The sequence below is a fragment of the Pithys albifrons genome, chromosome 1 (genome assembly GCF_047495875.1).
Source record: "Pithys albifrons albifrons isolate INPA30051 chromosome 1, PitAlb_v1, whole genome shotgun sequence".
Taxonomy (NCBI): Eukaryota; Metazoa; Chordata; class Aves; order Passeriformes; family Thamnophilidae; genus Pithys; species Pithys albifrons.
In genome coordinates this window covers 69,310,182-69,416,925 of record NC_092458.1, presented here as the reverse complement: position 1 = coordinate 69,416,925, position 106,744 = coordinate 69,310,182, and the positions used below count along the sequence as shown (strand labels likewise).

Sequence of the window (106,744 nt, the reverse complement as noted above, 5' to 3'; positions counted from 1 at the left end):
AATTACCTTAAATGTTTCCATCCTTCACCACAATGTTCACTGAACTAAACCATGCCAATATAAATAATAAATGCAATAATTTTACTTCTGAAACCTGTAAAATTTTAGAGATACATACAGCCAAGATGTACAGCAAGCAGTCACCACCATAGCTGTCACATAGTTTTACTTTCAGGATTTGTGAAGCTTTTTTTTCTTCCTTTTAAGATGTGAGTGCACAGAAGTAAGAGGGGAGCAATAGAAAACAGCTGTAGTTTATCCAAATGTAATGGTATTATAGCACATTAGGAACTGCTGCCTGTAACTGAACTTTTCTGATATCCATGAAGTAACATACTGTGAGATGTCCCTTACATGGGAACAGACTACAAGTTTGGAGGACATTTCCGTGCCAGATATTAATCAGAAACAGTTTAAATGAAATATACACACACACACACAAAATTAAAGACCCAGAAATCAGTATTCTTTTGGGGTAGACAAATACCACCAATAACAGTGACCTGAAAAGTCACTGTTAATTTTTTTTTTTGAAGATGGGGGAAAAGATTCCTTTGATTATATATTCACAGCCATTCCTGGTAACTGCAGTCCAGTGTGAGATATTCATGTTGTGCCCCTAATCACACTTGTTTTCTCTTTTGATGGACAAACTAATGCCTTAAGTGCAGATGCAAATTAAAGTTACCCCATCAACTCTTAACCTAATTACTGCACATTCACTGGAGCCAAAGAGCAAAATGTGTAGCCTAAGGTTTCATAATGTTTCTATTTTTGTTTCTACCAAAAGGAGGTATAACAAATGCTATTTCAGGGATTCAACACAGAGGAGAATTTAGAAAAACATTAAACAAGAATACACACAAATCACACATGGCCAAAACAAAATAATAAAAGTCTTTAGTGGAAAACAATTTGATCCTTCTCCTGCTTATGGATCTTAAAAATACACAAAATTGAAAATTCAGTTGTGATAAGGCTTGATTACACAGCCATTTCCCAAGTCTTATTGCAACAAATTGTGAAACACTTCTATGCAACTTCGTATCTTCAACTGTACAGGTAAAACAATACTTGAAATCAACTAGCACTTCAATCCCTGTGTTTTTAATATATAAACTCAACACAGTACTGAATTATACATTTAAAATATTTACACACTTGACCAACAGCAGTACTAGCATTTATTGCCTTAAAACTGCATGTTCACTGCATGGAGGTTCCTTATTTTGTACAAAGGGAACAAATAAAAGAGGAAAATATTTTTCTTCCTCATTATAAACTCTAGAATGGTTCAATGGGAGATTGAAACATGCCAGGGAATGCTACTAGAAAGGTTTTATCAATTTCAAGTATCAAGCTGTAACAGATTAGAAAATCACATAGGCATTATCTCTCTCTTGAGGCTGGAACAGTCTTCCAAATCCACTTAAGAATGGCTCAAAAGAACACGGAAAGCAGGATAGGGAAAGGGAAGAAATGAAAAAACAGAATCAATTTGAATTCACTGAGGAGAAGGGAAAGCCAGGGGTATCTTACTTCTCAGTTGTTAGGGCCCCAAGAAATTTCATACCACAAAAAGCATTTTATAAGAGCCAAGATCTTAAGGCTCTAAAGCAAAACACACTTCATGGTTTGCTTCATGATCAGTGTTAGAAAGCATTAATCTAATTTACTGTAAAAAGGGCACAAACAACTCATATTAAATACAAATTTCTGGGGGCGAGGGGGGAGATGGGAAGGCAGGGTCAGGGGTGACTCTTAAAGTTTAGTTGTTACCATTAGGCTTTGGTTATACTGAGTAAGTGGAACAGACATGGTAGAAAGGAGTGGTGTTTGTTCCTTGCAGAAAGGTGTAAAAAAACCAAGACCAAACAAAACAAAAAACCCTACCACAAGCAGCACTTGTCACAAGTAGAGGCCCCAAAGCCTGACTAACTAACGACTGTCTTCTTCCTGTGTAGAGCAGAACCGAGGCACACTGGTGGCACACTTTATTTCAGAAGAAGCCACCATTTCAATCAGCTGTAATTGAAATAATGACAATTTACTGCAAGCATTCCTGTACTGCAGTACATCAGTCCTGGGGAATACTGCACCACTGCTGCCTCTCCGGGGCTTTATAATTATGAAAATCTGTTCTCATTACAGTAAATCTTACACCTCACAAAACTAAAGTATGTAATATCTACATAGCATCTCAGATCCTCAATGCATTTTATAGGCATAAACTAATCCTCACAACATCCCTGTGAGGTAGGTAGGTGTTAATGCTATTTTAACAACAACACAATTCTAGCAACTTGCCAATGGCAAGAGGATCCAGTGGAAAAACTTATTACAAAATTAGAGGAGCTTGGCTCCTACTCCTGCGCTTATATTCATCAAGCTACTTCTATTAAAAACCCCACCACTCCTTCTTATGTAATTACGTAACCAAATCTGAAATTACTTGAAGTGTTTTACAAGACAAATGCTGCAATTCATATTTTTAATAGTTTTACACATCACAAATTAGAATTTGCTTTCCCTTTTAAATGATTTTAAATGGACAATGGACTGCTGTGAGCAAGCTTATTTTCTAGAACTACATGGCTTAGATAGAAAGGGAATTGCCCAGGAAAACACTGGGGCTTTAGTGAGCACTGTGAACTGTGAAAGAGATTACTCCAATTCAACTCCCGCTCTCTTTCAACTAGTAGGATTTGGATAAGTTGAGAAAACGAGTTTCTCATTCCTGAGAAAAAAAAAGTGAGCCCTTTACCACTAAACAGTGAAACACAAACTTCTGGGCAAAAAGTAGCAGATTCTGGTGGTAATTCAATGAAGCTAATTAAGGCATAAATGCATGTGGAAGTGGAGTTTTCACACTGTAGCAGTCCACTTCTGTCTGTCCTTACGTATCTGTGCTTTCAAGGTCTGAATTTTTTGATTGAACTCGATGGTCATGCTTGTCAACATCACGAATCGTAGGATGAACAACAGAAAATTATTCTGCCAGCATTAGAACTATTACAGTGGAGAGGGAGCTAGCAAAATGGGAAAGAAGCTACCTGATTTCTAGTCTCAGAATGAAAACACTGATCAATAATCTGTTTTAGCAAGAAAAGTCCAGACAAATATATTTGCTACAGTTACATCATGCAGCATTTATAATTCGGTTTGAGTTGGGGTTTTTTCCTTCAAAAAACAGGTGCATTTTAGAACCATTATTCACTTTGCACAGAGAATGGAAAATCAATGCAGTGATACTATAAAACTTTCAGAACACTTACGTGGAGCCAGCTCTCAGTGTTCACTAAAAATGGTCTATGAGTCTTGCCTGTGGACCTTAGTGAGCTTTCACATGTAGATTTACAGCAATTGGATGTGTAGATCACTGAAGAATTTTTTTTTGTAGGGATATAGAAGCCAAATAGTTCAGGTAAAAGCAGTCACCAAGCCAGCAGGAGTATGAATGAATAAAACTTATTCCCAGAAGCTTTTGCAACAATTTCATGGATGTCACTAAGCAGACATCTTAGCATTTGCTCTAAAAGAAACATAAAATGGCATGGGAAGATCCCTGTTGAATATATTAGAATATAAGAAAAGAAATAGCAAAGTATAACAGTAAGAAGGAAAATTACAAAAAAACCTAAAACTCTTACTAGGACAGTTTCCCTTTAACATATAATATTAATTTTAAATGAAGGGCAGAGGACATTTTCAAACAACCTTCAAAACTAGTCTTTGAAAGTAAGTATTCATACTTAAGCAAGACTTGATACTCAAAAATGCTCTGTGTCTTTGATTGTTACAACACAATGGGCCTGATAAGAGAAATAATGGGTATGCACATTACTTTATCCTGAATTCATCAATCACAATATGCAAGAGGATTTCAAAACTTTAAAGTTAATAAATATTTTTAAATAGTGAGCCAGCTTTAGGATTAAAAAAACAAAGTGACAGAGCTAGGTAAAAAAAAGAAATTAGTGAAATACCACTTAGTCAGACACAAAAAAATTGAAAGTATTTGCTATTACCTCTTTGAAGACTTTGGTCTAGGTATTTGACATTGAGCACATAATAACAAACTAGCAGCTCCTACTGCCACTTAAGTTCCCAGGCTTCAATGCCCTTCCTCTGAAAAAAATGAGGTTTCAAAACTGCTGCCCCATCCAATGTACAAACTCAGAAAAACTCCAGAAGCAGTTTCAAAAACATAGCAAACTCCAGATAATTAAAAAAAAAAGATCAGCAAGCATAACAGTTTGAAACAGAAGGATCTGCCAGGATCATTATCTTTTGTGCAAGTGCACAGTCGAGAAATCCTTTAAAGAAAAGCATTAGTTTCAAGAAAAAATTGAGAGCAATACCCCTGTTCTAAAATACTATGCAAATATCAGAGAAATAAAATACTAGCTGGGAAGGTACATTATTAACTAACAAGTTTTATGGTCACTTTGTAATGTGTAAATGTGGCCTCGCCTCGTTTTCACATCAATTAAAAGAGAAAAGTTTAATAAAGAGATGGTATTTTTGGCCTTGTGGATCCATGCTTGAGTCACATATGGACTTAAATTTAGTGGAAATTAAAAAAAAAAAGCATTGGGGTCTTAGATCACTTATAGCACAGTATTGAGAGACTTGTGTCTTCTATAAATTCTGGCTATTATGGATAATTTTGAGATGAATAGCTGAAGAATGGCACAGAATTGCAAACTTGAAGCTACACAGAGCCATATAAAAGTGTATACCATACATTTTATACAAATTTTAAAAACGCATGGCAAATTTCAACAGCGTAATTTAGCAGAGATCTTAAACAGAAGGGCCCACTTCTGCCTCCATGTATTTCCACCAAAATAATTTTGCTAGGTGTGCAGCATTTGTATTTGCTTCAGTTTTGTCTGGTTTAAGACAGGAGACAAAGCAAGCCTTGTGTGCCGCTCTCCCTTGTTGGCTTCCCATACTCAGGGCACTGTATTCTGCTATCATAAGAGCTAAAGTGCTGATAGAAATACCAAGCAAGAGCAGAGCAGCTGGAAGGGCTCTGCAGAAGCGGAGCTGGATTCAGCAAAACCAAGTCTCCCAAACCACTAGACATCCCAATTACCTTTCCCTGCTCGAGTCAAACACACACAGACCTTGAGTAAAAGGGTCTGATGCTCCTGTGCTAGCGTTATTGTTTTAGCTAATGCCCCAACATTATAAAGTTTGCCAGTAATTCACACCTTTCGGGTTGTTATTGCTTAAGCAAACAGTTCAGTGTAGAAATACATTGCAGTTTCGTGCAACCCGGGTAAGAATCAAAACAGATACTGAAAGTAAAACTACACATGAACCTTGCATTAGACACTCATTTCAAAATGACACGTCAACATGAAAGGCTGCAACAGGTACACAGCAGCTCAGTTTCAACATCCTAAACCAACTCTGAGGAGTCAAATCTTGTCTTAAATCTTGCCTTAAATTTCTTATGTAAAGTATATGAGCTTTTTTTTTTCTTTTAAATTAAGGCAATGAAATGGCTACAGTTCCTAAAGTTCATTTTAGGGAAACAAAAATATACACCTTTTCTTTTCTTTGAACTTTAGGCAGCAGAACATAAGGTAAAAACCTGCATTGCATTAAACATGCAATGTTGGATTGATGTAGAAAAACAGAACTAAACACAAGTTAAAATGCCATTTGGTTTTTCTTCCCCATTGGAACACAAACTCAAAGAGAGGAAAAATAAAGCTTAAAATCAGCTAAACTGTTTAGAGCTTTATATGTATCTGCATCACACTCTAACATGATTTTGGGTAGAAAAGAAATCTGCATGTTTATATGACCACTCATATTTTAAACCAGTGCAGGGGGAAAGGCACTGCATTTATTTTTCATTGTGCCCGTATCTGTTTGCACATATATAGAAAAAAATAAATTCAAATTTTCTGTTCATTCTCTCCCACACACAAGTATGACAGATTGCAGTTAACACATAATAGCAGAAGCTGATTCAAAGTTGACCTCTCCTATTCCATTGTGTTACGTTCAAACTTCCAGGCTCTCTAGAATCTGAGATGGCTGCAAAGAACCCAGAGACAGGTACAAGATCTAGTCAGCATCAGCATTTCTCAGTGCATTTTGCAGAAAGGGTCTAAATTAGGCAAAGAGTTTTGTTGTTTATTTTACACAGAGAAGTCCACCAACATTTGCCATAAATTCTTCTAAGCTCTTTAAGAAGGCCATCTTCTGCTTACGGTCCAGTGTAGGGGGAGTGCTGCTTGCAGTGAGCTTGTTGAAGGCATCTGCTAACCGCTGGTAAATTACTGGATCTTGCTGAGTTGATAGCAACGTTTCCACTAGCTCTGAATATTCAGCCTGTTAAATAAACATTAAAAAAATCCCAATATATACAGCATCTCTCATCAGGACAAGATCCAGAATAAAAGCTGCGACAGAAAACTATCAGCACCTCTTCACCAGTTACCCAGTTTCACTGACCACTGTATCAGCAGCAACTATGGACCCCACAGCCTTTCACCTACCTCTAAACCAGATAAAGTACTTCATCCAGGCTGGGTATTACAGTAAGGCTAAAGAAGCCCTCAAAGTGCTTTGCAGTATACAGTAAGATGACAATTTAAGGTAACCTTTTCAAAGGATCTTCTGGCTCTTCCTTGGCATAGGCTTATCCCTGCAAACTGGACTGCTCTTTCTTCATGCCCGCCCCGTGTTCGGTGTGCTGTACCAACTACCTCCTCCCACAGGTTCTCCATTTTCTAAGGTCCTCTCCCTGGGACAAAGAGCTTAGATTCCTTTTGAAGAGCTTCCTACTTAGTCTCATGCTTACTTGGACAGAAACAGAAGACAAAGAAACATATTAAACATGACTAGAAGGACACTGCCAAGGGGCACACACCTGGAGCAAGTCCAAAGTGATTGAGCTCTGGGAGCATGGGTGAAGGACACAGGAGCCAGAATGGCATTCCTTGCAATTCTGCCAGTGAGGGGTTGGGTGGAGGTAGATACACTATGAATTTGCCACCTGTGGGTGGTATCACAGGGTCTTTTTGTCTTACATAATCATTAGTTGCACTTTGAGGGATAAGGGCTGCTAGCAAGAGAGAGGATCCATAGGACAAAGTGGCTTAGGAGCATCTTTGCCAAAGGCTTGGCAATCTGGCAGGAAGTGCTTTAAAGGGTGTGTTGGAGGATGGTGGTAACATTGCTTGTAGATAAGTGAGGAGACAGCAACCAATAGTATTAAGAACACAAGGAAGTGTGATGGGTTTAACAGTGCTCATCAGGAAGTATTCAGAAGGTTGAAAGGAGGCCAGCCTCAAATGTCTGTGTAGAAATGCATTCAGTTTTGGAAACAGAAGGAGCTAGAGCTTCATATGCAGGTGCAGGGCTGCAACATCATTGCAGGCACTGAGATGTGGTGGGACAGGTGGCATGACTGGAGCGTTTCAAGGGACAGACAGAAGCTCTTTAGGGATGACAAAACATAAGACTGCCACTTCTGTGAAATGGCAGCTGAAACTAAAGATGCTTTTTTACAGACTGGGCAACAATCTAGTTGAGTACTTACAGATCATGATCAGAGGAGAGGTAGCAAAGATGACATCATGGTGGGATCCTGTTACAAATCCACAGGACAGGGCTTTTAGTGGACTGAGTCATCTTCAATCAACTTGAGGAAGTTTCCAGATCAGACTTACAAGAGATTATCTCCCTGACATTTGCTCAAATACCAGATGGGCTACCCAGGGGTGTGACTTTGCATCTGCTACTCACAGCTAGGAAGAGCTGGTCAGGGATATGGTAATTAATGCCAGCCTTTCAGGGATCATGAAATAGAGGATTTAAGGATCCCCAAGAGAGTGAAGAAAGACGGCAGCCAAGTACAGAATCTGGACATCAAGAGAGCAGATTTCACCTTATTCAAGAGGCTGGTGGGTGGTATACTGTGGGAGTGAGCTCTGGAGACAAAAAGAGCTTTAAAAGGACAACGTCTTCCCAGCACATGAATAGCCTCAGTCCAAATACTGAGGAAAATAATACAAACATGTAAGGACACTGACTCAGCTAAGCAGGGAAATCACAACTGAACTCCAGTGCAAGGACAACACATTCAGGAAATAGAAGCATGGACAGCTACAAAGGAGGAAAGCAGAAACACTGTCTGGACAAGAACAATAACAGACAAATGAAGTTGAGATAAAGCTGAATTTAGCAAGGTGCAAACACAACAAAAGCAGCTTCTACTAGTACTGCTGCTGAATGGAATGGGTGATTTAATGATATTAGGCATAATGTAAGGCTGAAATAATCAGTGCTTTCTTTGCCTTGGTCTTCGCTGACAGGTTTTTCCAGACCTTTGTGACTAGAGACAGGGTTCAAGGAGAAGAGGAACTATCCATAGTAAAGAGGATCAACCCAGGGATCTCTTGAGAAATTGTGATTCATACAAGCTCATGAAACCTGACAGAATCTATCCAAGAGTTCAGAAAGCTGGCTCATGTCATTACAAGACTGCTGTCTATCATCTTTGAATGACTAAGAAAATCATGAAGCAAGTACTCCTGGAGGCTATCTCTCGGAATGTGAAAGAGAAAAGGATTGAGAACAGCCAGTCTGGATTTACCTAGAATAAATCATACTTTACCACACTGTCTTCTAAGACAAAATGGCTGGATAAGCAGAGAGCAGTGGATGCCTGACCATCGCAAGTCTTTAGCAGTTGTGCACAGCATCCTTGTAACCAAGCTGGGATTTTCTTGTCTAAATGGGTAGGCTACTACATGGGTGAAAACATACCTGTGTTATCAGCTTATAAGGGCTTGAGGTTAATGGCACATATTCCACCTGGAAGATGGTTACAAGTGGCACTGAGAGCTCTCATCTGCACCTTGTCCTTTTAAATAATTGTTATGTTAGGCACACAGTAACTACTCTCCTTTAACAAATTACTTCTTTTCAGGGTGTAAGCAACCTGGAGGAGGTGAGGAATTGCACTCTCCTCAAGTCCCTGGATGAAACCAAACTGGGGACTGCAGCCAGTGCATTCAAGAGCAGGACTGACAGACACATACTCAGGCTGGAGGAACGAACTGACAGGAAACTCAGGAAACTCAACAGGGACAAATGCAAGGTCCTGCAGCTGAAACAGACTAATCCCTGCAGCCATACAGGCTGGGAACTGACAGGCTGGGGAGCAGTTCTGCTGAAAGAACGGCCTGAAGGTGCTGGTGGGCAACAGGCTAAGGAAGTCAGCAGTGTGTCCTGTCAGCAGTGAACATTATCACCATACTGGGCTGTGTTTATTGTCTATCTTTATATGCACTCGTTAGAACAGATGTGGAATACAGATGTAGATATTGATAACTTGAATGAGTCCAGCAGTGGCCCACCACGACTGTCTGGCAGGTGTTGAAAGCATATGAATTATATGGATAACAAGGCACTTAATGGGCCACTTAAAAAGGCTTTGGAATATCCATGTTGGAGGTTTTCAGAATACAGCTGGAGAAAGTCCTGAGCAACTTGGTCTGAATTCAAGGTTGACTCCACCTTGAGCAGAAAGTTGGACTACAGACCTCCTGAGGATCCCCTCCTTCCAACCCAAATGCTTCTATGATTTACCAGGCACACAGTAACTACTCTCCTTTAACAAACGACTTCTTTTCAGGGTGTAAGTGTCTAAATGCCATACCTGATGCAAACACACTAATGTGTAGAATGCTTCACCTGCTGCAGTTGTCATTTCTGTATTGTGCTTCTGAAGTACCAGCATATCAAAAACCATCTGAAATTGCAAAACAGAAGTAGTTATGGAAGCGTAAACTGAACTTTCTACTTTATTAACATATGCTGCTGAAGCTCATCTTCACTTCTGGTAATAATGAATATGTATTTAGAAACATCCAAGGCTGCTGTTTGCTTTGTTGACTTTTTTGTTTTTTAAATTGAAGTACCAATAATTTGGAAGCCAAGTTCTTTTAGAAGTCAAGTCTTGGCTTAACAGCATAAATTCACATCTCAAAGCACTGAAACCGGCTGTTGATTTATATCCACTGTTCTTCAGAGAGAAATTACACCTCTTGTATTTTTTCTCCAAAAGCTGCAGATACAGCAGAAAAATAATTTAAAAAGCCTTTGGTCTTCCAGAATAAAACACAGAAGTTTTTCCTCAAGCTTTGGAGTCTCCTACAGCTCACAGAAAGTCAAACAAGGGACAGATTAGTAACAGCAGTGTTGTAATTTTAAGTGGAAGTTTAGAAAATAGGGTGCAAAGCCATGTTAATTTAGAAGATATATAAAGACAAAATTATTTAAGAGTTTCCTATTCTCTCAGCTTTGCTGATGTATGCTTTTAATGAGCAATCCCAGAAGTTGTCAGTTTTGTAAGAAAAGATGCCTTTATTGAAGAACGGTATGTGTCTGAACTGGAGTCTATACAAAATCAGGAGACAAGCACACAAATTCCACATTACTTTGTTGCCATTTAGTAGGAGCCTGGTTGCTACCAGGTCACTCCAAAATTCAGTCAGATGGTCCTAAAAGGAAAGTACTAAATGTGATATTGAATTAAGAAAATGTGTAATTTATTAGATACACTAAATAAATTACAACGTATTCTTTCTAGTTTCCAAGTATGATCTTTTACATGCCTTTTGTTTTAGCACTCTACCCAGCCTCCAGTTTACACAAGTCTGGAAGCTTTATTTTCACAGCTTTCACAGTAGACATAACCACTAAAATTGTCAATCAGTTCTACAGCTCATCTGCAGAGCACTGGTAAATAAAAACTGTATTCTGAGAGGCTCAGGTCTTTTGGTTATTGGCAATAAGATTGCTTTCCTCTACGCCTCCATCCTCCTTTGTACTCTAGTCCAAAATCATCAATTCTTTACACCCTCTTTCTTATTAAATTGCCCCTTTTTTAAGGTAATAGGCTGTTTCTTACTATACGTGTGATCCTGATTAACCCAGATTTGATCACTGTTTGGCCTCTGGATGCTAAAAACCAAAGTAACAGGAAACACAGATGCCTTACCTTAAGAAAGTGCCTTGTTGCTAGAAAAAGAGTTGAATCTGTTTCTTGTGCTTTTGCACACTGTTCTGCTAACGGTGTTACAGCCTCCAGACAGAGCTGGCAAACCTCTGAGCTCATTCTGATAATGAGGGTTAAAGAATCGAAGGCAGATTACAATTAAATTGTGACAAAGCTACCCAGTTGTGACAGAAATAGAAAATATTTGAAATGCTTGTACGTTCCAAGGTTTCTTTTCACTATAAAGCTGTTAATTAAAAAAAAAAATTAAAAAAATCCCCCAACCAACCAACTAGAAAAAGGGAGAAAAAAAAAGAATTCCAACTTCGTTGCTTTCTTTTATTAGCTACATGCCCGAAGGTAACATAACCCCCTCTGACATAACATTTTCAGAAAGAGTCCCGTATGGTCAAGCTCATCTGTTTCTGACACGTGCCATAGATTAGTGAAAATGGTACTCCCATTATGAGGGAGAGCCCATTGGCACCCTGACAGGAAATGCTCTGGAGCCAGCCCAGTAGAACAGCAGCAATGTTTTATATTACCAGCTGAGAAACTAATTCAGGAATGGCTTTGGGATACCAGCTGAAGGCTTATGAGGTTACACACTCTGAAATGAAGTAATGGAGGAGGCAGGAATGGCTGCCAGAAAAAACTTACATGCTAAACTACTTAAAGGCTGCGCCCAAGCACAAGTCAGAGACAATTCAGCTAATACTAGAATCTCAATAGACACTACAGTGAAACTCTCAGTCCCCAGAGAGCAGAGTGAGTCAATTATTGATATACAATTATAGATACTGATATTGATAGAAAAAGAAAAAATTTAAAAGATTAAAAAAATGAGATTTTTTAACATGTCCTTAGATTTGGTTATAGCAACTTAGATTTTTTTTTAAACACTCTGAAGTTCTATAAAGGATACGATGACATCCCTAACTCCAGTGAGTACATTAGGCTCTTAAAGAGGTCTTCTGGAAGTTGTGGAATTTTCTCAGGGAATATTTCACAGATGAAAGTGATTAATTTGTAATATTGATTACACAGGGATGGAAACTGTCAAAAGAAAAACATGATAGTTTTAGATTCAGTAACATAACTATTCTTGCATAATCTTCAACTGTACAAAGAGACAGGACTACTGCTTTCCACTGAAGAAGGAAACCCAGTTTCAGTAGGCAACTTCAGTCATTAGAATGGCTACAATTTTATTAGCAAACACTGTATGACAATAAAACAAGTTTGTTAAAGCTAAACAGTTGATGGTGGGAGTCTGGTATCTGCTCTATACAAATTCAAGGAGTTTTACTTCAGACCAGAACAAATCTAGTGCTGTGAGGTAAAAGCCTTGCGAGCATTTGGAGCACAATAGAGGGGCTTCCAGGGTACATCCTTTGACTTGGTTTCATCCAACATGGACATAAGCCCTCTCACTTACCAAGAGTACCAGATGAGAAAGCACATGAAGAGGGGGCAACTGAGATACACTTCAGAATTGTGTTCCCCTGATTCAAAGTAAAATATTAACACAGTGCAACCCAAAGAAATGCTGCTGTCCCATTGTTTCATATTTTACTGTTCTACTGACAAGCTGCTATGTATGAAAGCCATCGGTAGTGTAAAACAGAGTTACTTTTAACTTACTTAATATTACTGTTTATGTTTCCTATCACACTTCTGACACTATCAGAAAAAGGATTCCACAAGCCACATTTCAGGTTTGGCTGTGGATCTGCTCAGACTTGCTTTTAGAAGAAAAGAGTTTTGTTTAGGACCTTCAAAAATACAGTTTCTCAGCTTACAACATTCTTTTCAAACAGTATCTAGAACTATGGAATAGTTATCTACTCTTATAAAGTCTAGAAAACTCAGAGATATGGAATGCATATAGGAATGAATTCTGGGAATTTTTTACTATAAAGCTTTCATATTCTAGCAGCTCAGTGTAAAAACACACTTACCTTTAGCAGATCTTGGGACATTAGAGGCAGAACTAGATTAACCCCATATAAGACAACATCTGCTGCTGATACAGATCTATTTGTAGCTTGCCCAGGCTCATGTCCTCTAAATACTTCATCTATAGGAAAGACAGAAACTATTTTGTATAAAAGGAGGATTAAACATATTGAAGGAAGAGTCTCATTTCTTTAAAGTCATTTTTAAAAATTAGGACTATTCCTCTCTCTCCAAACAAAAACATGAGGCACTGTATTAAAATAGAAACTTCGTGAGTGGAGACTGTCACATCACTCTGTATTTATATTCATTAGGACTAAGTATTTCATAATCACTTGTACCAGATGGCATGCTAAACCAGAACACTTCAGCTGCACTCTGAGGGCTCCATTCCACTACGGAACATTGCATTTGTTTCTAGGGATAGCTGCTTCATGCCTTCACACAGATAGCAAGAAAAATATTACTGCATTTTTATATTATATATATATATATATGTGTGTGTGTGTGTGTGTGTGTGTGTGTGTGTGTGTATGTATTATATTTATCTGTGGTTTAATATCTTTTATAAAAAGAATGGGAGAGTTAACGTAGAAAATTCTGTAGTTTGGATGTTGCCAAGTTTTCTCCAGTTACAGGCAAGACCTACATTTCCCATCAACTGGCAGTGACCTTACGTTTGTAATTCCTGTATTGAGACAGCAGCAGTATGCAGACACCTTGCAATACATTTCATCTCTGGGCTTTACACTTAGGTTTTGTTCACATTACTTGGTGTCATGGTAAGTATTTTACAGTGTTTTCCACACAACTAATATGCAGATCTCAAAGAGAATACGTTACATAGCATTGGGTTGTCCATCTAAATCTGGTTCTATATTGTGTTTGGCGCACATGGTGAAAAACAGAATGATGCACGGAATTTTGAAGTACAAGTTCTCTCTTTATAGATATACCTCAGAAAAGCAATTAACAACATCAAAACATGCTTGGTATCAAAGAGAATCTGCCTACGTTCTTTGTGTAAAAACTGTATAGGACAGGGTGAGATGTGAACCATGCAAATGTGTTTTGGCTCATTCAAAAGCAATACACAACAGCTACAGCTAGAACTGCAGATCATATTCAGGACAAGTGCAATTTTAAGTGGCAAATACACATAAGAAAGTAACAGGCTGGGATACAAAAAGGCAATTACAGCAACGAACCACAAAGCATGTTCTGTGAAAGAGGAAAATAGAAGACCCTCAAATACCATGGAATTTTAATGAGCTCGACGTTTCACAGAAGTTGAAGCCTGTACTGAGAAGACAATCCACCTGCCCTCTTGCAGAAATGTCCTACTCCAACTTCTGTATGGGCTTTTTGTTATTAACTGCTGCTACTACATGTTCAGACTTGTAACATTCAGATTTCAAGCTGTTTCATATGCACCCTTATTTGTTTTATGAGAGGAATAATACTTTCAGATCCTAGAATACTATGAAAAGTCCTTTCTTTGCTACTGGCACATTAAATAGTTATTTCCACATCCTGATCTAGTCAAGCCTAAAACTTCAGTTTTCACTTTACACAGATTGAACACATGCCCCACAGTGGTTCTTACAGTTTAGAATTTGTTTAGAACAGTTTAGAAGTTGTGGTTTAGCAATTACCAATTCCTTAGTACCTGTATCACTGAAATCTATGAATTCTTTTGATAGAAGATTAGTGAGAAGCTCCATAATAAGGAGGAGATCCTGGTACTGGTCTTCTTCTGCTGTAACATCTATCCGTTGTCGACCTAGATTATTCTTAGAATACACCTGGAGCAGAGTTAGGCAGGCCTCATACAAGTTCATGGCTTTGGCCTATAAAACAATGTTACATAAGTAAGAATATTTTAAGATGGCATTACTTGGTAGACAACACTTCAAGATTTTAATTTCAGGATACGACCACGTTTTGCAACAACTGCACACAAAATCATCAAGGAAACAGCCACCTTAAGCAGCAAGAACACTTACAGCCATTATTGACGTGCTATTGACAGTAACAGCAGAAGATTACTTTTATTGATTTCTCAATCTTAACAAAAAACCAGCGTGGCTTGGCACAGGATGACAAGTCTCACTACTCTCACAAACCAGATTATCAACAAAATCTCTGGGGGACAACTTCAGCTATAGAAGTTTTGAGCCACACAACACTGTGCATACCCAGTTTGGAATAGGCAGGAACTCTTCCAGATGCAAAAGCAAAATTAGCCAACATTGCAAAGACCTAAGTGTACTGCACTGACTCAAAATTTAACTGTTAACTTCTGGGTGTAAAGTAAGATATACACAAGTATCCCCCAAAATGTCAGAGCAAGGAAAAGAATTCAAAAGGTTTATTTGAAGGCAAGAACACAAAAAATCTTACAAAGCAAAAACTGGCTGTGCTTCCAGGGCACAGGGCCTGAGAAAAGGCAAAAACCTCTTTTCATTCCTGGGCTTTATCATCGTCTCTGATCTCCCTCCCCCAGGCTCACTGCCAGCACGGCCTGTAACACTGTGAGGATTTCTGTCTCTTCAGACTACAGAGATACTGCATTTTTTCTCTCGTATGCAAAGGAGAAGGGAAAAACACTCAGCTATTTATGAGGAAAGTACTCTTAGGCAGGAAGTCCTCCTAAGCATAAAACGAGTTCTAGCTCCCCATTAGAAATTCTTATGAAAAGGGTACCTGTCCCTACATTGGTATCTCTTAATGCCTTGTCTAGGACCAAGGCAGTGTCTCTTTGGGATACATTTATCACATAAAACAGTGCTGCAATTCTCTTAGACCAGACTTCAGGAAAGTTTGATACAGTTGAAAAAAGAAAGTACTCAACATAGTCTGTCCTCTTCTGCCAGCCATGCACAGTTAGACTAGTGATGAACATGGTCAAATTTATTGATATAAGAACAGTCTAAATATTCTGCTTTTAATCTTTGCAAGCATATGTTTTAAAACAAAAGAATTTCTTAACAGATGTGAATACATAGCCTTTCTTTCTCCCTATAAAAATCACTACACTTTATTTTGCTTAAGAAATAGCATTGTATGCACATGCACCCACACACAGACACTCTCCCCCCACTTTCCCTTCTTCCCCTTCTGGTTGTATTTACCTCTCCAAGATAGCAAATTTGTTTATGTGCAACTTCAACAAAGACTTCTATTATGAGATTAACAGTCTCTGGTGTGTTTTTGTATACTTCCATTAATCCAATGCAATTATTAAGGAAGTCCATAAGGAAATTGAAGAGAATTGCTACGTTATCAATCTGGGTAGCCTCAGCAATGCCACAGAGTGCTTCTAACGTAGCAGTGATTTCCTGTTTCACTTCCTCCTCCTGACAGATCTGCTGAAAATTTTCTTGGTTTATCACATTCAAGAATCGCTGCTGGAGTGGCTGAAGAACCTTGAAATTTTTTAGAAAAGGAACATTAAAATAAACATGATACTATAAGAGATGTGAGGCTTAAGTAATTTAGCAAGCTCATGGGTTGCTTTTGGCATGGCAATTACAAGAATCAATCCCTTCCAGTTTCCAACAGCTCAGTTATGTTATTATCTGCCACGTTAACATAAACTGAAGTAGTAGTTATTAGTGTTTCTCATTACCCATCATTACCTGCCCACAGGTTTCAAAATGAGCACCTCCATAAGTATTTCAGGTTATTTTGTAGTGTTTAAACAAATTAAAACGACCTTCTCTGGCTTACACTATTTGGTTCTCTTCCAAATGCAGTATTAGGGAAAAAACTGTTAACAATGAAAGCTGTTGTTAACAATGTGCACAGTTATTGTTGCCACATTATGATTCTCAATAGCGCAATCACTATTGTCATCAGCTGTGTTTGGAAACAATTTAGAAACTTCCATAAAAAAATTAAATGTTTTTTTCCCCAATTACTTTCAGTGTGTTATAGTTGTACCTTAAACCACTAATTTCATAGCTCTGCTAACAAAACCAAGGCTTTCGCAGAAGGTCAGTACTTTCCAAACTCCTGTGGTGCTTCCTGATCACATTTCAGCTTCTTTCTTGGACCAAGATGTCAGGTATTAAATATCTTAGCTTTAATGGAGCCAGGGCACAAAGAGCTGGCCAAGGCTCTTTATTCGGTTCCACATTGGCTTTTTGCTTACTGGCATTGAGTGAATAACTGGATAATTCATAACACCACCAAATTAAAATGAAAGAAAAAATGGCACAGTTCAAGGGGGATGATTAAATCTTTTATAATAGTCTATTTCAAGCATGTTGTTATACTGTCTGCTTCACAAACATCCCAGTTAACTATTAGTGGTTTCTGTTTAGGTTGTGATGTTTTAGATACCATTTAGATACAAGAAATACAACTGCTGACCCTCAAAGAGAGATTAATTTCAAAATTTAATTAGATATGAAAAATAAAAATATGCTAGACAAGTTGACTTTGTGTCACCATAAAATTCCCTAGACTAACTTGTCCTGCTGACTACAACTGAGGTAATAAAAGCATCAAAATAGCTTACCTCTGTCCAGTATTGTTGCTTTGTTTCTGTGTCCATATGAGCAAAACCTCCTAAAACTAAAGCTTTCATTAGTGTTCTCTGCACAGAACTGGACAAATAGTGAAGAGGAGGGCTTCGCCTTGCAAACTGTTTTGCTAAATTCCACCAGTTTTCACACTGAATAACTAAGTTTGCCCTAAAGGAGGGAAAAATAGTTTAAATAAAGACTTCACAAAATGGTGTGAACAGAGCACATCAGGTTGCTAGCAGTTGTCAGAGGGTTGTTGTTGTGTTTTTTTTTAAATTCCTTTATTATAAGGCTAAATAGCCTTTTGATTTTCATCTTACTAATTCCTCAGCTCTAAGAGTTCTAAAGCAGATACTCCAAAAATAGATCAATTCATATGGGAGAAAAGCAGGAAAGTGCTTTAGTTTTATGCACATACACACACAGAGTTAATGGACATATTGCATGGATTAAAAGCTTAGTCTCATTATGTCATGATAAAATAAGCAGTTTATTTCAAAACTAGCTCCTGTAGGTTTTCATTTTTTTAAAAGAAAACACCTCAAGTGTTTAAAATCCTCAAGCTTCAGAACAGTCTTTTATCAGACTGAATGTATGATTGCATGTCAATTCACAGAATTAAAACATTCAAGAGTTTCCTGCTCCCACAGTTTGCAATACCAAAGAAAACTTCGTGAAATCTGTCTGCATCCACAAAATCCTGGATTTAAAAAAACAATTGTATGTTTAAAAATCATGGCTTAGCCAGTATCTGAACTCTTAATCAACAAAAATTAACAACACCAGAAAAATCCTTGCAATTAGAGTGGAGACCAGGAGAGTTTTCCTCACTCACTGTTTAAGAGTGAGGCACAAAGGTAAGGTAAGGTGAATATACTTCTAAACAATAATAAAAATTAGGTGACGTTCTGTCCAATATCGGTCTCACTCCTCACTTTGTTAGACAATTTTGTTGGGTTTTTTCTCAGTTACAGAAAGTTATTGAAGTAATTTGACTTACAGAGACATAAATATGAAGTGCCCTATATCTGGATTACTTTGGCCAAAAACTTTAAAGGAAGCAAAAGAAATTTTTTGACTTCCAGAGGTATAGCAACTTACCGCTCTCTCCTTTCCACTAATGTTACTAGCAGTTGTACAGTATCATTTGCAAGGTCCTGCTCTGAACTCCACACTGCCAGGTTACTGATCACTTTTTCTAAAAGGTAACCCACAATCCACTGGGAACCCTCTGTATCAGCACCAAATGCTGTACTAAATGGCAGACTTATCTATAAGAAAAGCATTAAAATGAGTGAGTTTTACAGAAGCCAGAACCCCAAAGTGTATGGTAATCATTGTCAGCAAATTCTTTTCAGGCTGTCACTTCTTTCCTACTTAAATTACACAAATGTTACACAGACAAAGGCAAAGAATACCTGTAATAGAAAAATCTTTGCCAAATTTTGTGACTTTAAGCACACCATCTAAAACAAAGAAAAGCTTCAACCTCATTACAAAGTCAGGCTTGAGTATGTCTAGCTTTTAAGGCCAAAGAAAGTTCAAAGGTGTTAATAACTAAAAGAACAATCCCAAAATCACATCCCAGAAAGGTTTTCATAAATTTAAGACAAAATTCCTCAAAATTCAGTGGTAAAAATTATTAGAAATAAACCTAACTTTTGATCTAGATCAAATCTTCTAAGAATTTATTGTCAACTCAATTTTTATGCATCTGCTTTCTGCAGATGGTCCCTTTAATCTACACATCCTTCAGGAAAGATGTCACACTGTGGTCCTTCTTGAAATTGCCTCTTCTATCTTTAAAAAAAGTTTCCCAAGAGTGAAACCCAAAGACTTCGTATTAATTGTGCAGGGGCCTCCTATCAGCACAGCACTAACACTTCTAACTTCTAACTTTAAAACTCATGGTATATACATGATTAAACATAAGGTTTAAATACAGGTTTCAATCACTTCCACATGTCAACACCAACTGTACGTGTGCATTTCCTGGACACTCTGTTTTGTTTCTTCACATTGTTTTTCACATGGATCTCCTAGCATGCCCTCCAATTCTTCCCCAATCAGTACATTTTGAAGTTCTTAGCTGTGCTGTATGTACAAGCTAAATAGTACTACTCCAAATATTTGCAAGTCTATGGTGTATCTACTTTTGTTGAGGAGGGGCCTCCTGAAGCATTAGTATTCTTAGTTGCTTCAATAATGGAAATAAAGAAGAGAAAGAAGAGGCTTCTTTCTCAAAAAGTTAGAGCCAACAGGACCTCCTCAAGACAAGTGGTCTCTGTGAGCCAGCTAGATTACAGTTAGTTCGATAAGCAAAATCAGGATCAAATTCTAATCATGATTAGTGCTCTCCAAACAGGGTAAGAAGTTGCCCTTTACAAAGAATGCACCGTTGAAATCATGGTATATACAATGCGAATGGGGAGAGAAAGTAGCATGACATTAGCTAATGTATCCTACTTTGTGATGGTGTTAGATATCTAGCCTAAAATCATCATCAGGTTACTCACTAAATCATTCATCAAGGGCAACCCCCGTATTAGAGATGAAATGTAAGATCTGATGGACAGTCAGAAGAAACTTATAAAAAACACTGTAGTCAGTGAGTTTCACCCACTATGCAGCCTGAGAGCACTATGTTATTTTGCTATGGTGATGGCTATTAAAAAAACCAACAAAAATATCACATTTGCAGCAAAATGTGCAAGAGTCCCCTAACAACTTATATTTCTAATTAACAAATAGAAGAAAACATCAAATTTCAAACAAATTCCAAAATAAACCACAACCCATTTAACACTAAAAGAGCACTTTAAATAGCTACACTGACATTGGCATTCACAGCATAATATTATTGCTAATACTCACCAATTAATTAATAAAAGTTATATCCTTACCTGATCATACAACTTTTCATCTACTAGGAGGTAAGTCTTTGCCCAGCGTTTGAGGAACCACACAATATCTTTGCCCATCTGAGGGCTCAAGAGGTGTGTGAGATTTGCCCTTATTGCTCTAGATTCTACTTCTGATACTCTTAAAATAGCAGATAACAACCTGTGGATTTAAAACACAATGAGGATGTTGAGAGTGGTTTTTGGAGAAGTAACACAATGAACAAACACTTTCATTTTTCACAAAATACGACAGAAGAATCAGGATAACACAAAGTAGTTCAGCTCTAATCAAATAAAAAGCACCTCTATTTATTGTTTCTTGAAAGGCAAAGAGAGAGAGAGAGAGAGGATAGAGAGACAAATATCCTCCAAAGAGTAATAACTATGCTTCAAAAGGTCATCTTTGACATCAAAATTAGTGCAATAAAGACTCCTCACAAGCATTGTGACAAATGGATTACTACTTGGAGTACTTGAAAAGGTATTTTGAAAAGCTGTTTCTCCCCTCCTTGCAACATAAAGTTTAGTGACCAAGTCAGTTCTAACTGTGCAGCTTTAGCAGTGTGATGCATACCAAAAAGCAAATACAGAAATCACCAGTTATTTCTCTCTTGTTTATTACTGCAGAAAAAGTTTGAAATAGCAGAACACTAGGTGATTGCATTAATAAAACAGTCTATAAAACTACACTAAATATTAGCTTTTGTAGTATGTCAATTAAATTTTGTAAGATTATGATAGTCCACAAGAATTTTAGGAGTTGACAGTGGCCTATTTCTTGAAGACATTTTAGAGCTATAGACAGAGATCCTCAAATCAATCCTTATTTTAGATCTGATTTTATTCCCATTACCACTGAGGCACTGCATCAAGAAATCCTGCGGAGTGACCACTGTTTGAAGCACTACTATCAGTGAGCAGTACTCAAGCCTCTGAACATTTGACAAATACACCATTGCTAATGAATATCCATTTGTTCTAGCTCCTCCTCAGAAGAAAACTTTTAAGTACACAACTAATCTTGGGTTAAGAATCTTCCATGCTTTTGAAGTGCTAGGATTCAAATTGAGGAGTCCTTTGTGGGCATCAGCCTTCCTGCAAAAGGGAAGGGAAATCTCTCCTGCTTATTTCACAGGCTAACAGTGATACATGTACCAAGCTGACCAACAATTTCTCCTGCTCTGAGGATCAGTTTTTCTGCTGCTGCCAAGCTTGGGCAGTAACTCATGTTCACAGCAGACAAGCTCACTGATGCTCTGGAAAGCGTTTGCTTAAGCTGCACATGTGCTGAATGAATGCTAGAGAACATATTATCTAAAGATTTTGATCTACCAATTTTATTTATGTAAGCAATTTAAAGGAATTTCTGTAACAAATAGATCAAAAAGGAATTTTCAGTAAAGATATGAAAAAAATTCTTTTTATTTCCTAGACTTTGGCTCATGTCCTCTCTTAAGACTATTAAGTCAATCTAGGCACTTCAGATTTCCCATCTTGACTCAGTGTTATCTGTTTCAATGCCTTACTCTCATTTTTCTTTTCAGTCCTTCCCTAGATCAACTTGACTCGAAATATCATCTATATTTACCCTGCCTTTCTTTATCCTAAAAAAATAATAAAATTGCTTAAACCTTTCACAGAATCATTGAGTCATAGACTCGATTGGGTTGGAAAAGATCTCCAAGATCATCAAGCCCAACCCTCAGTCCAACTCCAGTCCATTTACCAGATCATGGCACTCAGTGCCATGTCCAATCACAGTTTAAAAATCTCTAGGGATGGTGAATCCACCACCTCTCTGGGCAGCCCATTTCAGTGCCCAATTACTCTCTCTGTGAAGAATTTTTTTCTGATACCCAACTTAAATTTCCCCTGGCAGAGCTTGAGCCCGTGCCCCCTTGTCCTGTTGCTGACTTCCCTCTTTTCTTAACGCTCTTTTACAGCATTACCTTAATATAACTGTAATAAACCCATTCTTCTAAATTTGCCCTTTAGTTCAAAAGAAATATCTTTTTCAATGTTCAGTGTTTATGTATTGCTTGTTTACTTTTCATGTTCACAGAAGTCCACTCACATTCTCACTTTTTTCTCTTAAAAAGCATTTAACACACTCAATAATGCAAGAGGCATCCTTACCTAATTACAGAATCAGTTCTGTTGTACCCTGGGATGGAAGAGGCTTTTTCTCCTGGAGATCCCAGAATCTGAAGTGTTGTATTGATGTCAACCTCAGTTGAATGTTTAATGGAATATTCCATTACTTCTGGAGGTATTAGCGGAGTCTCTCCCTGAGTATCATTAGCCAAGAGGTAGCCTTACATTAAAAAAGAAAGAGTGATCACAACCTTCTACCCTAGGTTGACTTAGGGCTTTCTGATTAGAGAATCCATTGGCTTAACTGCAAACATCACACCAGAATCACATGTTTGTACAACCTAACACCGTTTAGATACATACAAGCTAACTTTAGCATCTTTAGAGCGTTTCAGGACAAAAAAACCCAAAAAGACAAAAACCAAGACTGGAAAGAAATCACCAATTTAAAAATCAATTAAAAAAGAGGTAACTTTCGCATCATGTAAAAGCCCTGCAGTGAATTCAACTTTCTGGGGGAGAGACACCCCAAAACTACATTTTGTTGACATTTTTTTCTTGTGTTTTTGATAAAAAAAGCCTTGCCTTTACAGCTTCCCCACTGAATCTCTCTCATTTGGGACTTCTGTTTTCCTAACATTTCAAATCTGTCAGAGGTTTTCAGACATCAAGTACATGTGCTGTTATACAGTTTTCCTTGCACAGCAACTGCAGATGGGGTGAAGCATGGGGTTTTATACAACACTCTGACATCCAGATAATATTTATTCCAGTTTGAGTTTTCAATGTCTGATCCCATGACCATCTGTGAGCTACAAATATAAACTTCATCCCACGGTATTATGAAAATAGTATAAATACATTCACGTCAACATCTGAGAGTGACTAAAACATCACACATTGAAAAAAAAGCCCCCAAATACTTCGTAATTATACATTTTTTACAGCAAAGTACAGACACTGTCTAAGTCGTTATTACATTTGGCAAACATTTGCAAAATATTTCCATCTAAAAATCAAAACTGAAAAGGTACTAAATTCAACTTCCCCAAAACATAACAAAATGGCAGGACAAGCATCATCAGTGCTGAAAAAATCTAGAACTTACTTGATTCTTTGCCACCACTGAGTACTACCATTATCCTGATCTCATGTTGATTCCCTTATAGAGTCATGTGCCCCCAGACAATACCACTGATACCATGAACAGACTAATTTCTTAAATAGGTTGACTGATAACGCAGGTAAAAAAAATGTGCTACAAAATGTCCAAATGACATGACCTCATCTAAAGACTTCATCAGTCTTTTAAAGGTAACATTCATGTTACTCAGGCAGATGAAAGTAAAACAAAGACTTTGCCAGTAGTGCATGTAAAATGAAATCACCATAGAGGATAAAATGTATAGACAATTAAGAATAGTTCATATACAGGGATTTCATTTTATTTTCCTAAGGTGTCCCAGGTGTAATAAGACTACCAGAATAAGTACTATTTAAAGCTGTTCACCAACCTGTGACTAAAATAAGCCAATGAATATCCTCATACAGGTCATCAAGCACTTTATTGTCAATTGAACCTGATGCTGGTGAGGCAAGTAACTGCTGCTGATGTCTTTGCAACTGACCATGAAGCCTTGTCACTCGGTCTTCTAACAAACTGTGGACAAATAACAATAAAATAACTTCACTGCTTTTAAATTGCTTTGGCAAAGCCAGGCTTCTCTTATGTGCTGGCTTTACTAATTTGCATTCATGGCTGTTTTTGGACTTGCCCTGTAAGAAGAGGTATACAGTGTTCTGCAGCAATTCTCCCCAGCATGCCTACGCTGGCCAACTGGTCACAGAACTGATCTCTGTCATCTTCCTGCAGCTCACTTATTTCTTCTTCTTCCCGAGAGGCCACGCCATTGGCAGTCTTGGCAAAATTAAAAACACCCAGTTAGTCATACTTGCTCAATTTACCATCACAATTTTCTGCATTATTTTGGCACTTTCTTTCAAGGTATTTTGCATGGATGAACAACAAACTTGTACTAAATTAGACACTGAAGAGTTAAATAGAGTCAACATGGGTTCATACTGTTTTAAAATCAGCATTTCACCAACTCATTAGCAAAATGCTACATTCAGTTAATTCTCTGTTTGCTACTGTTTCCAATAATGCTCTCAAGTCAAAAGATTCACTGTGAAGAGTCAAGGATAGGACTTATGAAAATTGATACTTGTTATTAGTAGTATAAATACAGGCTGGTCAATAGCAAAGCAGCTTCTCTACACTTCACAATCAGCTCTGTTGTGCATCCACTGCAAGAAATGTGATATGAGGTACTCAGTGACACTGGCACTCAGAGATGGTCTGCAAACACAGTGGTCAGAAGATTGCTGAAATACATTTGCATTTCAAATCACATACGGAGCAGACCAAGAATAATTTTAAATACTGAAACTTCTGTGCCTTCTCCTATTTATTAGTCAGTGATATTGCTCTCAGTTCTCTGAGATCTTACATAAATTACATAATAGGCAGCAATTTTCAAGATGAAATGAAAATCATCCCTTTCACTGAAGACTTTTCCTATTATTTGATGGGAAATATAAATTTTAAAAAATAGTGGTTTAAAAAGTGCTATTTAAAAATGAAAAAGTACTTTAAAAGGTAAAGGCTATAACTTCTAGAAAACAGAAGACTAATAATCATCATCATCTCAGTTTTATATCTTGCTGATGCAGAAGTTGCACTGTTCAATCTCTTAAAGCTTACCTTGGTTGCATTATAAAACTATTTAAATAATAATCAGATCTTATTCCTTGAAGAGATGAGCCATGATATGTAGAGAGTAAGTATCAATATTCAAAGATTTTTACAATCTCTTGAATAATCAGAAAATTTATGCAAGTAACAAAGTAAAACACAAGAGAGAGAAAGCTATCAGTCTGCTTTATTTCAACAGAGGTCCTGGAAAACTGAATCCACATACAACTCCTTATGCCAAATGCTTTTAACCCATCTTTTCTTTATGTAACCTAGCAAATCATTCTCTTTTGGCAACTTCAAAATTGCAGCTGTTTACTGAAGGGTGAGCCTTTGCTCTTAAAGCAGGGACTGAAAGTTCCTGCTACTGCTTTGATATTGAACAAGAAGCATTCTAAAATGCCAGCTGTGGCTTTTAAAAGGTTACCCATGGGATAAATTACTTATCTCACAGAATGACATGAATTAACCTGTGTACACAAGTTATGTCAAGACCGCCTGCTATGAATTCAAAGTTCTCTTGTGAAATACTTCTCCCAGTTTTGGCACTGTTATTCCTATCTGTTACATATTGAGATAGCAGAATTAAGTTTTATATGGTCCTTTTCAGATCTCTGAGATCTTTGCAAAGCATCAGACTAAGGAGAGATTTTATACAGTTATTGAATTGAATCTATGCAATAATTAATTCATGCAACATCTACACCCAACTTTCTGTGTAAGTATCCATTTCAGAAAAAGACAGATTCCCTTCAAATAGATCTGCTTTCTCACTGGCTCAAGAGATACTTGATGTGCTTTTAGCTTTTCTGTAGAACAGTCACCTGCTCAGAAATTCAATCAGGAATTCATTTTATCCAAGAGAAAAACATGATATTGCAAGTTTCTTTTAGTCTGAGCATAGTTAGCTTACATTTATTCAGATATTTATGCATGTCAATTATACTTTGAAGGTAATGTACGGGAGGTAACAACCATAAAAAAGGTTTTCAATTTCTTCATTGAGAATTTTAACTAGGACTCTAATCCAGAAAAGGATGGTCAAAATAGTCACTATATCTGTGGGAAGAACAGCAAGATACACATTGATCCTGAGTTACAGGTTTACTTTTTTCCATTTTTTAAAGTAATTTCCAACTTTGTACTCCTTTATTTCCTCTTATGAATGTGAGAAACAGACTGGGAAATGACATCTGAGTAACAAATTCAGCAATTTTTTTCATTTCTGAAGTCACAAATAGCAATTCTACACTTGCTGCCTTGAGTTACATAATAAACACCCACCAAAAGACATGGGCTAGTTGCTGTAAGTCATCATCAAAATCTACTAGAATGAGGGCTTACCAAATTCCTTGTGCCATCAGGAGCAGCTAGATGGCACTGAATGTAGGAATTAAAGACTTGAACAGCATGTTGGGTAAAGAAGCCTTTATGGAAATGTTTGTCATCTTGTACCAAAGTAAGCCAAGATTCCAACAATTTATCATATGCCTCCATATATACCATGTCATCTTTGTCAAGCTGCAAGAGATGAAAGAAACAAATCAAAAATCTTATTCCTAAACCAAATCAGAGGAACATGCTTATATTTATTATTAAACAGATGTTCTTCTACTGTTGAAACAAAAAGAAATGAGTCACAAATCCCATCTAAGGGTAGCCAGGAAAATATCAGAATGAACAGAAACAATGCATCAAAAAAGGTAGTGCAGGTTTCATGCTTGCTAGACTTTAAAAACTGTCAGTGTGTTTAGCTGTTTCTCTTCACCTGATGGTGCATATAGATTCATATATATTCCACTACTACTGAAATACAGAGAGGAAAGAATGATTCTCTGTTCCACAGGAAATCACTGCAAGATTGGCACATGTTCAAGAAACCTTTCCACAGGTAGCCAGTTTTGATGAATAATCACAGCTTCTCATTCCATAAGCAAACCAAACAACAGCAGAATTGCTCAGAATAAGCCTGCACCTCCAATTACTTAGTGCATTTCACCTGATGCTTCATGTTTTTAATTATTCATATGTGCTTCTACGTAGTACGCAAGTTACTGAGGGGAATAACTTACCTGAAAAACAAAGTCCTGGGTTACAGGCAAACTAAAGAACCCAAAGAGCAAAGAGGCCATTTCTTTTAAAAGTATTTTTAATGTAACTATCAAGTTTTTGTCTTGATGCAAAAATGGAACTTTTGTAAATATATCCAACTTCAAATAACTTCAGTGTGACTGTACATAAAAACATGTTGCTAAGATGCTGAACTTCTTCTAAGTAGTCTTCTTGACTTTTAACCAACAGGATGGCTCACAGAAGTTACTCTGAGATAGCACAGCTTAGTAAAATGGTTCATTGATGAAACAAAGAGACATTAAGGCCTTAATAATGCTCCAGACACAAGAATTCCTGACTTCCAGTGAAGTTACAAACATGGTTGGATGAACAGGCAAGGAAATGAAAACATTGGCTGGATGACTGATTAAGAGGAAAAACTGGTATCACACTGGAAGCATTTCAAGACAGTTTCGCAGCATCATTTTGTAACCACAAAGTGGTCGTATTGTTGTAAGTTAAAACAGGGGACACACTGATGTAATTGCAAAAACAAAAGCTGAAAATGACAAGGAGAGAGGCAAAATTGTATTCAACACTAACATAAGCCACAAATTTAGAAAAAAGAAACTGCACCATTCTTTTTAAAACTTGCCTAAATTTAGAACACATGAATTTACAGTCATTCAATCCTGAAATATTTTTAAATTTATATCATATATTTACATCTATTAACTTACATGTAACTTTTCATAATTTGTAAGATTCAAGAGCATAAACAAATACACAGACATGACTTTATGAACAAAAAAATACCCTCAAAATATATCCACTTCATTTGTTTGGAAAGGTTATCAAGAACTTAATGTCATGAAGAAAAATTATTTTAACAACTCATAAGCAATCTAGGACTAATATGCTTCTACAAAGTACATGTCCAATCATGAAAGGATTTTATCCACATTGAACCAATCAAGTCCCAAAGAAATTTTACTAAAAAGTACCAATCCTTATTTCAGATTAGCTACAGCAGAGCTATCAAAGATGTCCTACAGAAAAAGTATGCTGTAGACTGGGGATCTGAATCATTGTGATGGATCAAACTCAGATCTTCAAGAAAGACAAGATAAAGCCAAAGCAAAGTTAAAGCAAAGATGTTTAACTCCTCCGATGCAGGAAACAAAAAGAAATTTGGTCCCTCTTCCTTCACAATTTGCTTAACCCTTTAAAGAAAGAACACTTCAAGAATTTGTGAAGCAGCAGTAAGCCGGAAAGAGTTGAAGCACAGCAGAGAGGACCAAAGTCAGAATGATCTCTGCCACGATGAAACATGAACAGTGCACTGAGATTCATTTTAAGAGAAAGAAGCCTTTGATACAATTTCTTAGTTTAAAGTCAAATATAATTTGACTTTTCATCCAAACTCCAATTCATACTCTCCACTAATTCAGATGGAATGTTTGATTTCTACTTTTGCAGAAGCATTAAGTGTTGAGCAAGGCAGAGCAGGGCTGTGGAAGCATTTCCTCTCAGATCCAGCGCCATTAAAGGAAGAGATTACTGTTTCAATTTGCTCCATAACCTAAACCCCAGCATTGCTGAAGCTTACTGCACTCCCTCCACTAGCAGAGCTGTTCAGGCAAATGTTTCAACTTCCTTCAGCCAATCCCTCCAAGGCCAGCTGGCAGGTTAATGCAAAACAGCGGTTTTGAACATGATTTTGGACTGTGGGTTCCCCCCCTTGGCTGAAAGTCACCATTAGCTGCTTTGAAGTGGTTTGTGTATCTTGATTCAGCACCTCCACGTTTTGACAGTTTTCATAGCAGGTCTTCAGCTAAGTAGATTCCTAGTCCCTGATGGGCTTTCTGCTGTGTTCACATGGTATGTTCTGCTGGCATATAAAGTGGCAGAAATATGGGGAAAACAGCCTTTCCAACCAGGAAAGCTTAAGGAATATGCCTGCCTGCCTTCTGTTGCACTTCATATCTCTAAAAAGCTTCAGGAATATTATCCAAGGACTCCTACTGAGCCCAACACACATGGTATTTAATCTATCAAAAAAGCTCTTAATTACAGACAGCACATGAGCTCACAGAAGGTATCACTACACACATTCTAAGCAAGAAGCTTGGGGAACACATTAATCATGGCTGGGACATTCCTAAACCAAAAGATTGTTTCCAGGGATACAAAGGAGTACTTCTACAGGCACAGCACACAGTATCATTACTCCACTGGGATTAAGTCAGCAGTAACTTGAAAGTCTTGGTAGCATGCCTTATTGCTGACACACTGCTAAGGTATAAGCATTATTCTTTTGAAGGCACATCACCACAGAATTCTGTATCATCCTGACAATCAGAGAAACAGCATGAAGTTGAGACATCTATAAGAGTAATAACAGAACACAAAGGTTGAAAGTGTAATGTTTCTCTTTTCACAGGATTATTTAATAATTAAAGGACAGTGAGAAAATTCCCCCAAACAACAACAAAAAAAATGTTGGATTCTCTCTTTCTGATTTGATTAATCTGAGAATATTTAATACTGACAGGAGTTTCTTCAGCAAAACCTATGGGATTAAATATGTGAAGCAGCCACAGTTTTACTAGGCATAACTAGCTAGTCATTTCCAAAATAAACTTTATACTAGATAGTAGTATATGCTACTGTAAAGAAATTGAGTATTTTGAATGGCATTATGCTGAGCACTTTTTTCAAAAATACGATTGCATATTCTAGTCCTCAAGTAACAAGAGACCAATTGAGGAAGCGACAACCCTTTAGCCCCTTGAATGTAAACGATAGCTGCCAGTGGTTTTGCTGAATCTTTTCTATAAAGGCTTCAGGAGCATTCCTAAATGTACTGGTGAGTACCAGAATGCATATTCAGTTGTACTAAAAAATCCCCAAAGCAGGGCAAAATTTGACCATAAAGGTTTGGAAAGTAGCTGTATTTTAGATTCTAATTTAATCTTTAATTTTTTGATTAAGACATGAAAAAACTTGGAAGTTTAAGTGAGTGCCTGGCCAAATGTAATACATTTTAACTTTGTAGCGAAGACACAATTTAATGCTCTGGAACAAATGCTAATTAACACACTTGTGTTCTTTAGTAAAGAAACATGTCCATCTACTTTGTCACTAAATACTTTTAAAATTATTTTCAAACTCAGCTAATTAACCTCAGTAATTATACCAAACTGGCACAAAAATCACACTTTCTCACGATAATGGGGAAATATCAGTTAGTAAGTTGATAATCTCATTTGAAATTCATAGTTACTGCATAGTTACAGCTGAAGTGCAAGATCATTCACCTTAATTCTTACAGGGTTTTTCCCTTGAACTATGTCACCTTAGTAGTTTTTATTTTTAATGCAATTTTTAGAAGCAGAAGACTTGGACTATCTCAACTGGTCTTTAATATTATAACCAAAATTTGAAAGAAGTACAGAGAAAAAAATCCTGCTAGATTTGTACACACAGTTACCATTTGAATTGTGTAGTGATGAAGGCATGATCTGAACAGCTTAGAAGTTTGGGGTTAACAACAGATCATAATGGCTACATTGACTTAAAACAGGAACTCCTCACACAGAACTCTTGACAGCAGTTAATTTGCAGTCTGTCCATAGGTTCACGTAGTCATTTTAAGTTTTCAGCACTGTAGCTTGTTCACTACTTACAACAATTTTCAGAGAAGTCCTACAACAGCATGTTAGCAATATTTAAAGACTTCAATAATTATTTTTCAATTAATCCATTCTTTCTAATGTTAGAAATTTAATACAAGTGCTTTAAATCAAAACAAAGCCTGGAAGATGCACACAGTGTATGCTTTTAATTACATACTGTGAAATAAAAATTCTCTCAGATGTCATTTCAGAAAAATCTAGGACAAACCCACTGAATTCGCAACAGTTATTAACAAAATAGCCGAATTCTCACATCACTTAGGCTTATCACAAAGAGAAACCAGGCTACCTACACTTGCGAGCAGCTACTTACCACTTCTTCCAAGGCAGCACTTCTTCCAAAGGAACAGGTGAGGTGTGCGAGGCAGTTAACAAATGAAGAGAAAAGTTCATTTGGAATGGCCGTTAAAATATTGCGAGGAAATACAGTTATCAGGTTGCTGATAATACTGGAAATTCCCACTGCTTCGGAGTCTTCTATTTCAATTCTGTAGAAAGAAATAGCAGGGTTTTGCCATTAAGAAAAATGCTAAAAGGGAATTGGATTTGTTCATACATTTTCAATCTATACATCTATTACATATCATGTAAGCATTACCTACTTTAAACTGCCTTTTCTTAATTTAAGCAATCCAACACTAAGTACAAATTATATCCAGAAATAGGCAAGCTGTACCACTTCTCCACGCAGACATGCTACACTCCAAGCTGAAGACTGAAGATGCCATCTAAATTTAGAGCAGGCATACATACCCATTGATAGTATTCAGTAATCCCTCGATGAAGTGTGCCAGGTAATCAACTTGGGAGCCTTCATCAGGAAAGACCGGCCCGTGCAAAGATGCCAGCTGTGCCAGGCACTGTAAGGAATCTTGGGCCATATCTGTGTCTTCTCTGATTTTTCGATGTACCTTTCAGGAAGTGAGGTAGTTAATAATACAAGAAAACAGGGTGTTCTTACAACAGTCACATGGCTCTCAATCCAAAAGAGCACACACCAAAAAAAAGCTTACTATAACTTCCATTCAGTCTGAAACACACAGGTTTCTGCAACTTGCTAAACCACGGCAAATGTCAAGACTCTGACTCAGCTCACACAATTCCGAGCCATGAATTAACCCACTGAAACTAACATTTAGTTAAGGCTCACCTACATGGTGAAAATTCAACTGTCTACTGAATGTTATGCCTTAAAGAGAGAAACAGATGCCAGCCAGTCAGACATGCTGCTCCTGCTAAAAACAGCAATAATGACAGTCATCTCTATTATGCTAACTATGCCTAGGCTATAGAGTCTTGCTAAAATTAGTCAACGAGTTCAATCAAGATTATATACATGCTTCTTTAGCAGAGGTAAACACTGAAGACATATACAAAAATGAATGCATCACTTCCTTGGCAACACCCTCATATTATGCAAGGCCACAGTAATCTTCCTGCATTTCTGCAAACTGTTATGTCATTACTTCTGTTGTTGAGACTTTCTAGATTTGAATCTTACTATTTCAGCAAACTTTCTCACATACTTACTTGAATTGTCAAGTATGGATTTAAAGAATTTTCTTAAGCTCATGCCTCCTATTTTTCTCACATAAGATTTACTGGATAAATAAACAAATACAGAGCAGCTTTTTCACCCAGAAGCGAAGCAAAATTTAGTTAAATTATTTCTGCAATATCATACATAAAAGTACAGTTAAAACACTAACCATTTCTCTGTGGTCTTATGGTTTCAAGTTCACCCAACTCATAACTAGTTAGATTAGCTGCACAGTTAACCCTGGAAGATCAAACTATCAGGAGAAACAAACCCTGCAACAGAAATACCCCTCCTAATATACATCCCACATGAGGCTGAGATTAGAACTGGAGGCTCTTGCTTTAACATGGCAGTCTTGCCAACTTTTGCAAGGTTATTAGAATTTCTTAGATCAGATAAATGAAGAAAAATTACAACCATTCACTTACATTACTTCAAAAAGCAAGCTACTACTACAAGCCTCAACCACTGCAAATCAGGAATCTAAAACCAAAACAGAGCATACTGCCCTGGCTAGTGTCCATTCAAAAATAATCAAATACAGGCAAGCTTTGGTTACTATTAAGTACAACACAAATGTATTAAATCTACATATTATTAAAAACCTTTTTCTTAGCACAGATAAGTAATTATAAACCAATCAAGGAAACAGATACCTAACTCTGACAACTTCATACTGTTCAACAAGGAAGGGTTAACATTTAAGCCAAAAAGTTATTTGCATGTGGAGGTTCACAGCTGACAGTAGCAACTGCCTGGATAGTCTAGACAGCTGTTCAGATTGTGTGTAGCTGCTAAGAGTTCTGTCAGTGATTTTTTCACCTTTTCAAAACTACTGGAACAGATAAATTTTTTCTTTTACTGCAAGTTTAAAAAAGGTTACATTTATCAAAAAGTCCTATAAAGTAAGGACATGTATCCAAACATGTACTGCCAAGCAGCGCTGGAGAGTTACATTTACACTGTCTAATAACAACTTCGTCCAGGTTTTGAGCATGTTATTTCTCTGCTTTGCAAAAATGAAAAAAGCTTGAGAATGCTCAATTCTCAGCTCCCAAGAGATGTAACATAAGCTAAACTGCATAGTAAATGAATTTATAAGCCAATATATGTTGCTGCTGCAATAATAAGCCCTAGTTGAGAAATGACTATAAAGTTCTCCCAACAGTTGTAGAAACAAAACAATACTAGTTTTATCCATTTTCAATACTGTGGGTTTTTTAAGTTATTAAAATTTAATATTACATTCCCTTCTCCCAACACTACCTCTTCCTCATCCCCTCTAACTTATTCTAACTTGTCTGGATTTACTTTGTGCTGAGGAAAGAGGTGCAGAATTCTGTATGCTGAAACTGGCTAGAAAACTACAACTCCATTATTTATTTTCAGCTGTTCTGTTGAGCAAATGCTTTAAGATCCACAAACAGATACTGCTCGTTTGATCTTTTTGAGAGCCACTACACCTTATCTGACAGATAGACTCTACTACTGCTCATCATGCTTGGTTTTGTCTGATGAGAACAAGTCCAGAAGTATTAAATGTATATAAGTTTAGATAACACGTTTTTCTTAAGGTCAGTTATCAATTTAAAGCAATTAATAGGCAAAATACACATTCAGTAACCTAGGAAAAAGACAATATTTCTGTTTGCTTTGATAAGTAAGCTGAAGTTAACAGAATCAGTCCTACCTGATGCAAAAGGAAGAGTCCAACAATACAGTTTTAGAACAGGAAGGAGCTGCTTTCCAAGTGGTCTGGACTATTAAAGTTGAAGAAAGAAACTTACTGTAAAGAAAAGCTCCATAACTCTGCTGTCCAGGAGAGTCTCGCGCCAGGATTCTGTTGGCTTTAGCATCACATTTTGTGAGGATTCAAACATAGCTATATAATGTCTGCCCAGTTATCTGGTGTCAAGGTCAACAATAACATTCCTACTTGGCTTTAAAAAAATCCCAGATACAACAGGATCCATTCAGAAAGAATGTAATGGAAACAAACTTTAAGCCTCTTCACATACACAGCATAATTCATGCATGAGGCCAAGGAATAAAAGGTATTAAGTATTGAAAAAAAGAATGCTCCAGGAATGTTAGATAACAGTTTGATCATAATTATGAGACATACCATAGCGATACGATCACTTTGATAACCAGGGTGTCTAATGTGACACAGCGAGAAGGGAAAAAAGCAACCGCAATTAACAGGTGTTAAAATTTATGCAAAATAGGAAATCATTTTCTAAAAAATTTTCCTGGCAGCTTTAAAAAAGGCCTTACCATAGCTAAAGATAGCTCCTTGAAATCTATATCCTATTTTTCTAAATAGCCAAATATGCGTCAGAGAATGCAGATATGTTAGCCCTGCATTAATCTGCATTTTCTATTCACACAGAGAACAAAAGTGTAAGACAGCACAAGGCATCATTGTATTAAACATGTTTGTAAGAGATGTACATGAAAAATGAACACGCTGTGAAGTCATGATTTTGCTGCACTCATTTCAGCTCTCACCACATATTTTGGCATAACTGAATTTAAAGAATTCTGCAAATATTCTAGTACAGAAAAAACAGAGACATAAGCAAAACCATTTAAACAAGCAGGTTCAATTCTTTGTCAGTCTGATCACACAGAAGAGTGTTCATCAAAGATTTTTGGAAGTGCTTCCTTTTGTGACACCACCCAATCAAAGTAGTAGTAAAACTGCTTTAACTCAGCAACTTAGGGTTTATTTGTCTTTCTTAAACCCTACATTATCCTCCTTGATCCCTTTCTAGCCCAACCAGCAGAGTAAGTAACAGCATGTTCAGCTGCACATAATTTACTTACTAGTAATGAACTGCATTAACTTCTGTACTATAAGTAATTGGGTGTTTAAAAAAATGTGTATCAAAACCTATTTCTGTGTCTAGAAGAAAATAAATTTTACAACAGTAACATTCAAGAAAGTAGACTCCTTAACTTCTGATGGGTTTTGTTGGAGGGAACAATATTTAATACAAGCATCTAGTTTAATGTGAAGAATTGTGTCCCAAGGCAGGATGCACAATTGCAGTTTATTTAGACTTGTCTTCCAAGTTCTGCCACAAAACAAAATCCCTAACAACACTGTGCAAAACCACATTCCAAAAAAGGGGCATTTTCCACAGCACACTACCAAGTGGACCTTCGCTGGTGTTATGTGTCCAGAACTGTTCAGCACATTACACTGCATACGAACAATCAGAGATTTTCACATTAGTGCAAAACAAAACCAGTTTCACAATTTTCAAAACACTCAGTGTATGTTGTACCTTACCAGATCTGCATTTTTTCAGATGGGGAAAAACTAAAAATCACAGAATTTTCTGTTGTACTTCCCTCTAAAATACATACGCAATTTAAGTTATCAAAAATGCTTTGGCTCTCCCCAGTGAAAAAAAAAATTAAAAATATGGGCATGAAATTATCACAAGCAAACATCCTTTAGTAGGAGTAATATTACAAATTAAATCTAATTTTATCTGGCAAATTAAGTTATGCTTTTTTTTCCTTTCAATTTGGAATGTTTTAGTCGAAACGGTATTTTAAAATTGTTTACTGACAAGAATGCCCTTTGCTGTGACTCTCTAATAAATAACTGCCGTAGAAACATACCAATATCAGAAGACGATCACAGATATACTATCAATCTCTGGAAGTAAATTTGCTCTTCACTAGGTTGAGCCTAGAGAGGGGACCAGCAACAAAACGCTTTTCACACAGAATGAAAGGGCGGCTAGTCTGCTGTCACTATTTTAACAAGGCTCACTATTTAGCAGCCCTATCCTGTTATTTTTAGTCCTGTTTCTCATGCTAATGGACTGATGACACATCTGACAATAGGAGATTTGTGGGTAAAATATCTGTTCACTGAACATTACAAATTATGTCTCCACCTATCATGGAGATCTCGTACCCATTTTCCATCACGTACTAAATGTAGGCAAACATTAGCAAAAGTTGGCTGTGGAGATGCTGCTGCAAAGAAATACTCCAGCTTATACTGTGCTATGGTTCAGCCTTATTAGAAGCAGTCTGGTTATGCCAAACCTGAAAAAAAATGACACTAAATTACCTAGTACATGGGTTCCCCAAGACCCATGCAGTCTTCATCATCCAAAATTAATTTATTTCTCAACACTTACGAAGAAACAAAAAGCACAGAACCAGCACAACATTCTTTTTCTAAGCATTCAAGGTTAGACTTAAAATTTAGACTAGTACCAGAGATTTATGATATGCATAGATGAGTCTGCTATGACATCATGCAGAGTTTGGGCTTTGTTTTATTTTTTCCTAAAATGAAAAATAATTGTGAATTTCTGGTAATAATACAAATGCTTATAACATTTGCAGTTCTACCAAGGATGATGAACCCTTATTACAATTCACTCTGAATGACATGGAAATCCAGACGAGGAAACAGCTACCAGAAGCCTGTCAATGTTTCACCTGTTTTGCAAGACTCAGGGCACTGATTCCTTCCTTCAGAGACCTCAATCTTCTGCATGAATCAGAACAGGTTATTCAATAATGTGAAACATGCTCCACAGAAAAGCATAAGAATATAACTAGATGCCTTCATGTATGATAAGGCTCATAGACTATTAGTGCCTAGAGAGGAAGAGGAGCAGACCATAACATTGAAAGAGAGACTTTATCTTTGCCTATATTTATACGTGTAGATATTAAGACTATTTTTGTTTGTTTCATAAGATGGAAACATCAGAGTAGCCTTTTTAAAGTTAAAAATTTTCTCTTTTAAAACTAATGTAGAAAACAAAGTTCAAGGTTTTATGTGCTTCTTGAAGAAAAATATTAAGAAAAAGAAACTAAAAGACCAGCAAATGTGTAGTTTTCCTCCCACTCAGCCTCTGTCCCAGGAAGGGACTGATAGGTGAAGATGAATATCAAAGTATTTCATATCCTGAGGCAGCCATGAGGGATTATAATGTTTCACTTCAGTACTTCCCACAAATCCCAGTATCTGAGAATGGATCCCATGGTCTTTTTTTTTTTAAGAGAGGCAAGGCTTGTTCTTCCACAAAGCAGTAAGTTTGGAACGCAACAATGAAAGCTGAGATTTCTTCTGCTAGAACCCCATTCACATATTTGTCCACAGGAGTGAAGAACACCTCAGAAATGGAAGAAAAACTCCTGGAGTGCTAAGGTCCAAATATCATTCTTAAAAGTTATTGTAATCACTTTACTGTTGTTGTTTGAAATATTTCTGGACAGCTTTGTGCCAGTCTTAGACTTGCATTTTACAAACAAAAAACTGCATTAGAAAGGTAATCTGCTGTCCAGTGTTAACATACTGATTTTATTTGGATTTTTAAGACCTCCTCTGGCTTTCCAGCCAGTCAGCCAAGCACATGGGACGAGTCTAAGGAGCAACTGCCTAAAACTGCTGCAGAGGCTTGCTGCCCCCTATGGAGAAATTCCTCTCACACCCTTCCATACCTTACACTCTCAGCAAATACATCCAACAACCAGGATAAGGAATATATGCTTAAATATTTAATTATTAAACACAAGCATTCTTAACTGCCACGAGCATGAAACAATACTTTGTGTTGGAGACACTAGACTCGGATTGCAGCAACAGGAGGAGGAAGTGTAGGAACGTCCAAGCTAATTTTAAACCTGTCCAACTCCAGAGCTGCTCACGGCTCAGCAATTCCAGTACCAAGGCAATCGACCACCGAAGTGGATTCTGCAGTTCCTGGTACACTCTGCTGCTATGGTTATACAGTTAATGGTATGCAAGCTAAACACTTCAAGCCTAACTTGCACTTAAACCTGTGCACAAGGGGTTGACATGCAAATGCAGCTTAGGAGTCACACCTTTGCACTGCACACAGGCTGCCATCCAAATGACTGTCTTTGCAAAACTGGAAACTTAATACTACTGGGCCGAGAGAGCAGAATATCAGCTCCCCTTCATAAAAAGGACTGTTACTAGTCTCTTTTCCTCTTCTGATATTAATGTTTTTAAGATGCCCTTACACCGCACACTGATTTCAGAATTCATGCAGGAAAACCTTATGATGAAAGACTAGTTGTTAAAAAGTTCAGTATCAATTCAAACATCTTTAGTGCAATTATGACAAATTTCAGAAGATCCGTCAATCTAACTGGCTTTGCCCAACGTTGTCTTAAAAAGCTGCTAGAAAGGACTGCAAAGAAAACAGATACTACCCTAGAAATAATTTCTAAACATGTGGAATTTCAAAGTCAGGTCAATTTTCACCTGAAAGTCGTTAAGTCTGATAAAAGTTCAATGCAGCTCTCTTGTGCTTTCTTAAATACAGCTATTTCAGTTAAATTGCATTTTTTTATACCCCCAACAATAGCCAGGGTAATGCCCCAACCCTTCATTTTTCAGATGAAAATGGCTGCTGTGGTGAAGTCAGGATAATTCCAGGCTGCTAAAAAACCCAAGGCCTATGGAAAGCAGCTGTGCTGCTCAAGAAATCTGTTGTCACTCCTTGGTATACATTGAATCATTTCTGTAGCTGTGCAACAAATCAAGCTGGCAACCCCAACTTGCTAAAAAAATACCCCCATGCTTCCAGCCAGGTGGTTCCCTGATCAGCATCATGCTCATGGGAGGTGATAAGGCAGAATGCTTTTTCAGCAGTGATGCCCACTTAAATCATTCCTTGAGTTTTCTGGAGCAGTCTGTGTGGTTTTCATGCACTTCCATTATACACGACACATGTTATCGATTTGGGTTGGACTGAGCTCAAATCTTGACAGTCCACAAAACAATATGGTTCACAGAACCTCCCAGACAGGTGTTTCATTCTGGCTTGAGGTTTAAAAGACATTTTCAAAACATACATATGAAGAGCTTTTTTCCTTTAACTGTGTGGCCAAGGAACACACACACAAAAATGTTGAGATCAGACAAAAGCTTCAGTCCGTTCATTTAACTGCCATTGCACCATTAACTTCAATGGAACAGCAGTGATGCATATTAGTGCAGTGCAACCCATTAGGTTTACATAACCTGCATTTTAAATCCCCTGTTCTACACTCATTTGAAAATTTGCCAGCTTGCTTCTCAGCAAGTAAAAGCACCAAATCCAAAACAAGAATTAAGGCTCAAGCTTTTCCTTATTCATGTACTATAATCCCTACGTTAAAGAAGGGATAAGGGATAAGTAGTTCTATGACAGCTCCTAATGACAGATAATAAATACCTTTCTGTAGATGAGAGACAGCTGGACAAAAATCTTAACATTTTGTTGAAGAACTTTTCCATTTGAGGACATTCATCCAAAGTCCATTAGAATATGGCTGCCAAGAACAGATAAATCTCAAAGTCAAGAAGACGGGAGAACATCTCTGGAGGTAAAATAATGTTTATATAATTACATTCTGATTTCACAGGACACACATTTTGATGCCAAAGTGCATTAAAGCGCAGCAACATTCAGCTCCTTACCCAGAGACTAAGGGTACCTACAATGTATTAGAAGTGAGATTCTTGAAGGCACTCAAGGAGTGGGCTGTACCTCTTAGCACCAATCACCTGCTCTTCCTTAATTAGTAATGATGCCGAAAGGGTTTTTGTTCTGATTTTCACATTTTGTAGATTTTAGGAACACAGTGGTTGTAGATTTTTAGAAGGTTAATATTTCTAACAGTTTAAGTTTAATGCCTTTCTATCACTAACCCTGTCCCAGAACAGGGAGCTCAAATTCCTTTAGTTAATTAATCTTGTTTAGACTCCTTTCCAAAGCAGAGCTGAAGGATATCAGAAGGCCTACAAAACAAAACATAAACACAGGTCAAAGTGACCCAAAAGCCAGAACTGGATGAACTCCAGGAGACCTTCTTGTGTCTGAAGAAGAAGAGCTGATGAAGACAGAGGGTCTTGACGACCCCAGACCCAATTCCAGGGGTTGGACCAGCGGTGGGACTGGGGCTGGACTGAGAAATGTGTAAAGCAATGATTGGAGGGATCTTATTATAAAAGCCATGGAAACAAAAGCTGAGGGACATGCATGTCATCATGTATTCCTGTAGGCTGTAGGCCCTGTGATATTAAAGGACCTTTACCTTTTATCCTACCCTACACTAATGTGGTTCAGAGTTCTGCTTTACGGGGAGTCACTCACGGCATCAGTAAAAACATTCATTTAAGAAAAGATGGAGCTAAAACTAGTTCGGAGTAAACAATATTTAACAGTACTGTAACAGAACTGAAAAAAGAAACTGTACAGAAGCCAACATGCCACAACAGACTATCTCTGAAGCAGCCACACACACCAGGCGAACTAATATCTCAAGGTAGCAGATAAAAATAACAATAGATGATTGTTGGAAAGTGAAATGGGAGAAACTGCAAATGACTGAAAGGCGGCCTCCTAGGTCACCATGTCCTTCCTACTGCAGGCACTACATCCAAAGACACTTTAAAAATCCTGAGTTCCAATTTGAAAGCAGGTATGCCCCAGCCTCTCTTCTTTCATGGCTCCAATGAGATGGCTATTCCAGAACACATCTTCCATGGTAGCAATTGACAACACAAACTTCCCACAGCTCTTCTGTTATGATTGGTGGCAGCATTGTCCAAGACTGCATTTAACAAAGCAAGACTTATCAAGTTACCCTGTAACAGTACAGATCCCTCGAGAAGTGGTAGGTTTAGATGCAATTCCTCACAACTTGGGGATTTAAATAACCTGCCTCTTTGCAATGATCACTGTACAGTTAATGCCCACTTAAGCTACTTCCCTTTTTTGGAGACAAAAGAATCTTGCTAAAGATTACATAAATATACTGCAGATTACTGTGACACTGTAGGGAATACCGAGAATCAATACTATCTTGCCAGGGGAAATACCAACTAAAGGAAAAAAGATGTCTCTGGGCACACAATGGATCATTTTACTCCATGCTTCAAGTATTAAATTTATGCCCATTGCTTCAGCATATGTACTGTCAAGATTTAGAAAGAGGATACCAAAAGGACACCAAGCGAACAATCACCACGGCAATTCTTACATTATGTGCTATGTATTTAGAAACTACAGGCAAGGTGAGTTTCACTGCCCATGAGCTAACAAGCAACAGTTGCTTTTAAACCAGTCTTCTTAAGGAAGAGAAATTTATGCCACAATACAATCAACATGGTGCTGGGAGCCCCAACAGTTACTGAATCTTTGGCAGCTAAGACTCACACTTTTCAAGGATGATTGAAGACATTCCAGCTCCTGTGAAAACAGGTTCCTACACAGACAAGGAGACCCAAGCTGGTTATGTAATTCTTACAGCAAAATGAACCATCCAATGATACAAAACATAAGGGTGGTATCAAGTGGATCAGAAATTACAAAAATATTTGTAACAGACCCAGCACTTGTGGTTTAGACTAAAGGTCCATCCAGTCTCTGAAAATGGCCAGAATTTGTTTAACAACTGTAGTATCTAGAGTAGGTCCAGTAGCCAAAAACAACGTTTACCTTAAGCAGCAGTATGGCTTGCTTGCTATTTCTATGAACACTTGTTTACTAGCACCTATAGACTAAATGCTTTCATATTATACAGAAGTGTGAAGGAAAGCTAGAACCCCCAAGGCTCCACCATCTTACTTGTAACTAACTAGCTCCACCACTGCAAACCTTAGCCTAGGATGAAGAGCTCATGAAGAACTACAGCCTTCACTTTCAAATTGTGACAAGATTGGTATTTAAGACTACAGTAGAGGTTTGTACAGAGCAAGACTAAAATTCAGGGGGAACCACCACTGCACAACACAAGAGCATTTCCTTTCTACTTAAGATTACAGCTAAGAAAAAGTGTTCACACATGATTTGAATTCTTACAAATCCCAAATCCACTTCCAAAAACTTTTATAAGGTGCAATAATTTGACTACAGCGCCCATCTTGTAGGCACATGCACTAAATTCCTCTCTGAACCCTTGCCAAATCACTTCAGGGACAAACAGAAGTGGGATATTTACTTTTATTCCATGGCACTTTCCTTATAGCCAATATAACTGGTATTTTGCTTTACACATGTGAACCAAGGAATATCCAGTTTCAAATAAATTTACTATTGCTGCCTGCAGCATAATGAACAGATTCAAAGAAAACAAAAACCCACAGATACCACCTTCTGACTTGCACACTAGGAAAGCAAATAAAATCCCTCACAGTGGACTTGAAGACAACGTCAAGATTCCTGCAGTATGTATAACTTGGTAGCAATTTCAAAGGTTTTATTAGAAGTGTTTATAAACCAGATTAAAACTTTGGCTCTTGGAAAGTTTGTTGAGCTTCTTAAAGACAGCCTGGCTATTAAAAGAGTAACAATAATGATTTACTACATATGATGTCTTAAACCTCTATTAAGTAGAATGTAATTGAATGTTTCTACAATATTCATCTAGCCCATTTTGCTGGACTGAGCATTTTTGTATCTTTTTCCTTCTCTCCCTCACTAAGACCCTTTCTCCCTTTGATTCCCACTTTCTCCTCTACTTTCCCACTCCACCTTTCTCCAGACTAATAATCAGCACATATCACAAAAATGTCAAAATGGAAGCAACAGAAGCACTTGTGCAAAAAGGAGATACCATTTCTTCTCTCCGCTATCAAGTACTTCTTTCAGACTTAAGAGAATCTATTACATGTTCTAGCACACAACCATGCCCTTCCATGGAGAGTTGGTTGAGTGTGCATCTTCCTAGATGATGGGCCATTTGCCTGCCCCTTTTGTCTTCTCTGGGGGAAAAAAGCAGGAGAGATCAGATCTCTGCATAAAAATTAAACAGAGCTTAGACTCTTCACCGTATGTTTCTACACTAAAGTGGTACACTACACATTTCCTCTTCCCTGCACCGACCCAACAGACCATGGACCTGTAATGGGGCGGCTTTGTTTGTTTTGCCTTTTATGTAAAATACTTTAAAACTTTAATGAAGAGCAACAGCAGCTTCTGTTAACAAGTATGGTGGTGACCAAAAGCACTAATGGAAGAAAACATAAATCAAGGACTAAATATAAACTAAATACAAGGTTTATAAAGTTTCACTTTTTTCTCTCCTCTCAAAGACTTTACACTTCTAATCCAGTAGAAGTGACCCAAGTCAACAGAAACAGAGGTCCTGACGTTAAAAGGATATAATTTGGAGGAAGGAAGTTCCAGCTTAAGACCTGATTGGCTAGTGCAAGATAACGCTGAAACACTGAAGACATCTGAGCATTGAGGTTTTCACGTCTGCTGAATTCCTGAAGTACCTCTACTGTGAGCATGAAGATCTGCCGCAGATCGTCCTCCTATAGTCAGGACGAACACAATATATTGAGTATCTCAGTCATTAATTGAATGCTGATTAAAAAGAAATACTTTTCTAAAGAGAAAATAATTTTCTGGTTTCACTCTTTTTCATTACAATACAGAAAATATTCTGAAGTTGTCAATAAGAACCCTTTCCTTTTGTCAAAATCAATTGATTATGTTTGCAAAGACTATGAAAAAAAATCCCTTCACATAAATGCTAGTTGTTAAAAGATAAAAAAACTATATGTTTTAATAACTGGTAGAGAAAAGAGTTGGTCTTTGGCATGAAAAAAAGTTGGTAAGTTGTTCCATAACAGTCAGTTTAAAGCAATGGCTTCACAAAAACATTTCTGACTGGCCAAACAATACATCTGAGACAACCAGACTACACCATCTGCAATAATATTTTTAAATACATACATAGCTCTCCTTGGCTTTAAACCAAAGCTATATTTAAGACTATCATTGTTCCACAGAGTATTCGTTTTGTTTGCAATTGGTAGCCAAGGAATTAAAGAACCCAACTGCATAAAGATCTGTAGCTCTACATTCATAAAATGGGCACAAAGGGATTGCACCTTTTTGACACAAGTTTTTAAACAACACATTATCAATTTTCCTGAAGTATCCAGTATCTGCATTTATAGCATTTGTCCTATTAAATGCTTTTAGGCATACAGTGCACCTGAATGCACCCGGCACAAGTCCTTCTGCTTCTCAATGTTTAGATTTTAGAAAGAGAGGTAGAATATATCAATACAGAACTAGTTTACCTGAAATATACGTTTACAGTTACCATGGAACTCCATGCTTAGTCCAATGTTGCTGGTTTTACTTGAACTTGAGAACTCGCTCAACAACGCCGTTAGAATGGAACAGGCCAAAGTTTGCTATAAAAAAAATAAGGGGGGATAATATAACTAAAAGATGTCCAATAATGCAATTCCACCTACAGTTTCCTTCAGTTCTTTTATCAGCATTTTAATATGACTTACTTCAGATCCTTCTACTACAAACTAGAACAAGTCAAAATTTCAGGAATATAGATCCTTGGATGAACCACATCTGGAATCATCAGGGCTCCATCCTTACAAAAGAAACTCAAGTATTTGAGCAGTATCAAAACTGGCTACTGTGCAATCATCACTATGAAAGAGAAACCAACTTACTGCAAACCATTTCTCACCCTTGCTGTTTACTTACTCTCCCTGTGCACAGGGCTTTACAGGTATTAGTTTCAGGGAAAATTCACTTTCCACTTATTTCTATTGATCTAATAGTTCAGGTCATGTCACTCTGAAGTGTGTTTTGGCCCTTCTTTGTATCTGCTACATTTACCATGTTGGTATTTGATCAGAATTAAATTTGAAGCACCAAAAGTGATAAAAGTTTGTCACAAACAACACTTGCAATACACCATCTACAACATCTCTTCCCTCTCCCCCCATCAGAAGAAATTAGGAGAGGAATCCACAGAAAGCTCTGATGTTTGAAAGGTCTTGGATACTTCCCTCCAAAGCAAAACATACACAAGGCTCAGAAATAACCTTTAAAACTACTCTATTAAAATTATGTCTCTGTAGCAATATAAAAATTGGTGAGAAAAAGGCACATTAATTTCAGAGAGACAGATGCATGAAGACTGAAGGTTTAAGTATCCTTTTCGTTCTCAAAATCTAAGGTAAGGTAAATCAAATGCTTATCCTAAAACACAACTTAAAAGTCAACTTTCTTTATGAAAGACACAACTCTAGCCTTTGTTGCTGTTCGCTGAAACATAAAAAAAGCTTTTTTTCCTGATGCCAAAGGCCAGTAATCATCATCACCAGTTTTAATATCTTTTAACTGGTCCTTGCACACAAAAGGGAGGTAAGTATTGCACAGTGGAGATGCAAGCAGTGCTTCAGAAGTGTGCCATACGCTATTGTAACAAGCACAATACAAAGTGTATACCATGAAATGAAACCACTTTTTTGGTTAAAGAGATGTTCTTAACAAAAACCTTCACAATTACTGGCTATCCTCCCAGACTGTTTGGAGCCAAGGTGCTAGGGATGGACAGAGGGGTAGGAATTGTTAAAGGGTCATGCATGCCAGCAAGTGTCCAGGGGTTAAACAGAAATATGCACACTACCTCTGAACACCCGAAAGATTAAAGTGGAGATGATACTATTTATGCAAGCTCATACAACAGCTGAGACCAGTGCCATCCACCCACCAACTGCAACATCTTTGTTCAGAAATGCCTCTGAAGTCAGTACCTTGACCCTCCCATGCAACTAGTTATCTTAGCCAGTATACACTAAAGTAACATTCTTACTTGCAAAATAAGTCCCAGACAGATCAAACATAAAGGCTTCATGATAGTATCTGCATTTTCTCTTCTACTACGCAATAAAGCTGCATCAGTACAGCAGACCAGCATATTGCTGATCAGTCGCTAAGTACAAGCCTTACCATTTTAAAGAAATAACTGTTTATTTCAAGTGGACTATTTCTCATCTATAGTCACCTGTCAAATGACACATAAGATAAAAGCAATGATTAGTCAGTGAAAAACAGCATCATGCTTTAAACTACTCCAGTAAAAGCACAACTTTGTCAGTTCCACACTGCAAGTATTTCTAATTAGTTCAAACATTTCAACATTTTATTTCCAAATTTCTGTGTAAGATATTTACACAATAAATATTTCTTATCAAGAGGAAATACTTATTTTACCTAACATTAAGAAAAAAAAATCAGTGTAGACTAGTATTGAGTTTTAAATCCAGCATTAGAAGTTTCATATGAAAAGAATTAACCTGGATTAAAAAAAAACAAAAAACAAACCAAACAAACAAAAACCTAAAAAACCCTGAAGTTTGACTTTAGAACAATGCTCCAGATAAAAATAAAAGTTTTTAAAGAAATAATGCAAAGTTGCCAGAGATCACTGTTCACTTTAATTACATGCCAGGAGGGGCAGAGGTCTCACAAGACTCTCTAAGCAGTTTAAAATACAGGCTTTTATTTGATGCTTAAATTACTGACACATTTTTAAGCTCAATGCAGCCATGACATAAGGACATCATTAGCTGTAATTACAAATCTGTACACTCTGATGTTCTATGACATGCCCTGACTACCAGGTGGTATCAGTGGCTCCAATGACCTGGGTAAAGCTAAGCTGCCTCTGTGTTAGCATGCAAAGATCTTCACACCAAGCCACCATCCAGACCACCACAGGACAAGCAGGGCAGGGATGCAGATTACACATCACTTGCAGTTGGTTGCCAATTACTGGAAAATCATTCAGTAAGTTTTAATGACAGGTAAGGAGCAATAGGAAAAAAAATATGTGTTCCCATCATGATTGCAAACAGACAATATTAGTTAAAATAACAGATACTTTCTCCTTCCTTTTTCTCCAGTCTGTTTACATGTATATAATAATTTATCCCTTCCCTTTAGAAAGTAACCACTTACTGCATGACACAAGTGTGTTCCAGCTTTTTGGTGTGCTTTTCTCACAATTCCAGTAAGAAACTTAAATGGAAGGTTTAATTTTATGACTGATGGTAGACATCTCTTCAAAGGTGAAAAGAGCAATGGATGCAGCTAGGCTGACTGAATCTGCTAAAAGCCCAGTAAAGCAGCTTGAGCAGTGACCTGCCCCCCTAATTTCAGTGAGAGCTATTTCAGATAGTTCTGAGACATCAGGACCTGCTTATGATTATGAGCATGACAGGAGAAGTGTAATGTTACTAGAGATTTACACACTTTATTCCCCTCAGCACCCTGGTTCACAGCAAACACCAGGGCACAATCCACCTCTCTGCTCTCCTCCCTCCCACTGAAGGTCCAACATGCCATGAACCTCCTCAGCTTGGTATTTCAATACCTGGTGTGCAAATCCTGCTCCATTTCTCCTCCATCCCAAGGGCACTGTGTGCAATATGTGCACATCCATGAGATACTGTCACCATTGCACCTGTGATTACCTCTCACATCCATGAGGAACTGCAAGCACTCCCATATATCCAGGGCACCAGAGAAGGAGAAGACCAAAGAGAAGATACTGGCCAGTAATTTAAAATTTACTGCAACAACAGGCTGAGACAAGATGGCTTGAACTGGTTTCCTAGAAGGCAGGTGCCAGCCTCCGTGAGTTCAGCTTTCAGACAAGAGCAAAGGAACAGATCAAGACCTGTAGCCAGTCCTTGCAATGTCAAGCACTCACATAGTTATGCAAAACTATCACTGCTTCCCAAAATTGCTGTAAGGCTGCGGGGATTTACACAGACTACTGTGCACAGCAGTAAGACTGCCATTTTCTTTTGAATATTAACCAACTATTATCTTAAAAGAACACATGGTCTGCCATCTATTAAACTCTCCTGAATACACAGTAATACTTCAGTACACTTCACTAAAAATAAAATTTATCTTTCATAAACTAACTTAACTCAAGGTTAATAACTAATATTTTGAATTACATTTTTTAATTTAATGTTTGGTGTGAAGACACTAAGTATGTCAACCAAATACTATTAGAAGAAAGGATTTAAAAAACAACTATTTCAGAGGAACCAATACTGGTGTGATCTATGAACTAAAATTACTTCCTCTTACACATAAGAAAAATGAATGCACATAATACATATAAAATTCTAGGGTGGAGTGGTTCTTTTGTTGGTTTGGGGGTTTTTGTTGAGGTTTTTGCCATGCCACAGAAGAGATCAACAATCCAACTTAGTAATACCATACAATAATAAGCAGAAAATGCATGTGACTCTGGGCATCATATTAAAAGCCAGATCTGAAAGTCTATTGTGTAGCAATGCCATTAACTTCATACCAGTAAGAGTACACCTCTGAACCTAGTTTGACTCACTTGCTAGCAATTTCACTAGTTCTGCCACAAGTACATACCCAAACAACAACCCCAGCTAACAAAATAAAATCCTCCTCTTGTTCAGAGCGGATTGCCTCTGAGAATAGTTTGGCACTCACCCCAGTTAGCTTTATTACCAGGAATAAACTTTATGAAAGATCGCTGTACATAAAATAGACTCTCAGCTGCTCAAACAGAAGATCAATGGGACTTGTGATAAGAGATTAACTTGGCAATCAGACACCCAGCGGTAACACTGTTTTAGTGATTTTCTTTTTAAATTGCTCTAATAAAACACAGACACTACAGAAAGACTGTGCAACATTTTAACAGTAAACAACAATTATATATCATTCATAAAACTCAGATGCAAAAGGTAAATGCAACTTATTCCTCCAAATGGAATGTCCCCTATAAAAAAAAGTTAAACCCATAATGTTTGAAGGGATTTCACACTTGTGCCTGGGCTGCCCGTGGAATAAATGAGCTGCTTTATTTGAGGGTAGTTAGGTTACAAAGCATCTGAAAGGAGGAGTTCAAATACAGCTTAGGAAAAAATGGACACATGGTACACCAGCTCTGAGGCAGAAAAGCCAACAAAGCCGAATAAACTACAGCACCACAATGCTTTCTTCTGGTGTGAAATTCAGAGCAGAGACACAACTAGCTTGTCAGAGATTTGATTAAATAATTCATTTTACTGCAAAAACTAAACTACCATGCAAGGCTTTCTGGAAGTGTCATTTATACCTACAGAAAAAGCAGTGAGCATATTTAAAAGAATGAAGGTCTTGCCCAAACAGAACAAATCCTAGTATCTACCATCACATTAGATCATTACAAGCCTGAATATGCATTGAGGGGACCTTTTGTCTCTCCCTGTACAATTGAAACTCTGTTACTGAAACAAATGGAAAGCCAAGAGAAGCATGTAATAATACCCTGAACTACCTAAGCTTAACTTGCACCAGAGCAGGAAGAATCAAAGATTAAATCTGTTGGAGGTAGAATTTGCTGTGTTGTTCCGAGGTGATGGAGTTCTGTAATGAGAATGTGTCAAAAGCCATATACCAAATAAATTGTTCAAAGCAAGGCTTTCTTTATAAAGGCAGTAATATACTTCTTCCCTAACTTCCTTGAATAAGCACAGCTGTATTTGCTAGCATTTTCAGACCATCTAAATCTCCAGAATGTCACATGCAATTCCAAATGGAAAGATTAAACACGATGGCCAGAGAGCCAAAAGAAATATCATTATGTACACAGAGTAACTGGGGCCACTCCAGGTTTTATATTTGTGAGTATTGCAAGGTGGGTGTGGGACCCAGGAGCTGAAGTAGTGGTTCCAATCAAAGAAAATTAGAATATACCCTGAAGAAAGGTAAGCAAGCACTGAATTTTATCTGTTTGTTCCTTCCCAAATGAGCCAACTGGTGGAAAAAAGCTGTGGAGCAGGGACAGGATGATAGGAATAGGACCCACAGCTGCAGTTCTGTGCTGTCAGCAGTAAGAGACTGGCTAGGCAGTGCACTCCTTTCCTCCCATTCCTTCTCTGCCACTGTGTAAAGACAGACGAGCAGTGTCAGGTTAACACACCGCAGCTACAGCAGCACAACAGGGGAGACCTTGCTTCCCCTCCCGGGGAGCAATCAGACAAACTAAGGGGAATCCTCAAGGATGAATTGAGGAAAGAGAAAATCAATTCCTCTGCAATCACTGGGGGCCCGAGGAAGATAATCTTGTGGCATGTAAAGCATGCAGGCTTTGGCCAAAGAGTAAGGGGAAGTAGCAGCTTCTACTAATAAATGGAAGAGGTTGCAGGAGCATAGGGTGTAAAACATACTTTTCTTTGTTTCTCTGAGGACAGGTGAAGTTTTGAAGCAGAAATCAGGAGGAGAAAAAAAAAGTAATCTCATAAATAAGTGAAGGTCTGAAAACCATTTATCTAGAGGTAACATATCCCTCTCCAGGTTCTTCTCTGAAAGGCACCAGTTGAATCTTCACTCCTACAAGAGTTGCATGAACAATTACCAGACTTTAAATTAAATTCAAAATCATGAATAGTAAGACTAGCCATGCAGCTTTGCCATCAGTATCACCCAGGTTTAAATATACACCATCCTGACAAGTGCTCTTTGATGGGCAGGTGTTCTCCTTCCCTCCAATTTTCTGAGTACTCATTCCTGGTCTTCCTTGCCTGCCTCTGCCTGCTATACTGCCAGGTATGTCAATAAACTGGCACATGGCTGTGCTCCACATCAGATCTGCCTAGAGGAAAAAATAAGAGTTTGTGAGGGAGAAGGCTGGCTGTTTTTAAGCAAACTCCACAAAGATCCAGTTTATTACAGAACACATGTATCTGATGGCAGTACCTCTGGGAGGAAGAAGAACTAAAGACTGAGCAGCTAAGGTCAACAAACATCTTCAAAAGGCTTATTCCCTCAAGCCTGTTTATCTGTGTCACCACAGTAAGGAAAGAAACACAGGTGTAACACATGGAAAGGCATAATGTCTTCTTTCCCAGTGAGTCTCTGAGGTCACAGGTGAGGGACTCCACAGGTACACATCTCATAAGATGGCAAAACTGAGGAAACGAGGAGTCCTGGATGCCACACATCAAACAGAGGATGCACATCTCTCCACTGCAATACATCTTCTCACTTCCCAACCCTTTCTTTGCAACTGTGGCTCTAGGATAAATTCTAATACTGGGAGCTATCAATTTCTAATATTAAAGTTATAAAGGAACTAAGCTGAAGTCTTGCTGTACTGCATCTCTGGCAAAGCAGGCTCTCTTTCAACAGAAAAATATGAAAACTGCAAAAAGAACCCTGGTTAATACAACTACTAAAAAATACTTATGTTTTAAAGTTCTCTTACATTCCTACTACTGTGTTTTAACCTCATACTTGCAATAGTTTCTGGATCCCTAAAATTCCCCAACCAATCTTAAACACACTAACTTAGGCTTTCATAGAGCATTTGTCAGCATGAAGTAACAGCTTAAATATCCTGGTTTACCATCTGGTTTTTATACTCAACATGTCTCAAGGGCAGTGAGGTTCATAGGACAAGGTAATAATTTTATTAGACCAGAAGATACAGCTTGGGAGGGAATAAGGTATTTTTTTGTCAAAATAATTAAAGTCAGGAGAGCCTCTCCAAATCCTACCCTACCACATGAGACAGCAACAGCTAGACAGGGTTCCATAAGTAACATTTCTTTTAAAGAATAGAAATAAGAACCATAAATGCTAAATAAATACATAACCAGTTATCCATGCAGCCATTATAATGGATAGATTAATCTCAGTGAAGATGAATGCCTACAGTTCTGCTTATCAGTATTTCCCACTACTCACATGAAATCCATTCACAGTACATCCCCCAGAATGTTTAGGTAACCTGAAGGATCTGGATCTTCTCTCTAGCCCAGCTATGACACTGGGAAACAGAACAACAGATCTATGAATTTTAAAAGAGAAGGAACTGTCAGGATTCTAGAGCTATTCGAGCAAGTCATGACAATTCTTCCACATACAAAAAGAAATGTAGGATTTGGATATGGAGCTTTATTTTAGAACACATTCAACTATATGCATTGTAAATATTAAAAGGTAGTTTCCATTGCTTCTCAGTCCCACGTCAGGTCTACAGCAGCTGGATCCCTCTACATCTGCCTACACATAATCTGGAAGAAACAGTTCAGTTTTAAGCAAAGTCCATCTGACTGTGTTCATATGCAGACCAGATCTTTCTCCTGGGAATCAGTCACCTTAGCTGCCAGCATTCCTGTCCTTCTGGCAGGGATAAAGGACAAATAAAATCCTTCAGCTATGCAAAAGCAGAAAATTCTAACACAAAAAGGCCAAGAAATTGAAGGCATTTATAACTGAGAAGAACTTGGCCCACAAAATTCTCCAAAATCTTGGAATCAGTGATAGAAAACATGTATTTAGCTTTTCAAGACTGGCTCGTGATACTGTGTCTACTGCCAGCAGCTCTGTTCCCCAGAGACGAAGATTTTGAAAACAGATCCTGAAATTGCTGTTGGACGGAGATTATACACTCTCCTTCATAAACAAGAGGATGGCTTTTACTGATGTCACAGGAGAAGCCAGGAAAAACAAAACCAAGAGCTCCAAAGCTAATCCTTGCCCTCACAGAGGACTACTACCTAAACTCAGTTACAATAAATAGGCAGCCAGACTCCAAGTTCACTTCCCTTCTCAGACAAAGGTTTCTTCCATGACATTCATAAAGGACCAAATGGCAGAGAACCAGCAGCAGAAGCCAACGCTCCAGGTTCAAAACCCGGCTCTAACCACACATCCTTCCCATCCCTGTAGTACAACCTCTCCTCAGTGCCCTGTTATTTCCTTAACATGTACACTGTGTTCCACTATTGAAAGATTACTCAATACTAAAGCCATCTTTTTCATCTCCTGATCCCTTTTTTCCTCTCATCACTACTCCTCTCCTTATCTTCCAATTTCAATTTTTTCATTCTAAACATCCATTGCTCTTGCTCACATGTCGGTTTGCCACAACATCCCTTCAAGTTCCATCCTCAAAACACATCCATCTCTAAAGATATCTTTAACTAACACTCAAGAAGTTAAGATATTAAGCACACCACATCCTGCAAAAGGACACAAACAACAGACAATACCATCTACATTCACTACCCTCCTTCTTACTCCGACTATCAAGACTTAATCCTGACAAGATGTTACTGAAAAGTCCCAAATATTTCAGGGAGCAGGACTGTCTAAAGATCACAAAGCTGGTACAGCTGTCTGACAGAATGGGTAGAGGGTGGCAGTGAATGGAAAAAATTAAGTACCTACTTTATTCTTGCAAGGTAATGAAGGGTCAAGAAGCTTCAGAGCCAACAGAGTGGAAAAAGTAAGCAGGAAGCAGGCAAAAGAACACTTTATAAAAAAGGACTTTCTCTCAATTACAAACTGCTGTAGAAAACCATTAGAAAGCTAAGAGCTGCTGACAGCTCTCATTTGAGAGCTTTAAACATTTTTAAATATGAAGTGACCTGCTGCTGACTCCATCTGTTCTTTCTCAGCTGCTGGAGCAAACCTCAGGAAGAAGGTCAGAGGAAACATGGAGCAGAAGTCCAGGGAGGATACAGAAGTGACCAAGAGAATCAACATGGAATTTAGAGGCACAGAGGTATGACAGACTTCTGAAATTTGAGTGTACAAGGAGGCAAGAGTGCACATTACACTACAGGAAAGATGTGCTAAAAAAGTGGAATGGCTCCTTCCACAGCAAGGCACAGAGGGCTGGAAAACATTTGCTGATCTCACCCAACACCTATATCCTAGTCTCCTCTCTGACTTGCATGGGGGCCTGTTTTTATAAATAACTAATACAAACACATCTCTAGAAACACCCATGACAGCACATGACACCATTCTGACCACACATATTGGACCTTGAGAGCAGCACCACTCCCTCAGCTTCACACCATACCCTGGAGCACCATCAGCTGAGACTACAGGGCAGCAAGGCAACTGCATCACTGAGGTCTCACACAGATGAACATGGCTGGATGCTACAGGGACACTAGCCAAAAAAAAAGGTCACCTAGCCATATTTGAAAAGATTGTATTAATTATTTCATAAACCCTTTCCAAGTTGTTACATATTTATGCAAGAGGCATGCCCTGACCTCATTCAGAATGCAGTTGTGGCAGGTACTGTGTTAACACTCTGGTTTTTTGTTGCTTTTTATTACATATGCCAGTCCTGGGCCATACGAAGCTGTGCCAGTACCAGAAAGTTCAGCCAAGTTCAGAAAATTAAAAGAACATTTTTATGAATGAGAACTGGTTTATAATATAAACTCTCATATATACATGAGAGCACGTGCTTATAACCAGTTTGCCAAAGACTAACAACTGTACACTGTGCCACACAGAAAAGAAGCTCCAGCAACATCACGTGCCATTTTTTGCTAGTAAGTCATATGAGTATATCACAATAGAAAATACCATTATATACCCTAGACACTTTTAATACCATTTTTACAACTTGGGCACTAATACTTTGGAAAAACTAGGGGAAAAGTAATACTTGTTTAGATAGGTAGATAAAGGGAAATATAAAACTGAGCCCAACTCAGCCGTGAGCTCAACATGGCTTGTCCTAGCCAGAGCATCTCTGTGATGCACTCTGCCCTGCAGGATGCCTGGGATGATACACCTGGAGCAGGCAGCATTAGCCTGCTGTATGCTGTGGTCAGCACAGAGTGTCTGTACATCAGTGCATGCACAGAATACAACTGCAGAAGTTGAACCATGCAAGAGTTAGTTCAAAGAGGTCTTCTCTGTCAACATCCAGGTTTCTATTTGCTCCACTTTTGTATCTGTATGGAAAAATCCTATTAACTACATGAGTATACACAGTGTCATGAATAAAACTTGAAAACCTCAGTTGTAAAACTCCATTTTAATAACAAGACCATGTTTCCTGGAAAAAAGCATTAACTCAGTTGTTCTAAGCAAATACCTATGTCGAACCAAATTATGCACAACCAAAAGGTTAAAATGGTCTCCTTAAGGTAAATAACTGTGAAATTAAGGTTTATAAGAGTCAATGAAATTTCCATACCCTGGAGGAGTATTACTTGTGCTCAGAGGTGACACACTATTTTTAGGACTATGACATGAGCTGCATTACTTCTAGTACACTTTGATTGAATTTTCAGAGTTAAACATTTGCTGCTCACATCTAATCCAACTGCTGCTCTGAATGCTCAGCAGTGTTATGAGCCAGTTCCCTCAAGATTTTTGTTTGAGAAAAGCTTAAGTTAAAGTGTCAGCATGGAATCTACACACTCTTTGATTTTCATTGGGTAGGAGGAAAAAAAAAATCACCTCTCTTTAATCTCTAGTTACATGCCTCTATTATGACCTATTCTAAACTTATCCCCTGGCATAGCAAACGGAATTTCACTAAATGCATAGATAGATATTGGACACCTTGTTTCCACTTTGAGCTCAGTATCGAAGGTAACACTTACCCCTAGTAGTATGACATTAAATAGAGAGTAAGTTTTGTATTTCCATTCCACATTTTACTTCCTCACACCCCTTTCTCTCCACCTACTTGTCTCCCAGAGAACAGCAGAGGCCTATGCCTCTTGCTCTGTAGCCTATTCCAACAGCTGAGCCTCAGAAGAGTGCAGAATGCACAGATGGAAGTGGAACAGTGTGCACAGAACCTCCCACCTAGTGGAAAACCCTTTTTAGATCTTGCTATTCGATTAAAGAGAACCACAGGAACAACAACAAAAAATCCAAACCAACAAACCAACCCTATAAAACCCCACAAAAAACCCCAAACCCCACATAAAAAAAAATCCCCAAAACAAACCTCAACCCACAACTATGGTGCTTAAATCAGCTATTCAGAAAAACTAAAAATTACAGTCTAATTGTGAACCAAAGAACTACACATACTACCCCCAGTCTCAAAACATTATAAATAATCTCCAGCTTGGTAAATGATTGCTTAATAGCTATCAGCTCAATTGCTAATCAGATAAGTATAAAATATTTTTGAGTTGCTAAGTATATAACAACTTAGGCTGCTGATACAGATTGCTCAAATTTTGAAGAAAAAGAGCGAGTACTCACCACAGTGGGGTTACCGCTGCTGATCAACTGGCTGACTTCATGAAAAATGCTTTTGCAGTCGATTGATTTGTCTAATGATCCCCGTTTCACTATCACCGCTACGGCCAATAAAATCTGCTCCCGCACGTACTTCTGGAGGCTGCAAACAACATTGCACAAACACACCTGCAGGTAATTCTGGACAGCGATGCTCAGAGAAATTTTAAACACATTTCATTTTCAAGTATTTTGTGTGAATGCATAAGAGAAAGCTGACAACTCTACAGAAGTTAACTGCTAAGAATGGAAGACAAATCATTGTTATAATGGTCTTCCACTGCTACCCTGGCAAACAAAAGGATAACCCAGATTTTATGCAGAATCTTACATGCTCAGAGGTATGTTTTCTATACTTACTTAGGCCTTTGTAAGACATAGGTTAGAAGGAATGTTCGCAGTGACTCGATGCTAGTTTTTTCCAAGAGAATCCACTCTCTTACAACTGCTTCCATTATCGCTGTAGCAGCTTGGAAAAGGACATAGTCTACTTTACTAGTTTCTGTGAGGAAAAACAAAGGCAACTTGAGTATCAGAAGACATGCACGTATTCAGCTTGAATGTATTTCCAACAAAAGAAAACAAATGGAATTTACTATTATTTATTAATAAACGGAATTTTATTGCTATGAAAACAAAGAATTTACAACTCAAAAGGGGGAGAAATAATCAGTAACACAATTATCAAATTGCCCAATATGATTTTAGTCAGTGACTTAGGAGAAAAGTTGTCTGTGCTAGGAGGCTGGTTACAACATCAGCAATAAGAATGCTAACACAACTGGAGAACAAAATAAGAAAGATGACAGATTTACTCTCAATATGTTAATTTTAAATACAAGGTAAATACAAGTGATTCGTCTGACGGGTATGTCAGAACTGGAAGTTTCTGTGCTTGCCTTTGAAACCAACAGTATATGAAACTATATGTATTTTACAGATAATAAGGAAAAACAAGTTCACTTACACTTGAAGATAACATTGGTGTTTCATTATCCAAGCAAAAATTTTACAGACTGCTATTTGAAATTTTCTACATCATGTTTAAGCTTCCATAATTATCTTAAGGTTATCAAAATGTAACTTCTGACCACAGGGTAGGAATCATTAGTCCTTATTATCCAAATATGGGTTTATTACATATACAGATGCACTAACGAAAGTATAAAAATATATTCTGGAGAAAGGTAACAGTTTGGGTGACTACAAAGCACAATTTAAAAGAAATGCTGGAATACGAATATAATTTAATGATAATAGAAAGGTACAAAGTCTTTTTTGTTGTTCCTTTGCTTTTAAAAATTCTAACTGGAAATAGCAGGAAGTAACTCAGAAGCAAGATTCAAAACATTCTGAGCTCTGAAGAAAACACAAAAAAACATGCAAAAAAGGTATAGCCACAGGGTGGGAAAAGCATAAAATATGAAATAAAATTCCCAAACAAGAAACAGAATTTGAGCTACAGTAGGTGACCTGCCAGGACTAGAAAAATGGGTTTGTTTGAAAAAACATCAGTCTCAAGATGAAGGGCTTTAAATTGCTCCAAAACAAACTTTCTTCCCCCAATTACACATACACAAATTTATAATATAAATTTCCTTTACATGTAAGTTCTACATCCAAGACGGCAGCTAATTTGCTAAAATACTTCTAAGGAATTCAATGAGGCTCCAAATCTAAACATACAGAGGTAAATATGCTTAGATCAAAATAAACCACCTTTAAATCTACTTAACTTGATTTGGAAAGCTAAAGAACCACTTAACTAAAAGATAAATGTGTATAGCTGATACACACATAAAACCAAACTGAATTAATCCTGCATGGGAATTTTAATTCTGGCATTTGTTAACTTCCAGGTCTTTGGCTTTTCTAACTGTACAAAGCTCACATTAAAAAGAGGATGCTCATAAAAAAGTGATGGAATTTCTCCTTTTCCTCAAGTACTGCAGATGCACAACTGCACTCATCAGCCCCCAGTGTAAGCTTGTAACTAGCCAGAGCACCATCATCCTCTACATGAAGTTACTAAAGAAAGGAAGGACAGGTTTTGGCAGTACATTGAACAGCTCTAAGTTTACAGCAGAAGAACGTAGAGCCTTGGGCTTTTCCTGGGTTCAACTCTAGGTTTTTAAAGAAACGGCAGAGCAGCGGCTGTTCCCTTTCTCGTTATGCTCATCATCTCCTTTACTCTCCCTGTATCATTCACACACTCTTCTTTCCATGAATCACATCAGCATCCTTTTTATCTCTCTCTACCTCCATTCCAGATCCTGTCTTGACCACTTTTTTTGCCTTTTCTTAAAGCCATCTACTTTTTTCCTCTGGTTCCTGCCCATTCTTACCTGCACATATCCCTTCAGTACACTTCTTTTATTCTTCATCATGAACAGCTTGTTTCCATTCCCTGGTTCCTGCTTTCATAATCCCTGCCTCTCCCTTCTCAACTCCCAAGTCTTAACTAGCTGTTCTTTCTGCCCAGACTGTAAAAACAGTGAGGAAGCACAAGGTTTTGTAAAAAGTCTCTCAGTTCCAGGTCTCAGCATCATAATTGCCTACACTTCCAAGAAAAACCTGCCCCACGTGGAAACATGCTGGCTGCATGACTGTGGTAGCAAATGAACAGTTTAAGATATTTCTAGACACTCAAAAGGTGATAAAATCAGCACCATATTCCTTCCAACAGGACCATTTAAGACTTGAAATTTGATTATTCATTTCTGACCAGTGATGAAAATATCACTTAGATGAAAATGATACACCAGGAAAGTTACTTAAGTCTGTTCTTTTGCACACTTGAAATTCTATAAAAATATATGTGAAAATAAAGAGCCTTGATTTTGCTGATTCATAAAGCAAAAAGTGCAACTGCAGTCTTCAGGACCAGATAAAGTACTCCTATAATATATTAAAACCAGAAGAAACCCATTTGTAGAAAAACATTTTGGTTGAGGAGTGGGTGTAGGGAAAGCAGCACACCCTGTTCTATATAACACGGTATAATTTAACAACACAGTAGTAGGCCTGCAATACTGACATCACAATATCCATGAATGCTAAGACTCAATCCTATAAATTTAGAAATAACTGCTAAAAATATTATGGAATGAATTAAGTATGAAAATAATAATATCTTAAATATAGTTCTAATATTTCTCTGCTCATACTGGCAAACTTTGAAAGAAAAGTTGCTTTTTGCGTTGTGCTTTTTGGCATATGTTCTTTTGCACAGATTTCTAGAGCTGAGCGTCAGCTTTCACTGACTGCCTGTCCCCAGCCTTACATCTGGTCACTACAATGGTGCTGGATACATCCTTACTACTCCTGTAATTCTCAGATTATTTAGCTGCCAAACTAACAGGTCTCTACAGCACCTGTAAAAACAGATTTATTTTTAAGACTTGTTACACAACCACATTTACAGCATTTTCATTAAAATCAAAGAAATTTCTGATAAAGGTTGATACCTGGTTATGTCTTTCCTTTCTCCACAGGTATAATCACACAAAATTTCAAATCAATATTGTATTGCTTTTAACAGGTGGGCATAAACTTTAGTTCAAAACCAACCAAACAAAACCCCCACAACAAAACAAAAACCCCAAACAAACAAACAAAACTCACAAAAAAGAAAAGAGTTGTACTGAAGATAGAAACTAAGTAATTGAACTGGGAATACACTCTTGCCATGCAAAATATCAGCACCAATCCAAAATCTGGCAGAAGTGTATAAAATTGCACCTCTGGTTGATTTAATGGGAAGCTCCAAGCCAAGTAATCACACTACTGGCAGTTGTACAAACTCTATGGATTAGACAGTATTACAATAATCATGTCACAAATGAAACCTGAATCTATTAAATCAGTTTAGGAACTTAGCTACATGAAGTTACATCTTGTCAGTTTTGAAGCTGACACTAACAAAACAAAAAAGTGCAGCAATAGGCTAAACCCTCCATTAGGAAAGTACCACTCATCAAAATCAAAACTGATGTTCACACTCCCAGCTGCAAAAGAACAGCACAGTTCCAGTTATAAAAGCATGTACATATCTAACTTCATTTATTAAAACTTACCCAAAATGTGTTTGCAAACAGCAAATGGTGATTTTGATTTTCTAAACGATAAGAATATGTGCTCGGCATGCTGGCGTTGTTCATTATTGACCATGGAAGGTGGTGCCTGAAAGAAAAAAAAAAAAGTAGTTCAAGCACTCAAACCCCATCCTGATTGTAAATATATTAGAGCAATGTCATGAACTTAGAAATATTTGCCTTTTTAAATATCATAACAAAGTAACTCCTGGTGAAACTGCTTGCTCTTTCTCAGTCATAGCCTCTTCTTATATTACATATATATACACACACCACTGTGTATTTACATCATGTGCACATAAGTGTCCATATCAAGACATCAGACCTAGAGTGAATAATTCTACGTATAATGTTCCCAATGATGCTTCTGAAGAATGCTAAAAGTCAGATCTAAATTCAACCCAATCATTTTTCCACTCAAAAATATCACTGCACACCACTAAAGGCTATTACACACACTCAGTCCCGGAAGCAAAGCCCTGTTTTTCCTTCAGCTGTACATTTGTTTTAAAGTATTTAATTGTGTAATAAATTCAAGGGATTAAAAAGTTACTACAAATACGTTCAAAAACACTGTCAGTAACATACTACCCTCTAGTGTTTAATGCTGAAATTGACATCCTGAAGACTGTGAAGAGACAGGTGAGCCCATGTGGGGTTGGCTCCAACCTGCTCACACTCACCCCCTTACAGCCTGGGCACCTCGGCTGCTCAGGCAACAACACCTGCTGCTGCACTGCTGAAAGGCAGCTCCTGGGTGATACCTACCTGCAGATCAGCTCTAGGTAAAGCACAAAATCGGCAATCACCTGGTCTACTGCGAGGTGCCTACGGAGCACAGAGGACAGCTCACTGCCTGCACTGCGGTCTCACCTCATGAAGCAACGGCAAGAATCCCCCCACACTGTCCCACAAGGTAAAAACAACCCCATAGAAGCTATCACCTGCTCACAACACCATGCTGCTCTCACACTACTTCTGCCACTAACAGTCTCTGATTTCTGCTATTTGGGATTTATCTGAACAAACACACAGCACGAGATGCTCCTGCAGCGGATTGATACCACAAACAGGGTAATTGGAACTAAAGCACCTTTGAGAAAGGCACATGTAGAAAGATCACATCCAAACTGCAGAGTTCTGGGCCCCTCAGTTCAGGAAAGATATTGAGGTGCTGGAGCAGGTCCAGAGAAGAGCTGGTGAAGGGACTGGAGTTGGACCAAGGGTTGGACTTGATGATCTCGGAGGTCTTTTCCAACCCAATCAATTCTATGCAGAGCCGGGTCAAGGTGACAGCATAGGTTACTGAATTCCAGCTGAACTTTCAAACTCCAAATTCCAGTCCTGTCCCTAGCAATCTGAGGGCAGTATAAGTGCCACATCATTTGGATTTTTACCCACTGCTTTGGGAATAAAAACACAAAGATCTTAGCATAAAGGCCAAGGTTTGTAACATAAGTGAAATATTTTCCAGTAAGTAAAACATATCAAATCTGATTTACTTCTTTCATCCCTGACAGAACACAAGATGACAGAAGGTTCACGTATGAGCCAATAACACCAGAGATTACAATTTAATAATCTGAGTAAGTGAAGCAAGAGCAGGCTGCTGATCCTTTGTTGAAGGGGGTCCTTACACAGCAAATTTCTGACTCTCACAGCTTTTCCCGTGCAGATATGAAGAATGCCTCAGAAGAGAGCAAAAGAAGTAGTGGAGGAAAGCAGCTGCAAAAAAGCCTCATGGGTGCAGAATAAATGCTCTGTCCCTTCATAAACCTGCTCTGCTCTACAGCCAGTGTGGGTGTAGGACCTCCCTGGACAGTGATTTGAACCTGAGCAGGACAGCTCTTACCAGCCCTGGGGACAAGATCACAGTGTTTATTCCAGGCAGCAGTTCAGTGTTAGGCTCTGCACACGCACAGTCATAGACTTTTCTTTCAGCACCAGTTATCATTTAAAGTGCATTTCATCTACAGCCTCTGGTGCTGTACAATGTCTTGGAATTCCCTGAAGTCTCAAGGAACATATAGCTCATGAGAACTAAGAATCAAATTTCTTGAAACAAGTGAACTATTTTAGTAACTCTCTGCTACCAAAAGGAGAAGTTCTACTCCTGTCTTGTTCTTACCTGTGTGGTCTTGTTACCTCTTTGCATGATCCCTTCTATCAACCAGCCCACAAAAAAACCCCCAAACAACAAAGGGGGAAAGGGGAATGCAGGGGCAAGGGGAACAAACACTCTTTTGTAACTTAAATAAACATCAAAAAGACAGACAAGTGACAGTGCAAGAATGGGGAGAAAAGGAGTGGAGCTCACAACTTCACAACCCTGCAGCCTTGTGAAGCCTCACTAATTACAGCCATGTTAGATGGAATCCTTTGGGTGTGACAAAGCAAAACGTTTTTCAAATTTGGGGTCATTTATATTCACATTCTTAAAGCAAGAAGACCAGATCAAGGCTACCTGATCTTGAAGTAACTTTGCATTAACATTTGTCACAGAATCACAGACTATTCTGAGTTGGAAGGAACCCACAAGGATCATCAAGTCCAACTCTTAAGTCAATGGTCCACACAGGGGATTGAACCCATGACTTTGTGTTGTAGTTTGGGATTATTATGTAAATTCTCTCCCCTGCCACTAACTGCCCATGCCAGCAGTTAACAAAAAGTAGTTAACTGTTGATCACTTGGGTGGGGGCAGGTTTGTCTCTTGTTTTTGGGGACATTATTCCATTCTTAGCTCGGTGGAACGCGGGAGCAGTGGCTGCCGAGGAGGGAAGCTGCTCTGCTGGCTACTGCTAGGGCTTCTGGCTGAGACGTTGTTTTTCTCCTCGCCGCGGCTGTTTCTCCTGGTTCCTGCATCTGGGAAGGCAGTTAAATGCCTCCCTGACATCCGATCCCGCCAGATCTCGGAAGCTAAGCAGGGTCAGCCCCGGATTAGTACTTGGATGGGAGACCTCCTGGGAAATGCCGAGTGCTGTAGGTTCTAGTCCTGAGGACTTCACTGTCACTGTCCAAGCTCGCTCGGCCGTGGCAGATGGACCTCAGGACTGAAACGGTGGGGCCAGTTCTGCACACGCTGTGCCTCACCTAAAATCCACTGCGCAGGCTGGAAGGGCACACCCACGTGGGGAGAGCCCTTCCCAAATCTTCGTTCGAAGATGAGCCAAACATACACACGCATCTGGGATCCCGGGCCCCTGTTCCAGCCTCACCACCGCCTGCACCGTCACGGCCTGCCCGCCCCGGCTGGGGCAGTGACCCGGGAGACAGAGGTGTGCAGCTGCTTTTGCAGGACACGTGGTGGTTTCCCACTTTCAGCTTTCTTTTTCCTTCATCTGGGACAAGAGACACAGAGTTCATCTGGGAGCTCATCACTCGTCTGTCTCGCTGGAGAGGGACTGGAAAACTCACTCTGCAACCAGCCGGACTGTGACATTGACACTGCTTAAGTATAACTTTCCTCCCGGAGGAAAACCTGCTGGGTTTTGTTGTTTTTTTTTCTTTCTTTCTCTTGTGGTGTTGGGGAAGCGGTTTGCACTAGTCTGTTTATATATAGCAGTTAAGAACAGTTATCCTTCTTATATTAAAATTCCTTTTTCTTAAATTTGATAAAGAGTGGCGTGATTATTGTGGAGAAGGCCCCCTCCCCCGCTTGTGGGTAAACATTTTGGGGTTTTTCTCCCCTCAAACCAAGACACCTTGGCATTACTACAGCCAAGTTTTAACCAACTGAGCTAATCTCAGGGTCAGAGATTCCATCTATTGTCATGGTTCTCTAATACTTAAGGGTAGTTTCAGGAGTATCGTTTGCAAACTATGGCACCAGTGAAAAACCAGAGAATTATCATGGGAAGTATCTCCTTTATGTTTACAATAACTAGGAAATAGACCTCTTATTTTACATTATTTTAACCCTCCTTCTTCTCTGAAAACCAGTTACAAAAGATCCTTGGCACCTTGGGAAGGCATGCAGCACATCAAATTCCTGTATTAATTTTAAAAATCACAATAATTTAATATACATTACACACTTAGACTCTCAAAACTGTCCAGAACAGACAAGCACAACAGTTAAGGTTTAAACTCTGCTATACAGCCACGAGAGGGAGCTTAAAGCTCACAGGCTACTGCCTTCACTGCACTGAGACTGTCTTCATCTGTACACTGAAAGTCAAGTCCAGCTAACTTTAGGTTTTAAAGAAAAGGAGAGCATATATCTATTCTCCACACAAATTTCAGATTACAAGAACACTGCCTTAGTGAGCTCAAGGGCGCTTTATGCGAGTGCCCAGCACCTCCTTGGCACAACAGGGTTAGAAATGTACCCCAAGCACTCATCATGCTTGGAAGGTCCTCCAGAAACAAACACATTCACTGTTGACCACTGCAAACATACAAAATACATTTTTTGATCATATAAATTACATTATTTTCTTAATGGTTTTGGATTACAGAATAGAATCACAAGATCTCATAATAGTTTGGATGGGAAGGAACCTTTGATGGTCACTCAGTCCTATCCCCTGCCATTGGCAGAGACACCTTTACCTTCCACTACAACGCCCCATCCAATCTGGCCTTGAACCTCTCCAGGGATGGGGAATCCACAACTTCTCTGGGGAACCTGTGCCAGTGCCTCACTACCCTCATTTTAAGAAATTTCTATCTTCTTACAAGGCCAATAAAAAGACTGAATTGGCTTGTGGCATATGAATCTTGACCTCTTCAATATCTTGTGGCTTATTGTTCAACAGTTTGTTCTAATACAGTTGTGGATTCCAGAGGATATTAGTTATTCATCACTTAAGACACTGATAATACCTTAAAATTAGCAACTTTTACCATTCAAGTGACAACATTACTATTAAAATCAATAATGGCTTAGTTTTTTATTAAATATGATTCAGTTAGCCAGCTTGCACCTCTACCTCTGCATCATAACTTTGCTAAGAAAAATCCAGCCCATGATTACGTATAAACGTAACTAAGGATGGGGTGAACAGCATTCATTCCTTGCAGACAGGAAAGCTTGCCAAATTCCAATTTTTCAGACTTTTGCTATGGCAAGACAGCACTGAATACAACCAAAGTCAGCATCGTTCTACAACTACACTGAGGGAAATCTGCAAATGAGCATGTCACAAAGAAGAGTCACGCACTCCTCCAGACTTTGCTGCTTGAGAGAACATGGAGGGAGTACTCTGGAGTGCTTTAAGCTGACACCCACAGCATTCCCACCTGCTTCAAAGGTCCCTATGAAAAGTACAGCCTAAACACGAGTAGGATTATGGAAAGGCAAACATGCTTTTAAGAAAAAATGATCAAATTGCTTGTACCTGCTACTACTAAAGCCAAGTAGGAACCTTCTTGCCAAAGGCAATGTTTATGTCTGCAAGTAAAGTACATTACAAACTTGACAAGGGCAGAAAAAAAAATCTGGTATTTCTGAAGTGCGACTTCGTAAAATTCACCCCAAACTCTCCACACTGAGCTGCCCCAAATACACACAGAAATCTTGCCTTCCTGGCAGTCAAAAGGTAAAAATAAAACTGTTCACAAACTCTGGTCTGTGGGCCAGTACCAGCTTAAGAAAATCCAATTAAAGAGACTCTCTGTCCTTCAGAATAGTGCCTAGGCTCTGCTGCAGAGAGCCTGGAAACCTGAGAGAGAAAAGCGTAAGAAACTGATCTCCATCCATGCACAAGGATAAGCAAAAGCCATCACAGACAGCAATGGCACCACTGGGTCTGGAGCTCAGTGACAGCCACCATCAGGCAAGACATGCTCAGAGAAAGGAGGAATAATGGAAGCCCAGATGGCTCTCTAACATGTCCCAGCAGGCAGGGAAGCCAAGTAACAGTGAGGCATATGCAAAGGAGAAAGATCCTGAGTGAACCTGAGAAGCACGTACAGGGGAACACCATGTGATGGTTTAACATCGCAGAGGAGCAGGGGCAAAAATAGAAAGAGAAGGAGAAAAAAAAAAAAAGGAAAAATAATCAAACACAAGGGCAAGGAATAATTTTTAACTAATGCACATAATGCGTTTAGGACAGCTAAATATATTACTCTATCCATGTAAGCAATTGCTATAGCTGCAACATAACTAAATAAACAAAAGTCACTAAACTTTAACTTACTGTGATCTTCTACTAAGATGCTCAAACCCTTCTGAAAACAGGTTTCTGTATCTTAAAATAACAAAAAACACCTTAAGAGAATTACTCTCCAGCACACCTACAGTCAAGAACTGTCAGTTGTCTTATTAAAATAGCTAATCAAAGAGATTAAATACAGGGATCAGGCACAGAGAATGGGACAATCAGCCACACCTCTCTTCTCAGATATTCACCCTACTTCTGTAGCAGACGCTGATACCTAACAATGCAAGGATGTCTGGTCCATTCATGAAGCCAATGCCAAGAGCCAACAATTCAGGCCACATGAAGATGCTCACCTCTGCAGCATTTGGCAACTGCTGTACAAGTGGATCAGATGTTCCTTGGGCAGAAGGCCAGAAGGAATTTAGGCAACTGGTATCATGAGCAGCTTCTGCTGTCCCAGTCAGATCTGTCATTACACAACTGCCAACCTTTAAGTAATAGTTACTACAGAAAACCTAGCTAGCAAAATAAACAATTCCAACTATGTTCCAGTTAATTCCTTTACACTTGCTTTTTGGAGCAATCATTTAAATTACAGCACTAACTCATCTTCAAGTTTAAAGGATACACAAGATTATTTTCGAAGATCAGTAAGTAAGATGCAATAAATAACTTTCAACCAGACCTGCACTAGAAACAATACAGTGGAGATTTAAGACTTTCTGAACAAAAACTGCACTTGACTTTTTTAAGAAAGTCTTTTCCAAAAGTAGTTATGACTTGAATAACTTAAACCCCAGATTGCCCAGCATTTTTTGGTATATATTTGGAACAAATGTGTGACTGCTGGAGGAACTGCCTCCTACACGTCCACTCACTCACGTCTTGCTTTCATGCAGAAACTTAACAATAGGGAAAAAAGACTATTTTTTCATATCAGCTTTTGCCTTGGATTTTGGAGCTGAGGTACTTTATTAAATCTTTTGCAAGTAAAACAGAAGATAAATTGTGGTTTGTGATAAGATCTAATCTCAGTTTTGAAATGGTCTTCTATAAGATACTATATATACACATAAATTGACTAAAGAACCAAAGTAAATCAATTACCATCAATACCAAAACATTTTCTGAGATACGATTTCCTCTCCAGATTAAGGAACAAAAACTACTGAGATTTTCCTTGTCTACTAACAATTTGACCAAAATTATAGACTATTCAGGTTCTCAACTGTATGAATTACCATTCATTTACAAGCACAATATACTTCAGATACATGATGTGTGGCTACCAGTCTGCAGAGGAACTGCTTCCACTGTTCATGTCTGCTTCTCAGCCTCTGAACAAGTACCAGAGACCTGCTGCTTGAGGAAGAGCAGGAGGCAATAGGGAGGAACGTAAAGTGGCGTCCCTGGGTCAAGGAAGCAGGACCAGAAAGGAATAAGAGGAAAGAATAGAGAATGATGAAGCTCTCAGGTTGCTGTAAGAGGACCCTGACAAACAGATGTCTGTAAATGGCCTATGTATCTTATGTGAGCTGTTCATCTGCTATCAGCTCTGACTGCTGTCAGTCTCCTCACAGGATTCATTAAGGACTTTCTTCTGACGATTGTGCACGTTGTTCAACAAGGAATCCATATATTCAACTAAACTAACATTATATTGCCTCGTGCCAACTTCCTGAAAGCATCAGATGGACAGGATCAGCCCAGACACCATCCACCCCACAGAGGATAGCTACAGCAGAATTTGGGAAAAAGCCTTAATTCTGAATAGCCCAAGAGTTGCAAGTTCAAACTCATCAGACCGCCTTATAAAGTAATCACAGCAACTGCACACAGACTTATTACACACCTTACATACACTGTGATAAAAATCTCATCTTTTTTAACTCTTAATGCTTTCTTTATAACCTGTGTGTGAAGAAAAAGTTTCAAGTTGGTTTCAAGAAAATTCACTGTAAACTTTAATAGTCTTTCACTTCTGTAAGTTTAGGCAATGAAAGCCAGAATATAGTGTGACACAACAGTGAAGAAAAATTGCATTAGAAAATTATGTGTGGCTTTATACTCACTTGTTACTGCTTCCTCCATAACTGCAGTTTAGACATGAGTTTAAGCACACTGATAGCAGACAGATCTGAGAAATATCCTATAATGGATACTTAGTAGTCCAGTTGTGGACAGTCAGAGGATGAATGCTGACATGAGGCTACAGTTCAGGCCCTTAAATTAAATGCTATTTATTTTCTAATCTCTACATTCACTGGTCTAATGTTCCAAAGCACAAGTGAAGTCTGACCTGCAGTTCTGTTTAGCAAAATAACTTCTGAAAAATACCTGACTGAAGGCAATGGGCAAACCTATGTGGTCCCTTGAAGTCATGAAAAACCAACAAATCAACAAGAAGTCAATCCATGCACACCAAAGAAAACTCAATCAAGACAGAACAAGTGTGACTCACTATGGAAGAGAAGGCCAAAGAGAAGAGTAACATCATAACTACACAGAACAGTTATAGAAAGTCTCATTGTTCCAAATCCAAATGTTTTTAAAGCATTTAATGTTAACATAAACCAACCTGCCCTGACTTCAGCAGAAATGGCACATCTCTACTGCAGTAGCACAGGAACCCTAAAGGATACATTACTAAAGGACACAAAAAGGCAAAGTGCCCTTACTACAACTGCACTCACACAAGCCTCAAGTCCTGCTACCGTTTTTTCTGTTGTGATAAGAGATGGGAGATTTGGCAGAAAATAAAAGCCCCAGCATTCCAGCTAGACCTCAGCTATCAAAGAGGCTGGTGGTAGCTGGCCTTAAATTGTAAGCTATGGCCAGTTTGCCAACACCTTTCTCTGACCATCTCCTGGAGCTGGAGTGAGCTTGGCCTCCTCATCCTGCAGCAAGGAGAAGGTGGGAACAAATCAAACTTTTCCCTCAGCTCCCACCAACTACAGGTGCTTCTCTCTTTCCCCACAAGGAGGCATGGGAGACACACGTGGGTCCCAAGCTGAGACTCTCAAGTCTGTTATCCGATAAAGTGGGAAGGAGAGGAGTCTCAGCATCAACATAACCGCAGACTTCATTGCAGGGTGGACTATCCCCATGACAAGTTCAGGCTCTCCAGCAAGAGATAAGACCATAGCCCCTCCACAGCCTTCAAAATCCTAATCACAACTTCATAGTAAGATTCAAGTAGTTAATGTCTGTATTGCCCATTTCTGTGCCCACATGACAGCACAGACAACAAAAAGCGCCAGGACAGTGACAGTGAATTTCAATACCAAATTTAAAGTAAAGAAAGAACCATTGTGAACCCTTTGTTTCTAGACAGGAGAGCATAATAATGCTTGTAATGGCAATACTCATTTTGCAAAGTCCCTAAGTTGAGATGTGCATGATATATAATGATTTATCAGGCTCCCTGTACATCAAATACAGTCAGCATCTGCTCTCCTGAAAGCAAAACTTTCATATTGTCTGTCAGTGAAGAAGTGTCTAACAGTAGTTATTTTTCCTACAGTCCAGTTTCAAATTACACTTGCTGAAAGAACAGTTATAACCCATCATTGCTGCAAGGGTGGTAATATCTTTACTTGCATGTAACCTTCTATAGTGAGCATGTGCAGACGGAGATCACAGGGGTTGCTCCCCTTCCACCTCACATAGAACCACCAACACCAAAGTCAAAATTCATCACTACATGAAACACTTAAATGGACACAGAGATGCATTTTGATTTCCAAGTGCTCTAGACTTTGCCTATCACAAAAGCATTTCCTTCCACTTTCAGTTAATGAAGAAAGGCAGGCACACAGAGCAGCCAGCTTCCTGTCAAAATTCAGGTTTTAGCACTTCCTCCTTCATCAATCTTGCTACAATGTCAAAACCATTTTGTCCCTTCATAATTATTTACAAAGTGTTAATTAAAACCAAGACAAGGGAGTTTTTAAGTTTTCAGAGTTTTTAAAGTTTTCCGTTATATAAATTTGACATGGAAAACTCCTTTGGGTAAGTGTATTTTTCAAAATGGCATGGCCTGAAATACCTCCCTTTATTGAAGGTTTTTAACTGTTAGAGCAAGTAAAATACACACAAAACACAAGTAAGCAATAAAACTCATGTAAGCAAACAAAAATGTAGCAACAGACAAGAAATCAAAGTTCGGCAAAAAAGGAGCAAGAGGACAGGGATCAGAGGAGGAAGCTCACCATCTGTGTTAGGTGGAGGATAAGGAAGACAAGGGAAATTGTGATATTTAAAATGATTCTGCGAAGAGAGTAACTTCTTTCACTCAAAATCAGGAAAAATTACAGACTTGCACTGAACACACCCAGAAAAACCTCCTTTCCCTAACATTTTGCCCATGACTGGAAAATGGCAAAAATACATCTAGAACTGTACATATTTGAGATGGCAGGATGCCTTTTACCTTGTTTCAGCACTTCCTTCCACTCAGGCAAATACAGCCTGAACTATGTTACCAAAGAAGTTACGTATCTCTGTATTCCCCCTCTGATACACAGAAGAGCAGACCTGTGACAGGTATTTTGAGAAAACCTCTTATAAAAATAATTTTTTTATTGAGAGGGGTTTTTTTATTCCACACAGAAACATTTTAGCATTTTGTTTAGAAGAGGCAATTTTTAGGACTCCCTTAAAGTAAGTACCAGACTTCGCTCTTTGAAACCTGCATAAATTAGCCAAATCCCAAATTCTGAACAGACACAGGGCTCCACATACTTACTGAAAAATGACTGTGAAGAAATGTGGTCACAATTACATATTTGATTTTCAGCACTGTTAGAGGGAATGTTATTGTAACATGAACAGGAGACTACCTCCAGAAACAATATTGCCATTTCTCTTGATATTAGAATTTAATATTTATATATTCCCCACTAAACAATTCATTATCCTGAAGCTACCCAACATCTGTTCTTAATCCCACTTAAAACCACATCAAAAAATAGAGGGTTTGCAGCTTAGTATCCTTAACTCTCTCAGGAAGAAGCACACTTGTTTTTAGCCTGGGCTTTGGTGATGATTGTGCAAGGAAAGCACTATTCATACTTTTTTCACCAGACAGGAGAGTCCATATTTTGTAAACCTATTTGCATGTTTCCACAATAATGATGCAATATGAGCCATCTGGGAAGCTACCAAGAGTATGATTGAAAGAAAAGTCAAATAGGAGCAACATTATTAGCAAAGCAAACAGTAGAAGCCAGTAAGTGGAGAGATGACAAAGGTAAGCTAAATGCGAGCAGTTAAAACCTTAATAAAAAAAACCCCAACAACAAAATGATGATGCAGAAAACATGCAAAGCTCTCTTTGCAGTTGAGCTCAGTGAAGGTTAATGCAATGCTTTTCAGCTACTGCTTTAACACAAAAATTCAGCTTTAAGGCACCTAATATCAACCAGCATCTACCTACAAGGGGGAACATATTCCCCTCCACCCCAGGGCTGCAGTCCTGTTGCAAGATACAGGTCCAGTCTCCCACCGGGGATCTCCAGTTTCCTATACACATACCTATACACTGATGCTGTGGAGAAGTCCTCATGAAATCTATGGTGACAAATGTGTAAAATGTAGCTTGAAGACAAGAGGTGTAACACAAGAGGAAAGTAACTGAGCTGTGAGACCCAGGCAAAATCAGCAAAAACGAGAAGAGCCTGTGCTGCTTGCCCAAGGCAGAGAAGGTACAAATGCAGATCCTCAGCCAGAAAGGATGGTGCTTGACCCCACATCACCAGCCTGGACACCCTTCCACCTGTCCCAAGACACCCACTACATGGAGGTATGACTTCTCTTGTGCTGCCACAAGGCAGACAGGGCGCAGCTCTGCAGTAACTCATCAACAAGCATGTCTATGAGCCAGTGTGGTTGGTGTTTGTACAATTGTTTCTGCTGCTTACTAACGTTGATACTGGCTGCACACCATTGCGAATGCAACAATTAACAGCAGTTGGAACATTCTTTTATAATAACAAACGATAGTGTAACTCAGTGTTGGTTGTTACCCAGTTGATCTCTGTACAAACCATTGTTTAAGTCCCAGAGCCACAGATGCTCTGTGGCACAGGCCAGTGCACCAGCCTCTGGAGTACACACAGCTACTGGATTTTCAGACTCTGTGTTAATGATGCTGCAACCTGTTTTTTGAATTTTACAAACTGTCTTTGCGTTCCTTGATACACTGTTGGAGCGAAAACCAAATCAGCCAGGAGATAGACAGATAGATAGATAGATAGATAGATAGATAGATAGATAGATAGATAGATAGATAGATATGGCCAAACTTCGCAAGCAAAGATTTGGGCAGGGTTCTCCCCACGTGGGTGTGCCCCTCCAGCCTGCGCAGTGGATTTTTTAGGTGAGGCACAGCGTGTGCAGAACTGGCCCCACCGTTTCAGTCCTGAGGTCCATCTGCCACGGCCGAGCGAGCTTGGACAGTGACAGTGAAGTCCTCGGGACTGCCACAGCACCCGGTACTAACCGGGGCTGACCCTGCTGAGCATCCGAGATGTGACGGGATGGGATGGCAGGGAGGCATTGAACTGCCAGGGGACGGTCCCACTGAGACTGGAACTCAGGTCCTTGCGATTCAGAGTCCAGAGTGCTCTCCTTTACACCACGGGATCACCCCAGCCAGGATAGTTACTTGTGATGTAAAAGTGTCAAATTCATGGTCCCCCCAAAGCAACCTGAAGAACCGACTGAACATAGCTCAACCACCTCCTGGTGCCTTAATAGCTAATCAAGTCACTCATTTCTGAAAAACTGGAAACACAAAGTCAAGGAATACACCACCCACTCCAACAAAATATTACATAGCTTTTCTGCAGTTCTTCCAATGAATAGATTTCAAAGAACACATTTTGAAGGATGCTGGTATTACTATTTTCCATCATTACAACAGGATCCTAGTCTAAGCTGACAGTAATGAACAGGTCCTGCCTCTCCACAACTCCAAAGCTGTAGCATCTGGGGATCTTCCTCCTCTCCTCCCAACCATGTTAATTCCTCTCCACTCCTAGACACACAGTACAATCCTGTGCTAGCTTTGGCAACTGGAAGGTCATTTGAAAAGACAGCCCAGTTCATTAACCTAGGAGATAATGAATGCAGCAAAAAGACAAGTCATGTTTTTTTTCTCTACCACTTACTATTAGGCTGGTTTAGGCTTCTGTGAAAATATATCCTATGTCTGCATCACGCTTATAAGTCTGGGACTGCAGATATTCTTCACTTGTACCAAGTCTTTTGAAATTCCAGAAAGCGCAACCATAATATGTAAAATTCCATGGCAAAACACCTTTCTACACTTCATTGATTTCACAGTCACAGATTAATTATACAAAGCCTTCAAGAGACTGTGGCATAAGGCATATTTTCAACACTACCACTGCTGTGCCTCTAGCATTTTACACAGCTGCGCATAACATGGCTGAACTGTATGACAAAAGATCCCGAAAGTTACAATTTCAGCACAAATCATGATATATCTTTGGCCTTTCTTCATATTCACTTTTATAGTTCTGTGAATTTTGAATTTGGTAGGCAACACTAAACCAACTTATTTGACTTACAAAGTCACAAAAGCAAAAAAAACTTCATTCACTTGCTTCCATATTAGTAATTTTTGCTATATTTTCTACTAAAAACCAAATCAATTTTCATTTGAAAAGAAAGAGAATTACATCTGCTACTTCCTAAGTGGTTTAACAACATAACTTGACCAAAATTTCTTTCAAGAGCACAGGCAAGCTTTCTCATCTCAGTCAGGGTAGTAGAATTCTCTATAAGGCAACACAGTGAAAATTACTTCAATTAAAAAACTCTTTCCTTCCTGCATCCATTTCCCAATCTAGTTCACTATGCAGCCACTCAGGTGAGCACACTGCTACCTTAAGTTTTGGCAGAGCCAAAGCTAGCATTGTACAGCAGCCTCTCTTCTTAAAGCCTCAGAAGTAGGGAAGTTTGGACTTTTCCTTTTTTGGAGGCAGGGAGGGGGAAGAAGAGGGACTATTTAAAATATACCCTCCTGCTTTCATTTCTTAAAATCCCCATCTGAACAATTACTCCCTATTCAACAGGATGCTTCAGACAGACTTTAACAGGATGAAAAAGAAGTAGAGACCTGTATCAGTATCTCCTACAGCACAGATCTGACACCTCCACTTCTACACCACATCTCCCAGCAGGTATGTGGGTTTATGCCACTCATACACCCCACTACGCATCAAAATTGTGAAGATTCTTATGTATACCTAATTCAGAAAGACTTTTTAGAATCAAAACACTGTCAGAAGCTGATGAAAAGGAATATTTTACTTATCTGCTTGTGACAGGATCAGCTCAACTTAATAATCAAGAGGATTTCTTCTACCTCTCCATAGGGAAAGCTGATAATTAACTAATGAACACAGATTAGCATAACAACGATAAGACTCTCAGGAAGCAGGTTAAAGGGAAAACAGCAGTAGGTAGTGCCTGAAGAAGAATTATCCAGATGGAGTTGTGGACTAATGAAGCTCCCCAGCAGATGAATGCAGACACACACAGTATTTACACTGATTATTTGGAACAAAATATACAAATATGCCAGTGAAACAGTGACATGTCAAATGGGTGCAAAACATTATATTGATCCAAAAAGACAAACGCTCCCTCTGTGAAAGTCAGAGGAAACAAACCCTAAGCATAAAGAATTTCATTTCACTAGACTTTAATTTCGTCAAACAGTATCTTTGCTTTTCAAAGGTATCAGAATCTCCATCAACTCTCACTTCTCTAATCTCAACTCTTCACCCGTAGTACAGATATGCTCCCTTCACATCTGTTCTCAGCTTCCAAGGTAACAGTTTCACCAGCATGGTGCACACTGCGTGTACTTATCTCCTAAGCTGTAAGCCAAACCATGTGCCTGTAAAATGCACCAACCATAAACGTTCTGAAGCAAAAGGTAATACAACACACATCCAGCTTGTTTTGCAGGTGATGACTTGGAGGACTTCCACAAATCTTCTCAGCATTGGAATGATTCATTTGTCTGATTTCTTCTGTCATAACAAAAGCAGAGCTAGTCCACCCCTCCCTTTCACCCTTACTATGGAGCCACACTTCACAGTCTGAAAAACCGCCCCACACTGAAGACAAATTGCAATGAGAAACAATTTCCTTGTGGAAGTAGGATTGTCATGGCTCTTGTGGAAAATGGACTGATTCGTTATGTCAAGCAACAGACACGCCACAAGATGGCAGAGAATTGACCAGGCTGGTTGGGCAAAAACATGAACTAAGCCACTTATCTTGCACCTGGGATGCAGCAAGGCTTAACAACTGAGTGATGCCTCGCTGAGGCAGGGGCCTCATAGCCTGACATTGTCTCAGTGAAGCACAGAAGAGCATCTCCATGTCTGTGCCAAGCCTCAGACTCACCGTCCCTTCACCATGCACAACAAGCCTTGTTCCAGATCTGTTCCTCTGAGGAGACAAATGGAAGTAAAGACCTGGCCAGGGTCAGGTGGCTTCACTGCTGCCTCAGCCAGGTGGAGGAAGATACTGAACTGCTATGGTTCTGTGATGCCTTGGTTTCAGCAGTAAATTCTACAACTCAGTTTGACTAAAGGTAACCAGAGACCCTCTTTATCCCTCATTTTAAAAATCCCTCATTTATTAAAAAAACACACCCACCAATATGAAAATGAGAAAACAGCTGCCCTCCCCCACCATCTATGATAGCAGCAACAGGCAGCCAGCGATTTTTGACTACAATCACACTTCATTTTTCTACAGAGTATAAAACTGATATTTGAAATCCTCCACTGTGGAAGGGTGAGAATATGACCCCACTTCGCAGACCATCCTGTGGGCTTGCTCCTCTCTGCTCCCCAAAGCAGAGATACCTCTTTGATACCTCTTACTGTGTTGGAGCACATCCAGGAACAATTGTACACAACACTAGGCACTTGCAATTTGTAGATCTGGTGTATTTATCATCAGCAATCTAACAAGAATCTATAATCTGCTGCTTCAATAAACCAGACTACTCATGAATCTGCAAACATGAAAGTTCTTATTCAACTTGACCAGACTTACAGTGCCTAACTGGCCATAAATCAGAAATTGAGCCTGTGCACACCCAGACCCTGTGATTTCTGAGGACTAGCTAGAAGGTACGGGGGTTGATCTTCTACCAGTTTCATACACTTACCACAACAGCCCTGATCTCTAAAAAACGTAGGTCAAAAAGAGCCAACCATACAAACTGTCACAGTTGATGGTATAAACAATTTGGTCTTATTAATTAATATGCTCCCTTATACTCTTATTTGGTCTAGCCCACCACTAGACTCCCCCACTTTAGCCTGAAATCTTTCTCAAAGGGCAGGATAAGTCACAAGCTAAGTAGTACTCTGAGAAAATGGTGATGTGTGAATCCACTCCCACTCTAAAAAAAAAGACCACAGTTAAACCAGAACATTTACAAACTTTTAAAGAAGGGAATTCTTCTGCAAAAGTCTTTGCTCACATGTTTTTGAACCTTTCAATGCTACTCAGTCACACCACATAGAATTGCTTAGCATGACAGGGTCCTCTGGACCCCACTTCACTCAATCCTCTGCTCAAAAAAGAACCCATTTTAAAGTTAGATCAAGTTGTTCAGGACCTTGTTCAGTCAAGTATTAAATATCTCCAAGGATGGGAGATCCCATAGCCTCTCAAAGTAGTCTACTCCACTAACTTCACCAACCACACTTACTGGGATTTATTTTTTTGCCTTCTCTCCAGCAGGAATGTTCTTTTCTGAAACTTGTAACCTCTTCTCTTTCCAGTGTGCACCTCCAAGCAAAGTCTGGCATTTCCAATATCAAGACAGTCTGAGCTAGCAAGTAAATTGTACAGTGAAGGTATACTATACACTTGAGCCAAGCTGACAGCTCACCACTAACAGGGACAGCCCAGCCCTGTACGTGTCCAACAATCTAATTTCAGTGCTCCTCTGCTAGCCCTGCAACCTAAATGGCTGCACAGATAGCCAATTTGTCTTGCTAACCTGACAGAAATCCATTCCCTTGTTTAAATCCTATGGCATCTCAGCAGTATTAATCTCTTCTGCACAGGGTCACAAGGGAGAAAGTGGAGCTGCAGGTAAGAACCGAGCACAGGTGGGTGGAACAAGCTATAACTTATGAATTTACATTTAGGTGTCACAGAAATCATATGCTAAAAAGTCTCAACGCGCTTTAACATTCTCAGCAATAACTAGACAGTCTTAGACAGGCTTCCTACTTCATCCTCTCACCTCTGAGATGGCATTTACAATTTTTCCTTGATAATATAACCTATGTCCTATGTAATCCATGAAGACAGTTATTAAAACAGTGCTTAACTAGTACTAATTATATCTGGCATTAATTACCACCTGAGTTAAACAGAACATAATAGATAGGAAATCTGTTTGGTTAGGGAATGCAGTGCCAGCTGGAAGTGGAGGAGCAATAACTTCATTTGGTTCATATAGATGCTGGTGTATGATCTTTACCAAGCCAAAGTCACACAGGACAAAGATGTACACCAGCCTGTGGCACTGAAAAACTTCACAACAAAGCACTAATGGGGATCTTATTTCAAATAAATACCATTTAGCTTTACTAGAAAGGAATTAAATACCCCAAAAAGCACATACTTTTTATATAGCAAATACACACATTAAACAAAATTTTCACAGTACCAGCCTTCAAAGTCATATTTGGCAGCTAATGATAACATAGGTTTCATCTTTTTCTAACAACTCTTCAATTAGACCAAATTTCAATCACTTCCCAAACTAAGCCTTTTGAATGTGGGCTACCTAGAACCTATTGAAAGGTGTTACTGGTAACAAAGGAAAAGCATTTCCATACAGCTGTAGAGGCACTTGGTGAGAGGACAGATTGAATCTTTCTAGTTTTCAAACATGGCATGCCATGATTTGTAAAGTCTATAAAGATCAACAATTTATAAGATCAGGACTCGGGTATCCCTTATCTGACATACAAAAAGTCATTTTCCAAATGAAAACTCTACTAACCCAGGGCAATAAAGAAAAAAAAGAATTATAAAAATACTTATCAAAGATTTAGAGAGCTCACAGTAATCCACACTTATCCTTGAGGAAAGTTAATTAAACACATTCAGGTCTTTATATTAGCACGTCTGAATTTCTCTAGTTTATTATTCTCCTCATGGATCAGTATTTCAGCTTGAAATCAAGATCACATAAATCACCACTCCCTGCTCCCTCCTTCAATAGGCTGCACCACCTCTGATGCATTCCTAGCCAACTCTATTATGCAAGGACTGCTGCTGTCTCAGCTGTGACAGACTGCCACAAGAAAACCTTGCTGACCTCCACAGCTCTCTGCCCAGTTCAAACTTCTGGCATCTGCTGTCAGAGCACTCACAGCTCTACCCTCTCCCATTGCCCCAGGTATGGTCCCACTGCAAGGTGCTGACCTCTACTCATGACCACAAGCACCAGGTTCACCACCCTCCCTCCCACAAGGCCTCAGAGTTTTACATAAATACCTTCCTAAGTGATTCCACCACTTTCCTTGATCAGCTCACAGCCTGTCAGCTGCCACACACAGATACCTCCTGCCCTTATCCCCAAGCAGACCTTTTACCAAACAGGGCAGTCCTGTGCCTAAATGCAATTCAGACCGTCACTGTCTAGGTGCAGCCCTGAAACAAAAGTGAGACGGTCAAAAACGGACTTTATTCGGAGGGAGGAATAAAGACATCTTTTTGTACAGCTTCTTGCTTAATATAGGGTTCTACAATCCAGGGGCAGGCAACATGCAAATAGTTCTTAAGTAAGGAATTTACAGTTTGTATATCTGTCTACAGCAGAGGCCTAAAGCTAATCCATTATTCATGAAACAAGGGGGAGAAGCACAAAGAGTAATTTGACATAGGTTTTACACTCTCTATACAAGCAAGGTTTACATATGCAATCTATATTTCTTTTAAATGCAAGGGACAGCGATATCTGCAGACGTTTATTCAACTCTGTTACTGGCGTCGTTTTCAAGTTCTGTTGGTTTTCCAAGGAGCCCAAGATTTCCCAACCAATCTCCCCACGTTTTGTGATCCCACACAAAAGCCTTTGATTTTTTGAACAGTGGCTAGCAAGAAAGAACAGGAGCAGTGCACCTAACCCTTTCAATCTCTGGGGTCTCACATCCACCTTTGTAAAACACCTGGTGACTTGCACTCATCTCCTCAATCACTCCAAAGACTCGATTTTTGAGAAAGTACACAGAGCAATAACCCTAAACAATTCTCACATCTCTTCCACAGCCAACTCTGCCTAAAGCTTGATTCTGGGTCCTTACCCTCATGGATAGCTTTAGGAAATACCTCTCTTTCTTGCAGCTTTCTCAGTAAGAAGTATCTAACTAACTCTTGCCAATTTAGTGTTGTCTATGAAACTTCCAACATCAGCTGTGGAAAGGAAATACAAGAAAAAAAGCTAAATAACACACCAAGTCAGCTTTCATATTGTCGGAGGCTAGAGGGAGGAAGCTGGAAATTCAACAAGAATCCTAACATCCATGTGCTTGCAGACTCAAGACATACTTTTACCAGGAAGTTCAGCACCTATTCTTCAATACAAGCACAAACATTATCACAGGAGGCCTGTACCTTTTCACTGCATTAATGTTTTTACTTAATTTACCTCCACAGTACGTTGCTTTTCCCTATATGACAGCAGGGCTACACTAGGAAAACAATGCCCACACAAGGAACATTTAGTCTTCTAGCACAGATGCAAAACACATGCTGTTGGTTTGATACTGAAAACTACCTAACCACCAGCTTTGTTCCACACACATGTTCTGTCTCATAATAATACTTACTACACATTTCCCCTATGAAGTCAGACACTCCTGGTAAGTACTGCAATTGTGTTATTTTTAAAACTGATATAAAAAGGCATTACAAGAACATCTAACAACATACAAAGTTATGTTTTGCAAAGCATGCACAAATCAAAAGCAGCTCAAAGTTTAAAATGCATCACTGGTTGCATACTTTGAAAAGTATTTTCCTAAAAGGAACAGTACTTGTTGCTACCTTTACCTTCCTGTTTGGAAACACAGTCAACATTTTTGAGCCTTTGACATCAAAAGGAGCCACACACATGTATTTTGATGGGACACCCATGAGCAAAGCTGATCACCTGTTGCTTTAGTCAGGCTGCTTCAGTGAGACATTCAACTGCAATGGCTCTGGCCAGTGATTAATTATTGATACCAGGCAAAGTTTACTACTATTTCTTCCATTCTTTTGAAACCTCTTTTAACATCAACAACCTACAAACTTTACTTGTTAGAATCACTTTTTGGCAAGATAAATACTATAGGTAAGGCTTTCACCTGAACATTTTTAGAAGATGCAAGGAAGACCTGTAAACTACACCAGTCAACACACAGTTTTCATTCAAAGTTTCATTCAAACAGAAGTCTTTCACAAACGTGCACAACCAGGATGTTTTAACACCAATGATCATCACTGGTATCCAGCTGCATCACATTTCTGATCTTTTGCCATATGGACGTTCTTTTCCATGCCACTATGAAACTAGCATGTTCACAGTCAGCAAGAACGGTTAATTGACAATGAACATAGCAGGGTGCGAAGCACCATTAATGGCTTTCCTTCAAGGCGGCAGCACCGTGAGCCTGTGGCTGCTCGGTGCTGCTCCGCTGGAAGGAAACCTCTGGAAGGGATGGCGCCGCTCCCGAGGCCGCTTCCCACTGTCTCCGCGGGGCTGGGCACGGGCACGACCTCCGGACGGCCAGGGCCGTGCGCGGGGCCACGGCGGGGCCAGGGTCGGAGCGCTGCTCCCTGCCCTGCCGGCTCGGCTCGGCTCCCGCGGCGGGGCGGGCTCGGGGTTCGGGGCGGGCGGAGAGCGCGGGCAGGCGGCATTGCCCCAGCGCCGGCGGCACATGGGGCAGCGGCGGGGCCGGCCCCGGCTGCGGGGACCCGGAGCCGGCCGGGAAGGGCAGGGAGTGGGGCAGCCCGGCCGGGCGGGCAGCGGGACGGGGCGGTGGAGCCCCCGCGACCGGGCGGGCTGCGCCCCGAGCCCCGCGCCCCGGGGCGAGAGCGGCGGGAGCGGAGGCGGGGAGGGGAGAGGAGTCCAGTGCGGGCGCCCCTCCGGGGGCGAGACGAGACGAGGCGAGGCGCCGGCCCGAGTGCGGCGGTGCCGCCGCTCGGCTCACCATGAGCACTTTGGCCGCGTTCTCCAGCTGGGCGATCACCTCGGGGGCGCCCCCCGCCGCCGCGGCCGCCGCCGCCATCATGGTCTCTCTTCAATGACGCGCCATGCGCTGCATTCTGGGGCGCGGCGGCCGCGCGGCCAATCCCAACCTGGCCTGGCCCGGCCCGGCCCGGCCCCGCCGCGGAAGCGAAGCGGCAGCGCCGCCGCAGCACCCACGGCTGGGAGGGGCCGCCCCGCCCCGCGCCTCCTGCTCGTCCCGCCCCGCGCCTCCTGCCCGCCCTGCCCCTGCTCGCCCCGCCCTGTGCCTCCTGCCCGCCCCGCGCCTCCTGGCCGCCTTCCTGTTCGCTCCGCCCCGCCCCGCCTCGCCCCTGCACCTCCTGCCCGCCCTCCTGCCCGCTCCTCCCTGCCCCTACTCGCCCCACCCTGCGCTTCCTGCCCGCCCTGCGCCTCCTGGCCGCCCTCCTGTCCATACCCGCTTCGCCCTGCCCGCCTACTGCCCGTCCTCGTGTCTGCCCCTGCCCCTGTCCCTGCCCTGCCCCTGCTCGCCTCCTACTCCTGCCCGCCCTTCCCTTCCCTTCCCCTCGCCTCCCATCCCTACCGGCCGCGCCCCGCCCGGCCCTCGCCTTGGTCCGAGGTTACCGCACCTGCCTGGCCCTCTGGAGATGATACAGTCCAACGCCCCTGCCAAGGCAAGATCACCTGGAACAGGTGACACAGGAACGTGTCCACATGGGTTATGAATGTCTCTGGACTCCACGACATCCCCGGGCAGCCTGTTCAGTGCTCTGCCCCCCTCAGAGTAAGGAAGTTCTTCCTCACCTTGAGGAACTTCTTGTGGTTTAGTTCATGGCCATTGCTCCTCGTTCTGTTGCTGGCACCACCAAAAGGAGTCTGGCACCATCCTCTTGGCAGCCACCTTTCGGATATTCATCTACGTTTCCATGTGTCTCCTGGTGAGCTCAGGTGGCGGCGAGGCTGCCGGCACTGGGTGGTGGCATTTCCTGGGCTCAACAGTGCTTGCAGACTCGCGGTAGGATGACAAGCTTACTTTATAAAATACAGCTTAGAAAGTGGTGGGTCAGTGTCTTTGCAAATGACCCGGTTTATGCAGACAAGAAAACCCCAAGCCAATGTTTCAAACTGGTGTAAAATGTACCTTCTCCCACATAAATCCTCCTGGAGCTCCTTTCATGTTACAGGATGTGGCACAGTTGACAGTGTCAACACTGAAAGATACACTGGAGAACATTGTTGTGCATCTGTAAGAGCAAATGAACTCTCAGATAATTCCTCCACTGGCATTTCATTTTGGTTAAGGAGTTTGCCTGTTAAAGAAATCTGATGGTTTCCACTTCACTTTGCACACTGGAGCTTTGATAGCTTCAGATGAAGCCGAAATAGAAGATGGGCAACTGCCAAGGCGTGTTCAGTGCATAGGACTAGACCAAATCTCCTTCAGAGTGCAGACCACTGAGCGGCCTCGGCTGTTTTGTTCCCCAGCTCCCTCTGGACCACTCTGCTCTTAACAGTGTCAGATGTTTCTAACCACAGTTCTCCCAGCCTTGAGGAGGCATTAGCTGACTTCTAGTGCTGAACTTACGCAAAGTTTGAAATTTATCAACTTAACTGAGCAGGCTGATAGGAATGTTGAATGCTTGAGGACTGTTCAAATAATCTGAGTGTAAATGTGCAGTGTTTCCATGCCAGTGATATGATGTAATAGCGAAAGGCAGAAGAAAGAATCAAGGACATGAATGATAGCAAGAAATCCATCTTTCCTATTCCAGAGAACACTTTTTCTCCTAAGAAATGACAGCTTGCAGTGTTGAAAGGGGCATGGCAGTGCTCCCTATTAGACAAGATTAAAAGTAGCAATAGAACCATGTAAAAGATTGATTTTGTGATTTACCTGGGAGGTAAAGTAATTCATGCTAAAACATTGCATGCATTTCAGCGTGATATTCAACATTACAGTTGAAGAATGTGAGGAGTTCAGCAGGGCTGCACTGAGAGGAGGGATGAATATAAGGAAAATTGAACCAACAGTCAGAGTCAGAGGAGTTCAAAGGCAGTGGAAGTGTGACAACACACTTAAGTCCTGGAATGTGTTTACTGGGCAAACAGTGCAATGTACAATGGGTCTCACTCTAAAGAACAGTGAAACAAGAGCTAAATACTCAGAAGTTTGTGTACAAAGAGGTAATATGTAAAAGAAAACAACCTAAAGAGTATGGAAAAAACCTATTTTAAAGAATTCTGTGTTCAGTAAAGGACTACTTCAGTTAAGTATTTCTGTACTTGTATTTAAAATTAGACTCTTCAGCAACTTCTTTAGCATACTCAAAGGTCCTTCATTCTCCTGTGGACTTGTGTGTTCAGCAGCACACTTGAATAGTCATGGGAGCAATAGGAATAGAATAATATTGTTCAGGCTGCAGGGGCTCAAGGTCTCCATGCCAACCTTCTGCTTCTTCTGCCTTCTGACCAAGCTGCTTAGGACTTCATCCAGCAGGGTCTTGGAAAGCTCCAAGAATGGAGAGAGCACAACTTACCTGGGCAACCAATGCCAAGACTTGATTGTCACAGTGACCTTTACTCCCCTTTGCCTCTCATCCTGCTGCCATGTGGTACAGTGGAGAGTTTGCTCCACTTTCTTGATAATCTCAGGCGCTGGAAAAAAGGTCTTGGGTCCTGCTTCAAGCCTTCTGACTGGATGCAGTTCCATCAGCCTCTCCTCACAGGCCATGTGCTCCCCCTCCCACACCAACTTGACTGCCCTCAGCTGCACTCTCTGTAATTTGTCAACTTCTTTCTCATACTGGATGCCCCCCAGAGTGTGATGTGGTTTTCCAGACATGACCTAACAAGTGCTGAGTAAAGAGGACTACTAATTCTTTTGATCTACTGGCTTCCCGCCTGTAAAAACAACATAGAATGTCTTTATAAAGGTAGCCTTGTTCAGCACTGTGGCATCCTGCTCACTTATGTTTGGTGTGGTACCTGTCAGGACCAAGTAAAGTGAGTGGCTGAGCCTGAATTTCCCTGACTTGGGACTTTAGCATGTGCAATACTATGGGTTTGCCTGTGCCAAGTCCTGTCTCCTGTTGCCTTAGCTTATCAGTTGGCCTTCCTTGATTGGCCTGTGTAATATATAGCCTTGCCTTCAGCCCTTTCTTCTGCATGAACTTTTTCTCTGACTCTGTCTTCTACAGTTCCAGGCTGGACTTTCTGTCTGGACTCTGGATATGACTCATCTCACCTTGTCTTGGACTCTAAAGAAGACCTGTGACCATTCCAGCCCTACCTGAACCCACCCCACCTGAACCCTGTGGTATGGCACCCAGGTTGTTGAGGGCGCTGTCTTGCCTGTCCTGTGGTCAGCCTCAGTTTCCATCTTATCCAGCCTCAAGGGGTGGCCCTGCTCATGTGTACACAGTCCACCAGGACCTCCAGATTCCTTTTTCAGTCAGTCTTCAGCCTCTACTGCTGTGGTGGTTATTCCATTTTAGGTAAGATGTGACACCACAGGAGCCATCCGTCAGTTCCCTGAATAGGAATAGTGGTTTGATCAATCTGTCTTTCCCCTTTCCCCTGAAGTTATCTATTTGAGCACACTTTAGCATATTCATTAAATCCATTCCTCTTTCAGAAGCAATATGTGCAGACAAAATCGTGCATTTTACCGTATTATCAGCAGCCGTCATTTTCTGTGGAAGGACTGAGTGGCGTAATCTTCAGTGAATATCATAGAATCATAGAATCATAGAATTGATTGGGTTGGAAAAGACCTCCGAGATCATCGAGTCCAACCCTTGGTCCAACTCCAGTCCATTTACCAGATCATGGCACTCAGCGCCACGGCCAATCTCCGTTTAAAAATCTCTAGGGATGGTGAATCCACCCCCTCTCTGGGCAGCCCATTCCAATGCCTGATTACTCTCTCTGGAAAGAATTTTTTTCTGATATCCAACTTAAATTTCCCCTGGCAGAGCTTAAGCCCGTGCCCCCTTGTCCTATTGCTGAGTGCCTGGGAGAAGAGACCAGCCCCCACCTGGCTATAACTTCCCTTCAGGTAGTTCTAGACAGTGATGAGGTCACCTCTGAGCCTCCTCTTCTCCAGGCTAAACAACCCCAGCTCCCTCAGCCTCTCCCCATAGGACTTGTGCTCCAGTCCCTTCACCAGCCTTGTTGCTCTTCTCTGGACTCGCTCCAGCACCTCAATATCTTTCCTGAACTGAGGGGCCCAGAACTGAACACAGTACTCAAGGTGTGGCTTCACCAACGCAGAGTACAGGGGAAGGATCACTTCCCTGGTCCTGCTGGTCATACTATTTTTGATATGTTCAAGTAGTCACATTTTCTCCCAGCTATATTACAATCTTAATGTTCTCTTGGCTAGTCTTAGAAAAGCTGATTGTTCATTTATCTTGTCAGAGTGAATGCTGAAGCTATTTCTGCTGTTGGCTAAAAAAGATGCATCACATTCTTCCTTCATGCTTCCCTCTTTTGCGGTGTTGGTACTCTTAAAATAGTTCAAAGCTTTTGGACTTGTTGCCAGAAAGTGTTGGTGATGATGGAGCCTGTGCTTCCTACTCTAGCAGTCCTTCTCTAGCTTACTTTCTCCCACATCTGAAAACAGCCAACTCCTGCTCGTTTTGGCTAAAGAATAAAATGTTAAGGAAAATGAACCAACAGTTGGTAGTAAACCAGTTGTGAATTAGGGTTTTTCATTTTGTTTTAAATGTGTAAGCAGTCCTATGGATGCATACAATAAAACTGGAAACAATATGTTGTAGTCAGGAGCATCTGACAAAGTCTAGGATAAGGAAATAGAAGTGACTGAGCACTGAGTTAGATAAGGTAAGGAAATAAAAGTCAGTAGGGAAATGGATCACTCATATGAAAGTGCAATGACAATTGCAAGCATGCAAGTGGCAAGCTTGGGAGGAATTAATCTTTCATCACTAATTAGGCAAGAGCTGTAGAAACCATCCTCTCCTATCAGGACATGCACTTAATTTATTTTCTAAGCTTGATTTCCAAATATGTTCAACAGATCTCTTCCCACATAGCCTGAAATTTTTTCAGTAGACCTCATTTTCCTGGCCAGGAGGCCCAGTTTGTTTTCCTCTCCCAGGCACATTTTTCCTAACACCTACCTTCGCTGGCTGGATTTCTGCAGCAATTCCTACAATAAATTCTGTAAAGAAATGGCAAATAAGTTCTACAATAAATTCCTGCAATACTTCCCTGTTTATTGCTGGCTTTTCATCAGTGCCTCGCAGAGGTCTGGTCAGAGTAGTGGTTCTAGCACTAGCTGTTCCAGTTGTGGTAGTCTGAGATGCTCATCTCCAGTGACACAGGAGATCTCCCACCAGGCAATTCAAACAATTCTGATTAATTGCTTCAGATAACCTGGGTAGATTTCCATACAGATGGCCTTAGTCAAGTTACCTGGGCACAGTATGTCACTGTTGCCCTCTTGAGAAAAAGCTTCTGCAAAAATAATTGTAAGCAAGTTTGGTAGTGCTGACTGGTGCCATTGGTCAGTACTTCCCAATATGAACCCAGATCTTCACTGCCTTTCCAAGAGCAGAATTAAGAATTTTGTGAATAGAGGCTTCTGTGCAAGGTAACTGTTACAAACTTAGATAATGTGTATGCTTGTGCTAAAATGGTATTTGCTTCTGTGAACATGGCTAGGGAAAAACCAGCTTGAAAGACTGAGCTTTTGCAGAAAGCAACTTTTTTTTATGGATTTAAAATTTGAAGATAGCAGAATTTTGCCTGGAAAGTGTCTCTTTCTGTACCTGATTATCAGTTTGTGTTTGGCCATGTTTGAAATAATAAACTGAGAAGGTTTATGCATACTTGATTTGATAAAGCAAATTCAACCTGCACATTCCCTTCTCAATGACAATTCATCTTGATGTTCATATAGGATCTCAGAACAATCCTTTCCCCCAAGGCTCTCTCATGTGACTGCACTGCACAAGCCTCATCCTCCAGAGCATGTCCTGGCCCCTTACAGCTTTTGCTTCTGGCTGCAGTCTCTGCAATCCCCATCCATTTCTCCCTTACACCTACTGTCCTTCAGAATAAAAGAACCATTTAGTTTGGAAAAAACCTCCAAGATCACAGAGTCCAACCTCTAACCAGTCATCACCTTGGCAACTAGACCATGGCAGAGTCTATACAGAGAATGGTTCTTTTCCTGTTATTCCCTGAGTCTTTTTCATGCATAAATTAAGATCCAACTCTAAATCAAAGGTCTGTGAAAGAAGCACCTTGTCAATAGTAGGAACCTTAGCTTTCCTGCTGAGGAAGTGCAGGATAAATGAAAATGGTTAAGGAGATTCTAGGAATTCTGGGAGAGTACCTGTCTTTGCCTTCCCATTCTCACATTGCTTTGATGAGTGGTTTAAACCAGGCTTCATGTCTTTGCTGTGTCTAATTTTATGGGTCTTGACTTGATTTCTGGGGTCTATTTGTAGCAGAACTGAAGGGCTACAACTCCAAGTAAAGACAATGAGAGCTTCATGGGAGTAATTAAACTTATTTGGCATCTGAAGAAGAGTTACTTTGGATTGTTCATACTCTGAAGTAAACATTTGGTCTTCAGTTTATTTCTTACAAAGCAACAGTACACAATGCTACAAAAGCTGGATTAGTCCCTGAAGTAATTTCGGGTGGGACTGCCCCCATGGTGTAACGGAGAGCACTCTGAACTCTGAATCCCAAGGACCTGAGTTCCAGTCTCAGTGGGACCGTCCCCTGGCAGTTCAATGCCTCCCTGCCATCCCATCCCGTCACATCTCGGATGCTCAGCAGGGTCAGCCCCGGTTAGTACCGGGTGCTGTGACAGTCCCGAGGACTTCACTGTCACTGTCCAAGCTCACTCGGCTGTGGCAGGTGGACCTTCGGACTTAAACAGTGGGGCCAGTTCTGCGCACGCTGTGCCTCACCTAAAAAATCCACTGCGCAGGCTGGAAGGGCACACCCACATGGGGAGAGCCCTGCCCAAATCTGCGTTCCCGAAGTCTGGCCATACATACTATTTCAGATTCTCAGTTTTGTTAAGAATGGAGTTTGACTAGGAATGCAATGTATCATAAGTGAGTTTAACTGGGAAGAGGTGAAATATTAGGTATTTAAGTGAACAAACTCCACATTGTAAGATTGGTTCTTATTGGAAGGAAGGTACAAACTGTATTAACCACTGGTACACGGACAGAGGTAGCAGAGGATAAGAATGAAGTTATAGAGAATTGGTGTGTTGTGTAGTTGTGTGTGGCAGCACTTGTGACACTGTCAGAGCAGTGAACAGAGACAGCAGCTGGGAGCAGCCATGGCACACCCACAGTGGCAGTCGAGTTGCCACAACAGCAGCCTGCAGAAGGGGAATTCAGGAGGATATCAGACACGCAGATGACTGAGTCACACTCAGTATTTATTAAACTAATATTCTGCCTGAGAATTGAGGCACAGCTCACTTAAGCTGACTTTTCACAAGCAATGCCTAAATTGGGGTAGATTGACACTGAGAGGCAAAATGTCAGTAGAGGAAGAAAATGTGAGTTAGATGGACAGTGTTACTAGATCTACACTTGGCATGTTGTGACACTCCTGTATTTGAAGCTGTAATAGTCAGAGCTTAAGCATTGTTTAAAACAAGTGAGTGCATTAATTGTTGTACAGGAAACCTGCTGTATTTGGTTTTGTATCTGCTTACATTCTGTTTCTTCCTGACTCTGCTTGTCTAGCAACCAACATGTTGGTTACCTCTGCAGTGTGCCAGGAAAGGGGGACCTGAACATAGCAGTCACTAAGTTTAGGTGTTTGGACCTTCAAAGTTATCTCTAGGATTTAGGTTTGGTTGACCAGAACGTGTTGCTTATGATTCACACTTGGAAGTTTATCAGCAATAACTTAAACTGAGTATTTGGAAAACATAGATGCTTTCCTCTGCACCAGCTCTGCACTGCCTCTACCATGGTCTTCTGGGGTGTTCAGGAACACTTTGCTGGTGCACCAGATGGTAGGGTGATAGCTTAAGACAGCCTGTTTCATCTTGTCTATAACAAACACTTAGAGATCTTCATGCTGATATGTATGTTCAAGCACAAAACTGTCAACTCAGACTGCCAGCTTACTGCCTCTTTCATCTCAAGACTGTTGACTTGCCACCCAGAAGGGATCAATGCAGCACCAGTGTATTTTGGGCCACTGTCTCTAGACACTTCCTTATTTCATGTGTCATTCACTCAAGATATGTTTTAATTAACATAGGCTAGAGTACTCATTCTTTAGTCTCTCCTCTGAAATAGTTCTTCTCTAACCCTGCTCTAAAGACTCCTGCAAAGGGTTTCCTACTCCTAATGGTTTATTCCCAAGGCCATTTTCTTAGCAGGTAACTACCAAGTGCAGTAAAGAAAGGTCCAGTAATTAGTTACACATAGGCTATCTGATGAAGGTAGTTAACTTCTGAACTTGCCACAGAAATATGCAACAGAACTCATAATTTAGTTTCTCTTTATTTCTGTCCCATATACACATAGTTGAAAGCATCTGCCCTGCCCATGACAGCTTTTCCAATAGCTGAGGGTACATGGACAGGATGGTCATTGCATAAGAACCATTGTACTGCTTCAGCTTGGGTCTGTAGCTTGCACTGGCTCCCTGAAAAGCTCATCCTAAGGATGAGGAAATTTTTCAGCTTTGGCAGTTCCAGAATAAACTTTGATTTTCAAAGCATTTATTTCCCCCCTTACTTGAGTTGTCTGGATGGAATGTAACAGTGTGCCATAGAAGGTTCCTGGGGGATGGGTTAGTATGAGCTGTGGACATCATGCTAACCTGCCAAGTTTACAGTGAGGGTAACTACTGATACTCTGGTTCTGAACCACTGGAAGTCTTGCCTTGAATCTGCAGCTGCCTCCTGTCTCCTGCAACACACCACTGCACTGCACTGTTAGAAATTAACTCTTCTTGTTAGCCTCACATGGATTTGACTGTTTTATTGAAAAAAATAGTATTTATTTTCCTGGTGTGTTGAGACATCAGAAAGATTTTTTAGCAGCTCCAGTTATACCATGTAGTCCAGAACTAACCTTATCAGAGATGGGTGTTGTCCATGCAGATAGTTGGTATGACCAGAACTATGACAGCCTGATGAAGTCAACCTGGAAAAAAAAGAGGTGTTGTCTATCATCTATAAGAGAAAGATGATAAGTCAGAAGTGCCTTATAGTTCTAAGCTTAAGCCCCTTACATTGCAGAGTCATGAGCAGCCATGCATAATGTGATAGTGTCAGTCATTTCGTTTTTCCTTTTAAAGTACTGTTAATAATCTTTTATTGAATGTGCCTGAGTACTATTTGCAGATTTCATCAGTATGCTCTACTTCTTGTTCTCAAGCCATTTAAAAAAGTATTAAAATTGGATCTGTTTATAGGCTTTCCACCCCTCAACATGTCCCTTTGAAATGCAGTCTGTGGCAGAAATACTATCTTTGTTGTTCAGCAGCAGCCCTTCAGGGACTTCGCCACAGATTGTCTTAGTACTAGAATCAATTCTGTATAGTACAATTGATATAAACAACTATAAAGAAATTCCTAATCCTCATAAATAACAGGAAGTCTCAAGCAGCTGTATACAAATTTTAAAGTATACTCCCACCCCACATATGTGCCCACCTCCTGTTTATTTACCCAGCCCTTCCTAGTGGGAGTTCTAGATCCCCCTTACAGGCCCCCTGTCAGCAGCTGAGATCCCTGACCCTGCTCTGCTTTCTGTGGTTCAAGGTCTGACAGGGTAGTAAATGGGTGCCTTGGTGGTCAACCCTGTAACCTTAGTTGAAGAAACTGGTCAGTAAATAATTTTACTGCTGCTCAATCTCTGACATGAGCATGGAGGAGCTAGGGGATAAATCTTTCAAGCTGTTTTTCCTAGATTAGGTTCCCCGTTGGTCCCCAGACTTGGTGTTCTGGTTCTGGGACGGTGTGGAACTGGGCAAAAGGAGCCATGTAGAGACCTTCCACAAATTTGTTTAATATCACTGTACATTCCCTGACCATTGTAACATTTACATGCTTCCATAGCTATGCTGCGTGTTTGCCAGAAGGATTCAAGAAGCTGCCTATGTCAGCGCACAGGTACTTTTCTTGAGCTGAGCAGATTAATGTAGACCCATTGAAGGTGTATGGACAGTTTACTTTTTTTTCCTCAATGCTTATTAAATTGTGTTTGTTACAACTGAATTTTCATTTGCTACCTTGTTGTCCATTCGAATACTCATAGTAAATCTGTCCTTAGTACCATGGTTTGTGCCTCTTTTTTCTTTTCTTTTTTTTAATAATTAATCTACTTGTACAATCTGCAGAACTTTTGTCTAGTATTTCCTCTTCTAGATAGTGATGTCTTAAACAATAATGAAGTTTATACACAACTTTGGAGCACCTGCTTCTAATTTTTGTCAGTGGCAGCATGAATATGTTTTAGGGTTTTGCATTTTTTGACCCGTTCTTTTTTATTATGCTATTTGAATTCTCATTTCTGGGTTATTTAATTTCTTAAAAAGTCTCCTGAATGCCCAAATAAATGTAAATTACCTCTCCTTTTTTCCATCATTTTATCACAATTTTTAAGTAATGCTGTGACATTGCTGAAATATGATTGTCTTATACAGAATGCTTGTTAGTTGAGCATTAGCATAGCATTGCACAACCTTCTAGGCATTTTTGTCTTCTCTCTTTAAGTATCATTTCAACAAACTTGTCAGATACATATAAAAGATTTACTGATCTATGATTTTCAGTGCAGAGTTATTTTACAAAGCAATCATAATCATGGCCAGCCCCTTAACCCTTACAGCTGATTTAGGAGTTGGATTCACAGAGTGGCTGGGGTTGAACATGAGTACTTTGATCAGTATGGATATGAAGATGTTATAAGCACTGTCATAATGTGCTTTTCCTCCTTGAGGCCATCAAAGCTTTCTCATGTCATAACTTCCCTCTCTTCTTTTCCAGTTAGCAGAGTATTAAAGGAATGCATATTAAACAGGATCTTAACAATCATTTTCTTATCACTTGTCCATTTTGTCAGTGAAGTTACATTCACATGATTATTCAGATAAATTTAGCTGAAGTAAGTTGCATTTGTTTGTTCCTTCAGATAAAGGCTTTGATATATATAAACACACAGTAGTTTTACTTGGTGATTACATTTACATCAGCCAGAAAAGCAACTACATAATATTTCGGGTAACCTTTAACAAGTTGAAATATTATATTATTACATACGGCATTGTATCACTCAGATAAACAACTTTAATTGTTAACTTCTCAAAGGAATATTTGTAGTAAACAGCTGAAATTTGCTGCTAACACAGCTTTTCAAACTAGGTCTGTTAAAATTATAGTTGCTTGCAAACATTTTTGTGAATGAAGAAAACCATAATGTTGAATTTGGGAAATAATCTTTTTTTTTCTTGTTGACCTCCTGGTTTCATTGGTGCAAAACCTCAGGGCCTGTTCCAGGTGTAATTCCCATGGAAGCCTATGCACAGGACAGGACTAGAAGTGAAAGCTGATGACCTGAAATCAATGTGTGATGAGTTCCAAAGGAAAAACAGTAACATGGACAATGATGACTTGTGACTGGCCAGACTGCACTAATGGATTTCCCTGCAGGGGTAGAGCCAGTCTCATTATGGTTACCAACATTTTTCAGCAAGAGGAACACTTCTGGCAGTCTCCACCCTGCCTATCCTGACACTGTCCTTCCAACCCACTCACTTCCTTGTGCTCCTTCTCTGTGCCAGCATCACTGTCACCATGCACTGAAGTGGTTCAGAGAATCAATCCAGCTAAAATTAGCAGGCACTGTTTCACTGGGTTGGGTTTTGGACTTCAGCTCTCTGCCCTCAGTTTGCTGACCAGTTATGCCAGCACAGCCAAGGGGACAGAGCAGGGGCAGTGAGCAGCAACAGCAGCAGCTGTGCAATCCTCACCTGTGCAAATTCAACAGGCAACATTTGGAGCCATTGCTTCCTTCCTGCTGCCTCCAGCGCTGTTCTGGCAGAAGCATTTGTGAGGCTGCCCACTGAAACATGCTGAGCAGCTTTCCTAACCAAAAAAAAAAACAAAAAAAAAAAAACATCCAGCATCCCTTCTGGTCTATTTTTCAGCAAGAGTTTCCATTCCCTGATATGGAAAGTGCCATGGTCACACAAACCCCTGTCCTGGGAAGGGAGTGACATGAAGCTGAGAAGTCAACGCAGTATGGAAGGAAAGAGCACTGAGCATGTATTCAGGTAGTACAGTTGCTGATGGCCACACCACAGTTTTGGGAGACCAGCAACCTAATTAGTCTAGTCTGCCCTCTCATTGAGGGGACAACAGTAACAGTCTGTGCTGGTTTAAAGGTAAACCAGCAGGACAAGTGAACCCAGGTCAGGAGAGATAAGTCAGAGTTACAATTCAATAAAAATATTATAATAAATACAATGACAAAGATAAATTGCTTTTAACCTACAAAACCCAGTAGTATAACCCAGTGCCCTGGGGCACAAACACAATGTTGTTCATTAGCCCCTGTGCTCAGACTCACATGGTTTCCCCTGAGTCCAAAATAAAAGGAAGGGAAAATAACCTGTTGGTGCACATGATGGTTGCAGTCTGGTCAAGAGTGGTGGTCTCCTCCTGTTGAGGTTCCAATCCTCCTTTGGATCTGACGAGCAGTACCAGAAGTCTCCAAGCCCCAAGATTATATACCCTCAGGCCCAGGTGGGAGCACCCAGTCCCTCTCCCAGGGTGGGGAGCTACACAATGGGTGATCTGACTCTGACTCTGTGAGTCATGGGGTATTTGGAATCATTGATAGCTCAGTAGCAGACACGCCCCCTCAGGCTGGGTGTGGAGGTGCTAATGACTTCCTGGAGGGGAGTTATCACAGCTCTTATCTCACAGGTGTCTTTCACACCCAGCTCACAACCTGAGGGGTCGGGTGTGCCCTGGGCAGCTGCTGCAAATGGTCCATTGTTAACAGATCCTGGGAAATGAATAGAGCGTGTAGAATACACAGCTTTGATCACACCCCCACAATGATAAACTGTCCCACCTGCTGAACCAGGACATAGTCTTATATTGGAGATACAGTTCGTATGTTACACAATTTAAAAATTTGCTTCCCAAATTCCTTGGGATTGACAGAATCACTCCAACTGCTCAGGGGTTGAATTGGGTTTGGCTTGGGGATCTGAGGGGCATTACTTTAGTAGCACACTTCATTATGAATTTACTATATGAATTTACTGTATGAAAAAAAAAACCCAATTGAAAAACCAGCTTAAATTAGGAAAAAAAAACAACCAACCCGCAAACCTTAGTGAACAAACAACTGATGTCAATTTAAATATTGAGACTATTTATCCTATACAATCCAAGGTAACAGGCAAGGGTCCTGGTTTGGCAAAATGAAGGCAGCAATCCTAATTTATAATAAGTCTCTACACATAATTTGTGAATACTGTAACAATTTATTCTAAAACTTTAAACTTAAAAAGCAAATAGATAATTTATTGATAATTTGCCATTAGGAAAGTATTCCCAACTAAGATTTTAACTTAAGAAAACAAGATCACTTATTGTATTACTCATCTTCATAAGCAGTTTTCCCTGTACAAATCACCTGTTTCACATTATTCTTAGCTGCAGCATCTGCCAGCACATTTTTCAATAATTCTACATAATGTGTCATTTGAAAGTGAACATCAGAGTAAACAGTCTTGCCTAAATGAGTATAATGACTAAGATAAACAGTTCTGTTCACCTCAAAGAGAGTATTATTAATGATTTATTCAAGAGAATGGTTTTCCTCAGACTCCAGTTGCTCAACAGGTTACAGGGGTCAAGTTTTCAAGGTGTCACAGTAAAATGCAGTGAAATGAGACATTTCTAAGCCTTGAAAGTGCCATTTTCTGTGCAAAAATACCAACTAAAATTGTCCTTTACCTTGTCAGAGAAAATGGTATCATCCAAACCGGACTTTTGATGTGGATAAAGGAGAATTGCCATATGTGTAGCAAGAAGGTGTTGTACTGAGTTAGATTTTCTATTGGGATTCAAGTGACTTGTGCACTGAACCAAATGCTGAATGAAGTTTCTGTTGGGATGTTGGGACAAAAAGTGTGACAGGAGTCAGGTTAAGACCATGTTTGCTTTGTTCTATGTCTGCTGTTTTGAGTGCCTTCATTCTTTAAATCTGTTAGTACAGAACTTGCTTTTATTTGCTGCCATAGGTATAACTTACTTTCAGCAACTGCATTTAGAAATAGCCCCTGCAGAGTAATCTAACTAAAATGTATTTTAGTGCTCGTATGTTGAAAAATGGTGAGAAACACAACATGACAGGCAGTAGCAGGTCAGTAAGATCCAACAGAGGAACATTTCCTCAGTTCAAGCAATCCACTAGCGTTTCCATTCTCCCTTTGCTGAGGTCCAGCAACATCCTCTATCCTGTTCCCTTACTAGCTTAGTCATGACATCAGGATGTGTCTGGAAAAAAGACAAACAAAACCAGAAGAAATGCAAGAGCATTGTTTTTGGCTGGATGAACTCTGAAGCGGAAGGCCAAGGTGATTAAGGCAAATAAACTCTGAGACTCTGTTTATTAGCTAGGAAGTGGTTATTACCAAATTGTCAGGAAATGCACTGGAGGCTGATGTACCAATTCCAACACAGCTATTTGTATCAGTCATCTTTTTTCTGTGTTGTTGAAATCGTGCAATAATGATGACAACTGCACTAACTTTTGTTTGAGAACAGGCAGTTCCATTTCTTTTTAGCTGCTCTTTCAATTGCATTGTGCTTGATTTAGAGGGGCTGCAGCTAATTTCTCTAACCTGAGTATTTTGGTGAAGATAGTGCTTGTGTTTTAAGCACCTTTTGATGTGACAGTTATCTTGGCTCTGCTTTAAAGGACACCCAGCTACACGTGTCCTTGCACTTTGCCCATAATATGCAGCAGCAGAGCATCTCCATCATACTTTCCAAAGTTAGTTAGGCCTGGTACCACCACTTTTACTGCCTTGACTGACTGTCCAGCAGCCTGCCATGCTCTGCTCCAGCATGAAGATGATGACTTGACTGTGGTAGCCTATGTTTAACAAATTTATAATAGTCTAGTTTTATAATTTCTGTGGAGTTGTCATAACTACAGTATTTATTTTAAAAAATATTCTCAGACACCAGTTTTAAAACTACCAGACAATTAAATTTACACCATGAGAATTTTCTAAAATCTACCTCCAAAAGATAAAATCCATTTGTCTTTAGAGCCCAGCTCAGCCTGTGACTGGGGCCAGACTGTCACTTTGCTGTGTTGTCAAGCCCTTGCCCAGTATGTGGTTAGTCAAAACCATAATGTTCGTTTTTGGGTTCCTAAAATACTATCAGTAACAAAGAAAGGTTGGGGCTGGCTCAGATTATTCCTTTGAACCTAATGGCACCTCCTGATGGATCATTTTTAAATGACTATATGAGTGCCCTACCACAAGATGGTCCCTACCAACCACAGCCCCCTCTGAGTGCTCATGTGTTGGCTTCCAACTCCTACAAAATGGTTTTCCATTTTCAAGTCTGCGGGATGTGATTACCCTTGGGCTCCACAGTGACTAAATGCTGAGTCCTCCTTGCTGCCCAGTTCATGAGGGAACAGACATCATGAACATGATTTTTTTACACAGTTAACTTGGTTGTAGTTATGTGAAAGGTGGGCAACACCTGAAGTGATCAGATTCAGAACAAGGTTTTAGTGCTGTGTCAGCAGTGTGGTATCAGCACTGTATCAAAGGTGGTGGCTGAGGCGTTCTGTGAGGACACAGTTCCCCAGCAGGGATGAGCCCCACACAGGACATTCATGCTGAGAGTCTAAATTAAATTTTTCCAGAACATTTTTCCTCTCCTTGGCTGCTGGAGTGGGAACATTGAGATCAGCAGTTATTAAGGTTAGTGCTTAATCTAGTGAGTTCATGGGGTGCTCTCAGCTCTCATTAGCATCAGCAGTTGCTGAGGACTTCCAGACCTCAGCCTTAGTGATCACCAAGGGTAGATCAACAAAAAGGATATCGGTGCTTGAACTCGTGGTGTCGGTTATTTTATATAGCCTTGAATTACACAGTCAGGTCCCATAAATAATCTTTAAGGTGAGCTGGGTATCTTATTAGATGCTTATAATAAATACAGCCCTTTGTTGAGGGAACCACTTGAGACAGCCAAGTCTAGTCTTGAGAAAAAAACCCAAACTCATGTCACCCATTTAGCACCTCTGGCCAGATGCTGGCATCCCTTTGTGGGCAGCAGACACCCAAAGCCCAGATTTCTCACCTGTGACCAAAAAGGAAGCTGTTTTCACTTGAGCATAGTCAATGGCCTCATGGCTGGAGGTGGGAGGGGGGCTCCTGTTGGACCTCTGATCTGGAGCCAGAAGTTTCTCTTACCTCTCTTGTGATAGTCCATCTCGTCACTGGCTCTTGTATTGTGGAAGTTCTCTTGGTTTCACTTGCTAAAGATGTTTTATTTTACATCAAGCGAAAGAAGAACCAACTCTATTTCCAGTTAATAAGACACTCCTTTAAGGAATGAATACATGCACTTAGGAAAATAAAACCTCTTGCAGAAACCTCAGATAAATTTATATAGGTTACACAGTAGCATCTACGTTCAGACACATAATAAAGAAACTGAAAAATTTTGCTCTGAAGCAGAAACTTCTCATATACCCCATTCTAGTACCCTGATGAGCAAGACACAATTAGCCACCCTTTTCCTTAGAGATAACCAGAACATGTGTAACAAAATGGGCTCTCCCTTGTCTACACTGAAAATCTTGTTTTGTGCCAACCTGCCAATCAGCTTGAAGAAGGACGCTTGGCTTGTAAGGAGTGGGACAGGGTTTGATGTTTGAGTGTCTTTGTCCCATGAGTTCAGGGACTCCATGGGATTTGGACTTGGCGGGGGGCAGGCAGTTTGTGTCGGCTGTGCAGCAACTGGAGTGTTGCCAGAGCTGTCTAAATGAGGGAGAGGCAACTAAGAAATCAGATACATGTAAGCACCTTTTAGGAACTGTGTTTCAGCTTCTTTCACAGATTTAACACATATCCATCTTTCAATATGCTGCCCAGGAGTCTGTTAGGGAAAGCCATGACGGGAAGGGAAAGCAATCCTAGCGACAAGCCTTTGCATCTCCTCTGCTTAACCTCAGTGCCAAAAGTGAAGCCAAAGGCAAAGGCAAGCAGAGGGATCACAGAACAACACATTTTCTGGACCTGCATCTCTCTTGTTTCACTTTTTGTCTGCTGAAAGTAAGCAGGACGGAGGAAGGAAAGTGTGCCACCCATGCACAGGCATTTTCCTCAAAAATCTCCACTGATTCTGTACTGGCCAACTCTTTCTCCTCCTCAGGGATTAGCTATAGCTGCCCATGCAGGGACTTAAAGGGAAATGTTTCATCTTTGACTCATATCCCAGGATTTAAATATAAAGTAGAAGCTGATTTGCAAAGGCACAGGTGTTCTTTAATGTCTTTTCCCTGGGCTTCAAACATCCTTTTCTGCCTCTACACTTCTGCTTCTTTTGTCTTGGGACATTTACCAGTATCTCCTCTGACAGATTCTGGTAACCCCCTTGTGACCACTTAACTGCTGTTACTTGCTTTCAAAATAAATACAGACGCTAGGGGAAAGAATCTTAATAGTAGCACAGTATATTCATGTTAATATAAGTACATATTGACTCTGGGCTTCTCAGAGCAAGAGAGAAAACCACCTGAAAATCAGGCTATGGGGACTGGATAAACCTACATTATCCTCCCTGGTATTCTGTAAGCAAGTAAAACTCATGCCTACAATCTGAGTTTATGATCCACAGTGTCCTGCAGCACAGAGTTGTTCAGTGCTCACAGGAACCATAGAAGGAGCATGGGGGGGCAAGGAAATCATCACCGACTGCATAGATCCTTCATAGGCAAGCCATTGTTAATTGTAAAGGAAAGTACAAACAGCATGTGGAAGTTGGGGTATTCGAGGATATTATGCTGTGTAAAAAACCATTCCACCACTGTGCTCCCAACACTACAATAATTCAGTATCTGTTGGTGGTAGAACCTCGACAGACATGAGCAGTAATTATCCTGCCCAAAAGAGGGCAGCAGTTAAGCTTCTATGGCGTATGTTGTGTTACATTCAGAAATGTTTTTTAGCAGTGACAAATGTTGTTTCAAGTAGCTCAATGACTGGGAATTGTGCCAGAGCCTGACAGTGGAAGCTGTTATTTTATTGATATTTCTCAAAAGGAAGTCAAGCCTGATTATGCATGTTGACACTCAGAAAATGCAAAGTAACATTTAAATTCATAATAAAGGGATGAGGACACTTTTACATAAGAGTGAGGATGTTAATCATGTAATTTAAGCCAGTCATTGAGCTGCAAAGTGAATTTCAATGTATTAGTAAAGAACAGACAAACACAGATCTGCAATCTATTTTGGAAAGTTTCTTCTCTGCCCCTTGAACTCCAGCTGCTGTCTCTGGGGTTGGCCTGCCTGTGCCACACCATGACCTGTCCTTATCAGGGAGCCATAAAGTTATTCATAAGCCCACTGATCAGCACTATTTTCTTCTTCTTGCTGGTTACAGCCATGCTTCATTTTCCCTCCTGGTTGTCAGCCGTTAGAAAAAGAGACTTTTTTTCTTCCAGATAAACTGCTTTCCATCTTATTTATTGGTCCTTTTTTTTTAGTGCTGCTGAGGCTTCTATCCTCTGGCCAGGGGAGCCTGCAGGAGCTCCTGGCCCTGATGCCCAGATGTTGGTCTCTAGTCCAGCCTTCTGTGCTGAACTCAGACCAGGCAGCATAAGGTCACTTCAAGGTGTCTTACAGTTGAGGCAGAGCAGGAACCAAAGCAGGAATGTGCTGGAAGCAATTTACTCTGCTTTGGCAAAACTACTTATTAAACCAGCTGATTCCTGAACCAGCTGTTAAAAAGCCCTCCAAGCTATCACCACACCAAGCAGTTAGAATTTTGCAGCTTGCCACCAAGTTTCTCACCCTGTGCAGGAGATCCTAATTAGGCTCAGTTTAAGAGACCAAACACAGGAGCAAAGCAGTGCAGAGAGGCACTGCCATCGTGGTTGATCAGCAGACTGCCTCGGGTGCGCTGCCTCCAACCTGCCTGAGGTTCTTCCCTTCACTCTGAGTTTGAGTAGTAGGCTTCAAAGTCATGACTGTATTAAATTACCAAGGCCAAGTGCAAGACTGCAAGAATATGAAGTTGCCTTTGGCTGGGGAGGTACATAAGAAAGGGATTGGTCTTGATTGCCACTGTGTGGAATGTGATTTTGGTCAAAGAACACCATGAGGCCTCTCCATCAAATGGCAGCAGTTTATGGGGATATGAAATATGGAGGCACCCCAGAATATTTTTTCTTGTGGGCATCCTGTGCCACACTCAGTCTGACAGTAGACACAGGTTTGGCTATCACCCGTGGGTGGCTGGCTGCAAGTCCCCCATACTGTGTCCTCCCTGTAGTGGCAAGATGACAAATCTCCTGGGCCACAACAGTCCCCACTGCTGAGCTACTCTCTTAGGTTGTCCCTACTAGAGGGGACACAAAAACATTTCTGGGGGATGCGACAGTAGCCCCAGTCAGTATGAGCACAAGCCCATGGGTACCACTTGGCTCCAAGAGTGGTGATTACTCCCTGGTCCACTTCTGTCAGACCAGGTGTAGCCCACACACAAGTCATGCCCTTGCAATGTGCTTGCTCCTGCCAGTCTGCTCGTGGCCTTGGGTTAAATGCCTTAAACCTCTCAACCCTGAAATGCTTTCACATCACTGCCTTTTGTCACCTATAATTTTAACCTTCTACTGGGAAAGATGCAAAGCACATCTGGTCTATGGTTCATTTTGAAAACAACAACAGCAGAACGTACAGCATTGCTGCAAACATGCAGCCAGTTGGGACACCAATTCCAGCAACCACTGTTACCCTTAATCACAATAGAATACTTACAAATCAACAAACCACAGCATTTCAATGAAATAAAGCAAACTGTGTGAGCAGTGGTGTCAATTCCTCAGCTACGAGTCTGGGCAAGTAAGCCTTCGCTTGTCTTTGTCTGTCCCCCAGCATGTGCCACCCTCCACCAAAGGTGGTACAGGCACTTTATAACCTCAGTACCACTCCTGCTCTCATTCCCTCTCCTAGCCCTGGCTGGGATGTGGATTTAATTTAAAAAGTGGGCAAGAAGATTGATGACATCAATGTTACATGTGAGGTGACATTGTCAATTAAGTTAATTTTAGTTTCAGATATTAGTTGGATTTTTTTGACCTCTTTTGTTATTTTTAGAGCTAGTTTAAGTTGGCAGGTCCTGCTATGTAGGAAACTGAATGTTAAAAAAAAATCCTTCAGGCCTAAATTGGAATGCAGAGTTGGAAATTTCCAAGAAATTATATTTCCAAAATCTTGGTCTGGAAACTTCAAAATGACATAGTAACAGCAGTTTATTTTAATGTTTATAATTTTGAATACAGTGTGTTATATACAATATAAACCCTTGGCCTTTTTATTACATTTTTTGCTTAGATCTCTTTGGAAACAAAATATTTTTATCATTTTTTGGTTATATGATTGTAAATGCACTGGTAAGTTTCCCCAAAAGATTTCCATTTTGTCAAACCACTGTTTTCCTATGAGAAGTGTTTTCTTTGGGAAAAAAAAAAAGCCCACTATGGATTTGAATTTGCCTCTTTCTGCCCAGTGATTTGGTCTTCAGCAACACAAATAGAGTTCCCTGAGGGAAACAGCCTGTCCCTACTCTATCCCTGGGAACGGAAAGACAACTTTCTTCTGTGAGATACTTTTATTTAGATAATTCCTTTAGAATTAAGAATCTGGGGGGCAGAGCACTGACCTGTCTCAGTGTTACAGTCCTACTGTACAGTGGGGACAAGGCACACATTGAGAAGTTGGAAATGGAAAAGGCATTATTACAGCCCCAGGTGATGAGCCATGGATGTCCCACAGGGCTTGCAGCAGATCATCGTCATCCCTACCAGTGTTCTGCCATTTATCTGGCACTTCCACCTGGAAAAGGTGTCCGGTCTCTGCCAGTCACCTCATTTACCTATGGCTATGTGGGTGCACATTTTCTGCGAAGGGCTCCTTTTAGGTGAGACCTCTGGCTGTGCATGGCTCTGCTTAGTGGTGGGCAAAGGCTGGGGAATAGCTGAGGTTGTTGTGTTCCCCAGCTACTCAACAGCTTCAGAATCCTTCAAGCAGTCCTTTAGACCTACTTTCTTACAAAATCTTTTGCCTGGGCACTGTTTCTCCACGCGTTGCTGCAGCTACGGTGCAATGCCTGATGGTAGTATGAGGCTTCTGTGCAGTGCCACAATGCCAAGAACAACAACCACAGAACGCCCACTGCCAGGCTCCGAAGGGCTTGGAGAGCAGCAGATGGTGACAGCCATCTCCTGTTCTGCTCTGTCTCAGGCCCTTCTGCTTGGGGAGGATGTGTCATCCCCGGAGGCTTTTCCTGGATAAAGTGCCAGCTGACCAGACCCAGCACTGGCTGAGAGCCCACAGTGAATGGGAGGTCAGCCTGTGGATCTTGAGGTCCCTGCCAACCGGCATTTCTATGGTCCTATTGTTTATTCACCCCTGGCCCCATCCAAAGCACATCCAGCTGTAAAGCCAGCCTTGATACCCACTGCTGTTCCTGTCACTCCCTGTTCGGCTTTGGTATCTGCAGTCCTCCTGATTTTCACACAAGTTCCTCCTTTAAAAAAAACCTCCTTTTGATGGAGTTTCATCATAACATCAAGTTAAAACATGCTCTGCACAGGTGCTTTTAAAGCTCTTATCCTGTAAATCAGCTCTGCATTTTGACCTTTCTTATCTGTTAGATTTCATGCCTAGAAAACCAAACCAAACCAAACCAAACAACCTCTTACCCATCCTTCAATGTTGAGCTAAACCCAAACATGTAAGTAGCTGGGAAACATTGCCTGTAAAGTATTGGACAACTGAGCCTTTCAAAATGTTCATGTGCCAATCGACATTTTTGCCTCTGTGCTGAGGTCCCAGTAGCAAAGTTAGACACACAAAAAGCAAATGTGTGTTCCCTTCTTTCCTTTCTGATGGCTGTATTATTCAGCACGATCAGGTCTCTTTTTGTTGAGATGAACTACTCTGAAATTGGCATCAGACCAATGAAAGCCACAGGCAGTGACTGAGCTGAGCTTTCTGCTGCCAGTAAGGCCAAGAATGACCAATGCCATGGAAAGCAGTTGTCAAGTAGACACAGTAACTCATCAGATAATGAGGGTACTGCAATGAGAAGCTGAGGAGAGGCATCCTCAGGAGTGATTTCATTTTTGGGCTTTGCATTACTAAAGATAACCCATCAGACTTGCCACGTTACTGGCAAGTGACCTGTAGATCCTTCTCCTTTCTAGCTCAGTTGCCCCTCTGGCCACAGAAAGCTCTCAGTGCCCATTTTGGAAAGGAGCAGAGTTGTGCAGCCAACTATTGCCCTGAGGAAAGAAAGGAAAAAACCTCACCTATAGCTGCCCAATAGTGTAAAAGCAGGAGGAAAAGAAGCTATTAATTATGACAAGCATATTTATGAGACAGTTGATGTGGCCTTCAGAAGCATAGCCAGGAGTTTAGGGGAAAAACTTTCCATCTGTGGCAAGCACTTCATGGCACATGGTGAGTTCCTTTGTGGTGCTTGACTGGGCAAACCAGCAGCACTCTGGTGAGTTATTGCTCTGCTTCCTTCACAGCAGCCTGGGGATGGAGGCGGTGTAGAGCCAGGCTGTGCAGCTTCTTCCTTCCCTGCACAGCATGACCCAAAGCTGTGTTTCTGGCTCACTGTGTGAGCACATGTGCAGGCTCCCTCCTGAGAAGAGTGTTGTGCACTTCCAGCAAGTGCAAGACAAACAGGAGGTGCCAACACGAGCGTTCTCCCCAATGTGTGCACTCCCATGGGGTAACCACTGCACGCTGCAGCAAGGCTGGACCATCTTTAAAGTCTTCTCCCTGGCTACCACTTGTGATCTAATAGACAAGGGGGCCAAGTACTTGGGGCTTTCCTGGGTCATGGGGATCCCAAGACCAGAACATGAGGTGTGCCTTAACTCTATTTTTTGAGCCCCCACTGAAGCTTAAGAAATACCTAAGAGCACACAAGGCCTGCTTCACAAACACCCATTTTCTTCCCATATCTAAAAATTAATAGATGCTGGCACAGGTATTTTTCACATTACAGAGTTGAAGCAAAGGCACCTTCCAAACCATGAGAGCTGCAAGTCAGGGCATCCGTCAGTCTGTTCAAATTTCTGCTGTCCGTGTCACCAGGCTCCAGTTTCTTCTGTAGAGCCTGGAGCTACTGTTGCAAATGCAGAAGGTGATCCCAGCTTTATGGACCAGATCCTCAGTTTGTTTTGACAAGATGGAGCCCAGGACTTGGTTTTTACCAAATGCTGCTCACTGCTCACTCACTGCTCAGAACAGAAACCCGAGGAAGGCACAACTTGCTGAAGTGGATTTCTCTGCCAGGAAAAACATTTTTACACTTTTTTTTTCAGTGTGTGTGTTTTAATGGTTGCTATTTCTACATTATCTATTCCTAAGATTATTTCCTGTGGGAAAGACGTAGTATTTTTAATTCCAATAATAATTTTAGCAACAGTTGCCATTTTCTGCCAATGTTTCTGCATTTTGGGATAGGACCAAATTATATGTTCTAAATTCCGCTTCTCATTACAGTTTCTCTAGGAAAGCTTTTAAGGCAGTTATTTCTTACCTCAAAAATTACAGGGAAAAGAATTTTCTTATGCTCATGAGACCGATTTTCCATCCAGTTCCAGGCTATCGCCTGCTTCCTACACAGTTAACCTCATTCTTCCATTTCCATTTAAAAGTCAAATGCTTCTCTCCCTCATTTAGCTTTCATGTTGATCATGCTAGGCACCTGGTTATAACTTCCACTGCCACTTCTTTTGCAGCCAATTAGGAATAATTTGCATATCAAGAATTGTGGCTGCTGCTCAGCAAATCTGGTCACAGTGAAGAGCAGAGTTATTAAAGGCTTTCGGAGGCCCCTCTCTGTTCCTGTGCCACTGGCACCTCTGCTTTATAAAGCTTTCATTCTGGAAGCAGCAATTTCTTATAATTTTTGAGGCAATTATTTACACTTCTGTACACACAGTAAGTAGTGTTACTGTGCATACGTGTCTTTGCTGAAACCCAGGAATGAAATTCCTGTCTTCCCAAGATCAGCAGCAGGTTCAACCTTAGTAAAGTCAGGATTACATCTCAAATGGCACCTGTGACCTTAACTAAGAACACTACTTCAGAATTAATAATCTCCTTACTTGCAGTCAAGAGGAAATACATCTGAGTTTTTTTCTTGTTTTGTTTTGGGTTTGTTTTTTTTTTTTGAGAAGAGTTTTTTTTTAATACAAACATTGAATTTACATAGCCTCTGAAAAGAAGATACTTTGATGCTTTCAGCAGGAAGTTCAGCAGAACCAAAAATGCTTAGAGCCAGCCTCAATACATGGCGTATTGTTTACTTGTCCAAATTTCACAATATTTACTCCCAAGTTTGTGTTTACCTCTGAAATGCCTGCAAAGGACATGAGCCTTCTAGAGACAGTGCCTAAGAAGCTCAAAAGATTAGTTTTTCAGATCAGCTCCTCTATATGTGAAATGAAAGTTGGCTTTTGCTCCCTGC

At 40.1% G+C, this 106,744-nt stretch overlaps 1 protein-coding gene across 2 annotated transcripts; it reads right to left on the bottom strand.

The window, feature by feature from the left end:
* Window positions 1–876: 876 nt before the first annotated feature.
* Window positions 877–82,025, bottom strand: XPO4 (exportin 4). Of its 2 annotated transcripts, XM_071554158.1 has the most exons (23): window positions 81,939–82,025; window positions 60,533–60,638; window positions 56,817–56,958; window positions 56,421–56,559; window positions 44,660–44,776; window positions 43,729–43,882; window positions 34,353–34,465; window positions 31,779–31,936; window positions 31,339–31,513; window positions 26,620–26,796; window positions 24,296–24,438; window positions 24,035–24,180; window positions 22,563–22,740; window positions 20,427–20,586; window positions 18,625–18,794; window positions 17,517–17,691; window positions 16,126–16,419; window positions 14,661–14,841; window positions 12,994–13,112; window positions 11,958–12,088; window positions 11,036–11,153; window positions 9,692–9,784; window positions 877–6,354 (listed from the first exon to the last, which is right to left on the bottom strand). In XM_071554158.1, exons 1-23 carry the CDS (start codon window positions 82,017–82,019, stop codon window positions 6,157–6,159), a joined length of 3,468 nt encoding a protein of 1,155 aa, XP_071410259.1. In that variant the 5' UTR covers window positions 82,020–82,025; the 3' UTR covers window positions 877–6,156. The 2 variants fall into 2 exon arrangements, with proteins under 2 accessions (XP_071410259.1, XP_071410269.1); XM_071554168.1 differs by lacking the exons at window positions 34,353–34,465; window positions 43,729–43,882; window positions 44,660–44,776.
* Window positions 82,026–106,744: the final 24,719 nt, after the last annotated feature.

Coding starts and splice junctions, on each gene's coding strand:
- XPO4 (XM_071554158.1), bottom strand. CDS start 82,019: ATGATGGCGGCGGCGGCCGCGGCGGCGGGGGGCGCCCCCGAGGTGATC. Junction 16,420..17,516: donor AGCAACAATACTGGACAGAG/GTAAGCTATTTT, acceptor AAAAATTTCAAG/GTTCTTCAGCCACTCCAGCA. Junction 9,785..11,035: donor CAACAAGGCACTTTCTTAAG/GTAAGGCATCTG, acceptor TTGCAATTTCAG/ATGGTTTTTGATATGCTGGT.